Raw genomic sequence first — 144,179 nt, 5'->3', positions numbered from 1 at the left:
CTGCTCGGTTCCCCTTGCAATAAATGCCACAGAAAAAAGGGCTACAGGCAGAACAGAACGATCAGAAGTCCAGATGAGCACCAACATACTTGAGTTGAGACAGAAGACACAGAGGGGAGGGAACAGAATGTTGGCCTTGAACTTCCGAGTCACACCGTTGCTGTCACAAAACCTGAAAAAACTACGGCAGCCAAGTTGGAGCTTCAAGCTCACATGCACAAGGTGAAGTCAATCTTGGAACAGCAGAGGAGCGGTTACCAACTCACCAAGGCGAAACCCGGGGTGGGGGCACGAGTGCATCTGAACAATGAAAAACAGGGCACAGAATTAAAAGCCGAACTGCAAGTTGAGCTCAAGGATGAGGAACATACCAACATAAGGGAGGCAGACCTTCAACGTCCAGGAGCGACATGACGGATCCCGCTGAAAAATAAAATCCAAGCACAAGTTAAACGGTGCAAAGATGTCCTCCGGAAGGAGAGGGAAATGCTCATGATATCAAACCAAGAAAGACAGATTGCTGACCAAGAACATACAACACTAAGGAGTGCAAGAAGTGAACCAGATGTGACACTAAAATATTTGAAACACCAAGTAATACAAGTTCAAACCAACAAAGTCAGCCTAAAGCAGTTGAGAATATCACTCCTCCAAACTCGGAAAGAAAGATCTGGATGAATCTTAAAGCCTCCAGGTTGACCGCAAAATTAATAAATTCTTTCCAGGTCCAGGCAGGAACATGAAGTGGCGCTGAAGCAGTCGTCGATGTGCCGATCAAAGAGTTATGGGATGCACAGGCAAGTGCACGAGTTAGCCCGCCAACCACCGTTAGTAAGGTTATGGTCTGCGAGCATTTTTCCAGGAGACTCATCCGGAGTGAGACTCATACAGAGTGGGGATTGAAACTTGGTAATTTGGTGCAGTGAGGTAATTCGGTGCAGAGTGTGAGGAGGTGCTTTTTAACCCTGGTAAGTGACTGGTAAGTAGTCTCTCTTTTTCTTTTCATTGTCTAATTTATTTATTTTTATTTTGAAATTCTAGTTGTTTAAGTTTACCAAGGGTTTAAGACATGGCAGGAGATCCCAGACCCGTGTCATGCTCCTCGTGTGCGATGTGGGAGCTCAGGGACACGTCCACTGTCCCTGGCTCCTTCACGTGCAAGAAGTGTGTTCAGTTGCAGCTCTTGTTAGACCGCTTGACGGCTCTGGAGCTGCGGATGGACTCACTTTGGAGCATCCGCGATGCTGAGGAGGTCGTGGATAGCACGTTTAGCGAGTTGGTCACACCGCAGGTGAAGGTTACTGAGGGAGATAGAAGATGGGTGACCAATAGAAAGAGCAAGAGTAGGAAGGCAGTGCAGGTGTCCCCTGCGGTCATCTCCCTGCAAAACAGATATACCGCTTTGGATACTGTTGAGGAAGATGGCTCACCAGGGGAAGGCAGCAGCAGCCAGGTTCATGGCACCGTGGCTGGCTCTGCTGCACAGCAGGGCAGGAAGAAACATGGCAGGGCTATAGTGATAGGGGACTCAATCGTAAGGGGAATAGACAGGCGGTTCTGTGGACGCAATCGAGACTCCAGGATGGTATGTTGCCTCCCTGGTGCAAGGGTCAAGGATGTCTCGGAGCGGCTGCAGGACATTCTGGGGGGGGAGGGTGAACAGCCAGCTGTCGTGGTGCACATAGGCACCAACGATATAGGTAAAAAACGGGATGAGGTCCTACAAGCGGAAATCAGGGAGTTAGGAGTTAAACTAAAAAGTAGGACCTCAAAGGTAGTAATCTCAGGTTTGCTACCAGTGCCACGAGCTAGTCAGAGTAGGAATGTCAGGATAGATAGGATGAATGCGTGGCTTGAGAGATGGTGCAAGAGGGAGGGATTCAAATTCCTGGGGCATTGGGACCGGTTCTGGGGGAGGTGGGACCAGTACAAACCGGACGGTCTGCACTTGGGCAGGACTGGAACCGATGTCCTAGGGGGGGTGTTTTCTAGAGCTGTTGGGGAGGGTTTAAACTAATGTGGCAGGGGGATGGGAACCAATGCTGGAAGTTGGAAGGTAGTAAAACAGGGACAGAAACAAAAGGAAGTAAGGGGAAAAGTGCAAGGCAGAGAAGACATAGTCAGAAATCCATAAGGGCGACAGTACAAGGTACAGTGACTGAGGGGAGCACAGTGAATAGGCCCAGTAATAACAAAAGGAATAAAACTGGAGATGTTAAGATTCAAAACAGAGGTAAAAAAACCAACATAAGTGTACTTTACCTGAATGCTCGTAGTATTCGGAATAAAGTAAATGAGTTGGTGGCACAAATCATCGTAAATGACTATGATTTAGTGGCCATTACTGAAACATGGTTAAAGGATGGTCACGACTGGGAGTTAAATATCCGAGGGTATCAAACTATTCGGAAGGACAGAGTGGATGGTAAGGGAGGTGGTGTTGCTCTGTTATTTAAGGATGACATCCGGGCAATAGTAAGGGATGACATCGGTGCTATGGAGGATAAGGTTGAATCCATTTGGGTGGAAATCAGGAATAGTAAGGCGAAAAAGTCACTGATAGGAGTAGTCTATCGGCCACCAAATAGTAACGAGATGGTGGGGCAGGCAATAAACAAAGAAATAACTTATGCATGTAGAAATGGTACAGCAGTTATCATGGGGGATTTTAATCTACATGTCGATTGGTTTAACCAGGTCGGTCAAGGCAACCGTGAGGAGGAGTTTATAGAATGTATCCGCGATAGTTTCCTAGAACAGTATGTAATGGAACCTACGAGGGAACAAGCGGTCCTAGATCTTGTCCTGTGTAATGAGACAGGATTGATTCATGATCTCATAGTTAGGAATCCTCTAGGAAGGAGCGATCACAATATGGTGGAATTTAAAATACAGATGGAGGGTGAGAAAGTAAAATCAAATACTAGTGTTTTGTGTTTAAACAAAGGAGATTACAAGGGGATGAGAGAAGAACTAGCTAAGGTAGACTGGGAGCTAAGACTTTATGGTGGAACAGTTGAGGAACAGTGGAGAACCTTCCAAGCGATTTTTCACAGTGCTCAGCAAAGGTTTATACCAACAAAAAGGAAGGACGGAAGAAAGAGGGAAAATCGACCGTGGATATCTAAGGAAATAAGGGAGAGTATCAAATTGAAGGAAAAAGCATATAAAGTGGCAAAGATTGCTGGGAGATTAGAGGACTGGGAAATCTTTAGGGGGCAACAGAAAGCTACTAAAAAAGCTATAAAGAAGAGTAAGATAGAGTATGAGAGTAAACTTGCTCAGAATATAAAAACAGACAGTAAAAGTTTTTACAAATATATAAGACAAAAAAGAGTGGCTAAGGTAAATATTGGTCCTTTAGAGGATGAGAAGGGAGTTTTAATAATGGGAAATGAGGAAATGGCTGAGGAACTGAACAGGTTTTTTGGGTCGGTCTTCACAGTGGAAGACACAAATAACATGCCAGCGACTGATAGAAATGAGGCTATGACAGGTGAGGACCTTGAGAGGATTGTTATCACTAAGGAGGGAGTGATGGGCAAGCTAATGGGGCTAAAGGTAGACAAGTCTCCTGGCCCTGATGGAATGCATCCCAGAGTGCTAAAAGAGATGGCTAGGGAAATTGCAGATGCACTAGTGATAATTTACCGAAATTCACTAGACTCTGGGGTGGTCCCGGTGGATTGGAAATTAGCAAACGTGACGCCACTGTTTAAAAAAGGAGGTAGGCAGAAAGCAGGAAATTATAGGCCAGTGAGTTTAACTTCGGTAATAGGGAAGATGCTTGAATCTATCATCAAGGAAGAAATTGCGAGGCATCTGGATAGAAATTGTCCCATTGGGCAGACGCAGCATGGGTTCGTAAAAGGCAGGTCATGCCTATCTAATTTAGTGGAATTTTTTGAGGACATTACCAGTGCAGTAGATAACGGGGAGCCGATGGATGTGGTATATCTGGATTTCCAGAAAGCCTTTGACAAGGTGCCACACAAAAGGTTGCTGCATAAGATAAAGATGCATGGCATTAAGGGTAAAGTAGTAGCATGGATAGAGGATTGGTTAATTGATAGAAAGCAAAGAGTTGGGATAAATGGGTGTTTCTCTGGTTGGCAATCAGTAGCTAGTGGTGTCCCTCAGGGATCCGTGTTGGGCCCACAATTGTTCACAATTTACATTGATGATTTGGAGTTGGGGACCAAGGGCAATGTGTCCAAGTTTGCAGATGACACTAAGATGAGTGGTAAAGCGAAAAGTGCAGAGGATACTGGAAGTCTGCAGAGGGATTTGGATAGGTTAAGTGAATGGGCTCGGGTCTGGCAGATGGAATACAATGTTGACAAATGTGAGGTTATCCATTTTGGTAGGAATAGCAGCAAACGGGATTATTATTTAAACGATAAAATATTAAAGCATGCCGCTGTTCAGAGAGACTCGGGTGTGCTAGTGCATGTGTCACAGAAGGTTGGTTTACAAGTGCAACAGGTGATTAAGAAGGCAAATGGAATTTTGTCCTTCATTGCTAGAGGGATGGAGTTTAAGACTAGGGAGGTTATGTTGCAATTGTATAAGGTGTTAGTGCGGCCACACCTGGAGTATTGTGTTCAGTTTTGGTCTCCTTACTTGAGAAAGGATGTACTGGCGCTGGAGGGTGTGCAGAGGAGATTCACTAGGTTAATCCCAGAGCTGAAGGGGTTGGATTATGAGGAGAGGTTGAGTAGACTGGGACTGTACTCGTTGGAATTTAGAAGGATGAGGGGGGATCTTATAGAAACATTTAAAATTATGAAGGGAATAGATAGGATAGATGCGGGCAGGTTGTTTCCACTGGCGGGTGACAGCAGAACTAGGGGGCATAGCCTCAAAATAAGGGGAAGTAGATTTAGGACTGAGTTTAGGAGGAACTTCTTCACCCAAAGGGTTGTGAATCTATGGAATTCCTTGCCCAGTGAAGCAGTTGAGGCTCCTTCATTACACGTTTTTAAGGTAAAGATAAATAGTTTTTTGAAGAATAAAGGGATTAAGGGTTATGGTGTTTGGGCCGGAAAGTGGAGCTGAGTCCACAAAAGATCAGCCATGATCTAATTGAATGGCGGAGCAGGCTCGAGGGGCCAGATGGCCTACTCCTGCTCCTAGTTCTTATGTTCTTATGTTCTTATCTCCAACTATGACATTGGTGAAAGAAACTTGCACATGCTCTGAGCCCAATTGTCATTATTCACATTAAATGCCTCCAGATTTCCTTCATGAGGACCTCAGTCAGTTGAGGTAAGGCCTCTTGCAGCCAAGACAAAGTGGTCCGGGTATGGAACACACAGTGTCAGCAGCAACTCTGTTTCAGCCTCGTCGCCAGTGTAGTACCTGAAAGGCAAGAAACACTCATAGGACACACAGTAGGAAAGAGATTTTATTAAGATACATCACCAAACTCCTACACCCCAATGGATCAACAACCTGCACCCAGGCCGAAGTTTTTATACTGTGGAGCATTGCAGATTCAGGAGGAAGCTCCGCCCCATTAACCGGGGGAGTTCATACTCGTTATGAGTTCATGGGAATCAGTAGGTGCACACTCCCTTACTTCCCAGGGAGGGTCATAACACTGAGGAGAGAGTTCCTCAGCATGCATAATATCGTAATCTGTCGACTAACATCTAGAGGATGTTACATGCAATATGGCCATGAGTCAACATAGCAATATGGTCCCAGTTTGTATAAAACAACAGCAGCCATTTCCCCTCCTCTTCCCCAAAACACCATTTAAGATCATCATTGGGTGTGCAAATCCAATTAAATTTAGTCACACTCCAGTTTCTAAGTCTTCACATGGCATCTGTACATAATGAGGTGTCACTAATGAACTAAATAATTTGGCAACTTCATTAGGTAAAGAACAATTTTGCCTGGGTTCTTTTTGTAATGTCTTCAACTCACACATCTTTCCTTAGCACAACGGAACATTTTAAAAATTAATTTATGGGATGTGGGCTAGGCCAGCGTTCATTGCCCACCCCAACAGCCCTTGAGAAAGTGACGGAGAACTGCCTTTTTTGAACCACTCAATCCATGTGGTGTAGGGACGCCCACAGTGCTGTTAGGGAGGGAGTTCTAGGATTTTGATCCAGGCACAGTGATGGAAAAATGATATATTTCCAAGTCACGATGACGAATGGCTTGGAGGAGAGCTTCCAAGTGATGGTATTCCCATGTATCTGCTGTCCTGGTCCTTCTAGATGTTAGTGATCATGCTTTTGGAAGGTACTGCCTGAGGTGCCTCGATGAGTTCCTGCCGTGTATCTTGTAGATGGTAGGCACGGTTGCCTCTATGTATCGATGGTGCAGTGAATGAATGTTTGTAGAAGAGATGCCAATCAAACGGGTTGCTTTGACCGAGATGCTGTCAAGCCCCTTGAGTGTTGTATTCCATTACACTCCTGAGTTATGCCTTGTAGATTGTGGACAGGCTTTGGGGAGTCAGGAGGTGAGTTACTCACTGCAGGATTCCCAGCGTTGGATCTCCTCGTGCAGACATAGTATTTATATGGCTAGTTCAATTATGTTTCTGGTCAATGGTAACCCCCAGGATGTTGTTGGTGGGAGATTCAGCAATGATAATGCAATTGAATGTCAAAAGGTGGTGGTTAGATTCTCACTTGTTGGAGATGGTCATTGCCAGGCACTTGTGCGGCACAAATGCTCCTTGCCACTTGTCAGCCCAAACCTGGATATTGACCAGGCCTTCTTGCAATTGGATTAATGGGCCACAATATCATACAAGGTATCATCTCATCCTTCGAAAATATTAGTTGCCAAACTCACCCCTGTCATGAGTGGACTGATAAGAATGATGAACGACAGTACATCTACTTTAAATAATTTATTATGAAACAGCTGCGGATAAAGATAACTCGGATAAACAAAATAATACACTACTAACACTAATGAACTATTATAGAGCTACTGCAAAATACATCTATCCTCCAACACAACCTACTCCCAACTCTGCAGACTTCGGTGGTGGGTTCATAGTGCCACCTGGTGGTCGGAGGTCATGTATACTATTATCTACAGAATTGCTTTATGCATATTGTCACAACCCCTTCACCATCAGCTTGTCTAACTGAATCTTGCAAGAATCTTAGGTTCCTGCACACACTGATAAATATATTCCACATATGGGCCGGGATTCTTCCCTACCCGGCGGGGCGGGGGGTCCCGGCGTAGTGGAGTGGCGTGAACCACTCCGGCATCGGGCCTCCCCAAAGGTGCGGAATTCTCCGCACCTTTGGGGGCTAGGCCCGCGCCGGAGTGGTTGGCGCCACGCCGACTGGCGGCAAAACCGGCGGCAACAGCCGCTGACGTCACCACCGGCGCATGCGCGGTAGGGGGGTTCTCTTCCGCCTCCGCCATGGTGGAGGCCGTGGTAGAGGCAGAAGAAAAAGAGTGCCCCAACGGCACTGGCCCGCCCGGCGATCGGTGGGCCCCGATCGCGGGCCAGGCCACCATGGGGGCACCCCCTGGGGTCCGGTCGCCCCCCCCCCTCCCAGGACCCCGGGGGCCCACTCGCGCCGCCGATCTCGCTGCCACCAGCGGTGGTTGAAACCACGGCGGCGGGAGAGGCCTCTCAGCGGCGGGACTTCGGCCCATCACGGGCCGGAGAATCGCGCAGGGGGCTCGCCGTTTGGCGTGGCATGATTCCCGCCCCCGCCAATTCCCGGGTGGCGGAGAATTCCGGCCACGGTGGGGGCGGGACTTTCGCCGGTCCCAGGAGATTCTCCGATCCTGCGGGGGGTCGGAGAATTTCGCCCATTGTTTACTTTTCCAACTTTCTTCCTCAGCCTGATCCCAAATTGTCATTTCACTAGATTAAACATGTGCGTTGCTTGTTCTACTTCTTGCCGGAGCTTGACGTAATGCCCTGATCCCCCTTTTTAACAATAATTATTCTCGGAATATGGGTATCACTAAAAGGGTTGCCATTTATTACCCATCCCTAATTGCAGTTGGTGATGAAGAATATCTTGGCCGGTGTGATGAAGGTGCCGTAGTGTTAGGTTAGGAGTTCCAGGACTAAGACACAGGGACAATGAAGGAGCGGCAACTCACGGGAATGAGCCTGGAATCTCGAGGACACTGCTGTTTGCAGCTCCGAAGATAAACTGTCAGGAAATTAAAAGGCCCATAGTCACAAGGACGGATGTGTTGGCCGACTAAAGGCTGGGCGTGTGTGCAAGTCATGTAATGAAACCTCCAGGAATACAGTTCACCACAGTTGGCAACCCTCCTGTCTAAGTTGGGCTGGAGTGTGACTTGGAAGGACATATGGCGTTCCCATCTCTCGTAAATGCAACCGAGTATCTTCTGCACCTTGATACGTTTCTTTTTAGTTGCACCTTATCTGAATGAAGAGTCGCAACAGTTTCTCGAGTCTTTTTTCAGAGCAAGCGCTGCGATATTAAGGGTCAACCTGGCAGCAAATCTCAGCACTGCCTGAAACAAATTAATACTTGGCGACTGTTATTGATCATGTGCTCCAGGTGACCAGGTTGATAGGCAGCTGTCTGATGATCCTGAGGGACTTTGGCATCCCAGAGGTGAAGGACAATCAGAATCAGGGGTCAAACTGCACATAATTGCACACAGTCCCCTTTTTTTCCAATTTGCCTCACAGAGCAGTGGCTGCATGTCAGAGCGAGTGAAGAATTCAGTGAGAATGTGTTCCCAGTGTTGTGTTCCCAGTGTTGTGGGTCACTGCTGCATTTCGATTAATTTATATTATTTATCTTCTGAAAATGAGTTAACAGAAGGTGATTGGTTAAAGGTCAGGCAATAACTGGTCAAAAGCCAGGCAACAATTGTTTTTTTTTTACCAGTCTGGGACTTTTTTTGATTACAAATATCGCGTAAAGTTGTTTGTATAAGACTCAAAGTGAGCTCAAAAGGCAATGCCTCAATATGGTGCAACTGATTATTGCTGTTTTGTGTAGAATGTCACTGAATAAGTAGAAGTTCAGGGGTTGTAAACACCCTTACGTAATGGTTGCTCGGTGAAAGAGATGAGGGAGGTGCTGAAGCAGGCAGATCTAGGAGGAGATTGGTCATAGCTGTTGCCGGGACCTTCCTGTCTGGAGAGGGTGGCCGGGGATGTAAATGGGGTGTTGCTATCAGGGAAATGAGCCAATGGGAAAGTGTGTACATGGCATGTTGGGAAGCAGAAATCTATTTCAGCTCCACGTTCATTAAGCTTGTGGCTGTCTCTGCAGCCAGCGAAGGAAGGGGCTTAAGAACAGAAGACAATGGAAAAGCTCTGGCAGCATCTGTAAGGAGAGAAAGAGTTAACGTTTCGAGTCCTTTGGCTCTTCGTCGGAACTGAAGGGAGGGAGGATGTGTTAGATTTTGATTGTAGCTGGGAGAGGTTGCAGCAAAAAGTAGCAACTTCAAGAATAGATGACAGATGGCGTGGTGTGTGTATGGGGGTGGTTTGCATTGAGGCAATGCATGTCGGGGTTATCTTTTAAAAAGCAGTTAAGATGGAGGAGAAAGGTCACAATCTGAAGTTGTTGAACTCAATGTTGAGTGCTGAGGGCTGTAACATGCCTCACCCAGAAGATGAGAGGATGCTCCCCCAGCTTGTGCCGGGTTCCGATGGAGCATTGCAGCAGGCCAAAGACGGACATGTGGACTTGAGATGCAATATTCACAAATATTGCCTCAATGCAAACACCCTCTCCTCCCCCTAACCCCCCCCCCCCCCCCCCCCCCCCCCCGCCCAGGCCATCTGACGTTTGGTTCTTAAAGTTGCTACTCTATGTTGTAGTCTCTCCCAGCTACACTGTAAAATTGGACTGGTTTAGCACACTGGGCTAAATCGCTGTCTTCCAAGGCAGGCCAGCAGCACGGTTCGATTCCCGTACCAGCCTCTCCGAACAGGCGCCGGAATGTGGCGACTAGGGGCTTTTCACAGTAACTTCATTGAAGCCTACTCGTGACAATAAGCGATTTTCATTTCAAATGTAACCCATTCTCCCTCCCTTCAGTTCTGATGAAGAGCCATAAGGCCTCAAAACGTTATCTCTGTTTTCTCTCCTTACAGATGTCGCCGGAGTTTTTCCAATGTCCTCTGTTCTTGTTTCAAATTCCAGCGCCTGCAGTTTTTGCTTATTTTAAGAAGTGTGGACTGTCGGGTGAGCTAAAGAAACAGAGAGTGGACACGAACAGATCAATCAGGCGGCCTTGTCTGTTTCTTGGAGAAGACAAGCAAATGAAGCACAGGATGGGCAGTCACTGGTGTAAGCATTGCTGAACTGTCTGGAACAGAAATCAAATAATAAGTTGTTTTGGGCGCTTATCTCGAGATTTAAATCATTGATATCCAGGGTAAACCTCCAAACCCGGGGGTAAGAATAGACATATGGATGATAAGGGAATAGCGTAGATGAGCTTTAGACGGGTTTCACGGTCGGTGCAACATCGAGGGCCGAAGGGCCTGTACTGCGCTGTAATGTTCTATGTTCTATTAGAGTGGGATGTGGTCTGGATTGGCAGTGTTGTATCCTGGTCGCGAATTCCCACCTCCTTCAAGCGACAGATCAAGAAATTAATCCTTTAGTGTCTAATTTGGTCTTGCAAGAATTGATTAATCACGCTCAGCTGGCTAAATATTCTGGGCTTGTTGCACAGATAGAATTAATACTTTATCAAGGACCAAAGCCAATGCCAATACAATATAAAGAAAAGGAAATTTGGCAATGATGAGGAAAAACAGTGGGGAGATTTCGTGGGAAGCAAAACTGGATAATAAAAGGCAATTTTTGAAGAATGCAAAAAAACAACAATCATGGGAAAAAGAGAAACAGAGTAAGACATTGAGCAGTATGGGAATTTTTAAGAGGCCAAAGGTAACCTAAAATTTTAAACAAAAATATTTTACTGTCAAAACTAGGGGACACACAACTGCCAGTTGAGGATAAAGAATAGCTGGAAAATCGAATTGTGAGGGGTCCTAGGCAGCACCCCTGTCTTTCATTGCTGCAACTTGGCTTCAAACCGAGCGGAGACCATGGAATTCGCAATGTCATCTGCCCACTTTTTGCAAGTCTCAGTTGAGCGATCAGTAGTTGCGGATCAAACACAAAGGACACAATTTTCCCGTAATGTTTCAAAGTGCTGACTCTGTTCCAACAATTGCTGCCAGGAAGGTAGCACCGCGATTCACAGAGGGCGCTCTCACCAAACTCTGCATGGTGTCGAGCAGAGGCATGAGAGAGGTAGTGGGTGCCTGGAACTCGCTGCCGGAGGAGGTGGTGGAAGCAGGGATGAGAGTGACGATAGTGACGGTTAAGGGGCACCTTGACAAATACATGAATAGGATGGGAAGAGAGGGATACGGACCCCGGAAGAGTAGAAGATTTTAGCATGGTCAGCATGGTCGGCGCAGGCTTGGAGGGCCGAACGGCCTGTTCCTGTGCTGTACATTTCTTTGTTTTTTGAAATCCTGCACCCGCAATGGGCCAGACGCCCAGCAAGCGAGCTTACAAACCTCACCTGCGAGGCAGTGGCCACGGGGTGCCAACACTTGTCATGCCATACCCCCTCACTACCCTCATCCCCATGGTCCCCCCACAGTGGACATCCATTCGTCTTGTGGCACTAAGTTCACAGTGGGCAGTTAGCGGTGTGAGCAGCTGCATGGCTGCCTTTCCGGCTGCGGCAATAGTGTTCCGTGCCCGTCCACGCCGATCCCACAGCCCACCTCCTGGCTACCCCCAGCTACTCCCCCCCTGCCCTGGCAGGAGCCCCCCCCAGCCAGCGGCACAACTGTCAGCACACTATGGCGATGTTGAACACTTTCCGTACCCCCTCTCTCTCCCTCAGCAGCCACAGCGCCTGTTTCCCGGTGCACAAGTGAACCCCGCCATCGGGAATTCGCCCCAGTGGAGGTGGAGAATCGTGGAGACTCTGGGAAATACCGGGTCAGGCCCGCTATGCCAACGCTGTTTACTGGTTGTGCATTCTGGAATGCACTGACGAGGGTCAGAGATTTGGATTTGGTGTGAAACCGGTGCCGGCCACGATTTTGCCGTCAAAACTGATTCTCTGTGATCCTGACATCGGGCGACGGAGAAACCCGCCTAATATATAGAACAATTTCCCACTCATCACACCTGGGAAATGTGCTCCACTGTCCCCGAGACTGATGTAGTCTTCTCTTTAATAATATTCTTTATTGCCACAAGCAGGCTGCAATGAAGTGACTGTGAAAAACCCCTAGTCGCCACACTCCGGCGCCTGTTCAGGTACACGGAGGGAGAATCCAGAATGTCCAAATTACACAACAGCACTTATTTCGGGACTTGTGGAAGGAAACCGGAGCACCCGGAGGAAACCCACGGAGACACGGGGAGAACTGGGACTGTACCTCAGAATTTTGGAGGTAGGAGATTTTATGGTGGTATGCCCATGGCTAGTGGAGTCTCCTCCAAGGCTCTGCCATCTATGACCCTGCTCTGGGAAGATCAACATGCCCAGCCTCCCCCTTCTTTGCAGGGTGCTGGTCCTGGCCGAGTTCAGCGGCACACCAATGTCTTGCTGCTGCTCGATAGCAATCAAATGAATTGCTCCATGATTCTCTCAGATCAAAAACTGAAAGGAAGTGAATATTAAAATGAGGAATCCGGACAATGCCCTGACCCTCAGCCTTCTCAGGGTCAGGGACATCCACCCACGTGCTTCCCCCTATGTGAGTGCCTTTCCACTAAGCCTCACTCCTTCCTCTTTAACACAATAGCCACTTCCTCACACTTGCCGCTCTCAACGCCTGAATGAAGAACTGCGATCCTTGAGTGCATCCCTCGAGAGTGAAGAGTTAGGACATTGAGTGCATTAAATGGGCCTGCGTTCTAACCTCACGGGGGAACAAAATACTGCCACCCATCATCTCCTGAACAGAGTGCCTGATGACTGCCTTCACCATAGCACCTTGCATTGGGGGCCACATTTGTGTTACATCTCAGCTTGGGGGGGGGGAGGGGGGTCAATGCTTGGGGGCTATGCTTCCAACTATTTTGTATAAACAAATGAAATTAAATTAAATAAGCTCAGGTGCATAGTAAAATAGGCAGCTACTTAATAGGAAACTGCCTTCAACAAAACAAATTGCAAATGAAACATAGAGCTTCAAACTAAAATGTTATTTACAATGTCAATGAAGCACCGCATTCCCTGCAGAGCCCAAAAGGCATGAATGCCCTCGAGGGTGCCAGTGGACATGGCACCCTCTCTCCAAGGACACAGTGCCGTCTTTTGTCCAAAAAGAAAGGTATAAATATTCTCTGAATGTTTGCGACAAAGTCAGGGGAGAGGTCAAAGTGACCAGCCAGTACCACAACATGGAGGCACTCAGTTGGCTTATGGCCAGAACTTGCCCTATGTAAGACAGCACTCGGAGCAGCCCTGTCCAGCATTTTAGCCTCCAACCCCTTCCAATCAGCCAGCCAGGGTTTCTCAGCCAGGCAAAGGTGGACTCCCAAGTAGAGAAGACTGGTCCTGCTCCAGGTGAAAGGTCTGAGCATCTCCGAGAGGGGGTCCATCTGCCATGGACCGAGCAGGAGTCTGGAATACTTGGCACAGATTGATCCCGGCAGAGTATGCAGCAGAGTACCCATCCTGTCACTCACGCATTCTCCACAGGTCAGCAGGGTCCATTAATGTAAGGAGCATGCCATCGGCACAGGCCGAAAGGACCACCCTGATGCCCAGCCAGCGCAGAACCAATCCTGACAACCTCCTCCGCAGGAAACACAGGAAAGGCTCCACGCAAACGGAATAAAGTTGGCCAGATAAGGGGCAGCCCTGTGCACATCCCCTCCCAAAGTGGAGGGAATAGTTAACCTTAACAAGACACTCTGTGGCAGTATACAAAAGTCGGATCCTGGTGACAAAGTGTATCCAAACCTCAAATGTCCGCAGAGGTCTGAATAAGTACCTGTGATCCATCCTGGTGAATGCCTTCTCCTGGTTAAGAGACAGGAAGGTGCTTGACAGACGAGCCCTCTGGGAGTGGTATTGCCCTGGTAAAGATTTTGTTCTCATAGCTTCCAACAGGGTTCACAATTTGGTGCCAATCAGTAGCACACTCATGCCTTGCAATGCTGACCTAATTGGCACGATTGATTCATCATGGAATGGTTTAGGAGCTGACAAGGCAATTGGCTCTTCCTTGTGGCAAGCAAGATACAACTGATGCATGTGAAGACTGCAATTTGCAGTCAACTTCATCCTTAAAGGGCACCCACATTGCCCCAGCTTTCATGGGCTGCGGATTAAACGAGCCTTCCAACTTGAACAGCCAGCCACCCAGACACTGAACCCTGACAGCCTGGCCTCCATAGCCAGGGGCCTTGAGCTTCCAGACAGCTCATGTCCTCAGTCCTCCAAGTGCAGCCTGAGTGAGGGACTTCATTCTTGCTGCACTCATTCTGGCCCCTGTGTTAGGGTGTTCAGTCCACATGAGGCTGGCAACCAGCCCTTGACAGAGCCCCTTGCTCTGCTCATGCAGCCCGGCACCACCCTGGGGGGGGAGCCCAGACAGGAGGGCTCGCTCATGATTTGCTGATGTATTTAAATGAGTTTCCTGACCTTCCGTGGCAAGATTCTCATTCTGACACTTGTAAAATCAGAAAACGCGATCTTGCCAACGAGAATCACGTTTCCCGATTCTCGCTGTATTTTGCACCCAGATTTATATTCTTGCATCTTAGAGTTGCACTTATCTTTACCTTTCATGACCCCAGGTTATCTGAAAGTATATCACTGCCAGTGAGGAGCCATTTTAAAGTGTCATCAAATTTCCGCCATTTTGGCACTGATTGATGATGTCATTGAGATTGATTTGAAGGTGGTAGACCTGCGTTGGGAACAAAAATTCCACATTAGGTTGAGATTATATTCATTGGAGTTTGGAAGAGTGAGAGGGATCTAAATTCTAACAGGATTAGACAGGGTAGATTCAGAAAGAATGTTCCCAATGGTGGCGGAGTCCAGAACTAGGGGGTCATAGTTTGATGATAAGGGGTGAACCTTTCAGACTGAGATGAGGAGAAATTTCTTCACCCAGAGAGTGGTGAATCTGTGGAATTCACTACCACAGGAAGTAATTGAGGCCAAAGCGTTGGGTGATTTCAAGGAGGAATGAGATATAGCTCTTGGGGCTAAAGGGATCAAGGGATGGAGGAGGGGAGGGGGGGTGGGGTGGGGTGGGGGGGGGGCAGGAAGGCAGGATCAGGGTATTGAACTTGATGATCAGCCAAAATCGTAATGAGTGGCGGAGCGGTCTCGAAGGGCCGAATGCTTCGATTTCCTGTGGATGTTTCTATGTAAGATGGAGGGTGCTCTTCTGACTTTGAAGCTACGGTGACATGGTTTTGCACACCAGCCAGCTCTTCCTATATGTGACTAGGCAGTGCTTGCCTCTGATGAAAAATATTCCATCCCTCAGAGTTAAATTGTGGGGAGCATTGAGAGGAACCTAAGGGAATTTTATGTGTCCTCCATGTAGTCGGCAAGATAATAAAGGCCAGGTAGATATTTTTCGAAGCGGTTAGTTCCGCAGAAATCGGGAAATGAGAGTTGCATTGGATGGGTTTTTCATAGCCATCAGAAATTAAAGTTAGCCAAAACTTGAATTCTATTCTTTTGGGTGTGAGATTCTAAATCAAGTATTTCCGATGTTTACTTGTGTTATGTATCGAACGTAACCATGGGCGGGTTTCTGCGTCCCACCAAACCAGATTTCGGGTGGGGCACGCCATCGGGAACCTCCGTTTCACTGGCTGGTCAATGGGGTTTCCCAGGCAAAAGAGAGAATCCCGACAGCGGAGAACTCAGCCCACAATGTCCTCATCCAGGTGGGTTAAAACCAGAGGCGTTTTGAGGAAGTGAAAGTGTACCTTAGATATGAAATGAAATGAAAATCGCTTATTGTCACGAGTAGGCTTCAATGAAGTTACTGTGAAAAGCCCCTAGTCTCCACATTCTGGCGCCTGTTCGGGGAGGCTGGTACGGGAATCGAACCGTGCTGCTGGCCTGCTTGGTCTGCTTTAAAAGCCAGCGATTTAGCTCAGTGAGCTAAACCAGCCCCTAAACCAGATATCTTGGCTACACTTAGAACCATAGGATTCCTGTAGTGCAAAAGGAGACCATTTGACTAATCGAGCTTGCACCAACCCTCTGAAAGAGCACCCGATCCAGGCCCACTCCCCGCAAACCCCCCACCCCCCCCCATAACCCCAACTAACCTGCATATCTTTGGACACTAAGGGACAATTTAGCATGGCCAATCCACCTAACCTGCACATTGTTGGACATCTGGAGCACCCGGAGGAAACCCACCCAGACCAGGGGACAAAGTGCAAACTCCACACAGACAGCCACCCGAGGTCGGAATCAAATCCGAGTCCCTGGTGCTGTGAGGCTGCAGTGCTACCCACTGTGCCACCATGCCTCCCCGAGGAAATATTTTATCCTTCAGGTCTGTTGTGCCTGGAGACTGAAACATAGTCAATTCAGGGAAATAACAAGGGAACTTAGCCCAATTTAGTCCATAGCCAAGAAATTGGTTGAAACATGGAATTATGTGCTATAAAATCAGTGTTCATCATAGAAGTAGTTCAGTTAGATTTAAAAGCAAGCAAACTATGTTTGACTGATTTGCTAAGGATTCATCTGCATTGATTTTTCAAGGTGGCAGGATATTGTATGAGAGTAGCACAGCAGCACGGTAGCATGGTGGTTAGCATAAGTGCTTCACAGCTCCAGGGTCCCAGGTTCGATTCCCGGCTGGGTCACTGTCTGTGCGGAGTCTGCACGTCCTCCCCCTGTGTGCGTGGGTTTCCTCCGGGTGCTCTGGTTTCCTCCCACAGTCCAAAGATGTGCGGGTTAGGTGGATTGGCCATGCTAAATTGCCCGTAGTGTCCTAATAAAAGTAAGGTTAAGGGGGGTGTTATTGGGTTACGGGTATAGGGTGAATACGTGGGTTTGAGTAGGGTGATCATTGTTTGGCACAACATCGAGTGCCGAAGGGCCTGTTCTGTGCTGTACTGTTCTATGTTCTAGTAGTTTACCAAGTACATGGGATCTTGAGCTGGGTGAATAGAGGTTCTGAGTACAGAAGCAGGGAGGTTATGCTGAACCTTTTTAAACTTCTGGTTAGGCCACAGCTGGAGTATTAGACCCAGTTCTGGTCGCCAGACTTTAAGGAGGATGCCACGATTTTCAAGAGGTTGCAGAGATTTAGCAGAATTATTCCAGGAAGAAGAGAATTTAGCAAAAAGGCTTGATTCAGGAAGCTGGTGTTGTTCTCCTTGAAACCCCCTTGAGGTTGGGGTTGGGGGGTGCGAGGTGATCCGATAATAATGTACAAGATTATGACAGGTTTACATATAATAGGTAAAGAAATGCTGTTCCCATCTTGAGGGCAATTAAGGATGGGCAATAAATGGCAAACTAGCCAGAGACCCCCACATGCCGTGAAAAAAAATAGTTATTAGTTCAAAGGCTAATAATGCACATACATTTAAGTTTTGGGGCTGGAGACACAGGAGGAACCATGAGAAAGTTCCTTTGACACTGCAAAGGTAGTGACTTGGACCTCGCTGCCTTTTGGGCGGTGGAAGTGTAGATAAACGATGATTTAAAATGGAAATTGAGTGGGTGCTTGATAGAAATAAATTTGCATGACTACGGGATTAGAGAGGGGAGGATGGGACTGACTATTTTGCTCTGCTGAGAGCTGGAATGGACTTGATGGGCTGAATGGCTTCCTTCTGTGCTGTATGATTCCTTGAGTCAAAATATTTTGAGGAAACTACGAAAGTGATGGATGGGAACTGTGGTGATATGCATGTATACATCAATGTTTATAGTTGTTTATCAATGTATAGTTATCGGTACGACCTCTGACCAACAAGTGGCAATAGATATCCACCATGTGACATGAGACACCCGCCCTTTGGAAGTAAGTCGTTCAAGAGAATAGTCACATGTGGAGTAGCCATTGTCTGTAGTATCGTTTGTCAGTTATCTTTCCACGTGTTTGTTAATAAATCATCTTTCTAATTAAACAATCATCACCATCGTTATAACATCGAACACAACAAGAACTACTTTCCGATCCATCTAACTTGAGAATTTCAGAAAGCATCTCATAAATTCTGTGTGTGAGGCACGTAATCAATATCGAGCTGGATTGAAAACTGGCTTGGCAACAGGAAGGTGGCATTGCATGTGAAAGTATTGTAGGAAAGAATAACTAAAATTATTCCGTAGGGGGCTGTCACAACCCCATATTGTCCACGCTGCTGAGAGGTGCTTTGAAGGAGGGTGTTTCAGACAAGCTTGCTAATGTTGTGTAGCTAAGAGGCTAGGTTGCAAATTTAAGGGAGAATGTTCAGCAAAACGGGCTACGAAACAGCAGATAATCTTTCGTTTGAACATATGAAGGGTAATGGACATTGGATCGATATAAAGGGAGTGTTGGAATCCCCTCAGTATAAATATTAATTCTTCATATTGTGTTCGTCACCCATGGAGGGGAAGCATCACAGCAGAGTGGACAAGGGAGTGAAGAAAGCAGAGGGAATGCTTGCCTTCATTGGATGGGGCATCGAGTATAAAACTTGGCGAGTCATGCTACAGTTGTACAGAACATTGTACATGCGTGGATGATTTGTGTACGAAACTGGCTGGAGGATGAGCCACATATATCTGCAGTTAGGATTGGACACCGCATCATGGAGGTATGCGACTATAAATACAGAGGGGGGGGGGCTGTTTGAATACACCCACCTTCTCTACGGGGTCTCTTCAGCCTGTGCAATTTTTCAAAGCATGATGGAAGGCACCCTTCAGGGAGGATGTGTATTTAGACGATGTGCTCATCACTGAGGCCACTGAAAAAGAACACATGGCCAACCTGTGAAGAGAAGGTCCTCAGAGAATTTTCCCAGGCAGGCGTTCAACTGAAAAGAGGCAAGTCCATCCTCCGAGCATCAGCTGTGACTGACCTGGGATATAGGGTGAATAAGGACGGCCTGCACCCTGTGATGGAGAAGGTTAGGACATAAAAGGGGCCCCAAATCCACAAAATGCCACAGAATTGCGATCATTTCTGCTTATTGTAAATGATTACGGAAAGTTTATCCCAAACTTGGCCACCTTGCAGGCACTCCTTGTTGAGGAAGAAGCAGAGGTGGGCCTTGGGAACCCCACAAGGTCATCCTTCCCTCTACAATCTATTCCGGCCTCTCATTCTCACTTGTGACGCCTATCCTTATGAAGACGAGATAGTGCTGTCCCATAGATGGGATGATGGCACAGGACATCCCATCAAATTCGCTTCCAGAACCCTGGCAGATGGGGAACGCTGCTATGCTTAGATGGAGAATAAAGGCTTGGCTGTGATATTTGCCATGGAAACATTCCATCAGTATGTCTACAGCCGGCATATTTTTTATTATCACCGACCATAAGCCTCTTCTTGGACTCTTTAAGGAGGACAAAAGGATGACCCCCCCCCCCCACCCAATAGCCTCGACCTGGGTTCAGCGCTGGGCACATTTGCAGCCAGTCCAGGAATTCATCCTGCAGCACATGCACAGCGGTCACCCAGGGTCTTCACAAATGAGGGGCTGGTTTAGCTCACTCGGCTAAATCGCTGGCTTTTAAAGCAGACCAAGCAGGCCAACAGCACGGTTCGATTCCCGTACCAGCCTCCCCGGACAGGCGCCGGAATGTGGCGACTAGGGGCTTTTCACAGTAACTTCATTGAAGCCGACTCGTGAGAATAAGCGATTTTCATTTCATTTCATTTCATGAAGATGCTGTCCATGTCTGGTGGCCAGGGATCAATGGGGACATTGGGCAGGTCATGGAAAGATGCCCAGCAGGCTCCCCTGTTCACCCTCTTTTCACCGCTGGGAATGGCCAGAGTGTCCCTGGGTAAGGCTACATGCGGACTTCATTAGACCGATCATGGGGTCCATGGGCGGGATTCTGCCATAATCGGTGGGGTGGGCAACTCCGGTGGGACGGAGTGGCGTGAACCACTCTGGCGTCGGGCCGCCCCAAAGGTGCAGAATCCTCCGCACCTTCAGGGGCTAGGCCGGCCCCGGAGTGGTTTGCGACGCGCCGGCCGGCGGGGTAGGGGCTTAGTGCCACGCCAAACGACGCCAAAGGGCCTCTGCCGGCCGGCGCGAGTTGGCGCATGCGCAGAGGGCTTCGTCTCCGCACCGGCCACGGCGGACCGCTATAGCCGGCGGTGCGGAAGAAGAGTGCCCCCACGGCACAGGCCCGCCTGCGGATCGGTGGGCCTCAATCGCGGGCCAGGCACCGTGGCGGCCCCTCCCGGGTCCAGATCCCCCCGCTCCCCCCCCGCCCGAGAACCCCGGAGGCCGCCCGCGCCGCCAGGTCCCGCCGGTAAGGACCTACTCTAATTTACGCTGGCGGGACCGGCATAAAATGGGCGGCCACTCGGCCGGGGAATCGCCGGGGGGGGGGGGGCGATGCCAGCGGCCGCCGGCCGGCGAGGCGCGATTCCCGCTCCTGCCAAATCCCCAGTGCCGGAGAATTCGGTAGCCCCCCCCCCCCCCCCGGCGATTCTCCGACCCAGCGGGGGGGGGGGGGTCGGAGAATCCCTGCCCCATGTTTCTAATCCTCCTGGACACCCATTCTCAGTGAGTCAAAATACATAGTGTGTCCCACCACATCAAAAGCCACTGTTGAGAAATGATGGTTCCCGTTCAGCACCCACAGGATTTCTGAAGCGCTGGTCACTGATATCGGGACGTTCACGAGCGAGGAGTTCTCCACATCTGTACGCATGAGCAGAATCAGACACATCCAGACAGCCCTGTACCACCCATCATCCAGGAGCTTGGCAGTCCAAACATGATAGAGGGGCACGTGTAAGCCGACAACGGGCTCCCTGCCCAACATTCTTAAAGGTTACACAGCAAAGGTGAGCAAGTGAAATTGAGATGCAAGTCAACTTGGAGGGGCTAAATTACCAACTCCAGCAATTGTGATCCAAACAGGAGGGCCTACCACCACCTTTACAGGCAATATAAACAAAGGACAAAGACCAATACAGCACAGGAACATGCCCTTCGGCCCTCTAAGTCTTGCCCTACCTAGACCATCCACCCGTATCCTCTATACCCCGTCTGTTCATGTGTCTATCGAGATAAGTCATCGGGCAGCACGGTGGCGCAAGCGGTGAGCACGGTTGCCTCACGGCGCTGAGGTCCCAGGTTCCATCCCGGCTCTGGGTCACTGTCTGTGTGGAGTTTGCACATTCTCCCCGTGTTTGCGTGGGTTTCGCCCCCAACCCAAAAGATGTGCGGGGTAGGTGGACTGGCCACGCTAAATTGCCCCTTAATTGGAAAAAAATGCATTGGATACTCTAAAGTAAAAAATATATATATATCTAGATAAGTCTTAAAGGCCACTGACATATCTGCCTCAACTACCTCACTTGACAGTGCATTCCAGGCCACCACCACCCTCTGTGTAAAAAAACTTCTCCCGCACACCTCCACTGAACCTTTCCCCCCTCACCTTGAACTTGTGCCCCCTTGTAATTTTGAATTCCACACTTGGAAAAAGCCTCCAACTGTTCACCCTATCTATACCCCTAATAATCCTATAAACTTCTATCATGTCGCCCCTCAAACTCACCCAGCACAGGCTAAAGGTCAAGCCTGTGATGCGCTGGTCAGAATGCCTCAGCTGTACACTGGGGTAGATTTTAATCTTCATCACACAGGTTGAAATCGGGCAAAGTACATGGACAGCCTTTTGTCCAGCCCGTCCAATTCAGATTCAACTGGCTTCAATAGCATAGTTTGTCTTCTGAGGCAGAAGGAGACTTTCCACCCATCTGTGTTTAATCACTGATCTGTCTTGGATTTATGCTCTGGAGTTCCAATTTCTCCACCTCCCTTCCTCTATCTTTCAAACGTATCTCTATGACCAATCGTTAGGTCTTCTGTCCTAATATCCCCGTGTGTGGCACAGTGTCAGGTATTTGTCAGATTACACTTTTTGGTCAAGGTGCTAACCCAATAAATGCCTGCCATTGTGAAGCTCGTTGGAAAGCTAACAGTGGGGTGAGATGTTCTCCAATATCGGCAAAGGCTGGTGTTGGGTGGGGAAAGTGGCGTTGAGCCCGCCGGCAGCGATGGTGGCTTTTTACACCAAAAGAGAAGGCAGGGAGGTGTTCCATGATGCATCACTGGAGGGCGGGTAGCCTCTGATTCGCTCGGCCCCGCCAGCACCTCAGCCCTTCGGCGATCCAAGCGTCATTTTTAAAGGCTGCCCCAATGCGCAACGAGTACAACAGGAAATGTTCTTCACCCAGGCGGCAGCCCCCCTGGCACCCCTGCGAACATATGGCCGCATTGTGGGCACCGCACTTAACTCTGAGCTCCCCTTGGAATACCACTCACCAGGTTCATACCTCCTGAGGCCAGTTGTGCGTCGCGTCAGTCTGATATCACGGCGCCATGGGTGCATGCTTTGGCATGGATGTATGATTCTGGTGTATGGACCCAATAATCACCAGTTAATGCGGCCTGCCGCTGATTGAGGGAGGGGGCGATCGCTTCATGCTTTTACTTTGATGCAAAATGCAATTTAGACCTTCTCGTGATATTTTCCACTCTCCCCATCAAAACCCGCCAACGCAAACGCGAGTGCAAGATCCCGGCCAAGGTGTTTGATGCGGAAAATTTCATTCCGAATACACAGACTTCCTGCATCCCCAGATGGACAGAGAAGACAATGCACACGCTTTCATCTGTTCGTTATTGCTTGTTTTTCCTGGAACGGGTCACCAGAGGCTACAACTTAACATAGAACATAGAACAGTACAGCACAGAACAGGCCCTTCAGTCCTCGATGTTGTGCCGAGCCTTGCCCGAAGCTAAGATCAAGCTATCCCACTCCCTGTCATTCTGGTGTGCTCCATGTGCCTATCCAATAACCGCTTGAAAGTTCCTAAAGTGTCCGACTCCACTATCACAGCCGGCAGCCCATTCCACACCCTAACCACACTCTGAGTAAAGAACTTACGTCGGACATCCCTCCTCAAAGAATTCAATCAAATTTGTGAGGCAAGACTTACCCTTCACGAATCCGTGTTGACTATCCCGGATTAAGCTGATTCTTTCCAAATGGTCATAAATCCTATCTTTCAGGACCTTTTCCATGAACTTACCGACCACCAAAGTAAGACTAACCCGCCTATAATTACCAGGGTCATTCCTATTCCCTTTCTTGAACAGAGGAACAATATTCGCCACTCTCCAGTCCTCTGGCACTATCCCTGTGGACAGTGAGGACTCAAAGATCAAAGCCAAAGGCTCTGCAATCTCATCCCTTGCCTCCCCAAGGACCCTGGGATATATCCCACCTGGCCCAGGGGACTTGTCGACGCTAAGGTTTTTCAAAATTGCTGATACATCTTTCCTCAGAACATCTACCTCCTCCAGCCTACCTGCCTGTATCACACTCTCATCCTCAAAAACATGGCCCTTCTCCTTGGTGAACACTGAAGTAAAGTATTCATTCAACGCCTCTCCTATCTCTCCTGACTCCATGCACACGTTCCCACTACTGCCCTTGACCGGCCGTGAGGGACACCCCTCTGCGGCGAGTGTCTGCTGTCCAGGAATCTCTCCCACTCTTAATGCCGTAGGCATGTTGAATGGATTAGCAGGTTGACAAGCGACCTGTTTGGCCATGCAATGAACACACACCATCGTTGGCCATCAAGTGGGACTTGAACACAAATAATCTGGCTCAGAGGTAGCGATGCTACCCCCTGCGCCACAAGGCCTACCACCCCCTCTGAGTGTGTACAGTTGGAATATCGTTCACCTCATGCAGATATCACTGATGGAAAGTGCATGGTTCCTCCTTCTCTGATTTCCAAAGAGACCTCCTGTTTATTACAGATATCAAAGTGGAAACATACTAAACGTCTCAGCAATCTGTTTGTCTTGGCAGGCGGCAATAAGCCTTTTTAGTTATTTTTTGAATAGCACCATTCACAATTTGGTTGTACGTTTGTTAAATTAAAGACACATGTTAAGCATACCATCTGAACTCCTTCGCAAACATGGTAATTACATGCCTGATTTTTCCAATAAAATCAGTTTCAAAATTAGTTATGGCAGTAATTACATTTTATTGCCTGGACCCTGGCCACGATTGCTCAAATCAGCCCGAAACAAGTGGGCTGCAAACATTGAATGAATGCGTCACTTGTGTCTCATACAGGATCCTTTGCTTCTGAAACGGCAGCCTCAGCAGGGAGGATTCAGTGACACTAAAGGAAGGCAAAGGTATCAGGCAGCAATGGGCACGGACGGGCTCTGCTGATAGAATATAATCTGCATTTGAGGGCGAACAAAATGAGACATTTTGGAGGAGAGCATCTAGAGAACCCAGTATGACACAGGCGCAAGCCTCTCATGATCCCGATACATTACGAGAGGTTAGGTGAGAACTATACTCCTGATGATGGCAACATGCACAAGGCTGCAGAGCCCCTCAGACCTACCTGGTTCCAGACACTTCCCAGTCAGTGATTCACATCCCCTGTCTCCCTGTCACTATTCCGACTAATTACATTTGGGATTGAAAGGAAATGAAAATCGCTTATTGTCACAAGTAGGCTTCAATGAAGTTACTGTGAAATCAATGAAGTTACTGTGAAAAGCCCCTAGTCGCCACATTCCGGCGCCTGTTCGGGGAGGCTGGTACGGGAATTGAACCCATGCTGCTAGCCTGCCTTGGTCTGCTTTCAAAGCCAGCCATTTGGCCCTGTGCTACACCCGCTGGAATGATGGAGGTATCAGCGTCATTCTGTAATATTATACGGACTTGAAACCGGTCCGTCTTGGGAAATCATGAGAGGCATGGACCACCTTGTTTTGGGGGAGGGCTCGGGGTGAGGTAAATAGAAGCAGGTTTGGGGCCTGAGGCTGGGGAGGCTGCCACACCTGGCTGTCTCGCACTGTGACCCTCGTGGCCTGTAACTCCTGGGTGAGGACGCAGGGCCCCAGATTATCCAGCCCACCCATCCATCCCACCTGTGAGAAGACTGTGAGACTCAGCTCCAACTGGTGGTGTAGAAGTCTTTAATGGTGCGATTTAACAATCAGTGTCCACTTCCCCCTAACTATGAGGAACTATACCCGTGCCAACTTATGTATCGTCTATCTTTCAAATCCTCCGTGGCCTCCCGCTCCGACTAGGTGTTTCCCTCGATTGCACATCAGCCGGGATTCTCCGCCGGCATCATTCTCCGTTATTCCGGCACCCGGGGGCTTTCCCGACGGAGTGGGGCTGCCCCACAATGGGAAACCCCATTGACCGGCCGGTGTAACGGTGAATCCCGCCGGCCGGTCAGGGCAGTAACATGGCGCAGCGGGGCGGAGAATTCCGGCCCTGGCAGGAGTGGAGGTGGCCTGCTGCTCTCCGCGGAGGAATTGCTGGTGTTCGCCCCCCCCCCACCCCTCCCCGTGTCCCCTCCCCCATGCCCACAATTTCCACCCACAGAGCATGCTTCCACCCCCCCCCCCCCCCCCCCCACACACACATTAATAGAATGCCCCCTCAATGGGGCTACCACGAGGACCTGCCCCTGGGACAGGTTGGCACTGCCAGGTTGGCACTCTTTAAAAGGTGCCCCGATCTCAAAGTGAAGTTAAAGGTCCCTCACCCTGGACATCGGGACTCCCGGCAGACAAGGGGAACACCCCCAACCCTCCACCACAGTGGGCCAACCTCCCCTCCACCACTCAATGGTCAGATCACCCACCTCCCCCCTACCCCTCCCTCCACCCACACCACACAGGCATCAGGGTGACCCAATTTTAATCCCCATACCCAACTTTGCCACATTGGGGCATACGCCCATTCTAGGTCCCCAATCCCCCACCACCCATGTAGGCACAAGCCCCAGCATTCCACCATTGCCCCCTCCCATCTAAAGGAACCCATCCACCCCCAAGAGGGATCCATCCCTGGAGGACCCAGCCCTGTTCCTGTCTCTGGAACTGCCAAACTGGCACTTTCCCATGGCAGTGCCAACCTGTGTCAGGGCACAGCTCGGCCATGTCTGTCACCACCCAAGGGATATAGTTACCTCTGAGCCCCTGGCATGCTCGTCTTGACAGGTATTTGATTTTGGAAACGAGTACTGATTCCCGCCAGTGTTACTTCACACCGGTGGGGGGGGGTGTGTGTGTGTGAATTGGAGACCCCGGAAGCACTACGAGAAAGATGTGGATGCTTTGGAGAGAGTGTAAAGATGGTTTACCAGGATGTTGCCTTGTCTGGAGGGTGGTAGCTATGAGGACAAGTTGAATGAACTCGGATTGCTTTCATTGGAAAGCCGGAGGCGGAAGGGAAACTGATTGAGGTCTGCAAAATTGGGAGCGACATAAACAGGGTGAACAGTCAGAGGCTTTTCCCCAGGGTGGAAGACTCAATTACCAGGGGGCGCAGGTTCAAGGTGAGAGGGGGAAAGTTAGTACCCGAATCATTTTTTTCAATCAAGAGGCAATTTAGCGTGGCCAATCCACCTACCCTGGACATCTTTGGGTTGTGGGGGCGAAACCCTCGCAAACACGGGGAGAATGTGAAAACTCCAAATGGACAGTGACCCAGAGCCGGAATCGAACCTGGGACCGGGCGCCGTGAGGCAGCAGTGCTAACCACTGTGCCACCGTGCTGCCCGAGAGGGGGAAAGTTTAGAGAAGATGTTCCGGGAAAGGTTTTTATGCAGAGGGTGGTGGGTGCCTGGAGCCCGTTGCCAGTGGATCATAGAATAATAGAATTTACAGTTAGAAGGAGGCCATTCAGCCCATCTTGTCTGCACCGGCCCTTAAAAAGAGTATCTACTTAAGCCCACACCTCCACCCCATCCCTGTAACACAGCAACCCCACCTAACCTTTGAACACTAAGGGCAATTTATCACGGCCAATCCACTTAACCTGCACATCTTTGGACTGTGGGAGGAAGCCGGGGCACCCGGTGGAAACCCACGCAGACACGGGGAGAACGTACAAACTCCACACAGTCGCCCGAGACCGGGATTTAACCTGGGACCCTGGAGCTGTGAGGCAGCAGTGCTAACCACTGGGCCCCGTGCCGACGGAGGCTGGCCCTATAACAATGTTTAAGATGCATCTTGATGGACACATGACGGGGTGGGAAATGGAGGGATATAGATCGTTTGGGCAATAAGTAATAATTCTAAATAAGGAATCTGGATCGGTGCAGGTTTGGCGGGTTGAAGAGTCTGTTCCTGTGCTGTAATGTTCTTTGTTCTTTGTTCAATGGCGTTAAGTCGTTTTTGAATATTAAAATACTTTCAAGTTCATGGTCATCAAGTTCACCCCCTCGTCGGGCGTGAACCTCATCACATTGCCAGCGGGAGGGTTTGGGGGGCTGGGGTGGTCGTGCGGGGAAGATCTCAAAGTGAAATCTCGTGGCCACAAATCCCAGTCTGGCCCTCTCACGCGAGTTCGTGGCCGTAACGGGATTTGTGCCCATGGTGAATGGGCCCAGAAAATCACAGCCAAAGGGGTGTTTTCTTAAGGAGCGACCGGGAGATGTGGAGGGGAAATGGTTTTGATGTCCATGTCGGCCGAAAAGCCACTGCAGGCTCTTGAGCAAGGAAAAAAAACTAACCCGAAAATCTACCAGAATATAGGTCACCATATCAAAGCTGTTGCAGTCCAAACTGAGGAAGGGACTGCTCAGTGGAGCTTCAGTAAGACTCCATCTGGAGCATTGCATTCAACTTTGAGCACGCAATCCCAGGAAAGATGTATGAACAGCAAATGGTGCAAATACTCAGCAGGTCAGGCAGCACCGGCGGACAGAGAAACAGAATGAATGGCCTGGAGTTTCACGCTTGAGGTCGGTAGCTTGAGTCCAGGAATTTCTTGACTCATTGCACCTGCCTTGGAGAAAGGCCCTGGAATGTTGCAATTGTGATGTGCAGGGTAGGTGGACTGGCCATGCAAAAATTGCCCCATGGTATCCAAAGGTTAGGTGGGGTTACAGGGATAGGGAGGGGGATTGTGCATAGGTATGGTGCTCTTTCAGAGTGCCAATGCAGACTGGATGGGTCGAATTGCACTGTAGAGATCCTATGATTTAGGTCCTCTTACCCTCAGCCCTCAAACCCTACCTCTACCCAGGCCCCATTGACAATTTATGCCCAATCATGCACCTCCATGGCCCTTTATAGCCCATGTCAATTGATGTGAACATCATCTAGTATCTACCCTGGGCAGACCACAGGAGCCATATAGAGGTAAAATAAAATGAAGTTCTCAAATTTTCACTTGCAAGTGGTGGAAGCCCATTTAATGCTTTTTTAAAAATACCCAAAGTGCTTACTGTCTTATAAAAACAGATTTTAAAAATTCATACCACACACATAGCCCATGGGGTAACATGATGGCACTGTGGTTTGCACTGCTGCCTCACAACTCCAGGGCCCCAGGTTCAATCCAACCTTGGGCGACTGGCTGTGTGGAGTTTGCACCTTCTCGCCGTGTCTACGTGGATTTCCTCCAGGTACGCCGGTTTCCTCCCACAGTCCAAAGATGTGCAAGTTAGGTGGATTGGCCATGATAAATTGCCCTTCGGTTAAATGGGGTTACTGGGTTACAGTGATAGGGTGGAGGCGTGGGCTTGGGTAGGGTGTTCTTTCCAAGGACTGGTACAGACCCGATGGGCTGTATGGCCTCCTTCTGCACTGTAAATTCTGTGATAAAGGTCAGGAAATCCTTAAACAGCCTCTTTAAGCTATCAGTCAAACTGTGAACTCAGGAAATGCTGGTGTTTTGCTGGGTAAGGGTGTCAAGACACATTGGAGCAATGGTGAGGTGAATGGCAAAGACATATAGATCAGCCTTGATCTTATTTAATGCCAGAATAAACTCAAGGGGTTGAATTTTACGTTCTGTTCCTATGTTGTTGTGCCATACGTCTGTGTACTTGCATTCATCTGTTCAATGATGGAAGCTAGCCAGTCAGCATTGATCTTCTGCAGATCTATTAGTCCTACCAACTAGTCAATAATGCAGGATTCCTATTAGCCAAGAGCTGCCAACCCCTATCAGAGAATACTCCGATCGGGCAAACGTAACTGCAGTCAAAGCAATTCACATTGATGCCACTCTGTTGCCTATGTCCCTAAAGCAATGAAGATTCAATGACAGCCACCATGACAGATGCATTTTTATCTATGGCTGTTGAAGAGCAGCCAGATGGGGGTGTGAAGAGCAGCCAGATGGGGGTGTAGAACAGAATAAACCATTAAGTAGCAACTTTTTATCATAATCAAGCATTCGTCAATTACACTGTGCTACTAGTCTTTCTGACATTTCTCTTTTGTTTCGTTAGCCCCACTGTTTGTCTTACACCCTTTCCTATTTCTGGACCTTTGCCTGATGACATCTTCCAACATGCAATGAGCAGTTCCATCTGCGTTGAGCCGGGGGTGCCCATGACTCATGAGTCCCAATGACTTGACCTCATGGTGGCAGCACAGTAGTACAGTGGTTAGCACTGTTGCTTCACAGCACCAGGGTCCCAGGTTCAATTCCCAGCTTGGGTTACTGGCTGTTCGGAGTCTGCACGTTCTCACCGTGTCTGCGTGGGTTTCCTCCGGGTGCTCCGGTTTCCTCCCACAAGCCCCCAAAGATGTGCCGTTAGGTGAATTAGATATTCTGAATTCTCCCTCAGGGTACCCGAACAGGCGCCGGAACGTGGCGACTAGGGGCTTTTCACAATAACTTCATTGCAGTGTTAATATAAGCCTGCTTGTGACAATATGGATTATTCTTATTGTATTATTATATTGCTATTAGATGCCTGCACAGACGCTTCAGCAATCAATGATGAGGTTCTGTTTTCTAGATGGTCTTACTTCATCTAGGGTCTAAAGAATAAATGTGACGAGGAAGTTTTAGTCACAACATCACAATTTTACATCGCAGACTGGCAATTGTGTTAGAAATTCTCAACTCCCTTAATTAAAACCATGCCATTCTAATGTATCTTAAATCTCCCAACGATATCTCAAAAGTTTTCACGTGCAATAAAACAAAATAATATCAGCTCTGCTTCATACACAGTGAGTGGGACATGCCAGCCATTGTCAAACACTCTCAACATAAAAATCAACACATCTAAAGGTCTGCCCTAAACCCGCTCATCCATCACACATTGTCATGCAAATTGCATCAGGGAGTTCTGGAGATCTATCAACACCACACTGTCTCCTAAATCAGTGGCCTTCTCAGCAGTGACAACCAACCCCACCCCCCCCCTCCCACACTCTACACCCCACCCCCCCACACACCACACCCCCTCCCCCCCCATTTGACACGTTCAACCATTCAGTAGCAAAAGTGTTAACACGTACTGACCAATCAGCAGCAAGAACGTTAACATGTACTGACAGATAAGCAACAAGAATGTTAACATGTATTGACCAATCAGCAGCAAGAATGTTAACATGTACTGCCCAATCAGCAGCGAGAACGTTAACATGTACTCAGGTTCAATTCCGGCCTCGGGTGACTACATTTTGGAGTTTGTACGTTCTCCTGTGTCTGTGTGAGTTTCCTCTGGGTGCTTCGGTTTCCTCCACAGTCCAAAGTTGTGTAGGTTAGGTGGATTGGCCATGCCAAATTGCCCCTTAGTGTCCAAAAGATTAGGTTGGGTTACGGGGATAGGGTGGAAGTGGGGGCTTAAGTAGGATGCTCATTCCCAGGTGCAGACTCGATGGGCTGATTGGCCTCCATCTGCACTGTAAGTTCTATGATTCTATGAAAAGTTGGGGCCTATGAACTCTTTTAAGGAACAACTGCTCTTTTCAGAGCAAACGTTTACATGGTGTAACCAACAATTTGTCTCCCACATTGTTACAATAAAAAGTTTTGACTTGCCTTTACATAAAACAGAGAAGTCACCATGTGCACAAACAAACACGCTCACCCAAAGGATAATACCTGTGACAATGCAGCACTCAGCCCGTGCTGCTTCTAGTAATGATTTCTAGTACTGGGCTGGGGGATCAAAATCTCAAATCTTCTCGCAGACAGGAGAGGGAGCCAGGGACTTGAACGAAGCAAGGAATTTTTGGGATCATCAATAATGTGCAGGTTGTGATGTCATGCTGTCTAGCTCGAGACCATGGGAAGAGTTAAAGGGAGATGATGTATGTAGAGTGAAGGGTAAATATAGCCTTTGTTAAGGGTGCATTCCATCACATTCCCAATGCATTACATCGCAATTTTCTTCTATTTGCATAGCAAACACATGCACTTAAATATTTTCCCAACTGCATTACTGATTTGCAAGACAAACAATGGCTCCGGTCCTTATTTTAAGAAATTTCCAACAAAATACTGCATTAACATTGTTACAGATACACTATTAACATAGTTATATTTGATTAACTTCATATGCATTTTATTTCTATAATTGATATGAGGCGGTTGCAAGATCAGCATTAACTTTTCAATAACACATCAAAAATTAAAGCATATTTGCCCCATATGAGCAGAGTTGGACATCATTCATGTTTTATGAGAAAAACAGCTAGCAGTGCAATGTGAGCTGGGCAAGATTTGGAACATTATTTCCATTATTTTTTCAATTCTTGAGTTCACTTCTTTTAAAATCTTAATGTTGTGGTAGTATGACTAGAGGTACTAGGGTACCTAGCAATGCCGAGACACCATTGGTGGAGAAGGCTCGCTGCTCATTGGCCTGATGGTATGTAACATTAGTCACCCATTGGTTAGAATTGTAAGGTAGCTCCGCCCAGTAAGGCGGGGTATAAGAGCAGGAATGGTGTAGGAGGGAGGGCATCAGGTAATTGGATAATTGCTGTGCATTCTGGGGAAGGTGAGACCTGTACAAGCAGGACGGGTTGCATCCAAACCAGAGGGGCACCAATATCCTGGGAGGGAGGTTTTCTAGTACTCTTCGGGAGGGTTTAAACTTATTTGGCAGGGGAATGGGAACCGGATTTGTAGTCCAGCAACTAAAGTAGCCGATGTTCAAGACATCAAAGTGTGTAGTGAGGCAGTGGGGAAGGTAACACTGACAAAGGAGAGTACTTGCAGGCACGGAGATGGGTTGAAGTGTGTATACTTATCAGGAATAAGGTAGGTGAACTTAAGGCATGGATCGGTACTTGGGACTAACATGTGGTGGCCATCACGGAAACTTGGATAGAAGAGGGGCAGAAATGGTTGTTGGAGGTTCCTGATTACAGATGTTTCAATAAGATTAGGGATGATGGTAAAAGAGGTGGGGAGTGGGTTGCATTGTTAATTAGAGATAGTATAAAAGTTGCAGAAAGGCAGTTCAAGGAGGATCTGCTTACTGAGGTAGTATGGGTTGTTGTCAGAAATAGGAAAGGAGCAGTCACCTTGTTGGGAGTTTTCTATAGGCCTCCCAATAGCAGCAGAGATGTGGAGGAACAGATTGGGAAACAGATTTTGGAAAGGGGCAGAAGTCACAGTGTAGGAGTCATGGGTGACTTCAACTTCCCAAACATTGAGTGGAAACTCTTTAGATCAAATAGTTTGGATGGGGTGGTGTTTGTGCAGTGTGTCCAGGAAGTATGTTGATTGTTCGACCAGAGAGGAGGTCATTTTGGATTTGGTACTTGGTAATTAACCAGGGCAAGTGATAGATTTGTTAGTGGAGGAGCATTTTGGAGATAGTGACTACAATTCTGTGACTTTCACTTTAGTAATGGAGAGGGATAGGTGCGTGCAACAGGGCAAGGTTTACAATTGGGGGAAGGGTAAATACGATGCTGTCAGACAAGAATTGAAGTGCATAAATTGGGAACATAGGCTGTCAGGGAAGGACACAATTGAAATGTGGAACTTGTTCAAGGAACAGATACTATGTGTCCTTGATATGTATGTCCCTGTGAGGCAGGGAAGAGATGGTCGAGTGAGGTTGACAAGAGAGGTTAAATATCTTGTTATGAGGAAGAAGGAAGGATACTTATGTAAGGCTGAGGAAACAAGGTTCAGACAGGGCGCTGGAGGGATACAAGATAGCCAGGAGGGAACTGAAGAAAGGGATTAGGAGAGCTAAGAGAGGGCACGAAAATTCTTTTGCGGGTAGGATCGAGGAAAACCCCAAGGCCTTTTACACATATGTGGGAAATATGAGAATGACTAGAGCGAGCGTAGGTCCGATCAAGGACAGTAGTGGGAGATTGTGTTTTGAGTCTGAAGAGATAGGAGAGGTCTTGAACAAGTACTTTTCTTCAGTATTTACGAATGAGAGGGGTCATATTGTTGGAGAGGATAGTGTGAAACAGACTGATAAGCTAGAGGAAATACTTGTTAGGAAGGAAGATGTGTTGGGCATTTTGAAGAACTTGAGGATAGACAAGTCCCCCGGGCCCGACGGGATATATCCAAGGATTCTATGGGAAGTAAGAGATGAAATTGCAGTGCCGTTGGCAATGATCTTTTCATCCTCCCTGTCAACAGGAGTGGTGCCAGGGAATTGGAGGTGGCAAATATCGTGCCCCTGTTCAAAAAAAGGGAATAGGGATAACCTTGGAAATTACAAGCCAGTTAGTCTTACTTCAGTGGTAGGCAAAGTAATGGAAAGGGTACTGAGGGATAGGATTTCTGAGCATCTGGAAAGACACTTTATTAGGGATAGTCAGCACGGATTTGTGAGGGGTAGGTCTTGCCTCATCAGTCTCATTGAATTCTTTGAGGAGGTGGCCAAGCACGTGGATGAAGGTAAAACAGGTAAAGCAGTGGATGCTCCAGTTTCCTCCCACAGTCCAAAGATGTGCAGGTTAGGTGGACTGGCCATGGGGTAGCATGGTAGCATTGTGGATAGCACAATCGCTTCACAGCTCCAGGGTCCCAGGTTCGATTCCGGCTTGGGTCACTGTCTGTGCGGAGTCCTCCCACAGTCCAAAGACGTGCAGGTTAGGTGGATTGGCCATGATAAATTGCCCTTAGTGTTCAAAATTGCCCTTAGTGTTGGGTGGGGTTACTGGGTTATGGGGATGTGGTGGAGGTGTTGAACTTGGGTAGGGTGCTCTTTCCAAGAGCCAGTGCAGACTCGATGGGCTGAATGGCCTCCTTCTGCACTGTAAATTCTATGATTCTATGCTAAATTGCCCTTAGTGACATAGTGACATAGAATTTACAGTGCAGAAGGAGGCCATTCAGCCCATCGAGTCTGCACCGGCTCTTGGAAAGAGCACCCTACCCAAGCCCATACCTCCACCCTATCCCCATAACCCAGTAACCCCACCTAACACTAAGGGCAATTTGGACACTGAGGGCAATTTAGCATGGCCAAACCACCTAACCTGCACATCTTTGGACTGTGGGAGGAAACCGGAGCACCCGGAGGAAACGCACGCACACACGGGGAGAACGTGCAGACTCCGCACAGACAGTGACCCAAGCCGGGAATCGAACCTGGGACCCTGGAGCTGTGAAGCATTTGTGCTAACCATTGTGCTACCGTGCTGCCCTTAGTGTCCAAAATTGCCCTTAGTGTTGGTTGATTGGGGTTATGGGGATAGGGTGATGTGGGCTTGGGTAGGGTGCTCTTTCCAAGAGCCGGTGCAGACTCAATGGGCCGAATGGCCTCCTTCTGCACTGTAAATGCTATGATTCCTCCACCCAAATACACACAAGGGGACGGGAAAGGGATAAATGATGGGGATTAAAATGGAAGAAAGAGTGATGAATGTCCTTGTTGCTAATATTGAAATCATTGCAGCCGGCTATCTTCCCAGTAAGCGGAGTGTTAAAGCCACCAGTGGGATGGCTAACGAGGTTAATATCTAACAGCCTTTTCACGATTAACAGAGTTCCCCGCATGGGATTTTAAAAAGGATTCTTTAAACCACTGGCCTGCGCGTAGATGATGCTGGACTGAAGTTGCTTGCAGCTCAGCCTGACTGTAGAGAAAGGTTTACCCCCTGTCAGGGAGAGGGAAAACTCAAAGCCTTTCAGTAAAGGGTTTCAGAGATCCTGCAGAGACAAAAGTTCTAAATGTCAAAAGAACAGAAAATAAAGGGAACACACAGGGGAAACGGGGTTTAAACAGAAAGATCCTTCCAGGGTTGTTGCAAATGCTTTGTCTTTTGCACTTATGTGCTGAGCTCCTCCATCATCGTGGATGGGGGATATTTGTGGAGCTCCGGTAAGCTGTTTAATTGTCCATTCACAGCTGGATTTGGAAGAACTGCAGAGCTTAGATCTGATGCATTGGTTGTGGAATCGTTCAGCTCTGTCTATTACTTGCTGCTTATGCTTTTTGGCATACAAGTATTCGTGTTTTGTAGCTTCACCAGGTTAATACCACGGGCGCGATTCACCCCCAAAATTTCTATGTCCGGTTTTGGCCATGTTTAAAGTGGCTTTTCTTTAAGCCTCGGGGAGCTTCAACCATTGAAACCACATTCAGAGAGAACCCCCGCTGGTGTTCTGAAGCTTGTCAGCAAGGAAGGGTCCCCGGAGATCGGGGTGCCATTTTGTTTGGGTACCCCGATCTTCCCTCCCCCCCTTGGGGAGACTCCCGGGAACCCCCCCATAGTAAGACACCCCGGACCTGATCACTGGCATTGCCAACCTGGTACCTGGGCACCCTGATACTGCCAGCCAGGCAACCTGGCAGTGTCCAAGCCAACATGGCAAGGCCAACTGGGCACCACGGCTGTGCCAGGGTGGAACTGCCAGGGTGTCAGGCCGGTAGTGCCAAAGTGCCTATGTGCCAGCAGGGGTGCCAGAGTGCCACCGTGTCCAACGTTGACCACCCAGTGGTCTCTAATGGCCTGGGAGACCATCCAGGTGGCATTATGCTTGGTACATGTTTGTGTGATCGATTACTAAATGGGGCCAAGGCAAGGTCTCCCAGGCGCGGCCGCAAAGCTGATTTAAACATCTGAGCTGGGTCACGCCCACTGAGGGCGAGGTCCAGCTCGCCACATTTCACGAGATTCTGTTGGATCTCGCGAGACGTTTCGAGCATCAGAAAGTCCTCGTCCCGACACCAAGTCAGATGCGACCGGGCCACTAAATCACACCCCATATTTTTAGGAATGGTGTTGCTCCTGGCATGCACTCCTGCACTCTTCAGGGAACCAGAGTCGATCCCCTGGCTGGGTGGTAATGGTAGAGAGGGGGTATGTTAAGGCATGAGTCTACAGATTGTGGCTGAGTACAATTCTGCTGCATCCATAAAGTGCCTACAGCCCCTAATGGATGCCCAGTTTTGACCTACCAGCACTGTTCAAAGTCTATCCTGTATCGCACGGTGGTAGTGCCACTGTTATCCAGAGACCTAGGCTAATACTCAGGTTCGAATCCCACCACAGCCGTTGGAGGAATTTAAAGTCAATTAATAAATCTGGGATATAAAGCTGTTCTCTGTAATGATGATAATGACAGCTATCATTATTTGCCATTGAAAATTAATGTCCGAGAGGGAAGGAAATCTGCCATGGTCCGGCCTATGGAGCTACAACAATGTGGTTGACTCTTAACTGGCCTGGAAAACCATTCAGTCACACCAAAGTTGGTATTTTATATATTCTTTCGCGGATGTGAGTGCATGTCGCTGGCAAGGCCAACATTTGTTGCCCACCCTAATTGCTCTTGGGCTGAGTGGTCAGAATGAGTAATACTCAGTATAGAAGTGAAAATTGTAATCGCATGCAGTTCCCAATGCTACAGGAAAGCCAGAAAGGTGTAAAACCAGATGGGCCACCCGGCATCGACTTAGACAACTGCAAACCACGAAGGTACAGCCATCCCTGCCAAGTCTTCCGTTCTCATATCATGGAAATGGTGCCTTACAGCCAAGCCAAGTAAAATGTAATGCAATGAGGCTTTATGGGCCGTCAGCATCAGAACTGTCTTCAACCACAATGTGTAATCTCATGGCTTGGCGCATCCTTCAATATCCCATTACCACCAAGCCAGGGTTGGACAACAGTCCAATGATGCCCACATCCCATGAAATAACAAACAAAAACTTCCCTTTTGAAAAATTCCATCGACTGCAAAAGGTCCCGGTTCCCGGCTGGGTCACTGTCTGTGTGGAGTCTGCACGTCCTCCCCGTGTGTGCGTGGGTTTCCTCCGGGTGCTCCGGTTTCCTCCCACAGTCCAAAGATGTGCGGGTTAGGTGGATTGGCCATGATAAATTGCCCGTAGTGTCCTAAAAAAAAAGTAAGGTTAAGGGGCGGGTTGTTGGGTTACGGGTATAGGGTGGATACGTGGGTTTGAGTAGGGTGCTCATTGCTCGGCACAACATCGAGGGCCGAAGGGCCTGTTCTCTGCTGTACTGTTCTATGTTCTATGTCTCACAAGAAATGTAAATGGGTCGAGTTTCACTCATTCTCCAGTGGAGTAAAGTTGAAAATCCACCCTGACACAACGTAGCACTCGCACAGGACTGTAGCTCGCAAGAGGGATCATGTGTTCCAATCCTTAACAAGAAGAAAGGTTTGCATTTCTATATTCTATAACGTCAGGTCGCCGCAAAGTGTTTACAGTTCATAATATACTTGTAAAGTTAGTCGCTGTTGTGCTATAAGTGTCAAAATAGCCGTTCCTGGAATTTTCATTTCATAGAATTTACAGTGCAGAAGGAGGCCATTCGGCCCATCGAGTCTGCACCGGCTCTTGGAAAGAGCACCCTACCCAAGGTCAACACCTCCACCCTATCCCATAACCCAGTAACCCCACCCAACACTAAGGGCAATTTTGGACACTAAGGGCAATTTATCATGTCCAATCCACCTAACTTGCACATCTTTGGACTGTGGGAGGAAACCAGAGCACCCGGAGGAAACCTACGCACACACGGGGGGAACGTGCAGACTCCATGCAGACAGTGATCAAAGCCGCGAATCGAAACTGGGACCTTGGAGCTGTGAAGCAATTGTGCTAACCACCATGCTACCGTGCTGTCCCTGCTGTTCTCTCCTGAAAGCTCTCCTCCTCTGCATCTTTAACTCCCCCTTAAAGCCAAGCTCTTTGATAATGCCTCCATTGACTTAGCATTTGAAAAGTGCTGGGCTGCTTTACTAGATTAAAGGAGGAATGTAAACCAAAGTTGCTGTTTTTGGAGAGTGTGGTTTCAAACCCACAACCATCTAATTTAAAGATGAGAGCATTCCCACTTAAGCAAGCTGACACCTGTATGCGTGTTGTTTATCTTCCGACACCCACTCATGCACAAGGCTGACGTTAGTCTGCATCTGTCGGTAGTTATTCCTGGAACAGGTCACCAGCCTGTCGCCAGAGGCTGACGGCTTGAGGGGCGCCACACCGCATTTGGGTATGGCTGCCTGACCAGGAATCTCTCCCGCTCTTACCAACAGCCATTGGTGTGTTGGAAGGATTTGCAGGAGTCGATACTGAACCTGGTTGGTCGTGTTTTGAACGCACCTTCCTTGGCCATCAAGTCCTGGGCTGGGTCAGTGTGCCGATATATATAAAAAAGTTCAAATGTGTTCAGTGCGAAGTTTCAAGGAAGGAAGCAAAATGATGGGATCTTTTTCTTTAAATACTAATTTCCTGGACGGATTCAGCTTCTCATCTGTTTCAGAATGCTACACTTTTAATATCTGCAGAGATGAACTTTCAAACTTCAGGTAAAATATTGCAGCACTTTGGGGGAAACGGGCACATAAGCATTGTTACAGCATCAGGAATTGGATACGTGTACCAAATCTTTGGCGGGATTCTCCCTGTCCCTCCAGGCCCGTTTTCTGGCATGGCGCCCCCTAGCGGCAGCGGGACCTCCGTTCCAGCAGCCGGCTAATGGAGTTTCTCATTGTGGTCATCCCGCACTGTCGGGAAACCTGGGTGTGCTGCCGACAAAGCGGAGGATCTCGCTGATGGAGAACCCCGGTCCCTGTCTTTCCTCAACAGATCACCCTGCCAGGACAAACAAGGTCAGCCTGATAATGAAACCGCCAAAGATCGAGTACCTTCCCAATGACGAAGAATGCAAACATTCTGATTGTTATTTATTATAAACCAATGCATCTTTCTGTGATGTGTCACATGATTATGTAGTGACATCTCAAAAGCATTCTGGGAGATTTCCCCTCATCCACCTTAGAATGTGAGCAAGAAATACCACTCGAATAAGGTCTGGCGTTCTGGTTAAGTAACCAACAGCGCGTGGCAACCTTTGCATCTTCTGTCTTGTGGTAGTATGACTAGAGGTACTATGGTACCTGGGAATGTGAGCTACCATTGGTGGAGAAGGCTCACTGCTCATTGGCCCAAGTGTTTGCCTTTTGATTGGTCAAGATGTAAGGTAGCTCCGCCCAATGAGACGGGATATAAGAACCCGTGTTTCCCAGCAGCCATCCTTCTTTCTCTGCTGGGGGAACATCTTGTAGATTAAAGCCTTCAATTCAGACTACTCCTTTGTTTCAGTAGTTATTGATCGCGCATCATGTCTCTACTGTAAAAAGGAGAACAGTTCAAAACGTAGCACTGATACATACAACCTTCCCAGCCAACCCCTTCCTTACACCGTGAGGAGTCAGATTGAAATGAAATGAAATAAAAATCACTTTTTGTCACGAGTAGGTGTCAAATGAAGTTACTGTGAAAAGCCCCGAGTCACCACATTCTGGTGCCTGTTCGGGGAGGCTGGTATGGGAATTGAACCGTGCTGCTGGCCTGCCTTGGTCTGCTTTAAAAGCCAGCTCTTTAGCCCTGTGTTAAACCAGCCCCTTCTGCCACAACCTGGGTTTCACCGCACCAAATAACTTCAACCCCAGGCAAAAGTTATTCTCCATGAGAGGCTTGCAGACTCATGACAGGACACGCAAACTTTGGCCTCAATATTCGCAGGAGAGGACAACCGAACTCGTTCACTGAATTGAGAGACAGCCGCCTGACATTGACAAGTTAAACCCCAAATCATTCTTTTTGGCTCAATTTCAGTCTCTCATCCACTTTTCTGTCAGGGTACTCGCTTCAAGTGGGCAAGGGGGTGGGCAAGGTGGGAGCCGGGGCGTGGAGACAATTGTGTTGGTCAGTGGCTCCAGATGTCAAAACGTACACTGAGGACACAGTTCGTCAGACAAAGTGAGTAATTATTGACTTTGTGCGACTGTGTAAACTGGAGGTGCAGTGGCCTGCTTTACATTTCTCCTGACATTGATTTACATTAAAAACCGTAGACTCTCCTGGGAAGTAGCAGCATGGTCTAACGGGCAGACATTAGCTGCGGCTGGATGGGCTGAGCTGAGATGGACTCGCCTCACTTATCTGTCTTGTGATCGGATCTCACTCGTCTATTTCCTTTGCCATAGGATTTTCCCAGTGACATGCCAGCGTTATCAAAGAGGCCCTTGTCTTTAAATAATGCACAGCACTTCTGTTCCCAGGTTATGCTGCGTCTCAGGCTGACAGATATTTCCACTGTGCTTGCTACAAGTTGTCAGCTTGTCCAAGTCGGTAGCTTTCTCCCGGCAATGCAAAACCTGTTGTGGGCTGAAGTCCCACTTCTGCGGACTTCATTTCAGCTCATGTTTCAGTTCAGTGTTGAGAGCACCGCAGCCTGAGGAATGGGGGCGGTTTTCAACCTTCGATCGCCATCCGAGGGAATGGCGACACGGGGGGGGGGGGGGGGGGGGGGGGGGGGGGGGGGAGGAAATCGTACGAAACTTGGGAAACACGATCCTCTCCGGGGACGTCAGGCTTCCCGACTTTCTCCGCCTCCCGCCGGCGACGTCACCAGGATCGTGCCCACAAAAGGTGGGAACCTCATTTAAATGGATTTTAATGAATTTAATATGTTATTAACGGGCCTGCCCAACCCATGACCTCACCCCCCCCTCACGAAATATCCACACCTTGCCACCATGGCGTCATGTCGGCAAGGTTTGCAAAGGGTTTGTCAGAAAGAGGCTGGTTCAGCACAGTGGGTTAAATAGCTGGCTTGTAATGCAGAACAAGGCCAGCAGCGCGGGTTCAATTCCCGTACCAGCCTCCCCGAACAGGCGCCAGAACGTGGCAACCAGGGACTTTTCACAGTAACTTCATTGAAGCCTACTTGTGACAATAAGCGATTATTATTATTAAAATGAGAAACGGGCGAGGGGTTCCGCTCCGGGGGCACAAAGCTAAGTATAGCCCCCAGGAGGGATGGGGGGAGGGGGGCGGGAAAGGGGCATGCCCTGGCACGGGTTGGCACTTCCATGTTTTGTAGTTTTACTTTGAGACAAACCAGAATCCACATAAATTAAACAAGAATTAAAACAAATTACAGTGGCCATAGATTATGAGTTGCACAAGGAATAGCGGATACAGCAAAGGCTATCTCGAGATTACAAGCATTTGTATCCTCCCCCATACAAATGTCCATTCCGTCTAAGTTTCCTGGAAATGGTCGTCAGCCAAACGCCTGCAGAATTGCCTGAGTTACATTCACAGCAGGCTTGATGGCACTGTTCTCCAGAGACTCCTTTATCTGCTCCCTTTGAAAACCTAATTTTTGTGAGGGCCACAAACATTCCAACATGAGTTTGTAGAGTCGGATACTTTCATAGAATTTACAGTGCAGAAGGAGGCCATTCGGCCCATCGAGTCTGCACCGGCTCTTGGAAAGAGCACCCGACCCAAGGTCAACACCTCCACCCTATCCCCATAACCCAGTAACCCCACCCAACACTAAGGGCAATTTTGGACACTAAGGGCAATTTATCATGGCCAATTCACCTAACTTGCACATCTTTGGACTGTGGGAGGAATCCGGAGCACCCAGAGGAAACCCACGCAGACACAGGGAGGATGTGCAGACTCTGCACAGACAGTGACCCAAGCTGGAATCGAACCTGGGACCCTGGAGCTGTGAAGCAATTGTGCTATCCACAATGCTACCATGCTGCCCTGTAAGTCACACAGAAAGTAACTTTATTTACAACAATCTGTACACAGGACCAGTTTACTACTGGTTCCCTCTCTGGCCGGTACCACACTGGACAGCTCTGTTTACACAGCTGCACTGCGAATGACTGCCTCGCCCCTCTTCACTGGGGCAACTCATATTCCCCAAGGATCACGGGGTAAACAATTGTCCCCAGCCAATAGCAACCAGGCAGGTTCTAACTCTCATTAAACGAGTCTTATCGTCTCCGGCCAAACTGTAGCCTAGCTGTAGAATTTTCCAATTCACACTTTATACTCTAATTTTGTCTACAGCTTTCTTTTTAATATTGCGCACACTGGGGGGAATTTTCCAACCTCCCCCCCCCCCCCCCAGTGGCATGTTTCTCGGTGGCGGCAGGTGGCGCCCCCATTGGTCAGCAGTGGGATCTTCTGGTCCCGGCTGCTGTCAATGGAATTACCACTGAATGCATGCTGCTAGAAAACCTGCGCAGTAGGAGCAGAAGATCCCACTGGCCAGAACAATAGCTCCCAAATGTGCCTTCTTTATTCTCCCCTCTGCTGTAGCTCTCCTTCGTTCTTCATAGCTGCAGCTTCTTTAATTGTCTTCTCCCTGTCCGTTCACAGGCTTTTTTGTATGTTAACTTCCTTCCAGTATTTCTTCCAGGTTAAGTGTCACCAATTTCTTATGATCCAAGCAAATTGCAATTGATTCCATTTACAATTGCTTCAAACACTTGAAAGCCTTTTTCCAACATTCTTAAAAATAATTACAGATTCCCTAGATATTTAACTCAAATTAAAAATGATCCTTACACTATTGCTTCCGGGTCACAGGTTGTCACAAGAGCTGGAGAAAGCCTATGGCGAATGATTACTCAATTGCTAGGGTGTTGGAATTCTGAAAATACTGTTGTAAGTGAATTGGGCGATTATTTTTTCGAGGGGTAGATACAGAGGTTGTGGCCATGGGTCATGGGAGGGAATGTTATTGGAAAATAATACAAGGATCTGACCTTATCTCTAGCTGATACAATGAGACTAGCAGGACCATGGGAGGTGGCGAGGTGACAAGCTTGGTCATGAATGTGGGTTTGGGAGTTTGCTTAGAAGGAGAGGGAGGATAAGAGAGCTGTGGACTCAGTGGAAAGAGGAAGTATGATGAATTGAGAGTCTTGAACTGAATGGAGTCTCTAAATAGGCTCCGTACAAAGATTTAAACACATGAAACATAACTTTCCGCCCTTTGTATTCCTGCCCCGTTGACATAACATTCCGTTAGCCTTCAAAATTATTTTCTGTTCCAATCCGATAATTTGGTTTTGTAATTTTGGCTCTTGGACCCCCAAATCTCTTTGCTTCTCTACAATGTCTAGCTCCTCAACATTTTAAAAATATTTGAATCTACCTTTTTCCGGTCAAATGTAGATTACAATTTCCCACATTGAACTTGAACTTCCAAAATGTTGTCCCTTTCGCAATGTTCTCCTGCCGCCTATGTAATTTACTCTGCCTCATAACTTGCTGTCATCAGTTTCCTCCGATATAAAGTTCTCTATCCCTTCATCTGAGCCATTTAGTGAAAAGCTGAGGCCTCAGTACATGTAATGGTATGGAGACAGACATGTAACTAAGGGGTTAATCAGAACACCCAGCTGTGGAACAACCACTAGAGGGCATTACACAACCACTATAAAACCACAGCTGACACAAGCTCTCCCCCTCACTCCCAGCAGAGACTGGAGGAACAACGCGAGTGAGTTTAAGTAGGGTGATCATTGCTCGGCACAACATCGAGGGCCGAAGGGCCTGTTCTGTGCTGTACTGTTCTATGTTCTATGTAGCAGAGATCACAGTTAAGCCACCACATGTGGCTTAGATACAGTTTGTACAGCCAGTCAAGTTTACCGTATTGCTCGAGTTAGATCAGCAGAGGGTCAAACTCATTTATTAGCTTTGTCATTAATAAATAAATACTTTCAACTTACTTCGAGGACTGGAGTATTCTTCAACATTGTCTACAGTTAGTAGCGACTTATGTTACACAAATAACATAACATAATAGTACTGTTGTATCGACCTAGTTAAATTCAGTAAGTTTAGAGAGAAAATCAGACAGCTATTCGGCAACAGAAGCATCACCTCTGGAACAAAACCTGCCGATTCCAGACACGACGGACAGACCACAAGCTCCTCGTCACCTCAGGACCAATGGTAACCTGAATGTTAACTGGTGCTTGTTTAAACAAAAATTTCGACTGCATGTACAAGTGTCTGACTTAACAAACGCGCCAGATGCTCGAAAAATAGCTCTCTTAATGACTACGATTGGTGAACACCCGTTAGAGATCTACAACTCCTTTAACTACACAGAAGGACAGGATAAAACAAAGTATAAAACCACCCTTGAAAAATATGATAGCCACTGCGAGGTCCAGATAAACGAAATATTTGAGCGCTCCATCTGCCACAAAAGGATGCAAGGGAAAGGGGAATCTGTTAACAGTTTCTTCACTAACCTTAGACTGTTGGCTCAATTCTGCAACTTTGGTGCTCGAAATGACTCAATGATTAGAATCCAGATTGCATTTGGAGTCCACTCTGATACTCTCAGAGAGCAACTATTTAAGATAAAACATATGACTCTGGAAATCGCTATAGAAACGTGCATGGTGCACGAGGACTCAAAAAATCGCTACTTACAATACAAAATCGCTGAAAGCGGTGAAAAAACCTCCCACGAGGTTGAGTGCGTCCAGGCCATCTCCCGATGGCAGCGCCTCCATGTTTCCGATGGCAGCCATCTTGCGCGCACGAACTCGGGCCCTGCGCATGCGCAGCATGAAAAGAAATACGAAACGGTTGAGAACCGCACCGCGCATGCGCGGAGATGAACAGAAAGTCATGACGATGACATGCACGAAGTGTGGAACCGCCCACTTTCAAATAAAATGCCCTGCGCGAGGAAACTGACGTCTCCAATGTGGGAGAGTAAACCATTATGCTGCTCAGTGCAGATCTGCACCACAATTCACAAGTCAAAGTCCGTATTTAAAACAGAGTCACATGAAAAGTGTACAACTCCAAACGGATGAGTCTGATCAAAGTAATGCAATGGATCCAGATGATGATTACCTCGATAAAGCATTCCAAGTAGGAATCATAAAAAAGCTTGAAAACTCCACAGAGAATACTTCACAAGTGCAATCAATCCGTGCCATTGATTCCGAAGCTGAATGGAACACAGTGCTGGATGTAAACAAATGTCCCATTAAATTCAAACTGGCACAGGTGCCTCCGCTAACGTGCTTTCGAAGCTCGACTTCACGGAGACCAAGAAAGCTCCCAAAATCGTTCCAGCTGCCTGCAAATGCCAGGACTACAATGGCAATGCAATCTCGTCACTGCGGTCATGCCATTTAACAGTGTCCAACAAATACATAGAGACAAACCTGAGATTGTCCAACCAGACAAGTTGTCGCTGTTAGGTGCGCAAGCTTGCAAGCAACTGAACCTTATTCAAAGGGTCTACACCATGACGTTGTCTCATCAAGCTCAGCATTGAACAAACACAGGACCAATACCCAGATGTCTTCAGCGGAATGGGCACACTTCCATATGAATACAAATTCTGCTGTGGTGTGCTGATGCAAAACCAATGGTTCACCCACCAAGGAGAGTTCCTGCTCCACTGAGAATCATAGAATCATAGAATTTACAGTGCAGAAGGAATCTGCACCGGCCCTTACAAAGAGCACCCTACTGAAGCCTACGCATCTCCCCTATCCCCGTAACCCAGTAACCTCCACTTAACATGTTTTGGACACTGAGGGCAATTTATCATGGCCAATCCACACATCTTTGGACTGTGGGAGGAAACCGGAGCACTCGGAAGAAATCCACGCAGATATGGGGAGAATGTGCAGATTCCACACAGACAGTGACCCTGCCGGGAATCGAACCTGGGACCCTGGAGCTGTGAAGCAACCACTATGCTACCATGCTGCCCAAAGTTCCCTGAGCGAACGGTTAAAAGCAGAGCTCGCAAGTCTACAGAAGAAAGGCATCATCCCCAGAGTCACTGAACCGACTGAGTGGGTCAGTTCGATGGTGTGCGTCAAAAAGCCTTCGGGGGACTTAAGAATCTGCATCGACCCCAAGGATCTAAACAAAAACATCATGTGGAAACATTACCCGATCCCAAAAAGAGGAGATTACAAGCAAAATGGCACATGCGTGTTTCTTTACCAAGCTAGATACACCTCAAGGATTCTGGCAAATCCAACTAGAAGAATCCAGCAGAAAGCTCTGCACCTTCAACACGCCTTTTGGCAGATTCTGCTACAATCGGATGCCACTTGGGATCATCTCAGCATCGGAAATATTCCACCTCATCATGGAACAGATGATGGAAGGAATCGACAGAGTTCGTGTCTACGTGGATGATGTTATCATCTGGTCTTCGACTCTAGAGGAACATGTGTCGCGACTGAAGAGAGTATTCTGACGCATACACGAGCATGTCCTCAAGCTAAACAAATCCAAATGCAGCTTTGGAACGTCCACGCACATGTTCCTGGATGACCAGATATCGAAATACGGTGTACGACCGGACATGGACAAGATAAAAACCATATAAGCAATAGAAGTCCCTGAAGACAAGAAAGCAGTTCTTTGCTTTCTTGGAGTGGTGAATGTTTTTGGCAAATTTATCCCAAATTTGGCCAACCACACAACATCTCTAAGAAAGTTCATCAAGAAATCAACTTTGTTCGAGTGGACGACAGAACATCAGGAAGAGTGGCTGGAGTTAAAGGCGAAACTCACCACTACGTCTTAGCGTTCTTTGACCCAGATCGTGAAACCAAGATTTCAACTGACGCAAGTCAGGGTGGCATTGGAGCAGTGTTGCTACAGAAAGGTGACACCTCGTCATGGGTCCCAATAGCACATGCATCACGTGCAATGACACTGACAGAGACTTGGTACGCTCAAATTGAAAAAGAGTGCGAAGGCCTTCTCACCAGAATTTTTAAATTCTATGACTACATCTACGGCCTACCAATATTCACCGTTGAAATGGATCACAGGCCTCTGGTGCACATCATCCAAAAGAACCTAAATGACATGATTCCTCGATTACGAAGAATTGTACTCAAACTTCGGAGATATGATTTGAATCTTGTATATACGCCTGGCAAAGATCTAATCATTTCAGACACGTTGTGTTGCTCAGTCACTTCACCAAGTGAACCACGAGAGATAATCCAACACATCGAATCTCAGGTACAAATGTGCGCATACAACCTTCCTGCAATGGACAAAAAAATAATTCTGACCAGAGGAGATGGACAAAGAACCCTTGCTGCAACGAGTCATTCATAACCTCAACAATGGGTGGCCAAAAGGGCAATGTCCGCAATTCTACAACATCAAAGATGACCTAACGATGATCAACGGAATACTGCTGAAGATGGGCTGAATAGTGATTCCGCTGCGTCTCAGGCCCATGGTACTTCGGCAAATTCACGAGGGAAACCTTGGCATAGAAAAATGCAGATGCAGGGCTCGACAAGCCATCTACTGGCCTGGCATCAATCAGGACATCATGGACATGGTCTTGGGCTGTGAGACCTGTCAGAAATTCTAACCAGCACAGTGTAAGGAGACTCTTCAACCACATAACTTGGAAACCTCTCCTTGGTCCAAAGGAGGCATTGCATGTCAACGCCTAGTCACGAGTAATGGTTGTGACTATATACTACTCATAGACTACTACTCAAACTATCATGAAATAATGAAACTGTCAGACCTCACCTCAAAGACGGTGATCAAAGCATGCAAAGAAACTTTTTCTAGTCATGACATACCGAATAATGTTATGACTGAAAATGGACCGTGCTTTCAGAGTCGAGATTGGAGTATGTTTGCAAAATGCTACAACTTCAAGTATGTCACCTCTAATCTGCACTACCCGCAATCCACCAGCAAAATTGAAAAGGGCGTGCACATAGTCAAACAGCTCATCAACAAAGCTTCGGATTCCATCTCCAACATTCACTGAGCACTAATCTCATATTGTGCTACTCCCTTATCATCTGGCATGTCACCAGCTCACTTGCTGATTACAGGGACCTGGGAACAATGCTTCCAGACCTGCACCTACCAAATTCAGATCACCTACCGGTGATAAAAAAGATGCAACAGCTTTGTGATGATCAGAAACATCATTACAACAAACATGCAACCGATCTGGACACACTATCTCCAGCAGACACTGTCAGAATCAAAATACCCGATGGCGGTTGGTATGCTCCAGCTATCATTATTCGACAAGCCGCACCCAGATCGCACGTGGTAAAAATGGCTGATGGCAACATCATTCGCAGAAATCGAAGGGCACTTCAGAAAATCACACGCCCACGACCGATCTGCACTCCAATGCTGTTTGCTGAAGCGATACTTCAAGACAACACAACCCACGATTCCGCCAGTTGTGATTCACACACAACTATCAAGCCACTGACCGCCACTTCTCAGAAGTAAAAAGTCTGACAACACCAGGTTACAGTCCAACAGGTTTGTTTCAAATCACTAGCTTTCCGAGCAATTCTCCTTCCTCAAGTGAATGAAGATGGTATGTTCCAGAAACATACATATAGACAAAGTCAAAGATGCAAGACAATGCTTTGAATGTGAGCATTTGCGGATAATCAAATCTTTACAGATCCAGAGATAGGGGTAACCCCAGGTTAACGAGGTGTGAATTGTCCCAAGCCAGGACAGTTGGTAGGATTTCACAAGCCCAGGCCAGATGGTGGGGGATGAATGTAATGTGACATGAATCTAAGGTCCCAGTTGAGGCCGCACTTATGTGTGTGGAACTTGGCTATACGTTTCTGCTCAGCAATTTTGCGTTGTCATGCGTCCTGAAGGCCGCCTTGGAGAACGCTTACCCAGAGATCAGAAGCTGAATGACCTTGACTGCTGACATGTTCCCCGACTGGAAGGGAACATTCCTGCCTGACAATTGTCGCGCGATGTCCGTTCATCCATTGCCGCAGCATCTGCATGATATCGCCAATGTACCACGCTTCGGGACATCCTGTCCTGCAGCGTATGAGGTAGACAGCGTTGGCCGAGTCACACAAGTATGTACCGCGTACCTGGTGGGTGGTGTTTCCACGTGTAATGGCGGTACCCATGTCGATGATCTGGCACATCTTGCAGAGATTGCCATGGCAAGGTTGTGTGGTGTCGTGGTCACTGTTCTGAAGGCTTGGTAGTTTGCTGCAAACAATGGTTTGTTTGAGGTTGCACGGTTGTTTGAAGGCCAGTAGTGGATGTGTGGGGATGACCTTGGCAAGATGTTCGTCTTCATCGATAATGTGTTGAAGGCTGCGAAGAAGATGTCGTAGTTTCTCTGCTCCGGAAAGTACCGGACGATGAAGGGTACACTGTCGGTTGTGTCCCGTGTTTGTCTTCTGAGGAGGTGGGTGCGGTCTTTTGCTGTGGCGCATTGGAACTGTCGATCGATGAGTCGAGCGTCATATCCTGTTTGTACGAGGGCATCTTTCAGTGTCTGTAGATATCTGTTACGCTCCTCCTTGGCTGAGCAGATCCTGTGTATACGGAGGGCTTGTCCATAGGGGATGGCTTCTTTAATGTGTTTAGGGTGGAAGCTGGAGAAGTGGAGCATCGTGAGGTTATCCGTGAGCTTGCTGTAAAGCGAAGTGTTGAGGTGATCGTCCTTGATAGAGATCAGTGTGTCCAAGAATGCAAACGATTTTGGAGAATAGCCCATGGTGAGTGTGATGGTGGGATGGAACTCAGTGATGTCATTGTGTAATCGTTTCAGTGATTCTTCGCCGTGGGTCCAAAGGAAAAAACTTTCATTGATGTATCTGGTGTATAATGTCAATTGAAGGTCCTGTGCGGTGAGGAGGTCTTGTTCAAACTTGTGCATGAAGATGTTGGCATGTTGAGGTGTGAATTTGGTCCCCATGGCTGTTCCGTGCGTCTGGAAGAATGAAGCGGATGAGTTGCAGAATTGCGTCTGGAGATTAGCAGTTGTTGGTGTTGAGTACTGAGGCTGTTGCAGCAATGCCGTCTTCATAGGGGATGCTTGTGTAGAGAGCCGAGACGTCCATTGTGACGAGGAATGTTCCTGGTTCAACTGGTCCAGATTAATCTTGCCAAGGTTATCCCCACACCCCCACTACTTGCCTTCAAATAGCCGCGCAAAAAACATTGTTTGCAGCAAACTACTCCTGGTACCATGTTATGTTTCTTAAAAGAATGCTAGAAGTCATTCAGCAGTTGAAGGATGGTTTATTGTGCTCCACAATAAATTACTTTGTTAGCTTTTACTTACAGAATGGCACTTGTAAAGATACTGCTTTTCTATGCTCTGCAACTAGGCCTAACCACTTGCAGCCTGAGCTCGACTTCCGTCCTGTCCTGCTCCCCTGTCTCTCCAGCCAAAGTGAGCGAGGGCGGGCCTTCGGCATCACTCTTATATGTCCCCGTGCTGCCCCCTGGTGGTACTTCCATTTCCCATCAGCCCCTTCTGTACACTCTCAGATGAGGATCACTACACTACCGAGCCTTCAGAACAGCGACCAAGACACCACACAATCCTGCCATGGCAATCTCTGCAAGACGTGCCAGATCATCGACATGGCTGCCACCATTACACGTGAGAACACCACCCACCTGGTACGCAGTACATACTCACGCGACTCGGCCAACGTTGTCCACATCATACACCGCCGGAAGGAATGACCCGAAGAGTAAATTGGCAAGACCATGCAGACGCTGCGACAATGGATAAGCGGACATTGCACGACAATCACCAGGCAGGAATGTTCCCTTCCAGTCGGGGAACAATTCAGCAGTCAAGGGCATTCACCCTCTGATCTCCGGGTAAGCGTTCTCCATATGATCTCATGATCTCATAGTTAGGGATCCTCTCGGAAGGAGCGATCACAATATGGTGGAATTTAAAATACAGATTGAGGGTGAGAAAGTAAAATCAAATACTAGTGTTTTGTGTTTAAACAAAGGAGATTACAATGGGATGAGAGAAGAACTAGCTAAGGTAGACTGGGAGCTAAGACTTTATGGTGGAACAGTTGAGGAACAGTGGAGAACCTTCCAAGCGATTTTTCACAGTGCTCAGCAAAGGTTTATACCAACAAAAAGGAAGGACGGTAGAAAGAGGGAAAATCGACCGTGGATATCTAAGGAAATAAGGGAGCGTATCAAATTGAAGGAAAAAGCATATAAAGTGGCAAAGATTTCTGGGAGATTAGAGGACTGGAAAATCTTTAGGGGGCAACAGAAAGCTACTAAATATAAAACAGCAAGTTAGGCATACGGCATGTTTGCCTTCATCGTACGGGGCTTTGAGGACAAAAATTGGCAAGTCATGCTGCAGCTTCTCTCCTGAGTCGTACTACACTCCTACTACACCCGATGCCTGTGTCCATATATTTACATTGTGTATTTTATGTTTGCCTAATTATGGATTGTCTTTTCATGCACGGAATGATCTGTTTGAGCTGAACGCAGAATAATTTTCAGCGTACACGTGACAACAAACCAATCCAATCCAATCCAGGCTGTATAGAATCTTAATTCTGATACTCTTGGAATATAGTGTTCAATTCAGGTCGCCGCACTACCAAAAAATGTAAAGGCTTTGGAGAGGGCACAGAAGAGGTTTACCAGGATGTTGCCTGGCATCAAAGGCATTGGCTGTAAGGAGAGGTTGGATAAACTAATTTTGTAATAATTATAATCTTTATTATTGTCACAAGTAGACTAACATCAACACTGCAATGAAGTTACTGTGAAAGTCCCCTAGTCACCACACTCCGGCGCCTGTTCAGGTACACCGAGGGTGAATTCATGGGGCGGAATTCTTCGACCCCCCCCGCCGGGTCGGATAATCGCCGGGTTGGCGGCGTGAATCCCGCCCCCGCCGTCCGCCGAATTCTCCGGCACCGGAGATTAGGCGGGGGTGGGAATCGCGCCGTGCCGGTCGGCGGCCGCTCACAGGGCCCTCCCCAGCGATTCCCCGGCCCGCGATGGGCCGAAGTCCCGCTGGGTCTTTGCCAGTCCCGCCGGCGTAGATTAGACTAGATCCCTTACTGGCGGGGCTTGGTGGCACGAGCGGGCTCCGGGGGGTGCCCCCCCCCCCACGGTGGCTTGGCCCGCGATTAGGTCCCACTGATCCGCGGGCGGGCCTGTGACGTGGTGGCACTCTTTTCCTACACGTCGGCCGTGTCAGCCTCCGCAATGGCCGACATGAAGGTGAACCCCCCTGCGCATGCGCGGGGATGACGTCAGCAGCCGCTGACGCTCCCGCGCACGCGCAAACGCGAGCCAGCCAGCGGAGTCCCTTCGGCCCCGACTGGTGTGGTGCCAAAGGCCTTCCACGCCAGTCGGCGAGGCGCAAACCACTCTGCCGCCGGCCTAGCCCCTGAAGGTGCGGAGGATTCCGCACATTGGGGATGAGCCGATGCCGGAGTGGTTCACGCCACTCCATCCTGCCGGGACCCCCCGCCCCGCCGGATACGGGAGAAGCCCGCCCAGAATGTCCAATTCACCTAACAAGCACGTCTTCCGGGACTTGTTCTCACTGGAACAACGGAGGTTGAGGGGCGACCTGATGGAAGTCTACAAAACAATGAGGGACATAAACAGAGTGGATAGTCAGAAGTTGTTTGCCAGGGTTGAAGAGTCAATTTATAGGGGTCATAGATTTAAGGTGCGGGAGGCAAAGTTTAGAGGAGTGAGGGGCTGGTTTAGCACAGGGCTAAATAGTTGGCTTTTGAAGCAGACAAAGGCAGTCCAGGAGCACGGTTCAATTCCCGTACTAGCCTCCCCGGACAGGTGCCGGAATGAGGCGACTAGGGGCTTTTCACAGTAACTTAATTTGAAGCCTACTTTCGACAGTAAGCAATTTTCTTTTCATTTCATGCGCGAGGGAAAGTTATTACACAGAGGGTAGTAGGTGTCTGGAACTCGCTGCCGGGGGAGGTGGTGGAAGCAGGGACGATAGTGACATTTAAGGGGCATCTTGACAAATACATGAATAGGATGGGAATAGAGGGATACGGACCCAGGAAGTGTAGAAGGTTTTAGCTTAGACGGGCAGCATGGTCGCGCAGGCATTGGAGGGCAGAAGGGCCGGTTCCTGCGCTGTTTTTTTCTTTGTTCTAAGTCTCGGTAAGTCTGCATATATTTATGAAGCCACCATCAGCTGTAGCAAAAACCTATCTGGTTCATGGAAAGAAATTTGCCGTCCTCACCTGGTCTGGGCCACATGTGACTCCAGATCCAGAGTGATGTGGTTGACTTTTAAATGCCCTCTGAGAAGGACTCGGAGGCCACTCGGTTCAAGGGCAATTAACGGCGGCCAGGAAATTCTGGCCTTGCCAGCGACACTAACATCCTATGATCCATTTTGCGCCTCTACCATGTCCAATTTTATACCCAGGAGGGACAGGTGGCAAGCTGTGAGAATTGCAGATATTTACACTTTATTCTTGGTCGTCACATCCAAATTAAAATCTTACAGAAGATCTCTCATTTTCTCTGCCTGTTGAGATTTATTTTGACATTTCAAACACTGCAGCTGAGTTGATAATACACTTTAGCAGTGTCTCCCTCCCTTTCATACAATTACTGCCTGGAAAATCCCGAGCTGCTGCCGATGTTGGCAAAAAGCATTTCATTCATCATTGTTGTTTCAGCAGAGGACCAGGGAGTCTTCCATTTGATTGCACTCCCTGAGACCTTTAAAACGAGACTAAATCATTTCACCTCCAGATAGGCCAAAGTATTTTTTTTTTTATGTAAGCTTCTTCCATTTGCCAGGAACTATTTTTCTGCAAGTCTTTTTCGGGCACTGTCCGTTTGTAACTTGTCTATAAAATCCTGGAAATTCCCAGTTTCAATTTGTGCCTCCTGGATTCAGGGGCAAACAGGGAGCTGGACTCTCCGCAGCCCCGATCCCAAATCGCCTGGCCGCCCTGGTGGGTTCGGGGGATCGGACACCGTGGGGGGGAGGGGGGGGTGCTTATGGGTGACCAGGGGCAGTCAGATCTTCGGGCGCGTGGCCAATCGGGGGCCTTACATTTCTTCATCTTGCTCTGCAGTCCGAGTCCGCCATGGTGCTCGGCACAGCCTCTGGAGGCCATCTCCGTGCGCATGCGCGGACTCAAAACCGGATGTGCGGGGGCCCGTATCCGCAGCTAAAGCTGCGTGATCTACTCCGGGTCCCTGCTAGCCCCCTGCAGGGCAGTGAATCAACTCCACATTTTCCAAGGAACCTTGAGAGTAAAATGGCAGTGTATTTACGCCAGCGTGGGATCACAGTCCCATTTTGGCAGAATCCAACCCAGGGTGTCTTACCTGCATATACTTATGTTTTTAAAAATATATATCTGTGTCACCTCAGGGCATCTCAAACTGCTCTGCAGCCAATTATGTAATTTTGAGGAACTTTGAGGCGATTTTGCTGGAACGGAGGAAATGTGGGAGCAAATGTTCATGCAACAAAATCCCACCAAAAGCTTCTCTCTTCTTCGGTGGTCCCTCAGGATTGAGGATGCCTTGCTCCCACTCTAGTTCGATAGATTCCGAGACAGCTGTTGAGTCCAAGGCGCGATCTGCAGACTGGTAGGGCAGATGGCATTGAAGGGTTGGGTAGACGGGTTGTTTGGAGGTTTGTGCACTGGTTCCCCGATAGTTCGACTTCGCCTCCGCACCATCCCAATGACGTCTCTCAAAGTGCTCAGTGCCTTCCTGGATGAACCTTCCCTATTTTGGTCAGGCGCAAGCTGCGAGAGACTCCCGGTGAGTCACTCGAGATGGTTGGACTTCTTCAGGAGTGGTTTGAGGATATCCCTGACAGGTTTCCACTGCACCTCTTGGGAGTCTCCTACCATAACAGTGTCCTGAGTAGAGCGAGAGTTCTGATGATTATAGAGGCAGCACAACAGCAACATCCTCTCCCCGGCCAACCTGTCCATCACTCAGAGCCAGATCCGCTGGGCAGAACAAGTTGATTGTATGCCTGACCCTCTGTGGTAGTATGACTAGAGGTACTACGATACCTGGGAGTGTGAGCTGCTATTGGTGTAGAAGGCTCGCTGCCCATTGGCCCAAGTGTTGTCTTCTCATTGGTTGAGAGGAAGGTAGCTCCACCTACGAGGCGGAGTATAAAAACCCTTGTTTCCCAGCAGCCATCGTTCTTTCTGTACTCAAGCTGCTGGGCACACTTCTTGTAGATTAAAGCCTTCGATTCGGACTACTCCTTCGTTTCTGTGTTCATTGATCGTGCATCACCCTCTCTGGGCAGCATGGTAGCATTGTGGATAGCACAATCGCTTCACAGCTCCAGGGTCCCAGGTTCGATTCCGGCTTGGGTCACTGTCTGTGCGGAGTCTGCACATCCTCCCCGTGTGTGCGTGGGTTTCCTCCGGGTGTTCCGGTTTCCTCCCACAGTCCAAAGATGTGCAGGTTAGGTGGATTGGCCATGATAAATTGCCCTTAGTGTCCAAAATTGCCCTTAGTGTTGGGTGGGGTTGCTGGGTTATGGGGATAGGGTGGAGGTGTTAACCATGGGTAGGGTGCTCTTTCCAGGAGCCAGTGCAGACTCGATGGGCTGAATGGCCTCCTTCTGCACTGTAAATTCTATGTAAAAGAGAAATTCGATAAGAACCAGATTTTGTGTTTCAGATATTGTTGAAGGTATGAGTATTGAGCGGAGCATGGGGGGAACTCTGCTCTTCTTGGAATAGTGGCACAAGATACTTTACATCAGTGAAGGTGTACGGATCCTTCCTGTTTATTCCATCATTTCTTTCATTTTGACGTTTTTATTTTGATCCATGGATGATTGTACCTTTAATTCAAGCAGAACAATTCAGAGGTTACAGGAGAGATCATTTTGCTGGTTTGAACAGAATCGGCAGGCTTGTCAGCATTGAGAGAGAGAGAGATGGGTTCGGACTCGGTTTGATTGATTGGCTGGTGGCCAATGAATTGGTCCAAAATGCTGTACTCTGCCTGGTAACAGGGAATGATTGGATTATATCCCAGTGGAATGATTTTCCCAAAGAGTTTTGATTCTTGGTGGCCGGGGATAAGAACCTGTGAACTCTCCCTAGTAAGCCTGCTGTGCGTGCAATCTCTCTCTGCAGAATGTTCTACAGAACAGACCATTACAGGCTGAAAACAGAGATTTTAACCTACATGCTTGCTGTGAAGGAAGGTGTGCTAAAAACCATCACCTGTATCGTCTCTTTTTCCTTTTGATTATTATTGTTTTCCCCTTTCCACCCCTCTGTGTTTGTCTAACTTGTGTGTGTTTGTGTGTGTAGAGGGTGTGGTGCAAGTTAAAGTGGGGAGTTAGGAATTAGTTAATAGCTAACCAGTTATATTTGTTGCATAATTCATTACAATTCTTGCCTAAATAAACAGTAATTGTATTTAAATTTACAAACCTGGTGACTGTAATTATTGGGCAGCCAGAGTCCAAAGACTTTGGGTATTTGTATAAGAATTATTGTTGAATTCACTTGTGCTGTGACTCTGGGTCAAGTGGGGCTGGAATTGACTGGTTTGAGTTTTCCAATAGAATTAACTCATTGGACGATATAAAATTCTCAGGGGGTTTGACCGGGTAGATGCGATTTACCTTGGTTTGGGAGTCTGAACCAAAGGTATAATTATCCCAGCATCAGGAATCAGACATTTCGGACGGAGATGAGGAGGAATTTCTCCACTCAGAGGATTATGAATCTCCATCATTCTCAGACTGCTGTGGATGTTCAGCCAGTGAATCAACACAAAGCAGATATTTGTGGACATTAAGGGAGTGGATGGGAATGCGGAGTTGTCATAGAAGATCAGCCACGGTCTTATTGAAGAAGTTATCCGGATTTAAAACGTTAACTCTGTTTCTCCCTCTCCACAGACGCTACCAGACACGCTGCGTTTTTCCAGCATTTTATGTTTTCCTTTCACATTTCAGGCATCTGCAATATTCTCCTTTTATCTTATCTTCAACCACTTCCCCTACCTTATCCATAGAGGGTGTTGCAGCCACACAAGAATCGGCAAAGCAACATTGGTGTTCCAGTGGCTCCACAGTCTGGGCATCCAACACCATTATCACAGCGATGAAGCTGTGACTCAACACACCCAAAGTAGCCCCAAACGCAATCCATGCCAGCGAGACAGCGAAGAGAACAGCAAAGGTGTCAGGTAAGTTGGATGTTTTTGACCAGTATTGCCTAGACATCACATGGAGAGATAACATCCAAGATGAAGAAGTACTGCAGAGAATTCGTCATAAGTGAAATGGTACATCATGACAGAGAGATGAATGAGACTGACAGGGGATGTATTTCACCTCCTGGAGTGGCAGTAGAATGTACACCACCAGATTGATGAAGATGACGCAGCTGGTGAAAGAAAAGCTGGCAAAGTACAATTCAGGAAAACCTTCCCGAGGGGGCCAACAACTGGACTAGAGCAATGCAATGGACTGGGGTTGGTGGTGGAGTTTTGCTGCCCATTGCTTTGCACAGGTCTGGAGGAACTAAATCTAAATAAGCCCAGAAGACCATAAGACATAGGAGTAGAATTAGGCCATTTAGTCTATCGAGTCTGCACCACCATTCAATCATGGCTGATATGTTTCTCATCCCCATTCTCCTGCTTTCTCCCCATAACCCTGGATTCCCTTATTAATTCAGTACTCTGGTTTTCCAAGCTGGTGACATAGTTTCTCCTCCATCATATGTACCCCATGCCGAGGGTAATATTTGGGTTCTCCAAGTAGTCTCAGTTACTCTTGACTAAGGAAACGGAAAACTGGGCAGCTCCTGTGTGGTGTGGTCAACAAGTCAGGTCAAGGCTGGGTCGCATGCTTGTCTCAGATACCCAGTATTGTGGCTTCGAGTCCCGCTCCAAACTGTGGTATTTATAAAGGATAGACTTGCAGAACACAAAGGTACCAACAAACAAAAGCTTTATTGGAAAGGTGTTTACCCAACGGGCTGTAAAGATAGACTGCTCGTTTGCTTGTTCAAACGGCTGATTACATCATGAATACATCAACTGATCGCACTCTTCAAGTGACCCTGTTCCAACGAGGAAGAACATAAATGCACAACACAGTCCTTGAGGATAACAATCTGGGCTGACACTGTAGTGCAGTGCTGAGGGAGTGCTGCACTGTTTGAGGCGCCACTCTTCCTTAAATATTAAACCAAAGGCGAGATTTTCCAGAATTGTCCGCTGGTCGTACCTTCTGGTCCAAAGGACGGCAGCCCCCACCAACGGGTTCCCCAGCTGCAGGGCAGGTGAAGCCACGGAAACACCATAGATATCGGCGGAACCAGAAGGTCACGCCGGCGGTGAAAAGCGAGCCATCTCTGCCAACGAAAAGCACACCACGAGGGTGCAGGGAGCCTCGCGCCCTGCAGCTCTGACTGCTTTCTCTTGAGTGGATATAGCAAATCCCGTAGTATCATTTCAAGAACAGCAGTGAGGCTTTCCCTGGCCAATATGCATCGTCGAATTGGAAAAATGGATTACCTGGAGAAACTGTGGAGACAAACTAAACAAATGAAGCGAAAACAGAATTTGTTTCTTGATAAGCACTGTAAAGTAGCGGAGAAAGTAGAGAGAGTAGCGGTAAAGTAGTAGAGTTACAAGTTAGCCAGGAAGGACCTAAAGGGAGAGTTAAGAAGAGCGAGGCGAGGACACGAAAAGTCGTTGGCGGATAGGATCAAGGAAAACCCTAAGGCTTTCTATAGGTATATCAGGAACAAAAGAATGACTCGAGTAAGATTAGGGCCAATCAAGGATAGTAGTGGAAAGTTGTGTGTGGAATCAGAGGAGATAGGGGAAGCATTAAATGGATATTTTTCGTCAGTGTTTACACTGGAGAAAGACAATGTTGTCGAGGAGAACACTCAGGTTCAGTCGACCAGGCTAGATGGAATTGAGGTTCAAAAGGAGGAGGTGTTAGCAATTTTAGAAAATGTCAAAATAGATAAGTCCCCTGGGCCAGATGGGATTTATCCTAGGATTCTCTGGGAAGCCAGGGAGGAGATTGCACAGCCTTTGTCCTTGATCTTTATGTCGTCTTTGTCGACAGGAATAGTGCCGGAAGACTGGAGGATAGCAAATATTGTCCCCTTGTTCAAGAAGGGGAGTAGAGACAACCCTGGTAATTATAGACCTGTGAGCCTTACTTCGGTTGTGGGTAAAATGTTGGAAAAGGTTATAAGAGATAGGGTTTATAATCATCTTGAAAAGAACAAGTTGATTAGCGATACTCAACACGGTTTTGTGAAGGGTAGGTCATGTCTCACAAACCTTATTGAGTTTTTTGAGAAGGTGACCAAACAGGTGGATCAGGGTAAAGCTGTTGATGTGGTGTATATGGATTTCAGTAAGGCGTTTGATAAGGTTCCCCACGGTAGGCTATTGCAGAAAATAAGGAAGTATGGAATTGAAGGTGATTTAGCGGTTTGGATCAGTAATTGGCTAGCTGAAAGAAGACAGAGGGTGGTGGTTGATGGCAAATGTTCATCCTGGAGTTCAGTTACTAGTGGTGTACCGCAAGGATCTGTTTTGGGGCCACTGCTGTTTGTCATTTTTATAAATGACCTGGAAGAGGGTGTAGAAGGATGGGTTAGTAAATTTGCAGATGACACGAAGGTCGGTGGAGTTGTGGATAGTGCTGAAGGATGTTATAGGATACAGAGGGACATAGATAAGCTGCAGAGCTGGGCTGAGAGGTGGCAGATGGAGTTTAATGCGGAAAAGTGTGAGGTGGTTCACTTTGGAAGGGGTAACAGGAATGCAGAGTACTAGGCTAATGGCAAGATTCTTGGTAGTGTAGATGAACAGAGAGATCTCGGCATCCAGGTACATAAATCCCTGAAAGTTGCCACCCAGGTTAATAGGGCTGTTAAGAAGGCATATGGTGTGCTAGCCTTTATAAGCAGGGGGATTGAGTTTCGGAACCACAAGGTCATGCTGCAGCTGTACATAACTCTGGTGCGGCCACACCTGGAGTACTGCGTGCAGTTCTGGTCACCACATTATAGGAAGGATGTGGAAGCTTTGGAAAGGGTTCAGAGGAGATTTACTAGGATGTTGCCTGGTAAGGAGGGAAGGTCTTACGAGGAAAGGCTCAGGGAATTGAGGTTGTTTTCGTTAGAGAGGAGAAGGCTGAGAGGTGACTTAATAGAGACATATAAGATAGTCAGAGGGTTAGATAGGGTGGACAGTGAGAGTCTTTTTCCTCGGATGGTGATGACCAACACGAGGGGACATAGCTTTAAATTGAGGGGTGAGAGATATAGGACAGATGTCAGAGGCAGTTTCTTTACTCAGAGAGTAGTAGGGGTGTGGAACGCCCTGCCTGCAATAGTAGTAGACTTGCCAACTTTAAGGGCATTTAAGTGGTCACTGGCTAGACATATGGATGAAAATGGAATAGTGTAGGTCAGATAGGCTTCAGATGGTTTCACAGGTCGGCGCAACATCGAGGGCCGAAGGGCCCGTACTGCGCTGTAGTGTTCTATGTTCTATGTTCTAGAACATTTAAAAAAAATAAATTTTAGAGTACCCAATTCAATTTTTCCAATTGAGGGGCAATTTAGCGTGTTCAATCCCCCACCTACCCTGCATATCTTTGGGTCGTGGGGGCGAAACCCACGCAGACACAGGGAGAATGTGCAAACTCCACACAGACAGTGACCCAGAGCCGGGATTGAACCTGGGACCTCCAGCGCCATGAGGCCGCAGTGCTAACCACTGCGCCACCGTGCTGCATGACGGAGAACATTTTAACACGTTTAAATACAATATGACAAGGTTTGATGGAAAATTGCAAAATCTCTGTAACCACCTTGAACAATCAATAATTTAACATCACGGGAATATTAAGCTTCAAACACAGTAACAGCTTCTGCAAAATCAATTTTAATACAGTCGTTTCGGTGACATTCCACAATGACTGAGTTGGAGTTGCCAATATAATGAGAGCCGGGTCACACTTTCTAATCATTTTAAAAGATCACTTTGACATATAAGTCATACACTTGTCCTTCAAAGTGATTTTTCAAGAGAGCAGATGTCAGACTTGCATTGACTCTGCTTAAACATTTATGAAGAACTCGCAATTATGGCCTTTAAAATATGAGAACGGGTCTTGTTCTGTCCGTGCCCTAGGCTTAGAGAGCTGCCCTTATTTACTTTTCTCTCCTTCCCAGGTTTCTATGGAGCAAGGATCAACCTCGCAGATGGAGCACTAAAGTGCGAGTCGAAGGATGTCAAATTGACACTGTGCAGTTCCCAGGCCAGACTGCAATGTGATCTCTGTGCCCATGTCATCACCTTGGAGCAAAGGAGATCGAGGGGAAATCTGATACAGGAGTGGAAAATTGTGACAGGTTTCGATCAGATAGATAAGGAAAAACAGTTCCCATAATGGTGCAAGGGATTGCGGACACAATTTTTAAGATGTTGCGGGGGGGGGGGAGCAATTGGTAACAACATTAAGCTCGCTGCCTGCCAAGGTGGAAGTGGAGATGGTCAATGATTTCTGAAGGAAATTGGCCTTGGCACTTGAAAGAAAAACTCTTGCAGGTCTACGAAGATAGAGCAGGAGAATTGAATTGACTGGATTGCTGTACAAAGAGTCAACATGGATCTGAAGGACCGAATGGCCTCTTTCTGAGCCGTAATGATTGTGTGAGGTGTGGAGACATTCTAGGTGTGGAGGTTGCGCAGAGAGGTTTATGTTAGGTGGACAAATAGGCCAAACCTGGGTTATTACTCCTTGTAAGACGCAAACTGAGAGGGCAGCACCCTCAACGATTTTAATTCATATAGGATCTTCAGAGAATCATAGAACTTACAGTGCAAAAGGAGGCTATTCAGCCCATTGAGTTTGCACTGGCCCTTGGAAAGAGCACCCTACCTAATCCCACACCTGCACCCTATCCCCATAACCCAGTAACCTCATCTAAGGGCAATTTATCACGGCCAATCCACCCAACCTGCACATCTTTGGACTGTGGGAGGAAACCGGAGCACCCGGAGGAAACCCACGCTCGCACGGGGAGAACGTGCAGACTCCGCACAGACAGTGACCCAAGCCAGGAATCGAACCTGGGACCCTGGAGCTGTGAAGCAACTGTGCTAATCACTATGCTACCGTGCTACCCTATCATGACGTAATAAAACACCTTATGACACTTGATTGTTTGCAGTCAGGCAGAAGTTAGCCGAGTCAAAGGAGTTATTTGGAGGGGGTGGGGGTGGGGGGGAGCCGGCTGAATGCAGAATCGATAATGCTGGATTTAAGGAGGGTTGCCAATGAGAAGAGAGAGGCAGTGACATGTTGGGACTGAATTCCAGAGCTTAGGATCTAGGCTGAATTAGCGCTTTATAACGATAACTTACTCTGTAACAAAAGTATAAAGGCAGATTATTATCTGAATGGCTATAGATTGAGAGAGAGGAATGTGTAATGGGACCTAAGTGTCCTTGTACACGAGTCACTGAAGGCAAGCATGCAGGTGCGGTAGGTGGGAAAGAAGGCAAATAATTTGTTAGCCTTCATTGCGAGAGGATTTGAGTACAAAAACAGGGATGCTTTGCTGCAATTTTACAGGGCCTTCGTGAGGCCACACCTGGAGTATTGTGCTGCAGTTTTGGTCTTCTTCTCTGAGGAAGGATGTTCCTGCTTTGGAGGGAGTGCAGCGAAGGTTTACCAGGCTGATTCTTGGGATCGCGGGTCTGACGTAGGAGGAGAGAGTGAGCCGATTAGGATTATATTCGCTTGAGTTTAGAAGAATAAGGGGATTCTCATAGAGCCTATAAAACTCTAACAGGATTAGCTAGTGTAGGTGCAGGAAGGATGTTCCCAATGGTGGAGGGGAGGGAGGGAGGTGTTTAGAACCAGGGGTCAGAGCCTGAGGTTATGGCATAGACTATTTCGGACTGAGAGGAGGAGAGATTTCTTCACGGCTGGAGAATTCTCGGATGCATATTTTCAAGAAGGAGTTAGATGTAGCTCCTGGGGCTAAAGGGACCAAAGGATAAGGCGGTAAAGCTGGAACAGATTACTGGGTTGGATCATCAGTCATGATCATAATGAATGGCGGAGCAGGCTCGAAGGGCTGAATGGCCTCCTCCAGTTCCTATTTTCTATGTTTCTATGCCTCACGGTAGCCTGGTGGTTAGCATCAATGCTTCACAGCTCCAGGGTCCCAGGTTTGATTCCCGGCTGGGTCAATGTCTGTGTGGAGTCTGCACGTCCTCCCCGTGTGTGCGTGGGTTTCCTCCGGGTGCTCCGGTTTCCTCCCACAGTCCAAAGATGTGCGGGTTAGGTGGATTGGCCATGCTAAATTGCCCATAGTGTAAGGTTAATGGGGGGATTGTTGGGTTACGGGTATACGGGTTACGTGGGTTAAGTAGGGTGAGCATTGCTCGGCACAACATCGAGGGCCGAAGGGCCTGTTCTGTGCTGTACTGTTCTATGTTCTATGTTCTATGTTCTATGCTTTTTGTACTTTAACCTCTACTAATAATTATCCTGTACATCTTTTCAACCACTTTCTCAATCTGTTCCGCCACCTCCAGCGATTTGTGCACATGTATCCCCCGGTCTGTCTGTCCCAGTATTCCATAAATATAAATCCTTGATTTGATATTGCCTCTTCTTGTTCTCCCTGCCAAACTGCATCCTGTTCCTGTGTTAGATGTGATCTGCCACCTGTTCACCATTCACTGTCGACTATGCTACACGTTTGTATCATTTGAAATTTTTGAATTGTGCCCTGTGCTCTCAAATCCAAGATATTTATCATTTGTCATTGACAACAGAAAACAATGTTCGATTACTGGCCTCTGGGGATCCCCATTGTATACTTCCTCTGATCTGAAAAATAACCCTTTGCCACAAATCCGTTTCCACCGATTTCATATTAACGCTCTCGATGTTCCCTTCATTCCTTGGGTTTCAACTTTACTGACAAGCCTATCATGTGTGCCACTCTATCAAACACTTTTTGGAAGTCCACTCGCATCACCACATCGCCCTCATCAACCCTCTACTTTACTGCACCCTCATCAAAGCACAAAATTGAGTTAGCTGGCACCCGGCTGTTTAGCACAGGGCTAGATCGCTGGCTTTGAAAGCAGACCAAGCAGGCTAGCAGCACAGTTCGATTCCCGTAACAGCCTCCCTGAACAGGCGCCGGAATGTGGCGACTAGGGGCTTTTCACAGTAACTTAATTTGAAGCCTACTCGTGACAATAAGCGATTTTCATTTTTCATTTCATTCATTTTCCTTCAACAATTCGCAGACGAGTGATATGACAGCGTTGGTAGATGGCTGCCATTGTGATGGAAAAGATTTTAGGAGTTGGGATTTCAGTTTAGGGTCAGATTAGACTGCTGTTCCAAACAGTCTGCTTGGGCTACAGCAGTATCCGGGGACAGCTTTGCAATGGGGAAGGTGGGGGGAGGAGGAGGCAGAGGAGGGGGGAGGGGAGTGGGGTGGGGCGGGGATGGGGGTGCAGAGTTTGTGATGGGGCCCAGGTCTGATGGCGCTCTTCTTCCCAATGTTTGGGGGATTGTAAAAATAAATGTAGGCCTGTCAGACCATGACAAAGCAACAAAAAATAACAGGCTCTAAGTGAAAAAGGGCAGATTCTGGAGAGATATCAGAGAACTCCTCTTCACGTGAAGCAACCAAGACATGCAACAGAGTATAGGGGTGTGCAAAAGCACGCAACAATCCTGGGATCATTTATGAAACAGTTGAACGGTATCAGAGGTGTAGCCACATTTCTGAAAGGACAAGTTCAGATGTGCTAAACCACCCTCCTCAAACTTACGGACCTTGGGATTCTGGGCAGAGTTTTACAGGCCCTCAGGTGGTGCTCGGTAAGGTCAATGAGAGCCTTATCAGATCATCTCCCCAATCGCAATCTGCTGTCGGTAAATTTTACCAATGGTGGAAATGAAATCGGCAGGTGACAGACTTGCCCAAATAAAGGCTCAAACAAGGGCCATTTTACAGAGCCCTTGGCATTTTGGTGATGCGGCTGGGTCCCCACTCCTCTCCCCCCCCCCCCCCCCCCCCCCCCCCCAATCTCCCGTCCCCCCACTGTGTGCGGAGTCTGTCAGCAAAATGGAGATGGCTCCCGAAGTGGCACCCAGAGGGGATTGTTTATTTAAAGTCTTGAAGCGCCAGGGACCCGGGTTCGATTCCCGGTTTGGGTCACTGTCTGTGCGGAGTCTGCACGTTCTCCCTGTGTCTGCGTGGGTTTCCTCCGGGTGCTCCAGTTTCTTCCCACAAGTCCTGAAAGACGCGCTGTCAGGTGAATTGGACATTCTGAATTCTCCCCCTGTGTACCCGAACAGGCGCCGGAGCGTGGCAACGAAGGACTTTACCCAGTAACTTTGCTGCAGTGTTTATGTAAACCTACGTGTGACATTAATAACAAGAGAAAGATGCTTTCCTCAGAGGTGGTTCGTCCTCCATCATTTGCATATTTAAAAAATGGCCTCCATGCTCTTGGTTAATGTGTTCCCACATGCCTCAGATTGACCACCGTTTCCAGCAGTGGGTCTCATGAGCTGCCAGCCCATAGGGACGAACTACTACCCTTAGTAGGGCAGTGCGATAGCGCCATCTTGGAAAGTCAGTCCATCCACATGGTCAACTCAATATGTAGAGACCAGGGCCTGAATACTCCGGCCATTGGGATTTGCTTGTCCTGCTGGCAACCTGTCTGCAGGATTCTCAGTGGCGTTTCAACGGGTTTCCCCGTATACATGTGAATATATGCACGAATGACCACAAGACGGCGCTGTCACAGGCAGCCGCCTCTTCATTGAGCGCCGCACTGACACATGAAGTGCCGGTCTCAATTGGCCGTGCCTGCGTGCTGGAGACCTGCTTTTCCCACCGAGGGAGTCTTCCCGCCCGATCGGCAACGCTGAGCCCGATCGAACGGCGTCACAGCACTCACTAAATCTGTACGAGGTGCAAGCACCAAATCCGAACAGCCACCGGAATGTGGTGACTCGGGGCTTTCACAGTAACTTCATTGCAATGTAAGCCTAATTTGATAATAAAGATGATTATTATTATTGTTATTATTACCAGTTCCCTGGAGGCAGCATAGCTGGAGATTCAACAGCAAGTAGAAAGCGAGCAGAGGGGCGGACCATATTCATCCTTCCATGAAGCAGTAGAGTAGCACGGCATAAACCTCCATAGACTGGAGTCAAGTGTTATCTTTTTTCGATCCGCTGTTTTGCTTGCCATTTCCTGTTATTAATAAAGAGTATAATAACTTATCTACCGCAGCAATGCAGCCCCATTGTACTAATCTCATCTCAAATCTAACATGTGTTTCTGTATCTTTAGGGCATTAGATCGTTAAACTATTAGTGCAAACGATGCCTGCCTCTCCTAACTGAGTCAGATATGCTGTTTTTTTTCATTATTGTTTATTGTCTTTTACTAAGTCAATTTGCTTCCCCTGTCAGTCATGACAAATGATACATGTTCCCACCAACAGAAGGGCTTTGCATTCATCATGAAACTCAGTTTTATGTTTTGGGCCAATATTTATCCCTCAGCTACATCACGGATTCATACTATCTCATTATTCTCTCCTTCCTGTTTGTGGGAGATTATTGTTCGGAAATTAGGGGTGTAATTTACTGGATGGAGGTTGTTATATTACTTTGTGTAATATATATTACTCATTTGATTAACACCCTTAGTCATCCAATTAAAGCAAATAATTTATTGAGTAACTTAAACAAATAAACTGTGAGTTTGTTCTCTCTTCAATACTTTACTAGTTATTAAATAAACAAGACTGAATAAGATTAAACTATGATTAACTACACCTGCACTCTGAGTTAACTCTCTCTACCTCTGGTCACTAGTCACTATACACACGAAGAGGCGGGAACCCAGATTGAGTCTGACTTTTATACCCCTTTCTAGTGCTGCCATCTAGTGATCTAGCTGTTATGTCTATACATTAACCCCTTGTTTCCATACAATTAGAAACAATGATGTGAATATCTGTACAAGTTGTAACGATACTGATAATTATACAAAGCCAATTAATATTTTATGAATGAGTCGAATCTTTATAAATTTCGATGGTTGGGTTTCCTCCTTCTTTTGGATCTTCTCAGCTGAAGTGGTGTTGTGGATGATTTGATGTCTTTGTGAACGTCGTCTGTCGTTTTGTTGTGAATTAAGATCTGTCTAATAAATGATTCATTCAGATTCAACGTAGGAAAGACTGGTGTTTGAAGTTGCACCTTCTGTAGGTCTCACCACTGACATTGGAAAAGCACACCCTCTGCAGACTCCACGATGTAGGAATGCGGTGCTGCTTGCCGGAGTACTGTGGCTGGAGCAGACCATCCTCCCTCTGGATTTCTCACCTTTCATCAGTGGTTTGAGCTGAATCACGTGCTGATCAACATATTGCCTTTATTTAGTACGTTGCTCTTTGACTTTGATGAGAACATACGAATGATCGGGATCCTTGAATTGAATTGCAGGTAACGTTGTTCTGACATCTCTTGAAAAAGCATCTGAGCTGGAGAATTGATGCACGATCAAATGCACGAAAGACTCAGATTGGTACAACTATGGCTTTATTACAGTCAGATGCGTGGCCTCCTGCTGCAGCTGGCGAAATGGCTGATCAGGAGGAGGACACGTATCTCTATACGGCTCCTTATGGGCGGAGCTAGCCAGCAGGGGCTACTGGCGAACCTGTAGTGCAGGTCCTACCTTACATCCCCTAATACAGGTGCACACAGTGGATCACCACAAGAACGTCCTGAGCTTAACGGTGTTGCTCGGTACGATAACAAAGCCAAGTGATTGTTAGATTGTGAATCATTCGCCTTGCTTATGAGTTGGTTGATGATGTGCAGACCTTTCTCAACTTTCCCATTAGTCTGTGGGAAGTGTGGACTCGATGTCACATGATGCAAGTTGTAATGATTGGAAAACTCTGTCCATTCCCAACTCACGAAGCAAGGACCATTATCGGACATTACCACGTGTGGAATCCCATGCCTCGAAAATATTTCCTTACAAGCCTTTAGTACAGATGACAACATAAGATCCGGAAGTTTCATAACCTCAGGAAAAGTTGAGTAGTAGTCCACGATGAGAACATAGCCACGACCCGTAGCATGAAACAAATCAATGCCTACTTTTGTCCACGGTGATGTAGTTAACTCCTGTTGCTGAATTATCTTTTTACATTGTGCCGGTTGATGTTTCTGACAAGTATCACATGTCATAACCATGTCAGTTATTTCTTTGTTAGATGCCAGGCAGTAAACTGCCTGTCGTTGTCTCCTCTTACATTTCTCGAATCCAAGATGTCCCTCATGAATCCTGTGCAGCATCTCTAAGTGTAGCCTCAGTGGAATGAAAATCTGGTCATTGCTTAACAATAGTCCATCAACTACAGTTAACCCCGTCTCTATGTTCTAATATTGTGGACATCGTCTCTTCGACCAACCAAGCCGGAGGTGGTGCATCACTCTTCGCACAGTTTCATCTTTCTTCGTTTCTTGACAAATCTGTTGTAGCTTCTCATCAGATCATAGAATCATAGAATTTACAGTGCAGAAGGAAGCCATTCGGCCCATCGAGTCTGCACCGACTCTTTGAAAGAGCACCCTACCCACGCCCACACCTACACCCTATCCCCATAACCCAGTAACCCCACCCAATGCTAAGGGCAATTTTGGACACCAAGGGCAATTTAGCATGGTCAATCCACCTAACCTGCACATCTTTGGACTGTGGGAGGAAACCAGAGCACCCGGAGGAAACCCACGCATACACGGGGAGAATGTACAGACTCCGCACAGACAGTGACCCAAGCCAGGAATCGAACCTGGAACCCTGGGAGCTGTGAAGCAATTGCGCTAACCACTATGCTACCGTGCTGCCAGAAGATTCTCCATGAATAACTGCGCTTGAGCTTCGATGTCTCCAATATACTCTGGTGGTGAACTTTCAGTGTCAATTGATCTTGATAACGTGTCAGCTATGATCGGTTCCTTTCCTGGAGTGTAAACCAAGGTGAAGTCATACCTTCTTAACTTCATCATTACACATTGTAGGCGAGGAGTCATGTCATTCAGATTATTATCTAGAATGTGAACTAACAGTCTGTGATCCGTTTCCATTATAAATGTAAGAAGCCCATACATAGTCGTGGAATTTCATTAATCCTGTGAGCAGTCCGAGACACTCTTTTTCCATCTGTGCATACCCGTACTCTGTGGAGGTCATAGCCCTGAATGCAGATGCAACTGGAACCCAGCCGATTGATCATTTTGTTGTAGAAAACCTGCGCCTATTCCGTCTTGACTGGCAACAGCAGAGATTTTGGTAGTTCTCGTTGGGTCAAAAAAAGGTAAGAATTGGTGCTGTCATCAGTTGATGTTTGAAAATGAAAAAATGAAAATCGCTTATTGTCACGAGTAGGCTTCAATGAAGTTACTGTGAAAAGCCCCTAGTCGCCACATTCCGTCTCCTGTCCGGGGAGGCTGGTACGGGAATCGAACCTGCTTGGTCTGCTTTAAAAGCCAGCGATTTAGCCTTGTGAGCTAAACCAGCCCCTGAGCTAAACCAGTCCCTAAGCTAAACCAGCCCCTGAGCTAAACCAGCCCCATTCACCTTGGCGACGTTGTGTCCATTCGAATTCAGTGGTCTTCCTTACCAAGTTTCGTAAAGCTGATGTCCTCGTCGACAGGTTCGATATAAACTTTTTACAAATAAATTTTGAGTGCCCAATTCATTTTTTCCAATTAAGGGGCAATTTAGCGTGGCCAATCCACCTACCCTGCACATCTTTGGGTTGTGGGGGCAAAACCCACGCAAACACGGGGAGAATGTGCAAACTGACAGTGAGCCAGAGCCGGGATTGAACCTGGTTGAAGCAGAAGCATTGGTGTACTGAATGTGCAGAGAAATGTACTTGAATCATGCAACTGCATCTGCCAGAATCCTGCGAAGCATCGAGTTTAGTGAAAATACAAGCATTCGCCATCTCGCATGTGATCTTTTCACGCTTAGGGATAGGGTAATGTTCCCTACGAATATTTTTTTTTGTTCAGCTCCTTTGGATCTATGCAGATTCTGAGACCTCCAGATGGTTTCTTAAAACATACTAGAAAACTGACCCAGTCAGTCGGCAGAGTGACTCTGGAGGTGATTCCTTGTGACTGTAGCCTTTCTAGCTCTAATTTCAACCTCTCTCACAAAGGAGCTGGAACCCTCCTAGGCGGATAAATTACTGGTTTTGCATCTTTTGTTTAGCTAATTTCTTATATTGATAAGGTAAAGTGCCCATACCTCTAATTGCGTCAGAGTATTTTTGAAGTAACTGCTGGATCTCATCTTCCATGCGTGATGTATCTTGAGTATTCATAGAAATTTTGAACAAGCCACAAGTCCTTGCACGCCTGAGCACCTAACAGTGAAGATTTCTGGTTGTCCAAGATCTCAAACCATAGTGTCTTCTTGAACTTTTTATTCACTACCTTTAAATGGTATGATCCTCTTGAAGCAATCTGGTTGCTATTATAGTCTTTCAGCCTGCATGCAGCAGGTATTATCTTGCGTTCCTCTGGAATCGAGTCAAGATCCTTGTTTTTCATTAAGTTGGATGAAGCCCCAGTGTCAAGCTTGAACAGGGTTGTAAAATTGTTGACTTGCACTGTTGAGGTCCATTCACTGTTGGAGTTGATCATGTTGATCTGTTGAGGAGCATTGGTAGTTGCTTGAAGTTCCCCAGTCTTGTCAATAATTCCTACGAAGAAAGTGTTCTCTAAGGAAAAATGATCCTCGTTGGTTGAAAAACTTTGTCCACATTTGTTATTCTCCGTCGTAGTTGTACTGCGAACATTGATGTTCTTTTGTCTTGGTGTCGGGGATTGATATTGCACTGTAGACCTGCACTGAGGGGTATAGTGATTGAGTTTGGAACATTTCAGACATCTTGTCCCCTGAGCAGGGCATTTACCCTTTAAGTGGGCGTTACCACAGTGGTAACATTTCATGATGCTGTCTCTCTGATGCATGGTGCACGTTCGTGCATGCGCAGACTACTTTTCTTGAGTCTCGCATTTTCGAGTGAAGTGCGCATGTCCCGGGCTGGAGTGTGCGCACGCAAGATAGCTACCATCCGAAACGTGCTTCTTTGCTGCCTGCGACACCATTTTAACACTCTCGACCTCGATTGACATTCGCTCCCTTTTCACAATGATAAAATTGTAGATATTGATTTTTGCTCTGTTCGTGAAATATACATTTCTCAATCATTATTTTTAGCATTAAATCTTGTTGCCTTAATAATGCTTCCCTTAAACTTTCATCACATAGCCCATATACAATCTGATCCCTCAGCAGGGAACCAGTCAAATCAGTGAAGTTACATGTCTGCACTGGCAAATTTAAGTCGGTGACTAAGATTGTGATCGGCTCGCCATGTTTCTGCAACCTTTTGTGACATCTAAATATTAACAAGATCTCATTTGTCTTATTTTTTGCAGTGGTTGTCAAATTTTGAGATGATCATATTAAATTTACTTTTGTCCTCCCCTTCAGAGTAAATGAAAGAGTTGTATATATCAATAGCCTGCTGTCCTGCCATGGATAATAGCAGCGCTATTTTTCTAACTTCAGAAGCGGTGGTCAAATTAAGTGCCTCAAGATGAATTTGGAATTGCTGTTTGGAAAGTTTGCAATTTGAGTTAAGGTTATCGGTAGTTTCAGTTGGAGCTTGAAAGTGGTCCATTGAGTCGATTGTTCTTTGAGGATCCGAATGCTGTGAAGCCTTCCAAAGTCAAATAGTTGGTACGAATTTTCTTTTTTTTCTTGCTGATTCTTATCTAATCTATCTGGTAAGCTTTCATGAAGACAATACCCTGGTACCATGTAATTACGTGGTACATAACATTTTAAACCTTTCCACTCCTGGAAGCATGGTATATTACTTGGTGTAAAATATGTTACTCATTTGCTTCTTACCAAGATGCTCTTAAACCCAATGTTGATTAACACTGGTAGTCTTCAAATTAAAGCAAATCATTTATTGAGTAATGTAAACAAATAAACTATGAGTTCATTCTCTCTCCAATACTTATACTAGATATTAAATAAACAAGATGGAATAAGATCAAACTATGATTAGCTACACGTGCACTCTGAGCTCTCTCTCTCTCTACCTCTGGTCACTAGACACTATACACATGAAGAGGTGCAAACCCGGATTATGTCTGTCTTTAAACCCCTTTCTAGTGCTGCCATCTAGTGATCACTTAGCTGTTAAGTCTATACATTAACCCCTTGTATTCATACAGATATGCAGATCACCTCAGAGGTGTCATGGGAATGTTCCTTTAAGAAATATTTTTGTCTTATCACATGGCTTCAGTGATGTCCTTGTGTGGGTGGAGCTGGGTGTGGCACTGGGTTTTACTTTTGCTTTGGCTTTGGACTGGTTTTGAACTGCACAGGTTGAAAGAAGTATTTCTCTACCTTAATTTTAAAAGCTGTTTCAAGAGTGCTTGATAACTTAAAAGGCATAGTTGTTTTCTGGAAGGAATTCAACTCTGCTGTTTGAACAAGGGAACAGAGTACCACTACCAAGTCGTATCCCACACTTCTGAAAAAGGGTTTCTGGTTTTACTTGGAATTTGTTATTGAATTGGAACAGTTAAGGGGGAATTCATTAAGTGTTATACATAGATTAGCTGTGTGAGGTCTTTATGTTTGTGGTTGATAAAAATTCTTACTGTGTGTATGTTTATAGAAATGTTAACTAAATTCGTAAAATAAAGCTTGTTTTGTAAAAGAGCCTAAGAACTCTGTTGACGAACACCTGAAGGGCAGGCTCTTGTGGTCATTGCAGCCAAAATCAATAAACAGTTTTAGGTCAGGTGAACTCCATGATATACTTTGGAATTTTCTAAACCCTGGCCCATAACAGAGGAGACAGGGGTCTCGGTAATGGCCGGAGAACGGGCGAGAGCCCCACTTCATTTCTGTTTCAGGGTGGCCCCGCCCCATTGAGTGCCCATCAACTGGGCAGTGGCAGATCCTCTCTGGGATCAAGGACCCTGGGGTCAGAAGTTCCTCCCGCTGAGAATTACCGGCCAACTGGAGGCTGCCAGCTTTTCATGCCTCGGCAGCACTATCACTGAGGCGGTGGTTGGCGCAGGTAATGCAATCGTCTGAGCTCAGCATCGCCAATGGATCCAGGTCGCAGGTGAATGATGACGGGAGGCAATCATAGAGTGTAGGTCCTGGGGGGAGGGGCATAGCAGTAAGGACAGAAGGGTGGGCCTCAGTAGTACCCCCCCCTCCTCCTCCCCCCCCCAACCACTGACAGAATGCCAGGTCCCTCAATCAGGCCACAGGGGCCTCTGAACAAGGCCCCTATCTCCTCCATTAAATCACAACTCCTGTGGAAACCCTCAAGCAACCCGAGCAGTGTGTATTTTTCGCATGAAAAATTTCCCACTCGTCACTTGATCAATACCAGTGGCGGCAGGATGAGACTATCAAGTGCAGTGCATTAATTGCCAGCTTAATCGCGGGCAGCACGGTAGCATTACGGATAGCACAATTGCTTCACAGCTCCAGGGTCCCAGGTTCGATTCCTGGCTTGGGTCACAGTCTGTGCGGAGTTTGCACATCCTCCCCGTGTGTGTGCTCCGGTTTCCTCCCACAGTCCAAAGATGTGCAGGTTAGGTGGATTGGCCATGATAAATTGCCCTTAGTGTCCAAAATTGCCCTTAGTGTTGGATAGGGTTACTGGATTATGGGGATAGGGTGGAGATGTTGACCTTGGGTAGGGTGCTCTTCCCAGGAGCCGGTGCAGACTCAATGGGCCGAATGGCCTCCTTCTGCACTGTAAATTCTATGATAATCTAAAGGCTTTGATTGGCATTGGTGTGGGAGGGGCATCTATGGGCCTTACTACCTCAGATTTAATTGGGGCAGGGGAGGGAAGGTGGCGGGGCATCAACCTGACACCTGATTAAATGCTCCCCCACCACCAAACCCTTCATGGGTGAGGGCAGCAAATTCTACCCTGAGTGCAACATTTCTCACACTCCAACAGTGACTGTACCTTTGAAGTATTTCATTGCTTGGACAGCATTCTGTGATGGCCTGAGGTTATGAAGGGTGCTTTATAAATGCAGACACTATTTAATTCTTTTTCTGACCATGCAGACACGGAGAGAACGTACAGACTCCGCACAGACAGTAATCCAAGCCGGGAATCGAACCTGAGACCATGGCGCTGTGAAGCAACAGTGCTAACCACTGTGCTACTGGGCCGCCCATAAGATTGAATTTTTTAAGGACATCCAAACAATTTTATTTTTCATCCATTTTCGCTTGATTGACCCCTCCTTCCTTGTTTGTACTGAATCTACATTAATGTCCACTAAGTACCATGTAAAATCTCACCACTGTCCACATGAATCTTGGTGGTATCGCCAACCTATTTACTAGTGAATATTTTACTGGTAACGTCAACTTTGTTTTAATTGATGCCCATTTTAACAATGACAAGGTTCGTGCCCTTTGGGTGCTGACCAGAAGCATTCGGTGTGGCTGATGAAATGAAAATGGATTATTGTCATGAGTAGGCTTCAATGAAGTTACTGTGAAAAGCCCCTAGTCGCCACATTCCGGCGCCTGTCCGGGGAGGCTGGTACAGGAATCGAACCGTGCTGCTGGCCAGCCTTGGTCTGCTTTAAAAGCCGGCAATTTAGCCCAGTGAGCTAAACCAGCCCCAGATTACTCTCACTTCCTGACATGTGGGGTTTTTAGGAACAACTGTAACCCCACATTCCGACAGTGAGGATGCAATCAGCTAACGCTGAACTAATCAGGAATGGAACCTGTGAGCCACTGTACCATCAGCATCCTGTAGACCTTGAATAATTCAAAACAAATTATTCAAAAGCAGTATTGGAGAGTTTCAGTCATTACTAAAATTGGTGGGTGATTAAATCGTTCCACATACTTGTTTGAATGGAGGTGAAAGTTCCTGCATCGAGATCAGGAAAATGGTTGAGGGCCTCTGATTAGACCATGAGTGCCTACTTGTCTATCTTTGTTTTCCAGTGGGAAGGGTCGTGGCTCTGCTGTGTCGTCCTGTTCACCCATTGTCCCACAGATGGCAATCGCACTTAATTGGAGTGTTAGATTACCTGATATTCTGAATTGCCAAGACCCACTTAAATAGCTGACCTCTGCTTCATTTTTCTGTTTTGTTTTCGGGATTAGTGAATGGAGACAATGCGGTCACCTTTATTAGCCGAACATCTGCAGCTTCATCACCCCCTCCATCCAAGACTGCATGGAGCAGCCAGATCTTTGAAATGCCTTATCTTGTATCGGAAGCAAGTCAATATGGACTGGCAGCTCCCATCAGGGTTTTTTTTTATGAAGGGCTGGAGCAAGGCAGAGAGTTACTACCAGTTCTCATTAATATTGCATGACCTGGACAGTTGAATGGGCCAGGTGTTTTCTTTATGGGACAAATAGTCCTTGGCACACCTACCGCAAGGTCGGGACTGAGTCTATTATTAGTCTTGTCATGGAATGTATGATTCCAATACGCCAAGCGGTTTAAAAAAAAACAGCTGTGGAAGGAAAATTAGTTTTAGAGGATGATAGCTACGTCGACGACCTGTGCAGCCCCACTGGGGTTTGCTTACACAATTAGTGGCACTTTCCTGACCGTACACAGAATTCTCCCTCAGTGTACCCGAACAGGTGCTGGAGTGTGGTGACTAGGGGTTTTTCACAGTAACTTCATTGCAGGGTTAATGTAAGCCTACTGGTGACAATAAAGATTACTTTACTTTAAAGATTCGGCAGTAAGATAGGAAAGACTCACATTTATATCTCACCTTTCATGGCCTTACAATAGGGCAATGAAGTACGTCTGAAGCCACCCCCCCGCCCACCTCTCTCTCTCTCTCTCTCTCCCCCCCCCCCCCACCCCATGACCTTAAGGAATGACCTTAAATTCCAGGCTCTATTGCAGCCAGGGTGGATTTACAATGAAACCCCAGCACGGGTTCACTAATGCCCTTTAGGGAAGGAAATCTGCCGTCCTTAGCTGGTCTGGCCTACATGCTTAGGGGCTGTTTAGCACAGAGCTAAATCGCTGGCTTTGAAAGCATACCAAGCAGGCCAGCATTATGGTTCAATCCCGTACCAGCCTCCCCGAACAGGCGCCGGAATGTGGCGACTTGGGGCTTTTCACAGTAACTTCATTTGAAGCCGCCTCGTGACAATAAGCGATTTTCATTTCATTTTTCATGTGACTCCAGACCCACAGAAATGTGGTTGAATTTGAACTGCCCCCTCGAGGGTAATTAGGGATTGGCAATAAATGCTGGGCATAGCCTGCGGTGCCCACATCCCATGAACGAATAAAAAGAAAACAGAGCACCCAACGGCAGGGGGTCCACAACATGCAGCTTCTCTCTGACCCGTGTTGACCATAGCCAATCAGGTACGGACGTATATTGCAAACACGTCCACAACTGAAAATTTAATCAGCATTCCCAACCAAGCACAGGTGGGTGGGGCAGGGGGGTGGGGGAAGGCTGGTCCTATCTGATCCATTGTCACTTTCAGTTCTGCGCAGGCACTATCGAGTCATTCACACATTCAGAACTACATTCCCCATGCTGCAAGTGGCCAGGTGTCTGCACAGTAAGGGACATCAGTCTGGACTCAGAGGGAGTCCGGCAGTGGTTGTCACCCTATGTTTGGGAGTTTGGAACGGTGAGCGCACGAGCGGGAAGCGGTGTTGTGTGGAGGAGGCTGGAATTTGAGGTGCGCACCTGTAAATCCCACCCCACGGTGGAGGGAACCAGGAGAGCAAGCAGTTAACCACCTCTACCACACCCCCCCTCTTTCACCTCCAACCCCCCTCCTTCATCCCCATCCCCGCTCCTTCACCCACCCTTCCCCCCTGCTTCACGGAAGGGATTATTAACAGTGTTATCAAGTGGTACTTACTCAATAATAGCCTGCTCACTGGAAGAGGGTTTGGGTTCCGCCAGGGTCACTCAGCTCATGATCTCATTGCAGACTATGTTCAAACATGAGCTGAACCCCAGAGGTGGTGTAAGAGCGGCTGTCCTTGACATCAAGGCAGCATTTGACCGAGCGTGACATTAAGGAGGCCTTGCAAAACTGGGGACAATGGGAATCAGGGGGGAAGCTTTACACTGATTACAGCACCTGGCATAAAGGAAGATGGTTGTGGTTGCTTGAGGTCATTCATATCAGCTCCAAGCCATCACTGCAGGATTTCCTCAGGGTAGTGTCCAAGGCCCAACCATCTTCAGCTGCTTCATCAATGACCTTCCCCACCATAAAGTCATACATCAGTGGGGGTGTTTGCTGATGACTGCACAATGTTCCACACCTTTCACGACTCCTCAGATACTGAAGCAGTCCATGTCCAAATGTGGCAAGACCTGGACAATATTGAAGCTTGGGCTGACAAGTGGCAAGTAGCATTCGCACCACCACCAGTCAGTGACTATTTCAGACCATCGGTCCTTGACATTCACTGAATCCCCACTAACAACATCCTGAGGATTACCATTGACCGGAAACTGAACTGGACTAGCCATATAAGTACTGTGGCTACAAGAGCAAGTCAGAGCCTAGGAATCTCACAGTAACTCACCTCCTGGCTCCTCAAAGCATGTCCACCATCTCCAAGACAGAAGTCAGGAGTGTAAGGAAGTACTCCCCCCGGATGAGTGCGGCTCCAACAAAATTCAAAAAGTTCAACACCATCCAGGACAAAGCAGCCCACTCGATTAGTACTCCATCCACAAGCATTCACTCCCTCCACCACCAACATACAGGAGCACAGGAGTACCGTCTACAAGATGAACTTCAGGAACTCATCAAGGTTCCTTTGGCGACACCTTCCAAATCCATGATGGCATCCATTCAGAAGGACAAGGGCCGCAGACACATGCAAACACCACCACCCAAGTTTCCTTTCAAGACACACGCTGTCCTGATTTGGAAATATATCACCGCTCATTCACTGTCACTGGGTCAAAATCCTGGAACTCCCCCCTGAGCTGCACTGTGGGTGGACCTACACCACACGTGCTGCAGCGGTTCAAGAAGGCAGCTCACCACCACTTTTTCAAGGGCAATAAATGCTGGCATAGCCAGCGAAGCCCACATCCTTTCAATTAATGTTTCCTTTGCCGATGACTGTGTTTCATCATTGCATCCCATAGAAGGTCTACCCTATCAGGAAGCATTCAAATCGCATTCTGGATGCAAACTGTGCCAAGTGTGTGCTCAAAGGCGTCTGCTGATGCAAGTCCAGGTGCTCGAACGTCAAAGTATCATAGCACCGGTGGGGCTGAGAGTGCCATTCAACATATTTGTGGCGGAACAGATGGAGAGATCCAGTGACTTCACTGTAACATGGGATAGAAAGATAACTTGTCGTACCAAGGAAGCGCTGTGAAGTGAGCTTGTCCATGGGGGTGTCATATCGCCGTAGTCTTGTCTGCATCTGGCTTCTCACCATCGGCTGTGAGTAAGTGACCCACATCGGGAACCAGGTTGATCATGAATCTGCATTTAGCAGGTTTAAGTTTGAACCATTTAGTACTGATTGTGTCGAGGGCGATGTTCTTGCATAGTACGACCCCAGACCAGGATGTCTTCAACAACAATCTCACAAGGTTGGCCTGCAAAGGGTTGCTCTATTCACCGCTGGACAACAGTGGGCATATGAAGAAAATGGTATCTGCCTATCGGAAACATGGATGGTGTAAGTTTCGAAGATTCCTCGTTTAGCAGGATCTGCCAGAACCTGCGTTTTGCATCCAGGATGCTGAAATGCCCGGTGTTGGGCATGCCTGCGTGTTCCACTGTCTTCACAGGTTGATGAGGTCTCAGCAGGGCCTTGTTTAAGTGTACTGGGTAAATACATACCCTGACCGTGCCATCATACTTTACTGCGGCTGCCATTGCTGAATGCCGCCAATGTTCTCAGCAATGGCCTGCTGTGACTGGGCCATCACCTGGGCAATACCCACGATGCTCTCAGCAATGGCCTGCTGTGACTGGGCCATCACCTGGGCAATACCCACGATGCTCTCAGCAATGGCCTGCTGGGACTGGGCCATCACCTGGGCAATACCCACGATGCTCTCAGCAATGGCCTGCTGGGACAGGGCCATCACCTGGGCAATACCCACGATGCTCTCAGCAATGGCCTGCTGGGACTGGGCCATCACCTGGGCAATACCCACGATGCTCTCAGCAATGGCCTGCTGTGACTGGGCCATCACCTGGGCAATACCCACGATGCTCTCAGCAATGGCCTGCTGGGACTGGGCCATCACCTGGGCAATACCCACGATGCTCTCAGCAATGGCCTGCTGGGACTGGGCCACGCTAAGGAGCGCCGCTGCAAACTCCAGCTGGCTCTGGCGTATGGTTGTCTGTGAGAGGGCAGGCCTGCCCTGGGCCGTGGCCCCTGCCTGCACAGAATGCCCCAGGCCTTGCACACGCTGACCCATGTCCGACATCGTCGCCCCACCCCCTGCCTCCACCGCGGATGGCACCCGTGCAGTTTCGGTCTGGGTGGCACGCATGATAGGCACCACTCCCTGCTCCTGCAGGTGGATGGACTCCTCCACCTGCCCCTGCAGGTGCTGGAAGTCGGCTGTCATCTCACCGCTAGTCCCTGGGTCTCTGACTGCGCCTGCTTTATGGGTGGGACTGGATCTTCCAGGGGCCTGGGACCCGCCTGGGCGGCAGCTGGTTGCTGGGGCCCATATCCACCTGCTGTACCGGAACAACTGTATGGTGCCCACAAGTGAATGTCCCAGAAGCCTCTTCACTAATTTGCCCAACCGAGGTGATAGTCCCTGAGATGGTAGACAGGGTAGGGGACAGCAGTGATGGAAAGTCAGTATCCTCCTCCGACCCAAACATCCGGGATCTCCTGGGTTGTGGTGTCCTGGGTCGTCTCGGGGATAGGGGGGGAGGACCTGCTCTGGAACTCGCTGGGGGCGCGGGGCCCCGGATGGGCCAGGCTCATTCCCGATTGGTCCTGTAAGACACAAGATGGCATGTATGGTTAGACAGCCGGATGGGGGTGAGCCGTGAGGTGGTGAGGGTTGGGGTGGGGTGGGTTGGAGTGTGGGGTGAGGGGGTTTGGGATGTGGGGTAAGGGGGGTTCGGGTGTGGGGTAATGGGGTTTGAGGTGTTAGGTGAGGGGGTTTGGGGTGTACGGTGATGGGGCTTGGGGTGAGGGGGCTGAAGTGTGGGGTGAGGGGGTGTGAGATAAAGGGTAAAGGGGGTGGCACACATTTGACGTGGGACCCACAACCAGGCCGGGGGGGGGGGGGGGGGGGGGGGGGGGGGTCTCACATTGTGGCATGCCGCCGAACTCCGCGTCGGTGACATCCCTCTCCTCCGGCCCGCCGACAATGTCTCGTGCCCTCTGCTTGGGCACAGTGGGGGGACGCAGGTCTGGTGGTTCCCCTCCGGTCTTCTCCCGCTCCCGCCGATTGTGCGCAGCCTTGTCCTGGGGGGGCAAACACAAACAGCAACAGTGCTAGATGGCCCGGAGCATTCAGCCCAGGGTTTGGGTCTCTGATGGTATCAGTGGCCAGGGCACCCGGCCATTGCGGCTGGCATGGGTGCAGCCATGTGGGTCACCTCCGCCCAGGCACGGCGCACAATGGCGCCTGATGATACAGCACCAGCATCCTCTCTTCCACGTAGTCCAGGAGGGTCTCCAGTTCGGAGTCCCGGAGGCGCGGCGCTACCCTCCCTTTGGCCATGTTGGCTGCGACGCTTGTATGTGGGAGGGGGAGAAATGCATTACGTGCAGCCGTGGCGTCGCGTCAATCACGGAATTGGCGAATCAGCCACCAGCCCGTTAACAGCGCGTTGTGTTTCCCGATATGCCCGTGCTAGCCCCTTGAGAGCGGTTGAATCGCTGCAGCTGTGGAACCGATCACGCCGTCATGAAACTCCACCGTTTTCACGACAGCGTCAACACTTAGTCTCCAGAATTGAGAATTCAGCCCAAGGAGTGTAAAATTTACTGTTCTATTCAGTTGCAGCAATCAGTGAAACTATCTTGCACAGGAGGACTTTTGTAATATCAATCGATTTTGTCTAAAAGTTTAGATGTGAATGGTACACATCTGTATGTTGAACAGAGGCTATGTGGAAAGTAATTACCAAAAAGACCTTCAACTTCCTATTAAAACACCTTCATCACCAAGCTTCCTACCTGTGTGCTCATCAGTCCTCCAGCAAAGCCAGGGAACAAAGTGTTTGTCACTTGAAATGGCTAATGACAGACTTTATGACTACGCTTTTTTGTCAGAATAATCCACTAAAAGTGCTGAGAGCGTGTTAATGTTGCATTGACGTTTCAACATTCAGCCGATTAGCTTGACTGTAACCAATTCGATGATACGGTCAAACTACAACAAAGACAACAGCCTGCATTGACATCGCCCTGTCATAATATACACATCAGTACATAATGGCACAGACACACACTGACTGACACACTGCAAGACCAATCAACACACACAACACAGCAGCCAATCACCAGTTAGAGCAAGCTCACTATAAAGCCAGAGGGCACTAGTTTTCCCGCTCATTCGGGATGCAGCCTCTGAGAAGTACAGAGCTCACAGCTTGTAGCACAGATCTTTACCATGTGCTGATAGTCTAGACTGGTCAGGATAGGCACAGGTCTTCAGTTAATCTAACATAGTGTCGACCCACAGTGAAAGTATGTTCAACAGTTCCTCGCTTAATAAAATAGTGTTGTACTATTTCAAGTGTTGGTGGCCTGTCTATGTCATTGCTGAGGTAAACGCAGTCTCGACAGATCCAGAGTACCCAACACATCATGGTACCAGTACGTGATGTTAGGATTTATTAGACCTACCTTCAAGTGATCTGCCTTCGACCAGCAATCAGCCATCCTGCAAAATGGACAGCGTCCGCCCCCCCACCGCCGCTCCGCATCACCGGCAACCTCGGTGCCAACTGGAGAATCTTTAAACAACGATTCCAGCTCTACCTTGAAGCCACGGACCGGGAAGCTGCTACAGATGCCAGGAAGATCGCTCTCTTCCTCTCCACGGCCGGGGACCACGCCATCCACATCTTCAACTCTCTCACTTTTGCTGAAGGTGAAGACAAATCAAAATTCAAGATGGTCCTCCTCAAATTTGACAGTCACTGCGACATCGAGGTGAATGAAAGTTTCGAGCGCTATGTCTTCCAACAGCGTTTGCAGGGTAAGGATGAACATTTTCAATCCTTTCTCACCCACCTTCGCATCCTTGAGCAGTCCTGTAATTACGGGTCCACCTCCGACTCCATGATACGCGACCAGATCGTTTTCGGTGTTCAGTCAGACCCCCTACGCCAGCAGCTCCTCAGGATAAGCAGCTCACCCTAGCGATAGCCATCGAGGCCTGCGTTCTGCATGAACACGCCACTAACCGATACTCGCACATTCAAGCGGCTGAAACGGCACGGCAAGGTCCCCACGAGGCAGAACTGGTGCAAGCAATCAAGCAACTCCAGGGCCTCAGCCTGGATGAGGGCGGCCATTTCGCGCGCTTTTCACGGCCTCCCGCGCATGCGCACACTGAACGCGAGGACAGCGACGCTGAAATTCGCACTACGCAGGCACGCACCACGTATGACCGCACCGCGCATGTGCAGTGGCGCACTGACGTCACGACGTGCGGCAACTGGGGCTCCGCCCACTTAAAGCGGCAATGTCCTGCAAAATCCCGACGCTGCCTACAATGAAATGAAATGAAATGAAAATCGCTTATTGTCACGAGTAGGCTTCAATGAAGTTACTGTGAGAAGCCCCTAGTCGCCACATTCCGGCGCCTGTCCGGGGAGGCTGGTACGGGAATCGAACCACAGTGAAAGTATGTTCAACAGTTCCTAGCTTAATAAAATAGTGTTGGACTATTACAAGTGTTGGTAGCCTGTATGTGTTACTGCTGAGGTAAACGCAGTCTCCACAGATCCAGAGTACCCAACACATCACACACCACTTGGCAAATTCTCAACGTTGCCATTTGCCTCTCAAGTTATGCAGGATGGTTACAGTTGAATGGCTGCAACGAGCGAACAGGGAGATGCTGCTGGACGTCATCATTGCCTGTGCAAAGCTGTAATAATTGACTGACACGGAAAATAAATTTTTAACGTTTGAGCTGTGGTGCTTTTCCCTCGAAAGTTTCCATCCTCTTGAGACCCAATTTGCTGTTTGGAATATAAAACAATACAGATGGACATGTCAAGGGAAGTACACTGTGGTGTTCATTAAATGACAAGTGATCCACAGTCCTATTAATATGGGTGGCCCTCTGTGTCTCCCTTCCTGTATGATCAGCCTTCCCCATAGATTTTTTTCAAATGGATGCTTACACATTATAATTGATGACACTATAACAGAGATGCCGTTATACTGCAAAGATTTATTTGTTGGTTTATGCAATCCAAATAGGAGCCCATGCAGGATAGCTCCCGACTACATTGGATTGCATCAGGTTTGCAGCCCAGAAATAGTCAATGGTTTTATTTCATATGAGCCTCCTCCCACTCGAATCCCTCTTCCCAACTATCCACGATATCCCTCTACTCCCTTCTCCCTCTTATATGTATCACGCACATCCCCTTTATATGTGCAAATGCTATCTGCTTAAAGCACTCCATGCAGTAGGGAGACCTTGTGTAATGTAAGGTCGCCATAGTCCCAGATGACCACAGGCTTCTTTCCCCTTTCCAATGGGCTGGTTTAGCTCACTCAGCTAAATCGCTGGCTTTTAAAGCAGACCAAGCAGGCCAGCAGGACGGTTCGATTCCTGTACCGGCCTCCCCAGACAGGCGCCGGAATGTGGCGACTAGGGGCTTTTCACAGTAACTTCATTGAAGCCTACTCGTGACAATAAGCGATTTTCATTCATTAGGGGCTGGTTTCGCTCACTCGGCTAAATAGCTGGCTTTTAAAGCAGACCAAGCAGGCCAGCAGCACGGTTTGATTCCCGTACCAGCCTCCCCGAACAGGCGCCGGAAAGTGGCGACTAGGGGCTTTTCACAGTAACTTCATTGAAGCCTACTCGTGACAATAAGCGATTTTCATTTCAAGGGGGGAGAGCTGACTGGTGGTGATTTAACTTGTTGATCACCAGACCTCAGGCGAGGGCCAAGGCTGAGAAGGCGGGGCCTGCATGAATAAACCCAGTCGGTACGGAGATTGAACCCGCGTTGTTGGCCTTGCTCTGCATCACGGGCCAGCTGTCTAGCCAACTGAGCTAAACCGGCCTCCAGCAGGGAAGGGGGGAAAGGGGGGCCTTGTGGTGCAGCGGCAATGTCTCCACCCCTAGACAAGATGCTCTGGGTTCAATTCCTATGCCAGGACTCGTTGGCCACAGAAGGAACAGTCAACGTGTTTCAACGGGATGATAATCAACTTGGCAATTGTTCCACCACTTTGCCCATTGTACCCCAAAGGGTATCAAGAAACATAATGGGTTTGAAGACACCGTGAAACAAAAACTCCATACTTCAGCTTGTCACACTTGCTCACAACTACTTCTCAAGTGTAGTTACCTTTGCTGCGGAGCAAAGTATGGTGGCCAATTTGTCCCGCTCAAGTTCCCAGAATGGGATGAATGAGCAGTGAACACCCCCACATCGAGTGAATGCAATTTGCCCGCCTTCCCCAGGGGGATGGGACTGGTGTAACGAGATGGTGAGTTACTGCGTGAGCATTTGAGTAATTTGTTGTGTGTGGATTCAATTGTTTCATTATTAATGGCTTCACCAAGTGCAAACTGGTCGCAGTTAATCTCCGAGAAGATGTTTCACTGTCAGAATAAAAATAGGTCTTCACATTCTATGTGATTTCTGTCATCGAAAGCGATGGAAGCGCGCAAATTAATTGTGATAGACATGCAGAAAAGTCAGTTATGTAAACACCACTGAAGTCAATGGCATTAGTTCGATAAATAGACAATCGAGTCCATTTCTCAAGCAAGGGCAGCAAGTATAAAGTGACTGAAAGATGCCTTTTGAGCTGAAGTTTTTAAAAGGATTCACCATGAAAGGTTGCTCGTTCTTTAAGAAACAACTATTTAATGTCAGGAGTAAAATTTAAAAGCACACTTTGGCTTCTGCGTTCTATGTAAGCCTTGTCCTCGTTTTCAAATCCCTCTGATCTCTGCACCTCTGACTGCCCTATAATTCCCTCTGAGATGTGGAGTGAGAGGGTGGTTTTGATGCCCTGTGCAAACTCGATTGACATCACACCACTGATGGCTATGCCTTTCAGTTGCCTAGGCTCCTGAACTCTGGCAGATTTTAGCAGGGGTTTGTCATAATATACACACAAGTATATGATGGTGCACAGACAGACATTGATTGACACACAGGATGACCTATGAACACACAGAACACAGCACCCAATCACCAGACAGGGCACGGCCACTATAAAGCCAGAGGGCACTAGTTTTCCCGCTCTCTTGGGATGCAGCCTCTGAGACAGTCAGAGCCTGTGAGCAACAACTCGAACATCCACCATGTGGTAGTAAGATAGAAACATGTGGTAGTAAGGTCAGGTTAGCCTCAGGCCTCCAGTCAACTCAGCATAATGTCAACCCACAGTTAAAGCATGTTTAATAGTTAAGAGTTAATAAAATAGAGTTGCATTTCTCCAAGTGTTGGAAGCCTGTCTCTCTCACTGCTATGGTAAACGCAGTCCTCGCAGACCCAGCATACCCAACACATCAAGGTTGATTGCCAATTGGCTCGAGGCGAGATATCCGCTTTCACTCGGGAGCAAGTCCCGCCCCCAGTGAGCTGAAGCAGCTGCTTAAGAGACCCAGAATAATCGATGTCCCTCAAAAAAATAATTAATCAGCATCTTGCTAATTGATGACGGTGGCAATGGCAAATGATTAGTGCCATTTTCCCACAATATTCTCATCAGTATGCCCCTCCCGGCCTTGTATGGAGTACAGACACTAGCATCGATCGGTTGGGCAAGTTGGGTCTGCTTCCGTGCTGAAGGTATCTGTCTGCCACGCTTTGAGACATCTGTTGAAGGTGTGAGGAGCAGCTTTATAAACGCAAGCCTTTCTTTTCTTGCTTGCATGCTGTGACATTTGACTCTTTCATTGCAGTTGGCTATAACAAGATCCATCTATTGAATCTAAAAGCATTGATTCTGCTCGGAGTTGAAATTATTGGATGCTAATCCGCTGCTCGTAATGTCAGTTCCACACTGAAATTAATTTGGACAGCCATCAATGTCCTTCCTTAATGTGGTATGTGTTCCTTTGGGTTTTACATTGAATGGAATATGACTATTAATAATAATTGCATGCATTTTCCAGCGGACAGCTCACAGTAAATCTGCTGCAGGTGTAATCTATTGCATTTGGAAACATCCGTGGCAATTCTTTGCTGCCACATCGATGATTTATCAGAAACTTATGCAAGAAAGCTTTACCTGCTGTGAATTGTGACTCAAGAACATTCCATTAAAGTCCAGAGCTGCCAACACTGTGGAAATGTTTGGGATGCCATTACTGATGAAAAAGAGTATTCCAGATTACAAATCTCATTCAAAACAGGCGAGTCACAGTGGTTACTGGAATCATATACATCAAAGTAGGTCCAATTTTCCAAACAGAATCAACAGTCGTCTTTCCTCATGGATTCAATAATGATAATAATCTTTATTATTGTCACAAGTAGGCTTACATTAACACTGCAATGAAGTTACTGTGAAAATCCCCTAGTTGCCATATTCCGGCGCCTGTTCGGGTACACAGAGGGAGAATTCAGAATGTCCAATTCACCGAACAAGCACATCTTTCAGGACTTGTGGGAGGAAACTGGAGCACCCGGAGGAAACCCACGCAGACACGGGAGAACGTGCAGACTCCACACAGACAGTGACCCAAGGTGGGTTTCAAACCCGTGCCCCTGGCATGTGAAGCAACAGTGCTAATCACTGTGCTGGTACTGTGTCCAGTTCTGGGCACCGCACTTGAGAAAGAACGTGAAGGTATTGGAGAAAATACTGAGTAGGTTCTGAGGCAACCATAAATTCACTCAGAGACACTAGTTGAAGTAAACTGTGGCTTTAATCGACTTACAACTGAGCCTGCCTGTGACTAGCTGAACTGAAGGCAGGCTCGCAAGACTGCAGCACTTTATACTTCTGGTTGTGGGCGGAGCCATGGGCAGAGCCAAGGGCGGAGCCAAGGGCAGAGCCCTGTACATGCTTCTCATCTCCCCCTGTGGGCAGAGCCGCGCAACGGCTCACATATGGAGCTCCCAGGGACACCGTTATATACAGTGTGAATTTATGTTATACATTTACTACATTCACCCCCTGTTAAAAATCAAGTCCGTTGGGGGTGACGGGTCTATACGTTTAGTCGGTCCGGTGCTTGAATCGTGCGTTGGGACCGAAGGAGCACCGGTGTTGCAGCCACTTCGGATGGCGGTAGACAGATGTTCGGTGTGAATCCGAGGGTGGACTCCAGGGGTGGTTCTTCCAGAGCTTCGTTCCTGACCGGTGTGATGGGTGAAAGGGGGCACAGGAAGCCTGTAGGTGCAGGGGCGCAGGGCATGGGGGGTCGGGCGGGGTGCGGTGTGAGGGGTACCTCGGCGGTAGTGGTAGTAGTAGTGGTAGATCCTGCAGGTGCCAGGTCCCGGAGGGAAACGGTGTCCTGTCGGCCATCGGGGTGCTCGATAAAGGCGTAGTGGGGGTTTGAATGCAGGAGTAGGACACTCTCTACCAGCGGATCTGTTTTATGTGTCCGGACGTGCTTCTGGAGGAGAACCGGGCCCGGTGTCCTCAACCAGGATGGAAGCGAGGCCCCCGTGGTAGTGCCCCTAGGGAAAACAAATAATCGCTCGTGAGGGGTCTGATTTGTGGCCGTACACAGGAGGGACCTAATTGCATGGAGCCCGTCAGGGAGGACCTCCTGCCAGTGGGAAGTCGGGAGATTCCTGGACCGTAGGGTCAGTAGGACGGTCCTCCAGACCGTCACGTTATCCCTCTCCACCTGCCCGTTCCCCCTGGGGTTATAGCTGGTAGTCCTGCTCGAGGCGATGCCCTTGTCAGGCAGGTACTGACACAGCCCATCGCTCATGAAGGACGAACCCCTGTCGCTGTGGATGTAGCTGGGAAACTGAACAGGGTGAAGACACTGTGCAGGGCTCTGATGACTGTATGGGAGGTCATATCGGGGAATGGGATGACAAACGGGAAGCGAGAGAATTCATCTATGATATTAAGGAAATAGATATTGCAGTTGATCGAGGGGAGAGGCCCTTTGAAATCAATACTCAGTCGTTCAAAGGGTCGGGCTGCCTTTACCAGGTGGGCCTTGTCTAGTCTATAGAAGTGTCGAGGTGTGGTTATACATTCACCACAGGTTCGCAAGAACTATTGCAGGGATAAACAAATGGAGATGTTGGGACTGTTTCCTTTGGAGAAAAAAAGGCTGAGAGGAGATTTTATAGAGATATTCAAGAGCCTGAGGGATATGGACAGGGTTAATAGTGAGACGCTGTTCTCACTCAAGAGAACATCAAGAACTAGAGGGCACAGATTCAAAATAATCTGCAAAAGGAGTAAAGGTGATGTGAGGTCAAATGTTTTCACACGGAAGGTGATTGGAGCCTGGAATGAATTTCCTGAGAGAGTGGTGGAGGCAGGTTCAATTGAGGTGCTTCAAAAGGATTGCCATCTGAAAACAAAAAGTGTGCAAGGTAAAGTAAGGTACAGAACTAAAGGGAGTGGGACTAGGTCGAATGTATTTTAGAGAGCCTGTGCAAACTGAATGGGAAATAGCCTCCTTCTGCTCTGTAAATACACTGTGATTCTGTGACATCAAGGCACTTTGCAATTGCACCAAGACTTTACTCTTATTCCCCAACCCAATGCCAGCAATCATGGTGCCCTGCAGCAAAAGCTCCTTCCCTGCAGTTTCTCAAAGAAAATGAGAAATATGGGACATGATTCTCCAATAATGGGGCTATGCCCCCTCTCCAGCATCAAAACCCAGAAGGAAGTCCAGAGTGATTCTCGTAGCTGATGGGGGCTATCAGGGCCCCGGAGTACTCCACGCAGCTCTGCCTGCTGATACGGGGCCCTGCATTTCCGGTCCGGAGTTCGCGCATGCGCACGGCGGCGGACTTCGGTGCCGCCCCGCGCGACATGGCGAACTCGCACCGTGGAGCAGCCCCGAAAATATAGCCCCCCCCGAGATCTCATACGCATGTGGATCGGTGGCACCCCATTGCTAGCCTGGCCGGCACTGAGGCCGCCCCCCCCGGTGAAGGATCTCCCCCCAGCCCTCCACCTGGGCGGCCGGGGACTGAGTCCACAGCCACCGCCGGCCATTCCCGACAGGCAAAACGTGGCTAGAACCACACTGTCGGGATCTCGGCCAGTTTTCTTCGGTGAATCGTTGGGGGGGGGGGGGGCCTCTGTCGATGGCCCCCTACCTGCATGGACCACGCACGATTCACGACGATTCTCCGGGGGCCGGTAGTTATTTGAGTGAATTATTTTTCCAATGCTTGACGTAACATTTAAATTTATGTAAAACTATCTTCTGACGCCTGTAACCGGGATCACGTAAAGCAGAAGGCTACAATGAGCATTATATAATATTAATAAGGGATCTATCATGTTGATCACGTCTTTTGGGGCCGATATCAGATAGTTTCATAAATGACCTATAAGATAACCTGTGAGAGGGCCAGAGAATCAGCAATGTGTGAAACTGCATCAGTCCCAATTTTCCAGCCTTGAAAATTTAGACAAAGTTTGAAATGGCCTTGAACTATGAAAGATAAATGAACAAATGCCAAGGCCGAAGTTTTCCGTCCATTCCCGCTGGTGGGATCTCCTAATCCTGCAAATGGTGACCCACTGTCATGGGCACCCCTGCGCTGGAAAGTCCGAACAACAGGAAAACCCGTTGACAGCAGCGGCACTGGAAGATCCCAGCACTGGCCAATGATGGGCCTCCACTGCGGCAGAACACACCGCACGAAGGGTGAAAAGTGCGCTCTTAGAACCATCTTTCATCGAATCATTGGTATCACGGTATCAGATTAAGCAGAAGGCCATTCACCCACCTTGCCTTTGCTGGTGCTGCTGTCGAGCTGTTCAATTAGTCCCACTCCCCTGTTCCTTCCCCCATATACCTGTAAACTTTTCCTGTCAAGCATTATTCCAGTTCTGTGGAAAATTACCACTGAGTCTGCTTGCAATGGCCTTCCAGGCAAAGAATTCCAGGTCATAACAACTTACTGTGCAAAAAATATGTTTCTTCACGTAATCTCAGGAGCCCAGGCGTCAAATTGCAGTGTTGATTTTTGAAGCATAATTTATTCATGGGAGCTGAAGTCGAAGTTTGAGATGCTAATGAGCCAACATTCACATTTCTGTCCATAAAAGGCAATTCATCAACTTGGCCTGGATTTCTTTCGCCTGTTGGGCGCCCACACTTGGCGGGTTCAGAGGAGGGCGCGGAACGCGTTTCTGGCCGTGATTAGCCTGGGAGCGTAATTTCACACTGGCTGGCCCAATTAACGGCCAGTCAATGTAAAACGTGTGCTCTGACAGGCTGAGCACTGCCAAACCCCTTCAGATCCTGAGGTATATTTACAGGGTGGACGTGCAGGGGATGTCTCCGCTTGTTGGAGAATCTAGAACTGGGGGGTGGGGGGGGTCACTGTTTAAAGATAAGCGGTCGTTCATTTAAGACGGGTGTAGAGACCATTTTCTCACGGGGGTAGTGAGTCTCGGGGGAAGAAAGATTATCGGAGGTAGGCAGGAACGTGGGGCTGAGGTTACAATCAGATCAGCAATGAACCTATTGCATGGTGCAGCAGGCTGGAGGGGCCGAGCGGCTGACCCCAGCTGCTAATTAGTATGTTATTATGCGGGGAAGGGCTCCCTCAGGGAGCTTTAGTATCATCCCAATGGCATTTGCAACAAAAGAATGCTGCAAACTCTCGCTATCAGGCAGAATCCAGCAACTGGCGACACGACACATAGCACCTCAACAAATAAAACATTTCATTTCATCCCGGACATTTTATCCCGCCCTGGAATGGGAATGGTGACAAAACGTCAGCTGTCGGACTGGCCTGTGTGGTAAACATAAAAGCAGGCGGGCCGTGTAAAATTAGGGGCCTATTGGAGGCCGAACGGGCTTAAATGCCCTTTGAACCCTTGCCATGTGCGCTTCCAAATCTCACGTGTGCCCGCTGACCAAATGATCGTGCAGGGGCACCATGATGTCTGGAATCGCGCCCGACTATTACTCGTGGGTTCGGGTCAGATGCGCCCGCCCACTGAAGCTCCGCAAAACTCCGGGTAAAACTCTCGATAATTGGCGAACAATTCTCTGCACTGGCCCCAAATTTGTGATCTTGTGCGCAAAGCAGGGGAGGTGGAGGTCACCTGCTTATGCCAAAATGTAGGGTAGAATCTGCATCACCAGAATCCTGTCCGGTTTCGTCGGAGGATCATTTTTGCCAAGTTTGATTTCCTGCTAGTCTTGCTGGATCAAGAGCCTGTAGTCTGTGAACATTCAATTAAAAACACTCAATTGCATTTTCAGCTGTGTTGTCAAAGAGATTCTTGCGGATAATGAGAGTTGGTGTAATTATGTTTCCCAGATCTTTTCTTTTCTTTTGAAGAAGCCTGTGCAATGTTGGTTTCAAGTTGAGGGAATCAAAGAGAACAAAAACGTAACTGCAAATTACCTTTGAAGTTATGAAGAAATAAATGGACATTGATGTGTCAAGATTCAATGGAGCAGACTGGCACATCGAGCCCACGATCGCAAAATGTCACAAATGCAGCATAGAATACCAACCTGCAAATTGGAATAGCTATCCTATTTACTTCTGAAACAAATATGTCTCCCACAAACACTTACCTGAACTCAGAGCAGCAATTGGTCAACAATAGGGTAGGTGCAGGAAGGATGTTCCCGATGGTCATTATGTCCAGAATCAGGGGTCACAGTCTGAGGATACGGGATAGACCATTTCGGACAGAGATGAGGAGAAATGGCTTCACCCAAAGAGTGATTGGCCTGTGGAATTCATTGATGTCAAAACACCGCGGGCTGGATTCTCCATTTGGGAGACTAAGTACTGACGCCGGCAGAGCATGTGTGGACGTTCTCGACTGAAATATCGGCGTGAAACCCTCACAAATTCTAGGACCAGAGAGGGGCTAGCACCGGCGCCGACTGAAACACCCGATGTCGGCGGCGAAAACGGCCGGAGAATGGCCGGATCCCGGGCAGCGCATGTGCGTGGCTGACGGCTTGCACCGTTCGCACCGTACAACATGGCGCCGGCCGTGCGTGACCCCCAACCCCCCAAAAGCGACCCCACAGCCCACTCCCTGGCCACTACCCACCAGCCCCCCAAGCCCTAGCAGAAGTTTCCCCATGGCCAGCGGCATGGATCGTGGGCAAGTGTGGCGGCGCTGGACACAGTCCGCAGCCGGCACTCCGGGTTTCCGCATAGTTGGGACCACACGCGGCCCGCACAGTCAGGAACTCGGACCGTTGGGGGCAGAGCATTGCGGGTGGGCCGGCCGATGATGTGTCAGCGCTGTTGAAACGGTGCGCCGCGTGTCACAATGACGCCAGTTTGGAGGGGCGGAGCATGGCGGACCAGCGTGAAACCAGCGTCAACCCCGAGTTCGGCGTGGAAATCCATAGTGTCCAGCTATGGAGAATCCAGCCCCGCATGTTTCAAGAAGCAGTTAGATATAAATGAAATTAAATGAAATGAATGAAAATCGCTTATTGTCACAAGTGGGCTTCAATGAAATTACTGTGAAATGCCCCTAGTTGCTATGGTGATATGCATCACTATATATACACAAGAGGTTAATGTAAATACACTACAACTAAGTAAACACTAGAGGGAGCACCGGAGATGTCATGATAGGCAAACATGCAGCTAATGAGCACTTAGAATAGGACACAATAGGAGCAGTCAAGACACCCAGAGGTGGCATTACCACAAGGGGGCATTACACAACCCATATAAAAAGACATGCTCTGTCTCTTTCCACAGGCGACACTTAGAGAGTAGGACAGGGGCAGATCAGAAGCATCACACCCACCACGGGGCTTAGAGCAGACTGGTTAGTTAGACTGAGTTACAATAGCAAGATTAGCAGGAGAGTCGAACTCATAGAGAAATGTGCTAATGGTTCAATAAATCACATTGAATTTACTTCAAAGTCTTGAGTATCTTTTGGTCAAAGCTGCACCGAGTTGCAGCCTGTGTTATCCCACAGTACATAACACAACAGTTGCCACATATAGCACTTAGAGCAAAGGGGATGAAAGGATATTGGGGGGGGGGGGGAGGGGGGGGGGGGGGGGGCTGCTGGGTGCTGGGAAGCTGGATTCGACTATTGAGTTGGATGATCAGCCATGATCCCAATGAATGGTGGAGCAGGCTCGAGGAACTCACTGGCCTCCTCTTGCTCCTATCTTCGATGCTTTGATGTAATAATGTCAATGTATGGAAGCCCTACCATCCGAAGTTCAGTAAATTTTAGCATCCTTGTGAATCGTAGAATCATAGAATCATAGAATTTACAGTGCAGAAGGAGGCTATTCAGCCCATCGAGTCTGCACCGGCCCTTGGAAAGAGCACCCCATTTAAGCCCATGCCGCCGCCCTATCCCCGTAACCCAGTAACCCCCACCTAACGTTTTTGGACACGAAGGGCAATTTAGCATGGTCAATCCACCTAACCTGCACATCTTTGGACTGTGGGAGGAAACCGGAGCACCCGGAGGAAACCCACGCAGACACGGGGAGAACGTGCAGACTCCGCACAGACAGTGACCCAAGCCGGGAATCGAACCTGGGACCCTGGGAGCTGTGAAGTAACTGTGCTACCCCCTGTGCTGCCCTGCTGCCCTGACGTGAGGACATGTCAAGAATTAACGCAGATCAAATTTTTACTCCCGAGCAGGGACACCACCTTGGCAGAGCGACTGGGGGCGGCAGTGGGGAGGCCGGCTGAGCTTTAACGTCGGCGGCACCCTGGGCAAGCTTCTTGCAAAACCGCTGACCACAAACAGGCATGAATAACTTGAGAGGGCAGATGGTTCCCCAGTTTTACATCGCAGCAAAAGAGGGTGCACTTCAGACAGTGAAGCAATTCTTCATTACTGCAATTGACAGTCAGTCTAGGTTAAGTATGATGTCACTGAAGCAGGCGCTAACCCTGTTGTATTTACCGGTGAAAATCACTGGGGGAATTCAACTTTTCCTGCATCCCAATTGCCAACCTAAGCACCACCGAAAAACGGCAGGGTTAATTGTTAAACCCCGGTGTTAAGTGAAGTACAGTGTGCGGCGCTGATGGAAAGCCTGTCGCTCCAGAATGCTTAACGTCCTAATTGATGACAAAGTGTATCATTGGCAATTTGAAATCATTATTTGCTTGAATTGGCAGGTCAGTCGAAAATGAATCTCGGCTTGTTTTTTAATCAAAATAGAATGATCTGAGACGTCTTTTATTTTTTTTAAAAAAGCGCACTACATTGCGAATGTTAGATGTTTATCTTGTACTTTGCAGTTAATTGCTACGTTGTAGGTATGGCATTCAGCGCTAATCATGCATTCAACACTAATCCACGGCTCCGAATGGAAAATTCCCCATGAGGCAGTCACACTTGAGTGGTTGCTACCGCACGTGTTTGTACAGGCACAAAGAAAGGTCGCTATTAAATTAAGTACTGAGGTGGCATAATATCGCATGGGTGCGTCTCAAGTGTTTGCAGACAGGCAGCAAGTGTTTTCACTAAAAGTAGACATTCTTAATCTAAACGGCGGGACTAATAACCGCCTCGTTGAAATCCATCAGTCTCATCGTGCTGTTTGTTTACTTTTAACGGCGTGTTATTTCAGGCCCTGCACCGAAACCCCAACAATATTACCAAGATTGGGGAGGACTTTGCTCCAGCGTCAGTCACAGTTCTTTCCGACTGTTGAGTAATGGGTAGAGTCCAGGTTAAACCAATTTCAGATAAATGCTTCCTCTCATTTTCCTGCTTTCGCCCTGATTATTTTAAGAAGCTTGCGCAAGCGTTTGAACCCGCAGCTGACTTCTGTTTCAGAAAATAAGCTAGTCGGGACAGGTGAGGCGCCAAAGAAAAGGGGCTCAATGCTCCGATTTTGAGGCTAGGTCCGGAGGATCCGTGGCATTTTAGGTGGGAAAAGCCGGCGGCACCCCAGCACCGACCCTCCGACCGTTGAGGGCCACGTGAAACGCCTGGCCACAAAAAATAAACGGGCGGAGAATTACCGGGTCCGTGGCCATGCTTGTACATGGCGACGGCCTGCAGTGGTCGCGCCGTACAATATGGTGCCGGCCGCGCGTGGACCTAACTTGCAAGATAGTGCCCCGCTGGACACTCCCTCACCACCCCCCACCAATCCCCCAGCCCTCGCCAAAGCGCCCCCACCCCGGCCAGCAACACAGCTCCCGCCCGACAGTGGTGGTGCTGGAGACAGTCCACAGCCATCACACCAGGTTCCCGCACAGCTGGGACCACACATCCCCCACTCTGTCGCGAATGTGGCCCATCGGGGGTAGAGTATCGGGGGTAGAGTATCGGGAGGGGGCCTTCAGGTGATGCCGTGAAGCCTTCCCAATGGTATGCGGCGGGACGCGATGATGCTGTTTCGGAGGGGGAACAGCATGCGCAACCTGCGTAAAACAGGCGCCACCCCCGATTCGGTCTTAAAAATGGATCCTCCGCCCGATCGGCGATTATGAAATAGGCGTCGGGAAATAGAGAATCTTGCCCAAGGTGCGCGAAACAGGTAGAGAATTACCATGTTCATTCAGTTGAGGGGCGCAATGGAAATCAAAGTAAATTGTCCCACAGTGTACGCAGATCTTTTGATACAGCACAGCGCAGGGGCTGGGAACCAACACTGGTTACAGAGGTAAACGGCCCAGTGAATTGTGTCTTGCAATGATTTCTTCTGTCCAGTTACTCTTGTTGAAAGGAAGTTCCTGTCCAAGTCACTCATCAGCCTGACTCGGAAAACATCGCCGTTCCTTCACTGTCATTGTGTCAAAATCCTGGAAGTCCCTCCCTCACAGTACTGTGGGTGTATCTATGTCACATGGACTACAAGGGTTCAAGTAGGCAGCTCCCCACCACCTTCTCAAGGGCAAGGGGCTGGTTTAGCACACTGGGCTAAATAGCTGGCTTTTAAAGCAGACCATGGCAGGCCAGCATCGCGGGTTCAATTCCCGTACCAGCCTCCCCGAACGGGTGCTGGAATGTGGCGACTAGGGGCTTTTCACAGTAACTTCATTTGAAGCCTACTTGTGACATTAAGCGAGTTTCATTTCATTTCATTTTCATTTAATTTCAAGTAGGGATGGCCAATCTGCTTTAAAAGCCAGCGATTTAGCCTGGTTTAGCTCACCAGGCTAAATCGCTGGCTTTTAAAGCAGACCAAGGAGGCCAGCAGCACGGTTCGATTCCCGTACCAGCCTCCCCGGACAGGCGCCGGAATGTGGCGACTAGGGGCTTTTCACAGTAACTTCATTGAAGCCTACTCGTGACAATAAGCGATTTTCATTTTCAATAAATGCTGGCCTTGCCAGCAATGCCCACATCCTATAATCGTATCGAATCATGGAATCCAAACCGTGCAGAAGCAGGCCATTTGACCCATCGGGTCCACACCGGCGCTTCGAAAGAGCACTCCACCCATGTACACTCCCCTGTATCCCCCCACCCTAGCCCCATATACTGACCTACATGTCCCTGGACATTAATGGACAATTTAGCATGAGCAATCCATCTAACCTGCACATCTTTGGATTGTGGGAGGAAGCAGGAGTACCCAGAGGAAACCAAATAGACAAGGGGAGAACATGCAAACTCAACACCGACAATCACCCGAGGTCGGAATTGAACCACGGCACCACGGCTGGCTCTGATGTTCAGCAGGGAGGGTCAAAGGGCAGAAGAGCAATTGTCATAGGGGACTCTATAGTCAAGGGCACAGATAGGCGCTTCTGTGGACGTGAAAGAGACTCCAGGATGGGGTGTTGCCTCCCTAGTGCCAGGGTCCAGGATATCTCCGAACAGGTAGCGGGCATCCTGAAGGGGGAGGGCAAACAGGTTGAGGTCGTTGTACATATTGGTAATAACGACTTAGGTAGGAAGGGGCATGAGGTCCTGCAGCAGGAGTTCAGGGAGCTAGGTAGAAAGGTAAAAGACAGGACCTCGAGGGTTGTAATCTCGGGATTACTCCCTGTGCCACGTGCCAGTGAGATTAGAAATAGGAAGACAGAGCAGCTAAACACGTGGCTAAACAGCTGGTGTAGGAGGGAGGGTTTCCTTTATCTGGACCACTGGGAGCTCTTCCGGGGCAGGTGTGACCTGTATAAGAAGGACAGGTTGCATCTAAACTGGAGATGCATAAATATCCTGGCCGCAAGGTTTGCTAGTGTCAACAGGAGGGTTTAAACTAGTATGGAAGGGGGGTGGGTACTGGAGCAATAGGTCAGAAGGTGAAAAAATTGAGGGAGAACTAGGAAATAGGGCCTCTATGGCTCTGAGGAAGAGCAGACAGGGAGATGTTGCTGAAAACAGCAGGACTGGTGGCCTGAAGCGCACATGTTTTAATGCAAGAAGTATAACAGGTAAGGCAGATGAATTGAGAGCTTGGATTAGTACTTGGAACTGTGATGTTATTGCCATTACAGAGACCTGGTTGAGGGAAGGACAGGATTGGCAGCTAAACGTTCCAGGATTTAGATGTTTCAGGCGGGATAGAGGGGGATGTAAAAGGGGTGGAGGAGTTGCGCTACTGGTTAGGGAGAATATCACAGCTGTACTGCGGGAGGACACCTCAGAGGGCAGCGAGGCTATATGGGTAGAGATCAGGAATAAGAAGGGTGCAGTCACAATGTTGGGGGTTTACTAAAGGCCACCCAACAGCCTGCGGGAGATAGAGGAGCAGATAGGTAGACAGATTTTGGAAAGGAGTAAAAGCAACAGGATTGTTGTGATGGGAGACTTCAACTTCCCCAATATTGACTGGGACTCACTTAGTGCTAGGGGCCTGGACAGGGCAGAGTTTGTAAGGAGCATCCAGGAGGGCTTCTTAAAACAATATGTAGATAGTCCAAGGGGCTATACTGGACCTGGTATGGGGGAATGAGACTGGCCAGGTGGCAGAAGTTTCAGTAGGGGAGCTTTATGGGAACAGTGACCACAATTCAGTAAGTTTTAAAGTGCTGGGGGACAAGGATAAGAGTGGTCCTAGGCTAAATTGGGGGAAGGCTAATTATAATATAATATTAGGCAGAAACTGAAGAACCTAGATTGGGGCGGATGTTTGAGGTTAAATCAACATCTGACATGTGGGAGGCTTTCAAATGTCAGTTGAAAGGAATTCAGGACCGGCATGTTCCTGTGCGGAAGAAGGATAAATACGGCAAATTTCGGGAACCTTGGATAACGAGAGATATTGTAGGCCTCGTCAAAAAGAAAAAGGAGGCATTTGTCAGGGCTAGAAGGCTGGACGAAGCCTGTGTGGAATATAAGGAAAGTAGGAAGGAACTTAAGCAAGGAGTCAGGAGGGCTAAAAGGGGCCACGAAAAGTCATTGGCAAATTTGGGTTAAGGAAAATCCCAAGGCTTTATACACGTACATAAAAAGCAAGAGGGTAGCCAGGGAAAGGGTGGGCCCACTGAAGGACAGGCGAGGGAATCTATGTGTGGAGCCAGAGGAAATGGGCGAGGTGCTAAATGAATACTTTGCATCAGTACAGTAAGAAGTCTTACAACACCAGGTTAAAGTCCAACAGGTTTGTTTCAAACACGAGCTGTCGGAGCACTGCTCCTTCCTCAGGTGAATGGAGCAGTGCTCCAAAAGCTAGTGTTTGAAACAAACCTGTTGGACTTTAACCTGGTGTTGTAAGACTTCTTACTGTGCTCACCCCAGTCCAACGCCGGCATCTCCACATCAGTGCATCAGTATTCACCAAAGAGGAGAAATTGGTGGATGTTGAGTCTGGAGAAGGGTGTGTAGGTAGCCTGGGTCACATTGAGATCCAAAAAGACGAGGTGTTGGGCGTCTTGAAAAATATTAAGGTAGATAAGTCCCCAGGGCCTGATGGGATCTACCCCAGAATACTGAAGGGGGTTAGAGAGGAAATTGCTGAGGCCTTGACAGAAACCTTTGACTGGAGAATAGCCAATGTTGTTCCTTTGTTTAAGAAGGGTAGCAAGGATAATGCAAGGAACTACAGGCCGGTGAGCCTTACGTCAGTGGTAGGGAAATTACTGGAGAGAATTCTTTGAGACAGAATCTACTCCCCTTTGGAAACAAATGGACGTATTAGCGAGAGGCAGCACAGTTTTGTGAAGGGGAGGTCGTGCCTCACTAACTTGATAGAGTTTTTCGAGGAGATCACAAAGATGATTGATGAAGGCATGGCAGACTGGTACAAAAGGTAAAGTCACACGGGATCAGGGGTGAGCTGGCAAGATGGATACAGAACTGGCTAGGTCACAGAAGGCAGAGAGTAGCAATAGAAGGGTACTTTTCTGATTGGAGGGCTGTGACTAGTGGTGTTCCGCAGGGATCAGTGCTGGGACCTTTGCTGTTCGTGGTATATATAAATGATTTGGAGGAAAATGTAACTGGTCTGATGAGTAAGTTTGCAGACGACACAAAGGTTGGTGGAATTGCGGATAGCGATGAGGACTGTCAGAGGATACAGCAGGATTTAGATCGTTTGGAGACTTGGGCGGAGAGATGGCAGATGGAGCTTAATCTGGACAAATGTGAGGTAATGCATTTTGGAAGGTCTAATACAGGTAGGGAATATACAGTGAATGGTAGAACCCTCAAGAGTATTGAAAGTCAGAGAGATCTAGGTGTACAGGTCCACAGGTCACTGAAAGGGGCAACATAGGTGGAGAAGGTGGTCAAGAAGGCATATGGCATGCTTGCGTTCATTGGCTGGGGCATTGAGTATAAGAATTGGCAAGTCATGTTGCAGCTGCATAGAACCCTAGTTAGGCGACACTTGGAGTATAGTGTTCAATTCTATTTTCCACACTACCAGAAGGATGTGGAGGCTTTAGAGAGGGTGCAGAAGAGATTTACCAGGATTTTGCCTGGTATGGAGGGCATTAGCTATGAGGAGAGGTTGAATAAACTCGGTTTGTTCTCACTGGAACGACGGAGGTTAAGGGGCGACCTGATAGAGGTCTACAAAATTATGAGGGCCATAGACAGAGTGGATAGTCAGAGGCTTTGTCCCAGGGTAGAGGGGTCAATTACTAGGGGGCATAGGTTTAAGGTGCGAGGGGCAAGGTTTAGAGGAGATGTACGAGGCAAGTACAGAGGGTACTGGGTGTCTGGAACTCGCTGCCGGAGGAGGTGGTGGAAGCAGGGACATCTTGACAAATACATGAATAGGATGGGAATAGAGGGATACGGACCCCGGAAGTGCAGAAGATTTTAATTTCGACGGGCAGCATGGTCGGCACAGGCTTAGAGGGCTGAAGAGCTTGTTCCTGTGCTATACTTTTCTTTATTCTTTGTTCGAAAACACCCCAAGGTACTTTATTTAAACCAAACCACAGAAGGCAATAATGGCCTGGATTTTCCGGTCCTCCAGCAGTATGTGTCTTGGCAGCACGCCGTTCGATGCTGGCGGGATTCTCTAATCTGGCTGCTTGTGAAATGAAATGAAATTGAAGCCCCCCACGCTGCCCGGAAACCCATAGGCAGGGGTGCGCTGCTAACGGGAAAAGCGAATCGCAACAATCGGAGAATTGTGGCCATCAAAACTGATAGTCATCAGCTTGATGTGTTTTAGAATCATAGAATTTACAGTGCAGAAGGAGGCCATTCGGCCCATCACATCCGTACCGGCCCTTGGAAGAGCACCCTACTTAAGCCCATGCCTCCACCCCATTCCCGTAACCCAGTCACCCCACCAACCTTTTGGACACCGAGGGGCAATTTAACTTGGCCAATCTACCTAACCTGCTTTCCTTTAGACTGTGGGAGGAAACCAGAGTAGCCAAAAGAAACCCATGCCGTCATAGGGAAAAAGTGCAATCTCCACACAGTCATCCGAGGCCGGAATTGAACCCCAGTCTCTGGTGCTGTGCCACGGGTATCTTAACGGAGGAGAGGGCGAGGAAGCGGGGCGGGGATAGGTTTGTGTTAACGTTAGGGTAAGGTTTCGGGTAAGGCTTAATGTTGGAGTTAGAGTAATTACAGCCAACAGTCTATGAAGATTCTGCAAAATGGTCCGTGCAGCAGATCACCTTTGGTGCAGGAGGACAGCAGGATGAGGGAGATGCTCCAACCATGAGCTGGAATGCCAGGCATCCAGGCAGGTAACATGGCACAACAGGGCAGAGAGAGCAAGAGGCAGCTGCACTGCTGAAAAACGTTTCATGATCTGACCAGGGTTGAAGGTGTAAGTTTCCCAATTGCCTTACCTAAGAAGGCAGGAACATAGGAATTAGGAGCAAAAGTAGACAATTTAGCCCTTCGAGCCTTCTCCGCCATTCAATCAGGTCATGGGTGACCTCTTCCTGGTCTCAACTCGACCTCCCTGCCTGTTGCCCATATCCCCTCAACCTGTTTTTTTTTAAAATCAGAAATATATCGGTCTCCTTCTTTAAACCATTTAACGAAGCAGATGCCACCACACTATGGGGCAGCAAGTTGGTTTAGCTCACTGGGCTAAATTGCTGGCTTTTAAAAAAATAAGCAGACCAAGCAGGCCAGCAGCACGGTTCGATTCCCGTACCAGCCTCCCCGGACAGGCACCGGAATGTGGCGACTAGGGGCTTTTCACAGTAACTTCATTGAAGCCCACTTGTGACAATAAGCGATTTTCATTTCATTTCATTCAAGTTCCACAAATTCACCACTTGAATTATGGACCCGTGCAGCTTACTTGCTGTAACCTGCAAGGCTACTGGGACTAAAATGAGGCAGCCAGTTATTTCTTCTTTCACTCTTTTGGCCGAAGCTGAATGGCCTCCTTCTGTGCTTTAACTTTCCTGTGGTTCTATGACTCAGCACAGAAGGATTCAATCAACCAAGCTTGTGCTGACTTTTTTTATAGAGTGATCCAATTAGTCCCATTCCCCTGCTCTTTTCCACTACTTTATGAATTTTTACTCTTTGAGTATTTATCCAAATAGCTTCTGAAAGCTACGATTGGATTTTCTCCCCCCTTTCAGTACTTATCGGTTCAAAGCATTGCGTTGCATAAAATCATGCATCTTCTTCTCCCGCCTGATTTTTTTTCTTGCATATCTCTGATGACTTTCTGTTCAACTGAGCCCTCTCTGTCACCCAGATGCTTATACCCTTGCCTCCCTGACTTTCAGCACGCTTCTCTAGTTATTGCAGCCAGCATCATTCCACCTCCTCTTGCTGCCCCATCCTCCTCTCCCCCTTGCACCCCCCCCCCCCACACTCACACACACACACACACACACTCCCCGCTCCATTAGTGTGCATTCACAACTTTCCCTCTGTTAATTCCTTCAGCTCCTCACTCCATCTGCCACCCTTTGTACTCCAGCAATGCTCTCCTACCCCCTTTTGTTCACACTTGTTTCTTCCTTGCAAGTCATTCCTGGAGAAGGCAGACACAGGAGAAATGCGGCACTTCACCCACATGCTGCTCCGCACTGGAAGAGGCGGGCATCATAGATAAGTGGCATATCAGGTGTGTAGCATTTGATGAGGCTGTTGGGGGCCAACCTTGGTGTTTAAAGGCCATCGCTCCCTCCTTCATTTCTCACTTCAATATCAGTCTTGCGCAGGATGCATGACAAATTGCTGCTTTTGTTTAGACGCCAGCCATCTGTCTCTGCTTACCCATGCCGCTAAATGCTAACGTATGTCTCATTTTCCTTCCCCTCCCACATTCAGCTGTACTCAGCCCTCAAGAAGCAGAAGGTGAAGCCAACAAAGACTGCAGCAGTGCGCAAGCGGAGCCGTCACCCGAACTTGCATTCATGGACGTCAGCACGGCGACTGGCACCGCACATCGTTCAGATGGGAGACTAGAGGGAGGGGGCTGAGGGTGGGGTGCAGACGGGGCAGCATGTGGAGATTCACCCAACTCAAGTGCACAAAAGCAAGGGCAGTGTCTTGTTATGCTCTTGACTTAGCATAAGCTGCTTCCTTGATGTTCACTCTGACAATGGAAGGGTCAGACGTGGAGATAACTTTTATTAAACGTTTATTAAACAATTAATAATTCTCCTACTCAGATTCGCCTCTACTGTTAATCCTTCTATAGCTACTCAGACTGACAAACCAGTCTGCTACAATCCACGTGGTAGGTGTGATGTTCAATCAACCCTGTGTCTGTACTCACTGAGTATGTCCACTAGAAAGAGGAAAATCATGGTGTACTTTATATATGGGTTGATGTAGTTCCCCCCTGTGGTAGTGTCACCTCTGTGTGTATCGTGAATGCTCATTGGTCGTGTCCTATCTTACTGACCTATTGGTTGAGTGTCTGTGTGTCATGTCTCTGGTGCTCCCTCTCGTGTCTAGCTAGTCTACGCGTACTTACATTAACCCCTTGTGTATCTACAGTGATGCATATCACCACAGGCAGGAGGCTGGAACAGCTCACAAAGCAGTTTGGCCGACTTGGAGCTCACATCTTAGTCCCACTGTGCAAATTGCATGTGGAGACATTGGGGGTCCCACCATGTATGAAAAGATTGCTAATTGTAATAATCCTCAAAAGATCCATCGGGATACCCCAACTAATCTCCTTGTGGGATTCATGCAATACAAGCTCCCCAATAGTGGGCTTGGACTGGGGCTCATTAAACCCTCCTCATAAAAGCCGGCCCAGCCTGAGGCCGGCAAGATCAGTAGTCCTGATTGGGACCTTGGGACAGGAAGCCATGTTGCGGCCTTTGCTTTTGTTGTCAAATTGAGCATCTTTTGGATTCACCTTCTCGTGCCTCCGGAGCTTCTGCAATGTCATACCTTAATCTGCAGCGGCACCTCTAGGTAGACACAAAGTCATGATGCCTACAAGTGGGCTTGCAGCACACATTAGAGGACACCGAGGAGTCCAGCTCTTCCCTTCTGGGTGACACTGAGATCCAGCAAAGAAAGAAATAACTTGAACTTACAGAGTGCCTTCCACAACCTGAGAACATCCCAAAGTGCTTTTCAGCCAATGAAGTACTTGAAGTTAGTCAACGTTGCAATGTGGGAAATACAGCAGCCAATAGGTTACAGAGAAAGCTTTCGTAAACACCACTGGGATAGTGATCATATGGGGAGGCAGTGGTGTAGTGGTATTGTTGCTGGACTAATAATCCAGAGACCAAGGATAATGATCTGGGAACACAGGTACAAATCCCACCATGGCAGGTGGTGGAATTTAAACTCAATAAAATATCTGGAATTAAAGGTCTAATGATGACTATGAAACCATTGTCGATTGTCATAAAAACCCATCTAGTTCATTAATGCCCTTTAGGGAAGGAAATCTGCCATCCTTACCTGGTCTGGCCTTCATGTGACTCCAGACCCACAGCAAAGTGGTTGACTCTTAAATGTCCTCTGAAATGGCCGAGCGAGACACTCAGTTGTATTGAACCACTACGAACATAAAAACAGAATGAAACCAGATGGACCACTCAGCATTGGCCCAGACACCGGAACCGACACGGCAAACCCAGCCTGGTCGACCCCGTAAACCCAGCCCAGTCGACCCCGTAAACCCAGCCCGGTCGACCCCATAAACCCAGCCCAGTCGACCCCGTAAACCCAGCCCGGTCGACCCCGTAAAGTCCTCCTTATGAACATCTGGGGGCTTGTGCCAAAGTTGGGAGAGCTCTCTCACAGACTATTCCTGAGCACCTTCCAAACCCACGCTCACTACCATCCGGACGGACAAGAGCAGCAGATACCTGGAAACCCCTCCAAGTCACTCACCATCCTGATTTGGAAACATATCGCCGGTCGTTCACTGTCTCTGGATCTAATTCCTGGAACTCCCACCCTAACAGCACAGTGGGTGTTCCTACACCTCTGGGATGGCAGCGGTAGAAGAAGGCAACTCACCACTTTCTGAAGGGAAACTTGGGATGGCCAATAAATTCTGGTCTAACCAGCGATGCCCACATCCCATTAATGAATTTTTTTTAAAATCTGTTTTTTTAGGTTTTGTTTGAAGGATAAAGGTTGGCCAGAACACCAAGGAAAACCTCCCTGTATTTCTTTGAATGGCGCCATGAGGTGCTTTAGGCCCACGAGACAGGGCAGATGGGACCAAAGCTGACTCCCGCCTCTGCTGAACACCGTCCAATGTTGCTGCTTCTTCTCCTCCAATTCATTGCACAAAGCTCCCGTAATGTGAGTCGTGGGGAGACACACAAAATAAGTTGACACCAGATGTTGGGTGTTAAGGGGTTGGCGGTGGGGGCTGGGGGGGGGGGGGGGGGGGGGCGGGGCGGTGGAGATTTGGGCAGGATCCAATTCCAGGATTCCTGCTGCAATTCTGCAATATACTACTTTTCTGAGAGCGGGATAGACAGCGCCAGGGACCCAGGTTGAATTCCCGGCTTGGGTCACTGTCTGTATGGAGTCTGCATGTTCTCCCCGTGTCTGTGTGAGCTTCCTCCCGGCATTCCGGATTCATCCCACAAGTCCCGAAAGATGTGCTTGCCAGGTGAATTGGGCATTCTGAATTCTCCCTGTGTGTACCCGAACAGACGCCGGAATGTGGAATAGGGACTTTTCACAGTAACTTCATTGCAGTGTTAATGTCAGCCTACTTGTGACAATAAAGCATTATTATTATATTATAATGTTGCGAGATTGCACCTTATTGAAAGGTTCGGCATCTTTTCAATCTTTGAAGCAACAACAGATGTCCATCTGTCCCCCTCCTTCAAAGGCTTAAACTCTGGATGATTTTTTGACACTGTTGTGCAATGGAATCTCAATATGAATGCTTGCTGACTATCACACCCCATTAATGGATTATTGATATGCACACACACTCCGTCAATACTGCACAGAAGTGCCAACATAAGCATTGGGATGGATTTTCCCTTTCAGGCATTGGGAGATTTACTGATGTTGCAACCCTGCCTCCTGCTCAGCTGTGTCGATCTGCACTATTTTCATGGCATTGTGACATGACAGGAAAGGAGCCAGAACAGACAGGGTGTCGACAGACTACCCCCGTTCCCTAGGATATCAGTTCAGATTTGTGTAAGAGTGCAAGGCACCCTAACCCTAATGTTCCATTCCCAAATCCCTCCCATCCTTCATTCCCACTCCTCCCATATCTTCTTGCAAACCCTCAATCTGCATAGGAGCTCATAAAACTGTGAATCAAAACACGGTCACAAACATCCCCCACCTTTCCTCAACTCCCCTGAAGAGCCCCTTAACTCATACTTTATCTTCTCTAATAGCAGGAAGTTGTACAGGTCACCCAACCATGCTGCTGCCCCCGGTGGCGAAGGCAACGACATCGACCTTCCTCCTCTCCATGAGCTCCGGCTCCTCTGAGACCCCAAATACCACCACCAAAGCGTCCGGGTCCACCTCCTCCCCCACTATTCTGGCTAAGACTGCGAACACTCCCACCCAGAATCTTCCCAAATTTTCACAACCCCAAAACATGTGCGCATGATTCACTGGTCTCTGCCCACATCTCTCACACTCAACTGCTAGTTGTGAAAAAGAGGAAAAATCTGTACAGACTGTATAGTTGATTGTTGGAAAGCATGTTTCCCGGGGTACTTGTTCGCTGTAACCTGTTTTGATACATATTTGTAATAAAACACATTTAAAAAAACATAAATAAATAAAACTCAGAATCAAGGATGTAGCCATTCAAATTCCACTCTCAATATAACAAAATCTAATTCTATTAAGTGGTCATAATAGTGTCAAAATATACAAACAGCTATTGAACATTTGGGGCAGCAGGGTAGCATGGTGGTTAGCGCAATTGCTTCACAGCTCCAAGGTCCCAGGTCTGATTCCCGGCTTGGTTAACTGTCTGTGCGGAGTCTGCACGTTCTCCCTGTGTGTGCGTGGGTTTCTTCCCGGTGCTCCGGTTAGGTGGATTGGTCATGCTAAATTTGCCCTTAGTGTCCAAAATTGCCCTTAGTGTTGGGTTGGGTTACTGGGTGATGGGGATAGGGTGGAGGTGTGGGATTGGGTTGGGTGCTCTTTCAAAGAGCCAGTGCAGACTTGATGGGCCAAATGGCCTACTTCTGCACTGTAAATTCTATGAACAAAGAAATTCCTTTTCAGACCTTATAAAACTGTCCATGTTGTATCAACAATCCCTAAACATTTTGTGATGCTTGTGTTGTGGAGCCAGAGTGGCAAAACTGGACATTTTAAACGTATCAGCAAACCCAATAATTTTTAAAGGATCATTTATGGGATGTGGGCATCACTGGCGAGGCCAGCATTTATTTCCGATGCCTATTGCCCTTGAGAAGGTGGTGGTAAGCTGCCTTTTTGAACTCCTGCAGTTCCATGTGGTGTAGATGCTGGTATGGGCCAGCGTTTAGAGAACAACAATGTATATCATGGGGTTCACCTGACCCACAACTGTTTATGGATTTTGGTTATGAGGAGCGCAAGGGCCTACTTTTCAGGTGTTATTCAACAGAGGCCTTAAGAAATTTTCTACAAATTCAGTTAACATTTTATAAACACACAGAGTAAGCATTTTTGTCAACTAAAAACATAAATCCCCCACACAGCTACAGTTCTCTATATATGTAGAAAACTCTTAATAACTTCCCTTTCAACTGTTTCAATTTGATAACAACATCCACTGAACCAGGAAAACCCTTTTAACAAAACAGTAGGTTTGAATTCTTTCCAGAAAACAGGTATCACTTTTAAATTATCAAGTAGTCTGGACACCTTTTAACAGACAGAGAAAGACAGAGAGAGAAGAGAAGCCTTCTTTGTCTGAATCCAGCTTCCAAATGTGTAAACCAAAAGTAAAACTGAGAGCCACAGCCAGCTCCCAGCTCAAAACGAATGTAAAACCCAGCCAAACTCCACCCACACAATGACATCACTGAAGCCATGTTATAATATAAATATTTCTTAAAGGGATACTTCCATGACAGTGCATCCACTGTGCTGTTAGGGAGGAAGTTCCAGATTTTTAAAAAAAAACTTAGAGTGCCCAATAATTTTTTCCAATTGAGGGGCAATTTAGCGTGGCCAATCCACCTATCCTGCACATCTTTTGAGTTGTGGGGCTGAAACCCACGCAGACACAGGGAGAATGTGCAAACTCCTCACGGACAATGACCCAGAGCCAGGTTTCGAACTCGGGTCCTCAGCGCCGTAGGCAGCAATGCTAACCGCTGTGCCACCGTGCTGCCCCAAGAATTCCAGAACTTTGACTAGCAACAGTGAAGGAACAGTGATATCTTTCCAAGTCAGGTTGGTGATTGATTAGGAGGAGAGGTTCCAGTTTCTGGTGTTCCCGTGCATCCTTCTAGGCAGTAGTGATCATGGGTTTGGAAGGTGCTGAATGACCTCTTCCAACTGGAGCTGGGAAGTCAGCACAGAAGCTGCGGCAGAATCTTTAGAACTTTTGGAGCTGCACAATTTTGTACAGAAACCTTGGACGGAATACTACAGCCATTCACTGGTGGCGGCATTCTCTGGTTTTGCTGGCAGCGCACCCCCTCCTCCCTGCCAATGGGTTTCCCAGCGGCGTGGGGTGGCTTCAGTGGAAATTCCAATTGACAGGAGCGGGAACAGAGAATCCCGCCGCCTGCGAATGGCGCGCCACCTCCAGCCACCGGGAAACACGTGGCTGGGAGGCCGAAAAATCCCACCCCCTTATCTTCGAGACGACAGGAAATTTATCCCATTGCAGAGGATGAGGCTGTTTAGTCGCCATATATTCAGCCATTCTGCCCACAGCAGGAACAGTCTTGTACAGAGAGAAGTGGGGCTAACTTACCACTGCCGACATAAAGTAGACAGTCCTCTCGCAAGATCATTGGCAAATCTTCTCTTCTTTTCCTGACAGCCTTACAGGAAGTTCGTTATTTTCCATTCATCGTCTACATTCGTTGAAATCTCAGATCTTCAATTTAGTCATCGATAGGGCAGCACGGTGGCACAGTGGTTAGCATTGCTGCCTACGGCGCTGAGGACCCGGGTTCGAACCCCGGCCCTGGGTCACTGTCTGTGTGGAGTTTGCACATTCTCCCCGTGTTTGCGTGGGTTTCACCCCCACAGCCCAAAAGATGTGCAGGATAGGTGGGTTGGCCATGCTAAATTGCCCCTTAATTGGAAAAAATTGGACACTCTAAATTTAACAAAAAAAAAAATTTGATCATCGATGATACGGCTGTGACAATCTTTCCTGGAATTGAAGATCATTCCTCTCCTGATGTTTCTCCCCAGTGGCCCTCAAGCAAGTTCCTCAGTTTGTCCTGAGGGTCCAAATGGTCCACTCCCTTCAGTCTTCGCTTCTGGACCAATCATTGAAAAGCCTTTGTCGTCCTTGCAGTTTAGTTGTCCTGCAACCTGCACTCTGCTTTCCAGCAATGCTGACAGATGTGCTGCTTAGGTGTTCTCCTGTTTGGCACATGATGATGTCCAACCAGATGCAGCAGAAAGCTCTACAAGGTGCCTTCCCTAATAATAATCAAATAATCTTTATTAATGTCGCAAGTAGGCTTACACCAACACTGTGTTGCCTTTTTTACCTGCTATAAATATGGCAATCAATAAGGTTGCCTTTCTTTCTTTAGATATCAATAATCACAATTCCGTAAGTTTTAGAATACTCATGGACAAGGACAAGAGGGGCCCGAAAGGAAGAGTACTAAATTGGGGAAAGGCAGAGTATAACAAAATTCGGCAGGAGCTAGGGAATGTGGATTGGGAGCAGCTGTTTAAGGGTAAATCCACATTTGAAACGTGGGAGTCTTTTAAGGAAAGGTTGATTAGAGTGCGGGACAGACATGTTCCTGTGAAAATGAAAGATAGAAATGGCAAGATTAGGGAACCATGGATGACGGGTGAAATTGTGAGACTAGCTAAGATGAAAAAGGAAGCATACGTAGGATCGAGGCAACTCAAAACTGATGAAGCTTTGGAGGAATATCGGGAAAGTAGGACGAATCTCAAACGCGCAATAAAGAGGGCTAAAAGGGGTCATGAAATATCTTTGGCTAACAGGGTTAAGGAAAATCCCAAAGCCTTCTATTCATGTGTAAGGAGCAAGAAGGTAACTACAGAAAGGATTGGCCCACTCAAAGACAATCCAGGGAATTATAGACCTGTGAGCTTGACGTCAGTGGTAGGCAAACTGTTGGAGAAGATACTGAGGGATAGGATCTATTCACATCTGGAAGAAAATAGACTTATCAGTGATAGGCAGCATGGTTTTGTGCAGGGAAGGTCATGTCTTACAAACCTAATAGAATTCTTTGAGGAAGTGACAAAGTTAATTGATGAGGGAAGGGCTGTAGATGTCATATACATGGACTTTAGTAAGGCGTTTGATAAGGTTTCCATCGGCGGGTTGATGGAAAAAGTGAAGTCGTATGGGGTTCAGGGTGTACCAGCTAGATGGATAAAGAACTGGCTGGGCAACAGGAGGCATAGAGTAGTGGTGGAAGGGAGTGTCTCAAAATGGAGAAGGGTGACTAGTGGTGTTCCACAGGGATCCGTGCTCGGACCACTGTTGTTTGTGATCTACATAAATGACCTGGAGGAAGGTATAGGTGGTCTGATTAGCAAGTTTGCAGATGATACTAAGATTGGTGGAGTTGCAGATAGCAAGGAGGACTGTCAGAGAATACAACAAAATATAGATAGATTGGAGAGTTGGGCAGAGAAATGGCAGATGGAGTTCAATCCAGGCAAATGCGAGGTGATGCATTTTGGAAGATCAAATTTAAGAGCGGACTATATGGTCAATGGAAGGGTCTTGGGGAAAATTGATGTGCTGAGAGATCTGGGAGTTCAGGTCCATTGTACCCTGAAGGTGGCAACGCAGGTTGATAGAGTGGTCAAGAAGGCATACAGCATGCTTGCGTTCATCGGACGGGGTATTGAGTACAAGAGTTGGCAGGTCATGTTACAGTTGTATAGGACTTTGGTTCGGCCACATTTGGAATACTGCATGCAGTTCTGGTCGCCACATTACCAGAAGGATGTGGATGCTTTGGAGAGGGTGCAGAGGAGGTTCACCAGGATGTTGCCTGGTACGGAGGCTATGAAGAAAGGTTGAGTAGATTAGGATTGTTTTTGTTGGAAAGACGGAGGACCTGATTGAGGTCTACAAAATTATGAGAGATATGGATAGGGTGGATAGCAACAAGCTTTTCCCAAGAGTGGGGGTGTCAGTTACAAGGGGTCACGATTTCAAGGTGAGAGGGGGAAAGTTTAAGGGAGATGTGCGTGGAAAGTTTTTTACGCAGAGGGTGGTGGGTGCCTGGAACGCTTTACCAGTGGAGGTGGTAGAGGCGGGCATGATAGCATCATTTAAGCGGCATCTAGACAGGTATATGAACGGGCAGGAAGAGAGGGAAGTAGACCTTGGAAAATAGGAGACAGGTTTAGATAAAGGATCTGGATCGGCGCAGGCTGGGAGGCCGAAGGGCCTGTTCCTGTGCTGAAATTTTCTTTGTTCTATATTGCTTTAAGAATTGCCAGGTATCAAATGATACCACCACAAGGTTCAACCGGATATCAATCAAAGAGTCAAACAACCAGTTAGTTAGTTCAAGATCAATGGTACTTTATTTGCACACAAGATTAACTTACACATGAAACATAAACACTACTAGTTAAACGCCACCTAACAACTATGACAACCTGTATTTAACTTCAGGCACCTGGCTTAGGTCAGAGGAACAGTGGCCTTTGTTCAAATCTGGATCTACTGGGTCTGAAGAAGTAACTGCTGCTCAGCTGGGCCCATCCGTTTGGTAGCGAACGTTGAACTTGAACTTGCTTCTGGTGGTGCTGCGATTGGAGATGGACGTTGCCGGAGCACCAGGTCCAAAAGAGATGAACACATGGCGGTGTCTCTCTTTATCCTTGGGGAGTTTCACGCACTTTTGGGCGGTCCTTAGATTTGGACCCTATTAATTGAGCAGTTCTCGATCACTGTCTTCAATCTGAGCCAATAAAGGGGCGGGTGCCTTGATGGCTGGGCGTGTCCTAAGCGGTCATTGACCCTGTTGTTTATGCTTCCTGAGTAAAGGGAGTGGCACCAAAATGTCTGGACTTGTAACGGTTACCTGAGTATCAATCCTTTGTCTTACGGAGATGGGCCATCAAAATGCTAATCAGTTGGGGGTTTTGATGCTGTCTGGATTATTTGCTCACAAATATACATCCACGCTCTGTGCCTGCCTGAATCTTACATTGTCCACATTTCCCTTTAGACTTTGCGAACGTCCATGTTTCTTGTTGTAAATGGCCATCCCAAATGGCTACAACAGCAATGAAGTTACTGTGAAAACCCCCTAGTCTCCACATTCCAGCGCCTGTTCGGATACAAAGAGGGAGAATTCAGAATGTCCAAATCACCTAACACGCAACGTCTTTCAGGGTTTGTGGGAGGAAACCGGAGCGCCCGGAGGAAACCCACACAGACACAGGGAGAACGTGCAGACTCCGCACAGACAGTGACCCAAGCCGGGAATCGAACCTGGGACCCTGGCGCTGTGAAGCAACAGTGACAACCACTGTGCTACCCTGACGCCCAAAATACGAGGGCAGATTGAACCTTCCAGGACCTGTGACCTGGAGAGGGGAAGAGTGGTAGTCAGAGTTGGCTCAAGCCTGTAGTTGTTAAATGCAAATAGATGAAGATACAATTTAATATTGTTGCTGAAAGGTAGGATAGAGAATCTAGAACATGAGAGCACAGTTTAAAAGGAAAGGGCCGCCCATTTAAATGATGGATTATTTTTCCCTCTAAGGGTCGTGAGTCTTTGGAACCCTTTTTCTGAAAAGGTGGTGGAAACAGAGCCTTTGAATAGTTTAATGCCAGAGGTGGACAGATTCTTGCTGACCAACATGGTGATAGGTTATCGGGGGTAGGTGGGATGCAAATTTGAGGTTACCGGCAGATCAGCCGTGATATTATTAAATGGCGGAGCAAGCACGAGGGGCTGAGTGGCCTACTCCTGTTCCTAATTCATATGCCCATGTCCTTAAAGGGGGCGTTAGGAAATGGGATTTGATAATATATACCATCTATGATAATGCACGACTGATATCAGTCAGTCGCGTGTTAGACTCTTGAGTGAGAGAGGTGTTGGAATTATGCCTTGGATCAACATGCCTAGTCTGTAACCTGGTTAGATGTAGTTCTAATAAACAAGCGTTAAGCAGGTACCAGAGCATGTCTACAGGCTGTCTCAGAAACAATACCCACACCTAGAGTCCAAGATGAGAGTTCCATCTAAGGCTGGGTTGATAAGGACTTACTTCCTCCCACAGTCTAAAGATGTGCAGGTTAGGTCGATTGGCCATGGTTAGGTAGGGTTATGGGGATAGGATGAGGGCAAGGGTCTGGGTAGGGTGCCCTTTCGATGAGTGCACACTCGATGAGCTGAATTGCCTCCTTTTGCACTGTAATATAATTCTATGATATTGTGGAGGTGGAATTATACAGTCATACTGATGGTGGGACTGTGGGGTCACATGCTCATCTCGGATCAAATATGACACCGACGTTGTGGACGACCTGGGTCAGCCTCAGATACTTGTTGGTGAGCCTCTCAGTTTTCTACTGAAGAGTATGGACTCAACCTTTTCAAAGAAAACCTGGCTTACAGTCCGTTAAAATGACGGTGTACAATCTGTTAAAATGACGGTGCTCCCGAGGTTTTTGTTTTTGTTTCAGTGCCTACAGTCCGTTAAAATGACGGTGCTCCCGAGGTTTTTGTTTTTGTTTCAGTGCCTCCCCATTTTCGTTCCGAGGGCCTTTTTTAGGAGGGTGAACAGCAGCATTCTGGGATTTGTTTGGGTGCACGGGACTCCGAGGGTAAGGAGGATCTTTTTGGAGCGGGGCAGGGATAGAGGGGGGCTGGCGCTGCCCAACCTCTGTGGGTACTATTGGGCGGCTAACGTCTCGATGGTACGTAAGTGGGTAATGGATGGGGAGGGGGCAGCATGGAAACGGATGGAGATGGCGTCCTGTGGATCCACGAGCCTGAAGGCACTGGTAACGGCGCCGCTGCCACTCCCTCCAATGAGGTACACTACGAGCCCGGTGGTGGCGGCTACCCTCAAAATTTGGGGGCAGTGGAGGCAACACAGGGGGGAAGTGGGGGGCTCGGTGGAGGCCCCGCTGCGGGGGAACCACCGGTTTGTCCCAGGGAACATGGATGGCGGGTTCCTGGGGTGGCACAGGGCGGGCATTAGGAAGTTGGGAGACCTGTTTATCGATGGGAGGTTCGTGAGCCTTGGTGAACTGGAGGAGAAGTTTGAGCTCCCCCGGGGAATATGTTCAGGTACCTTTAGGTCAAGGCGTTTGCTAGGCGACAGGTGGAGGGGTTCCCTATGCAGCCCCCGCGGGGGGTAAGGGACAGGGTGCTTTCGGGGGTGTGGGTCGGGGATGGGAAGGTGTCTGACATCTACCAGGTAATGCAGGAGGTGGGGGAGGCATCGGTAGAGGAGCTGAAGGCTAAGTGGGAGGTGGAGCTGAGGGAGCAGATTGAGGAGGGGACATGGGCGGACGCCCTGGAGAGGGTGAACTCCTCCTCTTCATGTGCGAGGCTTAGTCTCATCCAGTTCAAGGTGCTGCACCAGGCCCACATGATCTAGGATGAGTAGGTTCTTTGGGGGCGAAGTCAGGTGCGTCAGGTGTTCGGGGAGTCCAGCGAACCATGCCCATATGTTCTGGGCAGGCCCGGCACTGGAGGAGTTCTGGAAGGGGGTGGCGAGGACGGTGCCGAGGGTGGTGGGATCCAGGGTCAAGCCAGGCTGGCGACTTGCGATATTTGGGGTTGAGGTGGAGCCGGGAGTGCAGGAGGCGAAAGAGGCCGATGTCTTGGCCTTTGCGTCCCTAGTAGCCCGGCGGAAGATCTTGCTGCAGTGGAAAGATGCGAGACCTCCGAGCGTGGAGACCTGGATCAATGACATGGCGGGATTCATTAAGCTGGAGAGGGTCAAATTCGCCCTGAGGGGGTCAGTACAAGGGTTTTTTAGGAGGTGGCAGCCTTTCCTCGACTTTCTGGCTCAACGATAAGGTACGAGGTCAGCAGCAGCAGCAACCTGGGGGGGAAAGTGGGGGGGGGGGGGGGGGGGGGGGGGGGGGTTTAGGGGGATAGTGTTTAAGTTAATTTGCTTATTGTTAATTTATTTTGTTATTTGTTGGGGGCGGTGGGGGGGGGGTTTGTTATATGCGTTGTTATGGGTGCTGGGGGGTGTTTATTACTATTATTGTTTTGTTGATATATATTTTTCAAAAAATTCCAATAAAAATTATTTAAAAAAAAAGAAAACCTGGCTGCTCACAAGGGTTTTAAGACCTTAAGACATAGGAGCAGAGGTAGACCATTGTGGTCCATCGAGTCTGCTCCACCATTCACTTTGATAAACCAAAGGCTGCACTGATCGGAATGCAAGTGAACAGACAAAGGAGGTTCACGTGTCTTCAGGCCGCAGGTAGTCAGTGATTTTCCCTAAACGCTACAATAGCAGTCAAATTGGCACAACTGGAAGGATGCATTGGAGTCGGGGGGGGGGGGTTGCTGTGGAGATTCATCAGGACTTGAGGATAAAATTAATAGGGCGAGTTGCACAGACAAAAATGGTACTTCCTCCAGTATCGAAGAGTCAAGGGGAAGTCTTGGGACATAACCTGAAAATTAGAGTTAGGCCACGGCTTGGTGATGTCTGCCAGCAAAGTGAGCAGGAAATATGGAACGTTGTCCCACACAAAAGCCTTTGGGGCTGGGGGTTGGGAAGGGGGGGGGGGGGGGGTGTGACAGGGTTGGGGGCGTCAATTAAACTTTCAAAACTGAGGTTGATAGACTTTTATTTGGAAATACTTGGGTGAAACGAACCAAGTGGATGCCACGTATGGGTCAGCCATGATTGAATGGGATGATGGAACGGGCTCAATGGGCTGAATGGCTTCCTCATGTTCCTATTTCTGAACCTGTTTCGAGACACTTCCAGAAGAGGTAGTGAAAATACTGGTGCTGAACGGATCTGACAGATAACAAGTCATATTGCTACAAGAGATCAGAGATTGGGGGCCACTCATCAGCGATGAACTTCAGATTCCCAAAGGATTCAGATGAGGTGTTGAACTGAGGTCCCATCTGCCCGCTTGTGTGGATGTGAAAGACCAAATGGGGCTATTCTGAAGAAGAGCAGCGACGTCAGTCACGCTGCCCTGTTCAATATTTATCCCTCAATCAACGTCACTAGATCAGATTATCCGGTTGTGATGACATTGGGTGAGATTCTCCGCCCGCTCATGGCAGTGGGATTCCCCAGTCTCATTGCAGTGAGTGGGAGATTTGGCTGAACCGCAAATTCTCCGTCCTCGTTCGCAGCGGTAGCAGCGCGGACTCGCAACGAAGAAACGCAACCATTGTTGCTGAACGTAGATTGGCTGCTGCGTTCCCTACGATCCAACATTGATTGTAATTCAAAAGCGCTGGATTGGCTGTTCAGCACTTTGTGACGTCCTGTGGTTCTGTAATGGCGCTATTTTCATGTAAGTCTTTCTTTCTCAGTTCTTGAGGTTCATCAATCGATGAGTCCTTGTTCCCTCGTGCCTGGAGTCTGCCAAACCTCTCAACAGTGAGCTTTGGTTACAGATGACAGGGCGTGATTTTTCTCTAATTTTGAAGATAGCACAATAAACAATTCACTGGGTATTGGGTCTAAGTTATAAACTGGCCAATGTGTTAATGAGCCAGTAATTGGACAAGTGCAGTTCAGCATCGACAGACTGAGGGCGGTATTCTCCTCTAAGGCCAAAAATCGCGGAGGCCGTCGTGAACTCGGCCGTGGTTCACAACGGCCTCGGGGCCCCCTTCCCGCACCTAATTCACCCCCACCCGGGGGGCTAGGAGCAGGCCCCCGTCGTTCCCGGCCGCGACGTTGGCCGCCAGAAATGACGCACGAACGGCGCTTTTCATGACATCACCCGCGCAGACGGCACGAACCTGCGCATGCGCGGTGCTGTCCTTCTCCACCGCCGACCGGCAAGACGTGGCGGCTTGATCTTGCCAGGCGGCGGAGCGGAAAGAGTGCGTCCGTTTTGGACGCTGGCCCGACGATCGGTGGGCACCGATCGCGGGCCTGTCCCCTCCGGAGCACAGTCGCGGTGCTCCCGTCCAAATCGGGCCCCTAGATGCCCCAAACGGGCATCTGGAGCCCGTTTCATGAATGCAGCGACCAGGTGTGGTTGCTGCTGTGGTGAAACGGGCGTGAAGGGCCGGCCGCTCGGCCCATCGGGCTCGGAGAATCGCCGTTCGCCTTGAAAAACGGCGAGCGCCGATTTTTCCCGGGGGGGGGGGGGATCGCGGGGGCGCCTGGGGGGACGTAAAAAATGTCGGGAGGCCCTCCCGGGATTCTCCCAGGCCGCCTGGGGAGCGGAGAATTCCGCCCTGAAGATGTACAATGGCTGTAAGATTAACTATTCCACTCACTTCGGATTTCCCTGTATTTGTTGCAGTAAACTTCAATGGACTGGGCGGCACGGTGGTGCAGTGTTTAGCACTGCTGCCTGCGGCTCTGAGGACCTGGGTTCGAATCCCGGCCCGAGGCCATTGTCTGTGTGGATTTCACACATTCTTCCAGTGTCTGCGTGGGTTTCAGCCCCAGAACCCAAAGATGTGCAGGTTAGGTGGATGAGCCACGCTGAATTGCCCCTTAGTTGAAAAAAAAAATAATTGGGTACTCTAAATTTTAAAAAAAACTTCAATGAACTGAGCTCAAGGCCTGTGAGTATCAACCAGAGGTACTGGTTTGATGCCGCTGGCCATCCATCACATGGTCTTTTTCTCCTACCTCTTGCGGAAGGTGTCAGGCTACCTGTTCAAAGTAGGCAAGAACATCTGAAACGTATTTTTAAAAAGAAACGACACAGGTGAAGGAAATTTAAATATGTGTCAGGAAAAATAATTCCCACCCAATCAGATGCAAGCATGACTCACAGCATGGCACCATTTGAACCATATGGCATGACCTTTCCCTCAGACAGTTAACCAGACAAAGGAATTACATATACTAGCTACTGTTGCCAACCCAAAGCAGACCCGTTACTGTGACCCTACCCTCCTGCCGTTAATAGAAAGATGCCATTGTATCGTCACATCGCTGGGCAAAAAAATCTTTCATTTTCTGCAACGTTCATGGAAGCAAGATGTGCAATTGGTAAAATTTTCCCCATAGTTACATCTCCAATCTTGCTGACAGCTTTGGTACCGGAGGGGGGGGGGGGGGAAGCATCTCGCAGAGTGCGGAGGGAATGAAATGAAGCCAAAAAGCAAAGGCCTTGTTCTCACTACTGTCTGGATTCCCGGGAGAACCGCAAGATTTCCAACCCATAACCTACAGAGCGCAGAAAACTGGACAAATTACTGAAGTCAGAGAAGTTAATGATGGATTGCCTGCCACAGTTATTTGAGCATTGTGCTTGGAGGGGTCGTTGGCAATAGTTAAGTCTGGGAATTAAGTCATAGATCCATCTGGGAATTCAGACAAAGTTTTCTTAAGAACATAAACCTTGGCTAAGTCTTCTGCTTTCTCTGTGTTGCGAGATAAGAAAGAAAGAAAGACAGAATGTACATTTATGTGGTACCTTTTCACAAGCTGAGGATGCCCTCAAGCACTTGAGGACCAATGAAGTACTTTTGTATGTAGTCAGGGCAAGCTCCCACAAACGGCAAGGAGATAAATGAGCAGATATTCCACTTTTTTCGTGATGTGGGTTTAGCAATAAATGTCGACCAGAAGGCAGGGGAGAACTCTCCTGATCTTCTTTGAAGTAATGACGCGGAACCTTGCACATCGACCTGAGAGAACAGGGTAGCCATTGGTTTGATGCCTCACGCAGACTCCTCTTTTTAAAAATAAATTTAGAGTACCCAATTAATTCTTTCCAATTAAGGGGCAATTTAGTGTGGTCAATCCAGCTAGCCTGCACATTTTTGGGTTGTGGGGGCAAAACCCACGCAAACACGGGGAGAATGTGTAAACTCCACAGGGACAGTGACCCAGAGCCGGGATCGAACCTGGGACCTCGGCGCCATGAGGCTGCAGGGCTAACGCACTGCGCCACCGTGCTGCCCCTCATGCAGACACCTCTGACAGTGCGGCACTCCTTCAGCACTGTACCAGTGTCAGCTTAGGTTTTGTGCTCAAATCACGGGGGTGGGACTTAAACCCACAATCTCCTGATTCAGAGAAGAGGGTGCTGCTGCTAATTAAGTCATGAATGAATTTCAAAATAGAGGAGTAGGCCATCGAGGTCAATTTGCACCCCTCATTTACAATTTGTATAACAAAATCGGGGGCGCGATTCTCCCAAGGGGAGACTGAGTGCCGACACCGCAGTGAAACCCAGAGTGTTTCACTCTGGCGTCGGAGGCCGCTCCTCGCCCCGTGAGAAACGGCGAGCGCCGATTCTCCGAGCGGCCTGTCGAAAAACGCGACACGCCATTTTTGGGGGGGGTGGGAGAATCGCGGGGTGTGCCAGGGCGGCGTGGCGTGATTTGCCCGGCCCTCCCGCGATTCTCCCACCCTGCGTGGGGTGCGGAGAATCGCGCCCCATATTTCTGCAGAAATAACTTACTGACTTGCACATACGAGGCACCTAGGAGAGTAGCCAAGCGATTGGACAGGAAAATAAGATGTGATTTAAATCAAACTGCTCTTCTACTGCCTGCTATTTTACTTATGGGTGGCATGGTGACATAATAGTTAGCACTGTTGCTTCACAGCAGGTTCGATTCCCGGCTTGGGTCACTGCGTGTGAGGACTCTGCACGTTCTCCTCGTGTCTGCGCGGGTTTTCTCCGGGTGCTCCGGTTTCCTCCCACAAGTCCTGAAAAACATGCTTGTTAGGTGAATTGGACATTCTGAATCCTCCCTCAGTGTCCCCAGAATATGACACCTAGGGGCTTTTCACAGTAACTTCATTGCAGTGTTAATGTACGCCTACTTGTGACAATAATAAACATTATTATTACTGTCAAAAGTTAAAATTTTCTCACTATGTTAAATTCAGAACTTGCACACATCCCAGAACTTCAGTTAATGAAGAACAACAGAGTAGGTGTTGTGATTATGTAGGTCACTCTCTCAATCTGTCACCACATTTATGATTCTGTATTGTGAATGTGCTTGCATAGTGCACAGCGGAGATATTTTCTGTGTATCCCCTGATCGGGCGTTAGCCATGGCTCTCCCCGTTGGGTCTGAAGGTCGCGGGTTCAAGGCCCACTCCAGAGACTTGAGCACAGCACTGAGGAAATGTTGCACTGTAGGAGGTGCCATTTCTTACATTAAAATGCTTACCTCAGACCCAGTCTGTCTTCTCAGAGACTAATAACATTAACTTGAGCAAAAGCCATCGCGTTATCACTGGTGACGTGGCCGACATTTATTCATGAACCATACAATCATATGAAATTAGGAGCAGAAGTAGAACATTCGGCCCCTTGAATTTGCTCCAGCATTCAACAGGATCATGGCTAATCTGTTTTTATGTTGCGTTCCACACTCCCCATCTACCGGTGAGAATTTATGATGCTTGCCCAGCAAGAGTCTAGCTGCCTCCCTCATTCCAATTCTCTTCCTACACCTATTGGTGCACTAAGGCACACATTCATCTGGTTTAGCTCACTGGGCTAAATCGCTGGCTTTTAAGGCAAACCAAGCAGCACGGTTCGATTCCCGTACCGGCCTCCCCGGACAGGCGGCGGAATGTGGCGACTAGGGGCTTTTCACAGTAACTTCATTGAAGCCTACTCATGACAATAAGTGATTTTCATTTTTCATTTTCATTTCATCTGTTTCTATAGGTAGCAATTCCCGAGACAGGTCAATAGTCTGTCACCAGAGGCTTATAGCTTGAGGGAGGGGGGGAGGGGGGGGGGGGCACTCCACATCAAACATGGCTGACCAGGAGTCTCACCCACCATTACCGCCAGCCATTGGTGTGTTGGAAAGATTTGCAGGTCGACACTCAACCGATTTGTTTGCATTATGAACACACCTTCCTTGGCCATCAGTGGCCTGGGCCGGCACTTGAAGCCGGAGCTTCTGGATCAGAGGGAGGGGGCAGCATGGTAGTATAGTGGTTAGCACAAATGCGTCACAGCTCCAGGGTCCCAGGTTCGTTTCCCGGCTTGAGTCACTGTCTGTGCGGAGTCTGCACGTTCTCCCCATGCGAGCGTGGGTTTCCTCCGGGTGCTCCGGTTTCCTCCCACAGTCCAAAGATGTGCAGGTTAGGTGGATTGGCCATGCTAAATTGCCCTTAGGATCCAAATTGCCCTTAGTGTTAGGTGGGGTTACTAGGTTATGGGATGGGGTGGAGGTAGGGTACTCTTTCCAAGAGCCGGTGCAGACTTGATGGGCCGAATGGCCTCCTTCTGCACTGTAAATTCTATGAAAATCTATGATACTATCTACTGCATCACAAGGCTTCCCCTATCTGCCTCTGCCTTACCATTATTCAGTGGTTCTGCTTCCACCTGCTTCAGGGGCAGAGAGTTCCAACAGCGCACATCGCTCTGAGAGAAAACTATCCTCAACCCCGCCCTAGTTCTCAACGCACCCACAAAAGGAAACATCTTTTCAACTTCCACCTTGCCAACACTGTTCTAGATCTTATGCACTTAAATCGAGTCGCCCCTCACTCTTCTAAACTTTGAAAATAAACCCAGCCTTTCCAACCTACCCTCATATCTATTCCAGGTGTCAATCTAGTAAAACTCCTCTGAAACACCTGCAATGCATTTACATATTTCCTCAAATAAGGAGACCAAAACTGCACGTGGAATTTGAGACAAGGGGCGGGAATCTCCGCGATCGGCGCGACAGCCTGATGCCGGCGTCAATTACGGCGCGAACCACTCCGGCGTGGGGCCGACCGAAACATCGTAAAACCTCCGGCGCGAAGAGTCTAGCAGTGGCGTGACGCCATTCGCGACGGCGTCACCCGGCGCTGCCACGCGCGCCATCATTTTTTTTTAATAAACAATTTTATTGAGGTAGTTTTTGGCTTTGTAAACAGTTACAGACATCAACAGAAAGAAAGCAAAAAAGGCAAAAATGTGCAAACATCCATGTACTTTCAATACTTCAATCGTAACATACTGCACAAGCCCGCTCCTCTCCCATCGGTACTATCCGCCATTTTATCCCTCCTACTCTACTCTACCCTCCCCCCCCACCCCCTGCTGACGCTCACTCTCCCGCAAAGAAGTCAATAAATGGTTGCCACCTCCGGGCGAACCCCTGTACAGATCCCCTCAAGGCAAACTTAATTTTTCCATACCCAGGAAACTCGACATGTCCGCAAGCCACAACTCAGTCTTCGGGGGCTTTGAGTCCCTCCACGCCAATAGTATTCGTCGCCGGGCTATTAGGGAAGCAAAGGTCTAAACATCGGCCTCTTTCTCCCCCTGGACTCCCGGGTCTTCCGAAAACACAAATATTGCCACCCCTGGACCCATCGCCACCCTTGTTTTTAGCACCCAGGACATGACGTCCGCAAATCCTTCCCAGTACCCCCTCAGCTTAGGGCATGCACAAAACATCGCGCGCGCCATCATTGACGCTGCGCGGCGTCGCAGCACAAAAGACGTTCCCGCCGGAGACCCGGCAAAATGGCCGCCCGTCACGCAGCTCCGAGGTTCCAGGAGCGGAACATCGAGGCGCTCCTGGACACAGTGGAGCAGAGGATGGAAGCCCTGTACCCGGGACACGGCCACAGGGTCACACCACGCCTCAGCCGCTGCCTTTGGAGGGAGGTGGCAAAGTCCGTCAGCGCCGTGGCTGTAACAGCCAGGACAGGCGTCCAGTGCCACAAGAAGGTCAATGACCAGGAGTCAGGGTGAGTACCCCCCCCCCCGCATTCCCCCTCCACCCCCCTCCCCCCACCCCGATAGGCGGGCAGCCGTATCTGAAACTGACATGCAGGCTGCATTGGCAGGACGAGGTGTGAACCTCTGCCAATATACACACAGCCACTGGTTCGCATGTATATTTCTGCCTAACACTGTTGCCCTTCATCCCTTCCAACCCCCCTCCTCCCCGCAGGCGAAGCGCGCACATAACAACCAGGAGCGTGAGAGGACCGGGGGGGGGGGGAGGTTCCCACCTGAATTGCGCCTCCTCACCGTTCATGAAGAGAGGGCCCTGGACCTTGCAGGTGGAAGCGAGGACCGGGAGGTTACGAATGCAGAGGTCAGGGGCGCACCACCAATTGAGACCCCCAACTGCCTGCCCCCCACTCCACCTTCCTCCATCCCCCTTTCTCCCCTTCCCCCCATGCCCCCTTTCCCACCTCCCCTTTCCCCCTTTCCACCTTCCCCATTCCCCCCTTTCCCCATCCCCCAACCCCACCTGCGTGTCTAACCATGCATGCTGTATTGTGTATTGCAGGACCAAACGTCAACCCACCGTCCCTGCGGATGCCGACCGCCCCCAGGACGTGCCAGGGCACCCACGAGACAGTGATAGACCCAGTCCATCAGGCATACAATGCCCCCACCCTATACCAGGCTGTTCACGAGACAGGGACAGACCTGGCCCGCCAGACATACGATGCCCCCGCCCTGTACCAGTGCGGGCCAGTAGGCCACACCCAGCGACGCGGAGGGAAGCCACATCAACAGGTCCCCGTCCCAGTCAATCCGGGACACTGACACACACAACAGAACCACCCAGAAGACCCACACACAGGACACACCCACCCAGGACACATGCACCCAGGACACACACACAGGACACTGACACACAGGACACCCACACACAGGACATGGACACACAGGACACCCACACAAAGGGGACGGAGAGACAGGAAACACCACCCCAGGGAACCCCGGACTTCGGTCGGATGAGGAGCATAACACAACGCCACTGCTTTATCCTACACCCTCCACCACCGCAGAGACACTTACCTCGGTTGGGCTATTTAGTGATGAGGCCTCTGGTACACTCACTGGTGCGCACAACACAGTTGTACCGGTACAGCAGGTGGAGGTCAGAGCAGCCGAAGGGCCGGGCGGTCGGAGGGCAGCCCAGCGCAGGCAACCATCTGCCGCCCAGACGGGTCTCAGGTTCCTGGAGTTACCACACCCACCCATAGACCCGATGCAGTCACGGACCCAGGGACCATCGAAGGGGGTGACAGCCGGCTTGTGGCAGCTGCAGAAGCAGGTGGAGGAGTTCACCCTCGTGCAGGAGCAGTGGGTGGTGCCAGTCATGCATGCCGCCCAGGCCGACAACGCACGGGTGGCGTCCGCGATAAAGGCAATGGATGCGACGGTGTCAGACATGGGGAGCAGTATGCAAGGCCTGGGGCTGTCCATGCAGGCAGCGCCTGTGGCCCAGGACATGGCTTCCCTCTCACAGGAAGCCATGAGCCAGAGCCAGCAGCAGATGGCAGAGGCGCTCAATGCCGTGGCCCAGTCTCAGCAGGCAGTGGCCCAGTCTCAGCATGCCATGGCCCAGTCTCAACAGGCCATGGCCCAGTCTCAGCAGGCCGTGGCCCAGTCTCAGCATGCCATGGCCCAGTCTCAGCAGGCCATGGCCCAGTCTCAGCATTCCATGGCCCAGTCTCAGCAGGCCATGGCGCAGTCTCAGCAGGCCGTGGCCCAGTCTCTGAAGGCCTTGGCCCAGTCTTAGCAGGCCATGGCCCAGTCCCAGTAGGCAGTGGCCCAGTCTCAGCAGGCCATCACCCAGTCTCAGCAGGCCATGGCCCAGTCTCAGCAGGCCATCGCCCAGTCTCAGCAGGCCATGGCCCAGTCTCAGCAGGCCATGGCCCAGTCTCAGCAGGCTGTGGCCCAGTCTCAGCATGTCATCGCCCAGTCTCAGCAGGCCATGGCCCAGTCTCAGCAGGCCATGGCCCAGTCTCAGCAGGCCGTGGCCAAGTCTCAGCAGGCCATCGCCCAGTCTCAGCAGGCCATCGCCCAGTCTCTGCAGGCCATGGCCCAGTCTCAGCAGGCCATGGCCCAGTCCCAGCAGGCCATCGCCCAGTCTCTGCAGGCCATCGCTGAGGGCATCGGCGCCATTGCCCAGGTGCTGGCCGACATCACCCACACACAGACAGGGATGACCAACTCCCTGAGCTCAATGGTTGCAAACGTGCAAACCCTTGTTGATACCAGGGCCGGCCACCAGGACTAGCAGCGTCAGGTGCCAGTGGGCGGGGAGGGCGTCGGATGCTGGATCCGTTCGCACCCCCGGCCCAAGGAGAGGCCTTGGGACCATCGGGCGTCCCAAGGGAGGAGGAGGTGCTCGGGCCCATTCCCCCTGTAGAGGAGGTCCGGAACACCGCAACACCTCGGACTCCCCCCCTTCCGTCATGGGTGCATCTGGTGGCCAACGGGCAGAACAGGCTGGCACCACGCCATCCCAGTCGCCCAAGCCACGGCCTGGCCCATCCAAGTCGGGACGCCCCAGGAAATGGCCGGTAAAGGGGGGCCCTAGTCACAGGGCTTGAATCACAGGAGTCCACCTCCAGTTCTGATGTACCCTCTGGGGAAGCACCTAGACGCACTCATAGGGCCCGTAAGGCCCAAAACTTTGGACACTGAGTAAGTTGGCATGGGTGCAGGGCACAGACTAGTTATAGGTGCTGGGCCACATGTATGGACCACTTGTAATTAAAATCACACTCACCCCATCCTCCCCAGCACTCACCCTCCCCCTCCCCGGCACTCACCCTCCCCACCCTCCCCGGCACTCACAATCCCCCCCCTCGCCGGCACTCACCCTCCTCCCCTCCCCGGCACTCACCCTCCCCCCCTCCCCGGCACTCACCCTCCTCCCCTCCCTGGCACTCACCCTCCGCCCTCCCCGGCACTCATCCTTCCCCCCTCCCCGGCACTCACCCTCCACCCCTCCCCGGCACTCAGCCTCCCCGGCACTCACCCTCCCCCCTCCCCGGCACTCACCCTCCCCCCATTTCCCCGGCACGCACCCTCCCCGGCACTCACCCTCCCCCCCTTCCCCGGCACTAAACCCTCCCCCCCTCCCCGGCACTCACCCTCCCCCCCTCCCCGGCACTCACCCTCCCCGGCACTTCCCCTGGCAAGCTCACTCCCCCCCTCCCCGGCACTTACCCTCCCCCCCCCTCCCCGGCACTCACCCTCCCCCCCTCCCCGGCACTCACCCTCCCCGGCACTCGCCCTCCCCCGCCCCATCCCCTGGCAAGCTCACTCCCCCCCCCCTCCCCGGCACTCACCCTCCCCCCCCTCCCCGGCACTCACCCTCCCCCCCTCCCCGGCACTCACACTCTCCCCCCCCCCCAGCACGCACCCTCCCTGGCACTCACCCTCCCCCCCTCCCCGGCACACCCTCCCCCCCCCTCCCCGGCACTCACCCTCCCCGGAACTCACCCTCCCCCCCTCCCCGGCACTCACCCTCCCCGGCACTCACCCTCCCCCCCCTCCCCGGCACTCACCCCCTCCCCGGCACTCACCCTCCCCCCCTCCCCGGCACTCACCCTCCCCCCCCTCCCCGGCACTCACCCTCCCCCCCTCCCCGGCACTCACCCTCCCCGGCACTCACCCTCCCCCCCTCCCTGGCACTCACCCTCCCCCCCTCCCCGGCACTCACCCTCCTCCCCTCCCCGGCACTCACCCTCCCCGGCACTCACCCTCCCCGGCACTCACCCTCCCCGGCACTCACCCTCCCCGGCACTCACCCTCCCCCCCTCCCCGGCACTCACCCTCCCCGGCACTCACCCTCCACCCCTCCCCGGCACTCAGCCTCCCCGGCACTCACCCTCCCCCCCTCCACGGCACTCACCCTCCCCCCATTTCCCCGGCACGCACCCTCCCCGGCACTCACCCTCCACCCCTCCCCAGCACTCACCCTCCCCCCTCCCCGGCACTCACCCTCCCCCCATTTCCCCGGCACTCACCCTCCCCGGCACTCACCCTCCCCCCTCCCCGGCACTCACCCTCCCCCCCTCCCCGGCACTCACCCTTCCCCACTCCCCGTCACTCACCCTCCCCCCTCCCCGGCACTCACCCTCCCCTCCTCCCCGGCACTCACCCTCCCCCCTCCCTGGCACTCACCCCCCTCCCCTTCCTCCCCCCACCCAGCACGCACCCTCCCCGGCACTGACCCTCCCCCCCTCCCCGGCACTCACCCTCCCCCCTCCCCGGCACTCACCCCCCCTCCCCCTCCCACTCATTCATCTTATCTATATCCAGCTGCAAACTCCGCATGTCTTCTTCACGACATACTTTCCGACCTATCTTTGTGTCATCTGAAAGTTTAGCTTCCCCACCTTCACCCACCCCCCCCCCTATCTAAGAAATTGATGTAAATTATAAAAGGTTAATGACCCAGCACAGACCCGTGTGTACGCTTTAATTTCTGTCGACTAACTAATTTCAATCCAGGCTAATATGTTGTGCCAAACCATGAGCTTTTATTTTTTACGATAACCTTTGACGTGGCACTTTATGAAATGCTTTCTGGAAAACCAAGTATAGTGCACCTCAAGGCTTCCTTTTATCCACATCGCTTGTTACTCCTGAAAGAACTCTGGTAAATTGGTCGAACATGATTTTGACTTTCATAAAGCCATAATGATTCTTCCCAATCATTTTGAGCTTGTTTAAGTGCCCAGCTATAATCTCTTTAATGATCGATGCCCCATGACAGATGTCATACTGTCTGATGGAACCTTTCCAGAATCGGACAAGTTTTGGAAAATTAACACCAACGCATCTATTATCTCATCAGCCACCACTTTGAAGACCCCAGAATAAAGTCCATCAGCAATCCCTGAGGAGGTTTTAACCTAAATAGTGGGGGCAGATGATCAAATGTGGGAGGAAGATCTTGGTAAATAAAATAGTACAGAGAGGCAAGAGAGAAAGCAATTAATATGGGAAATGGTAAACAGAATGTAGGGACAGAGAGGACAAATTTAAGAGTAAATCTGAAGATAGACGGAAGAGAATGACAAAACTAAAGACTCTGGATCTGAATGCACACAGCATTGAAAACAAAACAGGTGAACTGAAAGAAAATAAAAATTAATCAGTGTGATGCAATACCATTGAGGAGACACGACTGCTGGATGACATAGATTGGGACATAGATATTGAAGTTTACGTGACACTTCCCAAGGTTGGGGAGCCAGGGAAAGGTGGAGGAGCGGCCCTGGAGAATGTAGAAATGGTTTGGGTAAAGATGAGAAATTCTAAAGTCAAGAAGTTGCTTGTGGGAGTGGTGTACAGGCCACTTAAACCTGACTACATGAAAGGATAGAGAATAAAGACAATAAGATAAAAGACATAGGAGCAGAATTAGGCCACTCGGCCCATCGAGCCTGCTCCACCATTCAATCATGGCTGATATTTTTCTCATCCCCATTCTCCTGCCTTCTCCCCATAACCCCTAATCCCCTTATTAATCAAGAACCTGTCTATCACTGTCTTAAAGACACTCAGTGAATTGGCCTCCACAGCCTTCTGCGGCAAAGTGTTCCACAGATTCACCACTCTCTGGCTGAAGAAATTCCTCCTCATCTCTGTTTTAAAGGATTGTTCCTTTAGTCTGAGATGCTGTCCTCTGGTTCTAGTTTTTCCTACAAGTGGAAACATCCTCTCCATGTCCACTCTATCCAGGCCTCGCAGTATCCTGTAAGTTTCAAAAAGATCCCCTCCATCCTTCTAAACTCCAATGAGTACAGACCCAGAGTCCTCAACCGTTCCTCATACGACAAGTTCTTCATTCCAGTGATCATTCTTGTGAACCACCTCTGCCCCTTTCCAAGGCCAGCACATCCTTCCTTAGATATAGGGCCCAAAACAGCTCACAATACTCCAAATGGGGTCTGACTAGAGCCTTATACAGCCTCAGAAGTACATCCCTGGTCTTGTATGTAGCCCTTTTGACATGAATGCTAACATTGCATTTGCCTTCTTAACTGCCGATTGAACCTGCACATTAACCTAAAGAGAATCATAAACAAGGACTCCCAAGTCCCTTTGTGCTTCTGCTTTCCGAAGCATTTCCCCATTTAGAAAATAGTCTATGCCTAAATATCTCCTTCCAAAGTGCATAACCTCTCAATTTTCCACATTGTATTTCATTTGCCACTTCTTTGCCCACTCTCCTAGCTTGTCCAGGTCCTTCTGCAGTCCCCCTACTTCCTCAATACTACCTGTCCCTCTACAGATCTTTGTATCATCTGCAAACTTAGCAACAGTGCCTTCAGTTCCTTCTTCCAGATCATTAATAAAGGAAGAGATAATGCGAGATTGTCAGAGAGGTACAGCAATAATCATGGAGGGCTTTAATCTACAGATGGGCCAGTAAAATCTGAGGGGCAAAGATAGTCTAGATGAGTTGTTCATAAAATGTTTTTGAGTTATTTTTGAGAATGACACGTTCTGATACCAACCAGAGAGCAAGCTATACTAGATCTGGTATTGTGCAATAACCTAAGACGTACTGTTATGTGTATTGGGCATTCTGAATTCTCCCTTCGTGTACCCGAACAGGTGCCGGAGTGTGGTGACTAGGGGCTTTTCGCAGTAACTTTGTTGCAGTGTTAATGTAAGCCTGCTGGTGACAATAATAAAGATTTTTTTAAAAAAGTTATCATGGTGGGCAGGAGTATAGGGTTGAGGTTGCCACGATCTTATTGAATGGTGAAGCAGGCTCTTAACTCGGATGTTCATATGTTTGTGAAGCAAATGGTCTGGGCAATTATTTTGTTGCTGTTTGTGGCAGTTTTCTGTGTGCAAATTGGTTGCTGTCAGGTAACAGTGACCACGTATCCAAAGTATTTAATTGGACGTGAAGTGCTTTGGGATAGAAGTCAATCACGGTGCCATTTTAATTACCTTTGATCAGTTGTCGTTTTGCATGCACAGAGAATCATTGCATAATGGCCAAAGGATTATGGTTTAGCTCACTTGGGGCTGGTTTAGCTGATTGGGGCTGGTTTAGCTCACTCAGCTAAATCACTGGCTTTTAAAGCAGACCAAGCAGGCCAGCAGCACGGTTTGATTCCCGTACCAGCCTCCCCGGACAGGCGCCGGAATGTGGCGACTAGGGGCTTTTCACAGTAACTTCATTGAAGCCTACTCGTGACAATAAGCGATTTTCATTCATTTTTGGGGTGGATACCTAACATTTCCCAGCATGCAACCCTGTTGGATGTGGATACGCGCTGGGACTGCGCAGTCTCTAACTTTCCCCTTACATGTGCGACTTGTATTTAACAATTGGTTAATGAAAGAATCCTCACTCAAATGTTGGCTGATATCTATCTGTCACATCACACAGCACTCTGTGTATCTCAGAGACCTTTCAAGGATCACAGACTAATAGAGCGTTACTGCACAGGAGTTTGGTTGGCCCATCAAGTTATGCCTGCTTTCCATAGTTCAATCCACTCAGTCCCATTCCCCTATTCTCTTCCCGTACCCCTGTAAGTTTATTTTCCGCAATTTTTTTTAAAATTCAGAGTATCCAATTAATTTTTTCCAATTCAGGGGCAATTTTAGCGTGGCCAATTCACCTATCCTGCACATCTTTTGGGTTGTGGGGGCGAAACCCACGCAAACACAGGGAGAATGTCAAACTCCACACGGACAGTGACCCAGAACCGGGATTGAACCTGGGACCACCACGCGTGAGGCAGCAGTGCTATCAACTGCGCCACTGTGCTCCCCTTATTTTCCACAATTACCCATTCAATTGCCTATTGAAATCATTGATTATCTTTGTTTCCACCTCCTTCGTAGGCAGCGAATTCAAGATCATTACCATTCGCTGCATTATAAAGACTCCTTCCTTTCATTCCCAAAATCGTATCCCCTTGTCCTTGCACCATTAGTTAGCGGGGAGCGATATTCTTTGTCTACGTTATTTAAACCTGTCAGAAGCTTGAATGCCTCAATCAATTGGCCCAATCTCCTTCGCTCTAAGGAGAACAATCCTAACTTCCCCAATTTAACCTTGTGACTGAAAGCCCTCATCCCTGGAGTCATTCTTGTAAATCTCCCCTTCATCCTCTCAAGATTCCTCAAATTCTCACTAAAGGATGGTTGTTTATATCTTTAGATTAACAGTGCAAAAGAAATGGATTTGCAGATCCGCATGGGTTTGAAGCGAGATTAACAGAGGTTTATTAATAAGTTTTCACTGTGCAAGGTTTGGTACTAGACTACTCAAAAGTCCGAAAAGTAGCCGATGATGTCATGTAAGTCATTGACTCCGGTCTAAAAGAAACATTGCGCACAACTTCAATAACACACGTATAGAAGTGTAGTGAACGGAGCAGATTGCGAACTTTAACGATCAAGCTCACACTCTAAACATTCAAGCCAGTTTAAAAGCATCCCACTGGACTGCACAAAACATTTTTCTGGTGCTGATAAAGAGCTTTGACTGCTCAAGGTAATCATGCACTAGAGGTGAGAATTAATGCCCTCTCTTGAGGCTAGTTTGTTTGTGGGGGTGCATTTAATCAGTGAAGAGGGTGGCAGGTGGGGACTGCATCACCTCCCTGTTTCCAACATGTTAAGCACCTAGGGACTTTTCACAGTAACTTAATTGCAGTGTTAATGTAAGCCTACTTGTGACACTAATAAAGATTATTATTATTCTTGCCTCGCCGCCATTTGAGACCCAGTGGTGAGTGGGATATGAGGCCAATGGGGGCAACAACAAACAGACCCTGTTGTGTTTGCGTGTGGGGTCCCAGGGTGTTGAAAGGCACTCACTGCCTGATTGAAGGATCTGGCATTGGGAGGGGGCAGTTTCCGCTGAGAACCACACTTTTGTTGCAAACCCCACCAACCGTTCCCTTCCTCACACTCCCCGCCCCACAATCCCCTTCTGTCATCCCTCAACTCTGTGCCTGGGTCCCTCCTTGCTCCAAGGCCTTGGTGGTTGTCATACCAAAAACAGCCTTTGCCTCCCTGGTGGTGCAGCTGAGTACAGAAGAGCTGCTGACCTCTGGTTGACTCGTAGATGTCAGTGGGCAGGACCTCTGGCCCCTGGGTCCTTGACCTCGGGGAAGACTTGCGGTTGGCTTGTCAAGTGCCTGAGTAGCACAAAAAGTGGGCAACCTTCTTGAAAAGATGCGATGCAGGGGGCTCTCGCAGGCTTTCCAGCCAAAGGCCAATATGCCCATTGCTTCCATTAAATACCATCCTACTTGTAACTTTGGTTACCCCTTGACCTATTTAGAAATTCTGCAGGCACTTAATATATAACCCAAAAAAGGGCCGAGATGAAGGGTGCCTTCCGCCTCTAATCTGCCCTCTTGCACATTCATGATTTTAGTTGTCCCAACTTTGACCATCATGCCTCAGCTGCCTTGACCCTGAGCTTCAGAAATCCCTCTTTCAATCTCTCCATCTCCCACTTTGTCAAGCCTTTGGGCCCCGTGTCTAAGGAACGATGTGCTGGCCTTGGAAAGGATCCAGAGGAAGTCACAAGAATGATCTCTGGAATGAAGAGCTTGTCATGTGAGGAGCAGTTGAGGACTCTGGGTCTGTATACGTTGGTGTTTAGGAGGTTGAGGGAGGGTCATATTGAAACAGGAGACTGTGAGGCCTGGATAGAGTGGACATGGAGAGAATGTTTCCACTTGCAGGAAAAACTAGAACCAGAGGACAGCATCTCAGGCTAAAGGGACGATCCTTTAAAACAGATGAGGAGGAATTTCATCCGCCAGAGGGTGGTGAATCTGTGGAACTCTTTGCCGCAGAAGGCTGTGGAGGTCAAATCACTGAGTGTCTTTAAGACAGAGATAGATAGGTTCTTGATTAATAAGGGAATCAGGGGTTATGTGGAGAAGGCAGGAGAATGGGGATGAGAAAAATATCAGCCATGATTGAATGGCGGAGAGGACTCAATGGGCCGAGTGGCCGAATTGTGCTCCTACGTTTTAGAACATAGAACAGTTCAGCACAGAACAGGCCCTTCAGCCCTCGTTGTTGTGCCGAGCAATGATCACTCTACTCAAACCCACGTATCCACCCTATACCCGTAACCCAACAACCCCCTCCTTAACCTTACTTTTTAGGACACTACGGGCAATTTAGCATGGCCAATCCACCTAACCCGCACATCTTTGGACTGTGGGAGGAAACCGGAGCACCCGGAGGAAACCCACGCACACACGGGGAGGACGTGCAGACTCTGCACAGACAGTGACCCAGCCGGGAATCGAACCTGGGACCCTGGAGCTGTGAAGCATTTATGCTAACCACCATGCTACCGTGCTGCCCTTGGTCTTATGTGTGGCCCTAATATCTCCTTAAGTGACTCGAGGTTAAATCTTCAAGTCAGTACATAAATGTAAGTTGCCATTGTTAATTATCTTTCAGCAAGGTCCTCTGTCCATTCAGAAGAATGGAGTAACTATCTTATTGCCTGTTCCATATTTATCCATTAACTAACACCATTGAAACGCTATGGGATTGCCGTACTGTTGCTATTTGTGCACCTTTCCTGCCTTGCAACAGTGGCTACATCTCCAAAGGACATCATTGTTGGCAAGTTTGTCTCAAACCGAAGGCTGATAGCTACGGGTATCATTGAGGAGGGGCCTGCTATCCTTTCCGTTGATGCAAAGACTTTCCTCGTGAGCACTTTACACTTTTTAATCTGCCCTTGGTGCACAGATTATGAACGTGCACAGAGTGTTTTTCGAACTGTTCTTTCTGATCCTGAAGCCTAATGGGGAAATAATGACAGTAACATAAAGCTTCCAGACATTTTCGAACATGAGAATTATCTGCGGAAATTATTTTGACAAGTTTTGCAATCTGCTCTTTGGGCCAAGTTAAACTTTCTTTGCTGGCACACTGCCTCAGAATTTGTGTTGACTTTGGAAGTGAACAGAAAGGAGGGGAAGGAAAGATGAAAGGGGGAAATTACTGCTTGCAAATTATATCGTGCTCTTCTCAACCTCAGGCTATTTCGAATCACCTTACTCCAATTAAGTACTTTTTAAGTGTAATGCAATAGCTAATTCACACATAGCATGCTCCCACCAACAGCAATGTAACAATGGTGTTGATCGAGGGATAAATACTGGCCAGGATATGGGGGAGAATTCCCCAGCACTTTTTCAAAATAGTGCCATGGGATCTTTATACCCAACTGAGATGGCAGGTGGGGCCCCAGTTTATTGTATAATTTGAAAGACTGCAGGGTGGGATTCTATGGTGCACCAGCCACATTTTCCTGCCCGGCACACCCTCGCCGGCAACGGGATTCTCCGTTCCCGCCACATGCCATTGGGACTTCCCATTTTGGCCATCCATCGCCGCCGGGAAATTCGACATGGGTGCGAGTGCACTGCTGGCGAAACAGAGACTCCCGCCGGCTGGGAATCCCGCCCTGCATGTCTGACAGTGTAGCTCACAGCTGCACTGAAAGAGTCGCACTTAATCAGCGGTATTCACTGCAAGTTGACACACTGTACTCATTTGTCTTTCCTGCAACCTGCGCGCTTCGTCTCTCCCCTTTGCTGTCACTCCCCCATTCAGCGAATCTCTCCCTTCCCAACCTGCGCACTCGAACTTCCCAATCCTCTCTCTCTCCCTCCCTCTCTCACTTCCTCCCCCTTGCCACCCACAGTGATGGTTTGGGAGAGGCATGCGGCAAGTGAGAGGGAGTTGGAGAAGGGAGCAGTGAGTGGGAGGGATATGATAAGCAGGCGGGTGGGAGATAAACAGAAAGAGTTACCGGGCAGAACCTGTTGCCCTCCCACATTGTGACTTTGGTGCCCGGCAGGGGGGAGCATTTAACCGGGCAGGGCAGTCGTAGGTTGGGACCCTACCTTCTTTCTGCCTCCACCCCGCTCAAATTCGGGGTGGGGAGCCCTGTGGGCATCGTTCCCACCCCGCCACCAATTGAGGCCCCCCACCACTGCCGGCATTAATGTAGAAGTGAGGGGGAACACACCACACAGGGAGAACAACAAGCAAACACGGGGGGGGGGGGGGGGGGGGGGGGGGGAACCTTGTTCAAAGGTACTCAGTTCCTGATTGAAAGACCTGACATTTGGAATTAGGCTGAGGGGGTAGTTGCTGAGGGCCATCCAACTGCCCTTCACTTGTCCCTCCTCACCTCTCCTGGCGATCCCCTTCTCAGGACTGTTTTGTTAAGCTCTTGACGTAGCAGAAGCTGCTTCCTTGATGTGCACTCTGACAAAGGAAGATTCAGACTTGGAGATAGCTTCAACACGTTTATTACTGTGAACGATTCTCCTACTTGGATTCGACTCTACTGTTAATCCTTGTATAGCTACTCAGACTATCTAACCGGTCTGCTACAATCCACGTGGTGGGTGTGATGTTCAATCAACCCTGTGTCTGTACTCACTGAGTGTCTCCACTGGAAAGAGGAAGATCATGTGTGCTGTGTCCTTTATATATGGGTTGGTGTAATGCCCTCCTGTGGTGGTGTCACCTCTGTGTGTATCGTGAATGCCCATTGGTCGTGTCCTATCTTACTGACCTATTGGCTGAATGTCTGTGTGTCATGTCTCTGGTGCTCCCTCTAGTGTCGAGCTAGTCTACGTGTATTTACATTAACCCCTTGTGTATTAACAGTGATCCATATCACCACAAGGACCACATTAACTCCATCACTTACCTGGGTCCTTCCCAAGTCTCAGGTGGTTGCCGTGCCGACAACAGCCACTTCCTTCTGGGTGGCACTGCTCTCAGCTGGCGGCATTTTTACCCATGATGTCCTTGACCCCAGGGGTAGTCCTGCCACTGGGCTGAATGGCACAAGATGTGGCAGGCCTTCCTGAAAAGAGGTGATCGAGGACTCTCGCCCAATCTCCTGCTGACGGCAAAGACCACAAGATTCCACCCTGCAAATTATTAAACGTTAGTGAGTTATTGAACACGTTAACAACTGTACATTTGCCATACTATGTACAAGTATTAATGGGCATATCTTTTATAATCATTTTAGTAACCTGTAACAAGATGCCTTTTTGAAGAAATAAATCGCAATGAATCTATAAATATTTTTAAATTCTACTTGATGTCTGATTTAAAATTTTCCAATAGCTCAATTGGCCTTGACCATTTTACGAGTCAATGCAACTGTACTGGCTGAGGAGATCATACTTTTCCTTTATTCTTCCATAGATTGGGAGCAATGCTGGCTGGGCCAGCATTTATTGCCCATCCCTAATTTCCCTTGAACTGAATGGTTTTGTCGGTCATTTCGGGGACAATTAAGAGTCAACCACATTGCTGTGTGTTTGGAGTCACATGTATGCCAAACGAGATAAGGATGGCAGATTCCCTTCACTAAAGGCAGTGGACCAGGTGAGTTTTTAGGACAATCGATGACAGTTTCATGGTCACCGTTACTGAGACGGGCTTTTCAATTCCAGATTCCAATTCCAGATCCAGGGCGGCACGGCGGCACAGTGGTTAGCACTGCTGTCAGGGACTCAGGTTCAATTCCAGCCTCGGGTGATTGGCTGTGTGGAGTTTGCACTTTCTTCACGTGCGTGGGTTTCCTCCGGGTGCTCCGGTTTCCTCCCACAGACCAAAGATGTGCAGGTTAGGTGGATTGGCCATGCCAATATTGCCCAAAACGTTTGGTGGTGTTACGGGAATAGGGGCAGGGGATTGAGCCGAAGAAGGGTACTCTATTGGAGCAAGGGCCGGTGCAGACCCGATGGGCTGAACTGTCCCGTTGTGCATTGTAGGGATTCTATGGTTTATTAAATAAATTCAAATTCCACCAACTGCCTTGGTGGGATTTGAACCCATGTCCTCAGGGCATTAGTCTGGGCCTTTGGATTACCAGTCTGGTGGTAAAACCGGCCCAGTAATATAGAATAATAGAACCCTACCTATGGCCAATCACCTGCCCTATCCCTGTGGCTACACCTAACCTTTGGACACTAAGAGGCAATTTAATATGGCCAATCTACCTAATCTGCACATCTTTGGACTGTGGGAGGAAACCAGAGCACCCGGAGATTGTGCAAACTCAACACAGTCACCTGAGGTCGGAATCAAACGCAGGTCCTTCGTGCTGTGAGGCAGCAGTGCTAACCACTGTGGCACCATACCGCCCCATCTGCAGAGTTTTTGAAAATCTACAATCTACTGACCTTGTCAATCTCACTTCCAGTTGACCCCCTGCATCCATAACTTTTGGGCTGGAGATGTTTGCACTCCCATTGTCCATTGTGTGAAAAGGAGCTTCTTTACTTCAAGATGGGATGTTGAACTGAGATCCTGTCCACTCTCTGAGGTGCATGTTCACAGTGTTTCATTGGTGTGAGGGTGTGAAGAATGCTATCTAAATGCAATCATTATTTTCTTTCATAACTGTCCGCCAGTTCCCACCTTCTACTCATCGGGCCCCCGTATTATGGGGGATTTTGCCTATTTTCCCAATTTAGCTCAGAGATATCACAAATACCAATGAAAGTGCACAGATGACAATGCAACACTAAGCCTGCAGTATTTATGGATTTAGAACATAGAACATAGAACAGTACAGCACAGAACAGGCCCTTCGGCCCTCAATGTTGTGCCGAGCAATGATCACCCTACTTAAACCCACGTAACCCGTATACCCGTAACCCAACAATCCCCCCATTAACCTTACACTACGGGCAATTTAGCATGGCCAATCCACCTAACCTGCACATCTTTGGACTGTGGGAGGAAACCGGAGCACCCGGAGGAAACCCACGCACACACGGGGAGGACGTGCAGACTCCACACAGACAGTGACCCAGCCGGGAATCGAACCTGGGACCCTGGAGCTGTGAAGCATTGATGCTAACCACCATGCTACCGTGAGGCCCCATTTCTTCACAGGTCACCAGGTTCAGGTGCCTCCTCTGATATAAATAAAAAACAGCTGAACCCAACAGAGAATATTTTGTGTGCCTGAAGACTGAGACAAATACTCTTTGGATTGGTCTGGTATATTCTGAAAATAAGTACCGGAAAGTAAACAATGGCCGGACTTTTCCATTTGGGAGACTATGGGCTGGATTCTCCAATTCTGGGGCTATGCCCCCACGCCAGTGTGAGAACGGTGGGAAAACTAGCACAAAACGGACACCAATTCCCCGTTTTGCTGGGGACTAGAAGAAAGGCAGCATATAGCACCCGACTCTTAGCTGCTGATAAGCCCCAGAGAATTGGCAGGTCCATGGGCGCGCATGCGCATGGCGGCGGCCTGCAATGGCCGCGCCGTGCTTCATGGCGGAGGCCGCTCGCAGACCCGGCCCGCGATATAGTCTCCCCCTTCGGCCGGCTCGCGCACCACGGACCGCCCCATCACAATGCCCCCAACCCCGAATAATGTCCCCCCCAGCCCGCAGATCGGCCCTCCCCCCGACTGTGGCGGCACAGGACTGAATCCCCAGCCTCCACGCTGAGTTCCCGGATGATGAGACCACATGTGTCCAGCGCTGTCAGGAACTCGGCCAGTCGGGGGCGGAGCATCAGGGGTGGGCCTCAGGGAAAGGCCTGAGATATCCGAGAACGCCGCTTTGGAGGGCGCGGATCATCGCGAGAGCGCCACCGCGCGTGATTTCGTCGGGAATTTGGATTCTCCGGCTGTTCGCCAAATGAGATTTCACCGTCAGCGACCGGAGAATCCAGCCCTCTGTTGTCCTGCCAGAGGAACTGAGCATAAATCACGATGTTATTCCCGAGGGATTCCCGAGAGAATCCCACTGTCGGGCCGCAATCTTGAGGGGGCGGTTCAATAGCAAGGTCTCACAGCCAGCCATCCGCCCCCACATCTCAAAGCACCCCCCACCCCTGAATTGTCTGCGTCCCCCTCTGCCCCCAAATATCGGGGTGACCCGACTCGCCTGCCCCCAGGGGGCCCCTAAATAGGGAAAAACCCTAACTAAAGTGACAACCACCCCACCCCTCACAACAAACCCCACCCCCTCCCCAGGAAAGAGACCCCTGACTGGAAGCCAGAGAGCAGTCCAGACCAGGGCAGTGAGAAAAAAATCACAGTTGTAACACTCACTTGGGCAAACACCTGTGAGCTCAGACAGAGGAAGCACCACGCATCCATTCCTGGAAAGAGAAAGGCATTGACCTCAGATACTTTAGCTGCAAACCATTCACTCATTTCCCTTAAAGGGCTGTGATTGACAGCTTCCACAAACTCAGGTCTCAGCCTTGCTTCATTCATCTTCCTTCATGGAAGAGTAACTCTAAGTGCTGTAACCACAATGTTTACAAACATCAACCACATCAAAGAGAGTTAAGTGCATTCCAATCACCCCTTCATGCTTAAGTGATTTTGCACTGCTGAGCTGGCAATTGACAGCACTTAACAGTTCTTCAAACTTTGCTTCCCTTCGCTAGCAACTTCAGCAGCCATGGCACCCAGTCCCCATTTGCAAATACCTATAGTAAATTGCGCACTCGTTAGTTCCACCTGAGAGGGGCGGAGCATCGCGGAGGCCTGGAGCATAGTGGGTCAAACATGATAAATGCATGCCAATGCCGGTTTTGCATGTTGCCGCCAGACGCAAACCTCATTGTCGCCACCACGAGGGATCGGAGCATCGCAGCTGAATCGGCGCCAAGCGCAGACCTTGATTTTGGCCTTACGCCCGATTGTGGTTCGTGTTTGAAGCGTTGCAAGGCGGAGAATTTCATCCCAGAAACTTAACAAACACATGTTTTCCTTTTCAACTCAGTTTCCAGCAATTCTGAATGAGTTGATTAAAGACTGCAAAATACCTTTTAATCTTGCATTCAGTAAAACCAATTTCCCCGAATCCGATATTTGGGCGGGATTCTCTGACTCTCCGCACCGGAATCGCGCCTGGCGCGGGGGCGGAGAATAACCATTCACGCTGGAAATCCAGCGCGACGGTGCTTCCGCAATTCTCCTCGGATCCACCACTTGCGTGCACGCGGTCAACATGGCGCCAGTTGGGGGCCATTGGTAGAGGTCCCCGCGGCGATTCTTTACGGTTGACCGGCCAAACTCCCGCTGGCGTGGTTCACATCTGGTACCACGGGTGGGAGCTGGCACGGCAGCCGCAAGTGGGTCCGCGCATGCGTGCATGGCTAGCAGGGTCCCACCGACAGCCAGAAATGCGGGACGCATGCCGGAGCCCTGCTAGCCCCCTGGAAAATGGAGAATCACCCAGGTCTTTCGAGGAAAATGTCCGGAGTGATTCTCGCCCAATTTCCGGCAGACGCAAGGACTTAGTCCCCAAAAGGGAGAATCCCGCCCTTTGTTTCAAATATGCATTCGGTATGCAGCAATTCAATCTCTTTCCCAAATTGTTAGTTTCGCTTTTCCAAACTCAAGAGCCATATCTCCCCAATTTATATCTCTATCGTCTTTATCAGTCTCTTCATCCCCTTTGAACTGAGGCTGGAGACTCTAACCTCTCTCTCTCTTTTCCTGACACATGCGGTGGGATTATGTGCCAGTGGGATGCTCCGTTTCACAGGCAGCCCAGAGGTTTCCTGACGGCATGGGGCTGCCCCACAATGGGAAACCCCATTGACCGGCCGGTGTTAGGGAGAATCCCGCCAGCGGGGTGAGGCAGCAATGTGGCTCTGTGGGGCAGAGCATCCTGCCGTTGCTTTTATTAGTTGAGGCATCTATTCCCACACTTTTAAAACTCATTGATCAAGAGTCATGTTTTTCTTTTACCCCTGACTATCCCAATATAATCTGCTTACCCCTCTTTGACACAAAGGGTCCGCCGAGGAGCCGTTTGTCACTGGTCACCTTCCACAAGGTGGTTCAAATATCTCTTCCCTATTCCTCGGCTTCTTTGAGTCCTGGACTTTTCCTTAGTCACTCCCAGAGAATCAACCTCCCGATTCCTGGACTTGGTCAAGGGATGCAAGAAGCTACCGGTTGCTGCGGGGGGGGGGGGGGGGGGGGGGGGTGGGGATGTCATCCTATCACTCACTACTTATCAGTGCAGGTACGGAAAACACGCCGGATTTACTTCAATGCTAACTAACCTACCGACTGCATGGTGGTTAAAAGCTAGCAAACAGTACAAGAGGAGGTGAATAAACCAGCCACCACCCAATGAGAGGAGCGCTGATGCTGCACTTCAACCTTCGAGGGTCCGTACCTTATTTATTGACCCATTTGTCCAAGCTGAGGTGTTCTTTGTATTGCTACTATCAGGATGGTTGGCGTAGTGTTCACAAAGACCACAAAATAGCTTTAACTTGAACACAGCGATACATTTATTAACACTACTAACGTGGATTCGACACTTCTATATAATACACAGTTGGTAACATATAATCTACACTCAACTACCTCTAATCTCTACGCTATTACATTAACTATGATCTGCTCTCACTCACACTATCTTTCCTTCAGTCTATACTCTTGCTATCTCCTTCACTTCTCTCCCCTAAGGCTCAGCATCAATGTCTCATATAGTTGTACATCTAGATCCCCCTGGTGGTTGATTTAGACATTTCATTAACCCTTGCAGTTCTTACATTTATGTTTTTTTTTGTTAAGGGTGTTCGACATCAACGATGGATTTAAGGCGACCACACAATTGATACTATCCAGGGACGGCAAATGCTGACCGAGAAAAACCCTTCTCGATTGGCTTGGAAGAAAACCTCACACTGTCCACTGTAACGTTACTTTATTTGTGTATTACAGTGTTCAACATTAATCACACAGAATATGATTCAGACTCACAACTGAAACCTAGCCCCACCCTAGAGAAGGAGGCTGACTCTAATAAAGTGGCCAAGACAGAGGATGAGAACACTTGCCGTCTCTCTGAGCTCCGAGCTCAGCGCCCCCTCTTTCTGCAATGGTTGCTCCAGGGGCTCCCAGGTTGACGCTGATGATCTGTTCTGATGTTCCTTCTTTTATACATGTTTTGCTAGCACTGAGTCATGATACACACACCTAGCCTGAGTTCTATTGTCACATCAAGACTTAAACTAATTACTAGAAATAAACAGGATACTCCTATTCGGCCAGGGTGATTCAATCAAGGTCTTCTTGTCTGACCAGCTATTAGCCCATTATGGAGTCTGATGGCCTCTTTGTTTATCGATCGTCCTGCCGCATTGTTGATCATTCCTGTTTTGAAGTTTTTCCGTATTCATAGAACGGGCTTTTGTTCTTTTGTGCAAACGTGATAACTACTGTAAGTGGGCAATCACAAAGTTCCACATAACAATAATGAGCACCTGTGTTGAATTGGCAGATGGCCAATATTGATTCAAGCCCGGGCCTTATTTGGTAGTTCCTGTTTTATGGCCTTTGTGTCTTTTTCCCCTCTGCCAGCTTGTCCCCAGTACCACACCAGTCCTGCCCCTCCCTCAATGACATCTCTGTGGTAGCAACAATATCACAATTCCACAAATCAATCCACTGCCTTAACTCATCAGTTGTACCTATAATGTATTAAAGTGGAGGCCAGCCAACCTTGCCTTAGTCTCTTCGAGCACAAAATGGCTGAACTCCCTCTGTCTTGGCCACTTTATTAGAGTATGCTGTGTCCCTATTGTGCTAACGCTCTGTGTCCCCTACCCTTGCAAAACCAATTTGAACTCCTCCCGACAGCACTAGCAAACCCACCTGCATGGATGTTGGCCCCATTCTGCTTCAAGTGCAAACCATCCCACTTCGACATGTCCCACTTTCCCCAGAAAAAGTCCCAGTGATCCAGAAATCGAAAACCCTCCCTCCTGCACCAACTCTTGAGCCGCAGATTCATCTGCCCTATTCTGCTATTTCTGTACTCGCTAACACATGACACTGGGAGTAATCCAGAGATTACAACCTTTGAGGTCTTGCTTTTTAATCTTCTGCCCAGCTCCCTGATTCAAAACTTCTTCCTTCAGTCTGACTATATCATTTGTAGCAATGTGTACCATGACCTCTGACTTATCACCCTTCACCTTTAGGATGCTTAGATAACACCACTCACAGGGCTTCACACTGCCTGGGTAACACCACTCACGCAAGTCCTCCAACTGCTCATTGTTCGTCTGAACTTAAAAAGAGATCATCTTCTGCGATAAAACCTCTCCGGTTTCCAGAAATTGCTGTACTTTAATATGGGATGCTGTGCTTGATGAAGGTTAAATAAATATGCCTTAAACTGATGTTATACTAGTATTGTTGCAAAGAAATGAAGCTGCCTTCAAATATAAATACATTCTGTAATAAAGTAAGTTTAATAGATTTAATTCTGTGACTTTGCTTTTTTTGGCACAAAATGGTAAACGATACGCTCAAGCTGTACAATTTACTCGCTGCATTTTCATAAACATTGCTCAGAAGTATTTCCTGCCGGGGTTTTCTTAGCAAACGGTTCTGCAACTCTGAATTGTGTCCAGTGCCCTTTACTCTTTCAGCAGTGACTCATTAGATTTTAGGAGGAATTTTCCTGCCTCCGCATTCCAGGCACAGAGCAGTGATCACACATCACAGCGTAGCTACTACTTGCGACTGTCTTTCCGCTGCGGTGATTGATGGACCTGTGATCCTTCACATCTCAACTCTCAAGTTTACAGATGCGAAATTTTAACCTCTGGTTATTTTTAAAATCAGCATTGCTGTGC

The sequence above is a fragment of the Scyliorhinus canicula genome, chromosome 4 (genome assembly GCF_902713615.1).
Source record: "Scyliorhinus canicula chromosome 4, sScyCan1.1, whole genome shotgun sequence".
In the NCBI taxonomy this organism is placed as follows: Eukaryota; Metazoa; Chordata; class Chondrichthyes; order Carcharhiniformes; family Scyliorhinidae; genus Scyliorhinus; species Scyliorhinus canicula.
Note: the sequence above shows the minus strand (reverse complement) of the source record.